This window comes from Pristis pectinata, chromosome 19, assembly GCF_009764475.1.
Source record: "Pristis pectinata isolate sPriPec2 chromosome 19, sPriPec2.1.pri, whole genome shotgun sequence".
NCBI classification, from domain to species: domain Eukaryota; kingdom Metazoa; phylum Chordata; class Chondrichthyes; order Rhinopristiformes; family Pristidae; genus Pristis; species Pristis pectinata.
In genome coordinates, this window is record NC_067423.1 from 30,435,874 (window position 1) to 30,580,052 (window position 144,179).

Here is a 144,179-nt window from a genome sequence, read left to right on the forward strand (position 1 = left end):
TTTTGTATCTTCTGCCCGATGGCAGAGGGGAAAAGAAAGAATGTATGGGGTCTTTGATTATGCTGTCTGCTGCACTAAGGGGAGACGTGTAGAATCTATGGAGGGGAGGCTGGTTTCTTTGATATGCTGTGTCCACAACTCTCTGCAGTTTTTTGCAGTCATGGGCAGAGCAGTTGCCTTAGCAAGCTGTGATGCATCTAGATAGGATGCTTTCTATGATGCATCAATAAAGATTGGTGAGGGTCGATAGGGATGTGCCAAATTTCTTCAGCCTTCTGAGGCAGTAGAGACACTAGTAAGTTCTCTTGGCCTTGTCATCTATGTTTTTGGACCAAGACAGGCTATTGGTGACGTTCGCTCCTTGGAACTTGAAGCTCTCAACCCTCTCAACTTCAGCACCATTGCTGTAGACAGGGAGCATGTGCACTACCCCCCCATTCATTGCCCATTTTCTGAAATTTCACAGTAGAAGCTTTGGAGAATTGAACATCTCTAGCACAAGTAATTGTTCAAGCATATCTTTTACTAATTTAGATAAAAACACAGTAAAATCTGTGGTTCCTTTAATTTATTTGGTTTCTTGGCACTTGTGTAATTTCTTATGTTTTTATAAATGCATTTTGAAATTTTGTGGGAGCCTTCCTAAATGAAACTCTGGTTTTACTGCATTACATTTTTAATAAAATAACAGACAGTACAAAAAGATTGATCGGTGTTGTAACCGGTAATGATTTACTAGGAAGAAAATCTAATGACATTCCACTTGTTGAGCCACAATTTCATTAAGTATGCACGTGGATCTCCCTTTGAAAGGTTTCCACTACCCACTGCTGACCAGAATTAAGATGAGCTTAAATATGAATGGAGATCTCTACTCCCATTGAAATGTTTTTGAGAAAGACCATATGTACTCTAAACAGTAGGCTATAAATAGTGTTCATGCTATTATTGATGAATAATACCTTTTGTGTCTTCCTGCTCTGTTAAATAATAGTTTAGATGCTATAATAATTAAACAGTTAATATAAATAAGCCAGATTTTACTTAGTTGGTGTATGTCCATTGTCCCATCATAAGAGGAGATAAATTGCAAATAGATTTGTGTAAGTACTGTTGGTTACATGGCCATCATATGTACTCTAAACAATCTTTGCCACCAAATAAAAGTAGCAAAGATTAACTCTATGAATTAGGTACAATGTAGAAAATACAAAATCCCCTCATCTAACTATATTTTAAAAATCGGCAAGAAAGCTGTTTTCAAGATGCTGAAATCTTTGAAAGAAAGACAAGGACTTAATTCAGGTTTTTATTGTACAAAACTTGAAACTTAGACTTTCTTTTAAAATACAGATCCAGAATGAGAGTTGAAATATGGCAATTAAGATGACAGTAGCAACAAAACTTTCCTCCCTTGCATTCACACAGAGGTTTGGAATTAGTTGTATTTTTATTCTCAATTTGGCCAAGGTTCAACAGTAACTTTCCTCCCCACAATCAATCACATGGTATCCTTTAGATTGAACATGTCTTACATTACTAATACAAATATAACCATCACTCAGAATATCCCCAGCTTCAAATGAGCAACAATGGATAAATCTACAGGAGCACTGAACTATAAAAGTGGAGGAAGTCTGGAACATGACAAACAAAGCACATCATTGGCTTTTTCCCCCCCACTATTTTACACATTAGTAGATTACTAAGGGCTGGTTTCAAGCCTTCAGAACATATATTGCTCTTTTGGGTTATTTGTTGGATAAAGGATAGAGCATAAAAACTGGGCAGGTATCTCTGAATGCTGACAATGCTCAACAAAATTAAAAGTTGTTCGAATACAAACATTCAATCATGCAGCCCAATTTTAATCTCTACATTCCAGAAAGCTGATGCTTAACTTCCAAGCAGTAAAGCTGCAAATCTGTCCCATACAAAATGAAATAACGATCTAAATTGATTTTTAACCTGTGTAGCACAAGAATCTCTACCCACTCATGAAGTTCAATGAATAGAATAGTATGTATGGGGATAGAAACACACACATTGTGCATTACCTTGGAAAAAGATACCTAAGAAAAGCCACAGATGAATAGCAGAAAGTATTCCTCAAATTTCCTATCAATTAGGTACTTCAATAGCTAAAACTGAAAAAACATTATTGGTTGTAAGCCTGCCACTGTAAAATTACTTATTAATGCTTTTGATTTAAGAACTACTACTCATGTCAGTTAACACTAAACATAGTACCAGTGCAAGTCAAAAGCCTGCAACGCAAATAACAAGATATACATGTGCAAAATACTGTTCCAACATGCTTGGGTCTCATGTTTAACAAATTCAAGGAACCATGCACCAATCTGCTGAAAAGAAAATGCATTTACAGCAAGGGTATGGCACTAGATACTAAGTCATCAATTGGATTACATGTCCTGTTCCATGCAAAGTAAACTAGACACCATATATCCAGAATAAAAGATTACACAACAAACCCAAAACAAATACAACTAACAATTAGCACCACTTTTATATGTTGAAACTAATTTCAAGTTTCTAATGATAGTAAAATGCTTGCAAAAATCCAGATACATGGGCTGCTGATGACATAACACTACACCCCAGATACAAAAAAAAGAAAATGTTAAATTGAAGGTCAATGAATAAACGCAACTTGCACAGTGAGGTTTTGCTGGAGATACTTTAAGCAACCTTCCCACAGCAAAGTTATATTACAAATGTAATTTAGTAAAATGTCCTAAGCTGACTAATAGAAGCATTATCAAAACAAAATTTGACACTGAGCCATACATAGATATTAGGGCCAGTGATCAAAAGCTTGTGGGAAGAGCTTATGGAATGTTATAAAAGGAGAAAAACACATAAGCAGAGAGGTCTGGTGAGAGAATGTCAGAGCTTAGACCTTAATAGAATAAGAGTGCCGATATCTCAAAAGTATTGCAAAGCTGGGGATGTTAACCCTCACTTACACGACCTTTGTGCTTGACCTGCTGATTATGCAATGCTTTCATTTTTAAAATTCTCATTTTCAAATCCTTCCAGGATTTCTGCTTCACCCATTTCAAATCTCTTTTTAAATACCTTTGACAAAGCTTTGTCGTCTATCCCAATTTCTTCCATATGGCTCAATGTCAATTTTTTAGATAATTTTCCTGATAAGTGTCTTGGGGTATTTTATTGCATTAACGATGCTCTGTAAATTCATGCTTTCTTGTCATCACATAACTTTGATAAGAGCCATTTCAACACTAATGAAAGAGTAACCTGACTGAAGGAATTTAAATAAGACAATGGAGACTTAAATTCTGTTGTTATTGTGCAAATATAATTTAAAAGCTCTTTAATAATTTCTCAACCCTTTAATTCCATAGCTGCCTGACATGCAATCAGCAATTCACCAAAGATCACTCAAAATATGTTAAAGATTTTTGGAGGGGGGCCTGGGTGAGTGTGAATGTATGAAAAGCAGTTTTCAGAATGGTCTTAGACTCCAAAGGACATCTTATTGTTGGATTTTTCTCAAGAGCAAGACAATTAAAGTTTAATTTTTTTTTGTTCTTGTGTACAACTAAGGTTGCAACCAATCCGATACAGCTTCAGAAAATTAAAACTGATTCCATTGGCTTTTTCCTTTGTGTCACTGGACCAAAGTGATGCTTATTTTTGGCTTTTATGAACACTGTTTTATGATTGGCATAACATAACAGGGCATTAACATACTTACCAAAAAAAGTGTTTTGATTCTTAATAGAAAAATACTAAACAATTTTATAATCACGTATGAGTTAATAGTGATGGCCAATTTAAAAATACTGAACAAGGCCAGATTTACTTAGTACAAATACAAATGTATAAATTTAGGCTCAAATGATTTTATTAAATAAATTTCTATAATTTGGTGGCTTTGCTGAAGAATAGTAAATGTTATATATTTGCAATTAGCCAAATATATTTAAGTAATATGCAGATAACACCATTCAATACAGTCAATGTACGAAGATGCACTATAAAACACTACAAACCAAAACAGGCGTGCTCCCTTTTATTAACCGTCTCCTTTCAAGGAGAATACGATGCTGTTGTGCCTGCTGATGCAAGATTACTGAATAGCAATTTTCGCAGAATGCCAGAGTAAAATGGCCCATACACCTGCCTGTTGTATTTAATAATACAGACATACTGGGATCCAATCTCTTCCAGTTCAGCCTGAATGGGTTCCAGACCTCCCAAAACAACAGATACAGTCTTCTGCTGATTCTCTACATTGAGCAAATTTCTCATGTATAGTTCAATCCGATTATCTGAAAATTAAAATATTCACATTAAAAGGCTAAAAAGTCCTGATGGGTCACAATTTCACCTCACTTTTACAAGTAAGCATACAAGCAGAAACTCTCAAAACTGTGGAACTAAATTTTGCACATCTCCCCTCTCACAATCCATCTCTTTCTTCTCATCACCCAATCCATCAGATGTCTTTAAAATATTGTACTATATACAAAACAAAAAAATCTACATACAAAGTCAGAAAAACTTGTAGGATCAAAATTTTCAGTTTCCATCCTATCTGCATTTGAACACACAGTTGCTTGCTGTCCTAACTAATGCACCCAAAACAGTTACTTTGACTGTCCCTAATGGTACCCACATTTGGGCATTTGTTCCTCATATTCTAGCATAGATATTTCCCTCTCCAACACCTACAACTCCTGGGTGTCAAAGAATGAATCACTTGGATTTTTTTTTTAAAGAAATTAATTATATGCTGTACTTTGTGCAGTTGCTGTCACTAATATCCACAATAACCTTGGAAAGCCATAAACAAGTGAGGAAAATGGTTCTAATGTTTATCAGACAGTTAGTACGGTGCAAGTAATTGCTTTGATTTAATTAAAGTTCATCAAATTCTTTCAGGTAAGTGAGAAGGTTAAGGTGCCATTTAAAGAATGGTGTTTAAAATCATTAAGGAGGTTGATAAATCAGAAATCACTGGTTTCTTTACCTTCTGCTGTTGAAACCAGACGACAGAGATTTACAGTAATTGGTGCAAGAACCCAAGGGAAGATAAGGAAATTTCATTGTTTAAATTGGAACCATTTTATTTGGACCACTGTGCCTTATTATGGTGGAAGTGAATTCCAAAACAAATATTAAGAGAACTGGATAAACTGATTATAAAAAGGGAAAATGTGCATGATTCTGGGACTGAAGACTGAGACTGCTCAGATAACTTTTCAAGCTGGCACCACCATGAATCAATTTGTTGTCTTCAATTTTAATGGAGTGTTTCCTGATTGCTACTGTGAAGAGTTGCCTTTTGAGAACAGGGTATAGATCTGAACTCAAAGACCAGAGATGACATTACCTAAATGTAATCTATGAGTCAAGCCAGAAGTCTTACTGAAATTGACAAACGTTGCACAAACCTGTTTTATTTTTCATATCTGTTACCTTATATACTTCCATTAACACTGGAACATAATCAACTTAGGCTGGGTGGGAGGGAAAAGTCATTCTTAAAATTTCATATAAAAAATCTTCAATTATTTCATATACTGTAAATAGGAAGCAGCAATTTTATGCGTGGAGAATCCAAATATTCCACTTACTGATTAAGGTGCGGACAGGATTTCCTTCTTGCTTAATGTTGCAGATTTGTCCTGTGAGGTTTGCTTTACTTTCATTGTTAAGCACAGGGTAACCACGTTCAAGTAAGGCTTGGTTTATTTCAGAACAAACCTTTACACTTATGGTTTTAAGTGTTTCTTCAAGGTTGAAATTTCTTCACAGTATTACCAATAAAGAAAAACAGTCAAATTAGTATCAAAATGGGTATCAAAATGAATAAATTATTTTCAAATGGTGTAGTGAACAGAAAGTCAGGCTAAAATTAGTGAAGGTGAGTTATAAAGACCAGAGAATTATCGAAAGAAGGCAAGCAAATATAATTTAGCCAAATAATTGAGCGTTCAGGCCCAGTTTGCTTACTCTTCCTCATAGAACATACACTCAATTGCTAGGCTGTTGTGCATCACAGTTATACCCTTCTTTAGGTAGGGAGGTGAGACCACACCATTCCAGATGCTGTCTCACTAGCACCGTATTTGGTCCTTATTTTTATCCAATGCTTTTAGACTTTCATTGTTTAAATGGTATAATCTACAACAATTTAGATCACAAGCATTGAAGTATGGAAGCTTGTCTGCAAAACTGGCTGAGCAGCAGGATTACAAAATAGCTGTGGTGCTGTTGGGGAGTTGTTTAGGAATATGACAATTTGCATGGCTACATGCTGACATAACTGGAGAATTTAGACAAAGGAAGAAGACAACATCAGAATTGTGATAAAAAGAAATCTTATGAACAGAAAAATGTAGAAGCGAGAATTTAAATAGGTTGTAAATTGCTTATTATACTGAAGCAATAGATGTTGGTATGGTTCTAATCAGACAGAACCTTATTTAAACTACCATTGGCCAAAAGCAAGCTGTGCATACAAATTCACATGCAGAATTAGAGCACCTCTCACCATGTGAAATTTAATCTTAAAGAAATATACACAAAAAAAAGTGTTCATTGGAAACCCAAGGGATTCCTTTTTAAACAACATACAGAACATGTCATACCCAAAGGTCCTCTTCTTATGTAACCTAGGCTTGCATTAGGCCTCAGTCTACGACAGTCATTTAAATGCATCCTCAGTTTCAAAATTTGGGGCCTCTTTTGCAAGCCTTTTGTGGAGCAGCAATCAAAGTACATGCTCAATATAATATTAGGAACACCATATTGCGAAATGTCTTCATTTTAATGAATAATTTTTTCTCAAATCTGCTTCATACTTTTCAAATTTATTTTGTTTGATTACATTAAGCAGCTGGATACAAGGATATTACCCCACCCCCAACCCAATCATTCAGACACCAATTAAAATCAAACTGGTTAGTTCACAAGGGAGCATGAAAATGCAGCTTTTGGGAACACAACTCCAATACCAAACTATTGATTGCATGCATTTAGCTGCAAAAGAGCATGAAGATGATAAATAATGGAGACAAAGTCATTCCCTAGCTGGTGCTGTGCACCTCCCAATTCTCTCAGCTGTTTTGTTTTAACACGATGAAGCATTTTAAAATGCTATTGCCCGAAAGGATGGTAGAAGTAGATTTAATAGCAACTTTCAAAAGAGGATCAGATGGATATTTGAAAGGAAAAGAAAAAAATCACATTTCTTTTTAGTTTATTTGTTCATTAGAAATAGATATCAATGGCAAGACTGGCATTTATTGCTCATCCCCAAACACTATTGAACAGTTCAGAGTCCAAGATTAGAGTCCACTAAGGAGTCACTTATTGGCCAGATGGCAATAATAAAAGCAAATTTCATTCTCGCGAGGTTAGAAGTGATCCAAATCTTTCTCTTTATGAAATTTTGTGATAACGCACTACACTGCCTCATCTCAGCCTAGATTTCCTGCATTTATGATTAAAAATTCAAGGAAATGCAAATCTGAAAATGGCTGATAGCCATCTCAGAATTTCATCTCAATAGTATGCAAGCATCCCCAACTTTAACCTGATAAATTAGTACTACTTGCTGATGGTGGCAACTTTAGTACCTCAAATTCCAAAAACAATTACAACTTTAGGAAAAGGAAAGGAAATCAAACTTACTTGTCATTCATGCCTTCAAGTAAGACAATTATAACTCGCTTTACTTTGTCACAAAAGTCTGGTAGGCTTGAGAGAGTTGCCCCCCCAATGTTGCAGATGATCAGCATCAGATAGGCTACAAGTCTTTGCTGGTTAAGTCTTTGCTGTAGTTTTTGGAGACGTGATTGATCGGTCAAAAGAGTCTGAAAAAGAAATATAATTTCAATAGTACAAGCCTAAACATTTTGATGCAATTAGGTTCCATGACTAGGTGATTCTACAAAAGATGTTCTCCCACTACATTAGTTCTTCCTATTTATCTAGGGGCTGCATTTTGCCACAATGGCAAATAATTTGAAGTGTGTATACACTTTTACATTAACTGTGTCCTTTACCAAGGATGCCCAAGGCCTTCTTCCACTGTAAACTGACAGTAACAAAACATTTGCTATGAAAGGCAAGTCCACAGTATCACACACCATGCCATTAATTGTTAGGATATGGGTCAAAGTCCATGATTCCCATAAAGACAACATTCAGAGTTCACCAAGGGCAGAGTGGTCCACAAAGGTTTACAAACCTTTCACATCGAAAAGCAGAAAATGCTGGAAATACTAAGCAAGTTAGACATCATGTTTCTTTGTATACAACTTTTGGATACTCCATACGGCTGCAGAGTGCTGGAAGCAGTTCACTTGATCCTCTTAAACAATGACAAGTGATTTTATAATGTTAGAGAAACAAAAGAGTGAAAAGTCAACAATGACTCATTCCTTTATTACAGAAAAAAATGTAAAAAATGTTTTTGAATACCATGTTTTGTGCACAGAGGCACAAAGCATAATTCAAGAAAATTGATAATGACTGATTTTGAAAATATCAATTTGGGAAATTAAGCAATATTTAAATATAAATCATTACATCTTTCAAAGCCTTATTACATTATAATTCTTATGAATCCATTACACAAACATCAAACTCATTATTCCATTATCTAGGTTTCATCCCCGAGGGAACCACAGTAGCAGGTCTGCTTCAGAGCCAGATTTCTGGTTCTTCTGCAGCTCCCTTCCCATTGGGTTGCTGCCTAGTACAGCTTTCTACTCTGCTGCTTCATTATCCTGATCTTCTCTACTCATCTTTAATTTCTATCCAACTGCTACTTTTTCAGATGTTAGTCTTACACTCAGAAGACAAAATGTGATTACGTGCAGTTCACTTCCCGGAGACCTGCCACAAAATCTGACAGGCTTACTCTATGTTTGGGCTTTAGAATTCCAAATACCAAGGATAATAAAAAAAATTTTGGATGGAGGGACAGCAAAGGAATTGTCAATAACTATGTCCCAGAAAATTGTAGCAAATAGGTCAGGAAGCTCTTTCATTATATCTGACACATTCAGATTGAATGATACTGTGGTAAGCATAATGTTATCACAAATTTAAAGAGACAAAATGGATCACAAAGATTAAAAAAGTATTGAGGAGCAAGAATTATTGCTCCCCTATGAACTAACTAGAGGCCAGATCTTTGGTGTTGTTAGTTAATGCTTTGCTATTCCATACATAAAAAGGCAAACCATCTTCAATTATACATTTTTTTAAAAAGTCATGTGTCAAAAAAATAAGTTTCCTGCAGTTCAAGTATCCATCTTTCTTAAGTGCAGTCACCATTATTACAAGTAGAAAAATGTAATGAAAAGCTTTGTATTACAACAGGCATAGATAGAACAGCTAAATAGCTGTTCCTTTCTTTAAGAAAGCAGATTTACAAAGTTGCTTCCAGTGGAAAGGAAACAGATTTCCTTCAAATTGCCCGTTTTAGTTTACATTGTACAAATAAGCTGAGGGTATAAAATGTCCAGATTGGAGTAGCTTCAGTTGTAATATTCCTCCTTTCAATTGTTTTTTTATTACAAATCATACTGGGCGAACAAAAGAAATACTTGGTACATTTCCGTCAAGACTCTTCAAATTCATCCCATATCCTAATGAACAGAAGAGGACACAGAAGCTGTGCTATGAGATCAAAGAAAATTTCAAAACTGGGAACCTCAGTGAAGAAAGTCTTATTCCTGTGGTACCAAAAGGTTGAAAATATATTCTGTAATGCCAGCTGATTCTGTGTAGTTATTCTTGGGCTGAGGAAATTAAAATCCTTTAATGATGATCGATTCTCAGATTCTTTCCCTTTGAAAAATTAAAACAAAATCATGTGTACGTCTTGTAATTTCTGCAACCAGTAGTGGTAATAGATACATTCAAAGGGAAACCCCATTTTCCTTCCCAATACAACCTTTGGGCATACAATTAAATTAAAATCCTCCATTAACTCTTATCCACGCCTAAATCAATAGACCCTAAAGGGTCTTAGTTGGAACAAGTCAGAGATCCCCATTTCTCCAAATTCTTGCTTGATACAACTTGGAAAAAAGATCTCCTTTATATACAAATTTACCTCAGGTACTGGCTTATTGTCATAATTCCACTGCAATAATTTCAAATAACCATTGTTTAGCACAGAAGATGGGCTTAGAGAAAGACTGGAACTCCCATTGGTGGCAGAGGATGATGAGTCTGAGGAGAGCCCCAAGGCTGAAACTTCAGCAATAGACTCCTTTAGCCACTGAGTCGTGTGATCAAGGGCATCTACAAACAGAAACATTCATGTTTATCCAAGAGTTATATGCAATCCTCCAGTAAGGCTCATTACAAATATGTTAATTTGCTACAAAGATAGACATCTTCTGACATAGAGATTACTCCAAATTCACAGACAGAACAGCCATTTTCATTAAAATGGGATAAGGATGGAACCATCTTTACTGGGCTACTGCAATGCATGAGCAAAAAGCACAAACTAAAGAAATAACCATTCAAGAAAATTCACTTACATTACACATTATTAGAACTAACCCCATTATTGGCCGTTGTTGATTAAAAGTTTCAGAATAATGATTGCTTAGTCCCTAAACAAAATTTCCTCAATTTCCTTGTATCCCATGCCTTCATTATTCAAACCTGGTACTGGCATCCCTGCCTCCTTGTGGCACGGAAACTATTTCATAGCATTTCAGAGGATTATCAACTGATAAGCCCCGAGATGTTTCTAATATCGTTCTACATTCCTCAAGATTAACATAAAAACTGAGTTGCATTCCACCGGAGAGCAACATCAAATGTCTTGCTACCAAAATGAATTCAGCTGCATCAGAATTCCATTCATATAAATTTCTGCTCAACCTCCCAGACAATGGAATATTAATTCTACAATGACTGTGCAATGGCCATTGAGAAAAGAATAAACAGTGAACCTTCCGACCTACAGATTTGAAAATAAAAGTGATTATGCACTTAATCATCACAAATCTATCAAACTTACTGGGCTGTTTGTTGAGAAAATCTTGAAATTTGCTTCGTTCATAATCTACAGAACATTGTTGAATGTGTGGCCGAATATATTGAATGGTGAAGTTGACCATATCCATAGTCATCAAATCAAGGACACGAAATATCTCTCTAATGAAGAAATAAAAACCTCATTAAAAGTTTCACTGGTGAAATGTAAGAATAAACAATGTTATGTTGACAAATGCATAAAGGATTTGTCCTCATTTTAAAACCAACTAATTATAAAGAGAAATATTTCAGTGTCTAAATTAAACTCAAAAAACCTTAGGTAGCAGTTTGTAACTTTCACTCCTCTCTATGAAGAAAACTTATTTACCTGAACAGTGGCACTATTTCCGTAACCGATTTTAATTTTTTTACTTCATCATCCCGAACTGGGGCACAAAACTTGCCCATTAATGTGATTATATAGTCAGCCAGTTTATGAATGTCAATAGCATTGTGTTCAGCCTGTTGTTGAATTAGATCCAAATCAAGGACCTCAGAGATCTGGTTTCGAAGTCTATTTTGGCCAGGTATCAAAAATGAGAGCAGTATCTAATAAGAAGAAAAATAGTTACGTAAATTAATGAGCCTGTGTTTAGTGTCTGAACATCGTATTCACTGGTGTTACATTTTTAAGATAATTTTGTAATGGCATTTTCAACATTTATCCCCCTCACTTGAACTGAGTGTAGTTGTTTGTAATCCTAAAACTAAATTGTACAGGATGAAAAATTTCTAAAAATGTTAGGAAGAAACAAAATGAAAGCATGCCAACTACATGTCAAATGGGTGATGATGGCATTAAATGGCTAAGGATTAATGTTAATGTCATGGAATTGTAATAAGGAGTAGGAGGTCAAAAAGAAAGACTTGAAAAAAACAGAAGGGGTTTCTGAAAAACAGGGGCAACACGTCAAACTGCTTCATCACATTGGATAGCAAAGGATCAAGTTACCATCCATATCTTATTCTCAATGCCTTATCACTTGGTATAACTAGTTATACTTTATCTTTTAAACTACTAGCAAATTATTTTTCTTGTTGAACTGAACAAGAAAATTAGATCAGGGAAATAGCTATCAGAAGTAATGCCAGAACCACTTATGTTTGAAACTTAAAAAACTAACTATTCCAAAGTGAATACCTCAATTAGATACAAGGAAATGTTAAGTAACAAACATATTGCAGATAATACTCTTCAATGCAGCAGTCATTTTCCTATCAAAACTATCCACAGAAAAACACTTATTTAAAATCACTTTTCTTTGAAACTGGACAACTCCCCTGACCAATTATAGCCAGAAGGCATACCCTATATGATGATCTGAAGGAAATGAAAGAGACAGTGTTTTACCTCTTTAATTTCTCCCAAAAGCAAGAGGGCATGATCATATTCAGGTGGCTTCTTGTTCAGCTGAGCCTCCAAGCAGTCCCAGAATGCTCTGTGAACTATTTCTTTAACTCTCCTCTGTAAACTGTACACAGAATATAGTCCTGGGTAAATTAGTTAACATTTAATTATTCAATTCTAAAATTCAAATATTTTGGGGGCTGTAGTAAAGGTACACAAGGCTGTAATAGTCACAATAGAAGCTACACAAAACAAAAATAGAGACTGGCCGAGAAATTGGATTAGACCAATACAGAATACCATCTAGCGCCAATCCACACTGCCTATAGTGTGTATCATGTGTGCAGTGTGGGTGGTGTGCACAACATGAGGTGTGTGCACATGCATACTTTCTCACTTCCCACTTTCAGCTGCATTAAGTAATAATGAAGAGTAAACAGATGCTAGTCAAAAGCAGAAATGGAAACTGATTTCAGAAAGTAAACAAAAATACCTTAAAATAGCAGAAAATTGCAGCCCAGCAAGAGAAGATAATTAGAGAATTTTTAAAAGAAAATTTTCAGTAGTGCATATCTTTTCTCTGCAATAGTCAGGCACACAGTATTACATTTTCAAGTATCATGGGGCACAATGTGCCTGTAATCATGTGAAATAACACCCTATGGTAAGAAATTATTACCCACTAATCAATTTAGCAAGATCCTGTTCCATATACAGTGCCATGCAAAAGTTTGGGCATGCCTGGCCAAAATGTCTGCTACTGTGAATAGCTAAGCAAGTAAAAGATGACCTGATTTCCAAAAGGCATAAAGTTAAAGATGACACATCTCTTTAATACTTTAAGCAAGATTACTTTCTTACTTCCATCTTTTACAGTTTCAAAATAACAAAAAAGGAAATAGTTCAAAATAACAAAAAAAGGGCCTGAAGCAAAAGTTTGGGCACCCTGCATGGTCAGTACTTAGTAACACCCCCCTTTGGCAAGTAGCACAGCTTGTAAATGCTTTCTGTAGCCAGCTAAGAGTCTTTCAATTCTTGTTTGGTGGATTTTTGCCCATTCTTCCTTGCAAAAGGCTTCTAGTTCTGAGAGATTCTTGGGCCGTCTTGCATGCACTGCTCTTTTGAGGTCTATCCACAGATTTACGATGATATTTAGGTCCAGGGACTGTGAAGGCCACGGCAAAACCTTCAGCTTGTGCCTTTTGAGGTAGTCCACTGTGGATTTTGAGGTGTGTTTAGGATCATTATCCTGTTGTAGAAACCATCCTCTTTTCATCTTCAGCTTTTTTTTTTAAAACAGACGGTGTGATGTTTGCTTCCAGAATTTGCTGGTATTTAATTGAATTCATTCTTCCCTCTACCAGTGAAATGTTCCCCGTGCCACTGGCTGCAACACAAGCCCAAAGCATGATCGATCCCCTGTGCTTAACAGTTGGAGAGGTGTTCTTTTCATGAAATTCTGCACCATTTTTTCTCCAAACATACCTTTGCTCATTGCCGCCAAAAAGTTCTATTTTAACTTCATCAGTCCACAGGACTTGTTTCCAAAATGCATCAGGCTTGTTTAGATGTTCCTTTGCAAACTTCTGACACTGAATTTTGTGGTGAGGATGCAGGAAAGTTTGGGCTGTGGGCCCTAACAACATTCCAGCAATAGTACTGAAGACTTGTGCTCCAGAACTTGCTGTGGCCTTGACCAAGTTGTTCCGTTACAGCTACAATTTGCAAAATTGCCCAAATAAGTCTTGTCCATAAGCAGGACAAATCCAATCATGGACAAAAGAGCTGAACTTCAGAGGTGAAGTGACAGTAACTGTCCTTGACATCAAGGCAGCATTTGATTGAATATGGCAACAAGAAGCCCAGGCCAAACTGGAGTCAATGGGAATCGGGGAGAAAACCTTCCACTGGTTGGAATTATACCCAACACAAAGGAAAAAGGTTCTGGTGGTTGGAGGTCAATCACATCAGTCATAGGAAATCTCTGCAAGAGTTCCTCAGGGTATCGTCTGAGGCCCAACCATATTCAGCTGCTTCATCAATGACCTTCTTTCAATAAGGTAAGTAGGGATGTTCGCGGATGATTGCACAATGTTCAGCACCATTCACAACTCCTCAGATAATGAAGTAGTCTGTATCCAAATGCAGCAAAACCTGGACAATATCCAGGCCTGGGCTGATAGGTGCCAAGTAGCATTTGCCACATACAAGTGCTAGGCAATGGTGATATCTAACAAGAGAAAATCCAGCTATCACTCCCTGAAATTCAATAGCATTACCATCACTGAATCCCCCACTATCAATATCCTGGGGGTTACTATTGACCAGAAACTGAACAGGGAGTAGCCATATACACAATGTGGCTTCAAGAGCAGGTCAGAGGCTAGGAATTCTCCCAAAGCCAGTACACCATCTACAAGGCTCAAGTCAGGAGTGTGATGGAATACTCTCCACTTGCCTGGATGAGTGCAGCTTCAGCAACACTCAAGAATACAGGTTATAGCAGCCCACTTGATAGGCACCCCATCCATAACCATTCACTCACTCCACCACCAGCGCACAGTAGCAGAAGTTTGTATCATCTACAGGATGCACTATAGCAACTCACCAAGACTCCTTCCAAACCCACAACCTCTATCACCTAGAAGGACAGCAAAAGCACGAGAATACCAGCACCAGGTTAAGGGTGGGCAATTAAATGATGCCTCAGCCTGTGAAGCCCACAACCACTGAATCAAAAAAGAAATCCATATTAAAGACATTGATGGAAAGACAGGAGCATAGCAATTCTAGATTTGTTGATGAATTAAAGCTAAGTGGCAAAGGAAGTTCCAAGGAAGACACAGAGTCTGCAAAAAGAGATGCCAGGTTAAGTAAGTGACAAGAAGGTGGTTTATGGATTATAAATGTGTAAAAATGTCAAACTATTCACTGAAAAGAAGACAGAAACACAGATTTTACTAAATGGCAAGTAACTGGAAAATGTTGTTATAAAGCAAATTCTCGGTATGTAAACAACTAATTTGCAATTTGATTTGTACTGTGTCCTTTATTGTAACAAGTTTGTTTAAAAAAGTTTCAATTTTACAATACAAGACTTGATCTGACTTATAGACTATTAAAATGCCATAGAAGAAAGGAACTGGATCTGTCTTACAAAGAGGAGATGTAAGCATATTAAAAACTTGAAATAAATGAAACAAATCCAATGATCATTATTAAAATCAGAAGATACTTGAAATGTTAAGCAGGCTTGGCATTACCTATGGAGAGTGAAAGGTTCAACATTTCACATCAATTAAATTCCATTAGATTCCAAGGCAATTGATTGATTTCACCAGCAGTTTCAGATCGCCTATATCAGCACAGTACATTTTATTTTCTTATTCTAGATTTATGAAAAGCTGGTCAGGCCTAAAAAGAATAATTGATAGTACTAAAAATAGTAACCAGCCTGTCTCCAGTGATATTGTGCTCATTAGGTGAAAACAAAGTGAAGTTTAATGAAATTAAGAAGTTTGTTAGTGTTATAATCTTGGGATATGCCCCAAAGAGTGAAAGTGCACTGATGCAAGGAGAAGCTGCAACAGGAGCTGGGGAATGGCATATAGTTAAAAGGATACACAAATCGAAGTATGATTCAGACCCAACATTGTAATTAATTCAATATCCTCTTGGTAATTAGGACCAATTATCTCAACAGCATTCGCACAATTTTATCAATGGTATTCAAACCAAAAGAAACAAAAACGCCACTGGTCATAATCCCACAACAGAGGGAAGTGTTCTCTTGTTATTCATTTAATTCTAATGATTGTAGCCTTATGGATACCCAGCTGCATGTCAGAAGAATGTTGCAGGGAATGTATCATGTTTATCTACCAACTGAGCCCAAAATGGTCATCAGAAAGAAGAGACATTTAATCCTTAGTGTCTGCTGGCTTTATACCAAGCAATAATTGTTTGAGTAAGCTTCTATAAGAAGGAATGACAGTAGAAACATTGGCCTTCAACATACTGCAAATACAGTCAACTATCCTCCTGATAATAGTCTTAATCAATCCCTACAGGAACAAACAGTGGCTACGTAGTGGCTCAGATAGTAGATTAACAAACAGGAGGTCATAACACGTAGCAAATGCAATAAGACTGCCAATAAATCTCGGAACAGTATAAAATGACAATGAAAGCAACGAGATCAATGGCAAAATGTTTACACCGATCTGTAGCAATTGTCAGCATAAACTCTGGATCCCAGAAAGTCCAAAGCAGCCTCTCACTAATTTGTGTCCATAACTTTTATTCCAATTTGATTCCTCATGCTCAACCTATACTTCACCTTTTGCATCTCTTGGAAGAAGTATTGAAGGAATCAAGGGATCTCGCAGATGTTGTTCTGCTGATGATTTTACAAGGTGATGTTGTCCTTGCTGGTTGAAGCTATGTGATAGGGAGGTATTTTCAATGTAAGCCTATTGATTTAGTGCATTACATTTTGTGTAATTACATTGTGTCCTACTGATGGGAGGTGGATGTTAGTTATTGTACACCAATCAAGCAAACTGTTTTCTTCCGAATTGTATGAGGATATGAGTTATTTACTGGTCTTACACATGTACATGAGAGGGGTGCATTCAATTATGCTGCTGACTTGCAGATGAAGAGGTCTTGGCGACTCAGACAATGACACATACATCCTCCACCTAACTCTTGTGATCTTTGTTTTGATGTTGGGAGATTCATTTCTCACTGCCCAAATTCAGGAGATAAAAGAGCCCAAGGCTGGTAACATGCATCTGGATTTTAAGCACCATTATGTCAAATCTTGATTTGGCCATTATTTTTTGGTTTTCAAAGAGATAGAAAAATACAAGTGTACCTTTTCATTTAATTTTTAACCTGCTGAACTGCATCATTGGAAAATCTAAACAAAAAACCAAACTGGTTTCTAGTGCAAGTTGTTAGATTTAGGTTTATACTTGACACGCTTTAAAAAAAATTAAATCAAATGAAACAGGCTTTATTCAAATTTAAGTATTACCAGCAAAGTTTACCCTTCAAAAGGTCATTACTTTCTAAAACAAAAACTAGGATTTTTTTTTCATAAAAATTATTCTTTATCGTTTTTTGCTGTACAAAATGACATAAGGTGTCATTTCTGCAAGCTGTGATCTTATGTAGTCAATCGCTGAATGATATGACATCCCAAACTCAGATGTCAAGTGACCAGAGTACGTTGTATCATTTTAGAATATGCCTGCCAGTGACTCTCACTTGTGGCAATAGGCTTCAGACTGTTCCCAAATTATCTTATCATTTGAGAAACAATCCTCACTGCCAACTCATTTTGGTCTAGAAATATTATTTCATAACTCTTAAGCTTTGAGACTATTATATATTATTGAAAGGATAAATGTACTTAAAGAAACATTAACCTTCAAAGCCAAAATGAGAATCTAGCCTTTCTGACAGGGAATACAATGCACTTAAATGATCTATCAATAATACAGTGATCTCGGTATGAAGCAAATACAGCACAACAAATATCATTCTAAGAAATAAAAACATCTGCCTTGGTATAACTGAAAAGTTCACTATTCTGTTTTTTTTTCTCCCCCACAACTGTTAATTACATAGCAACTTTTCTGAGATCAACATTTTTAACATTGCAGACTGAACTTTGATGACGTATTCTTACCAGAATTTATCGAAGCATGACATTCTAAAACTGTACATATGATTTTTGTTAGAACTGAATTGAGAAAAAGGGGGCACAGTGACTAAGAAATCAATGAGCTGTGCTGACTCTCAAAAATTCATCTGCATCTAAAGAGCTGTGGCACTCAAGTCAATGTTGATGGATGTTTTATTAAATCAGTTTGAAGAAAGACAATGTCCATCCTATTCCTCAAGTACAACATGTTGGTCATATATGTTTATACATCAAACATCCTAAGTTAGAAACTCTTCTTACCTTTGTGGAGGAAGATCGACTGATTTCATTTGGAAATTGCTATTCATAACTATTTCATGAGCCAGAGTCAACTTTGACAACCCATTTGCAGTTTCTATGAGATCATCAAAAGAAACCATTTTGGGAGGGCTTGCTGTTGTAATAAAAATAAAAATAACCTTAACATAATATACAGGCAATTTTTCAGCACAAGTATACAACTTCATGATTATAATCTGTGTAGGAATAGATTTCTTACTCCATCTGCTCAATATAAACAACTTTACATCTATCATTAAAGACTGAAAAGAACATGAGAAATTACAAACCATGCATGTATCCAAAATACAAATGTGGATTTTTCTGAACTTGCTCACATAAATAAGTAACATTTTACTGGCATATGACAACATAAAAGATTACATTCATAAATGCACAGATCTGTATTCTTTTCATGTTCACCAGTTGCTCAAAACTGGACCACTACTCAGGAAAACAGTAAATACCATCATAGAACATATCTAAATGTTCGCCTTCCTGCAAAATGGAGTAATCAAGGGAATGAGAGAGCAAAGTTTAAGTCACTTCAAACTTATACTGGCAAGATCAATGGTTTTTCACTGATTACAAGAGACCCAGGACAAATGAAGTAGAGAAATTCAACCCAGCTTCGAATTACCAATCATTAATGCCAGAAAAATGCTCTTACATTTCATAAAATGAATAATTCCATTCAGTGAGACAACAAGGCCGCACACCAACATGAAAAACCAAATGTCATATCAAGATTGTATAAGATGCCCTTCTGATGCAGAGGTTAAAGCTGAAATAAAGAGGAACTTCATTTAAGCAATTCGCTTACTCTTAAAAAAGTAGACATTTGTCCACTCTCTGGTACACATTGCCTTCAAGTTAAGCAGGAGGAAAATGAATAAACTAATTAGCGATTTGACTCATTTATTCAGGTTTCAAACTTGGACTCAAATCTAAAGATTTGATGCAAACAAACTTGCAGAATGAAGTGATAGTATTTCAAGCTTGAGAATAATGGGCAACAGAAAATAGTGCTAATTATTAATTCTCTTTCCTCCATCTATACTTTTTCTGTATCTGGACTCCTTAGTTCTCAGTTACTTTCAACCTTGCACTTTAATGACTCAGGACCATATTTTCCTGACAAAACTGAAGTTCAAAGAAACAATATTGACTGAAAGCTTATCTATAACTATTGATAATATTAAATTTCAATTCTATTGAATAATAAGTCTGCTCATTGATAACATTTTCAAATTCACAGTGCAGAAGCACAGCAATTCTTTCCATACACAACTGGAAATTATGGTAGTAGCTCTAGTCCTCTGGAACCTCTAGTAAAGCGCAGCACACTTGGCAACTTATTAGAAGGAAAGACTTTCTTACTTAAGGTCAGTATGCTGTACTTTATATAAACATATTGGGTCACATTACAAAAATCTTACAACACCTACAGTAAATATTCATAACAACTTTGTAGTAGATGACATTAACCAAGTGTACAGGCCTTTAATAAGGACTATTGACCTTGCAATTTAAGAAGGGAGAATCAAATCACTTTAGGCAAGTTTAAAAGGAATGATAGATTATCTTTAGTGCCAATGATAACATTCTTTCAATAATGCTGAGTATCCTGCATCCAGACAACATTGAACACTGTTCAGTTATAAATAAACAGCTTCTTGGTTTAGTGGCCTATACTCAGATAAAGGAATGGTGAAAATAGCAGAGGAATACATATCCTCAAAACAATCCAGCATCCCTTCACTATTCCTTTAACCCATCCTTGAATATTTTAATATGAAAGAACTCAGAGCTCCTGCTCTTGTATGTATTTTCATCCAAACCCTCTAGTCCAATTGTGTTGATCCAAATGCATTGCAGAGCCCTGTCAAACTGTGGGGATGCAAGAACATGCAAATGGATCTGTTAAGTAACTTATGCAGACACTATACTATTCTCTTATATTTGACAAGACCCTTCAGTTATGAACATAACTAAAACTTCATGTATAGCAAATCTACTTTAAACCCATGTATTATGAAGAACGTTGACCAGAAATGTTACTATTCATCACAGATTACAACTGATAACTTTTTTTCACAAAGACTTACAGGCTGGTGAGCTCGGTTTACTGGAAGAATCACTACTGAAGCTTTGTCGAGCATATTCATAGTCACTGGAAGAATTGACACTATCTGACCGCTCACAAGATTCAGCATCACTGTTCAATGATTCATCATTCAAGGAATGTTTCTCATTACTGAAAGGCATCTTCTCTCTGTAAAAAGAAAATGTGCTAACATGAAAGTCCATTTTCTCCGAGCAGCTTCCTGGAATCATCTTCAACACATTTAATTGGGATTTTGTAAAAAATAGTTCTATTATTCAAACAGGCATTTGAAATAACATATAAACAAAGTGTGGAAGAGACAAATGCCAGGAGGTAATTGTACACTGCTCAGCCAGAAATAAGCAATTATAAATCCAAACACATTAAAATCGGAACTGGGTAAACAGAGCTAGAACACAAGACAGGAATTGTGTGGTGTACCAGAAAACTATTGCATGCCAAGTCAAAGAAGAGTAAGAATGCAAAACAAAAAACTTCTTTTTTTGACAATCTAATTGATTTCCCAAAATGCTGCTCATATGGAAAAGTAGAGGGGAAAGTATCCAGAATCTCTCACTGTAGCGTGTTCACTGCCCACAGGGTCACAGAATGAACTGTTAATTGGTGAAATGAACTCAAATCTGAATTTGCTAATTACAGATTATTACATATGAAGCCAATTTGAAGCTGCCTCAAAATATCAGGTTTTTGTGTAATATTAACTGCTCACTTGCTTGCTGTTGGATAGGATTCTGATAAAGAAATAAAAAGCTTTATTGTCGACTGCAGTCTGTTGTTACTTTTATTTATCTTTCTACTCACATTATCAATTTGCAATGCTCTGTAAAACTAAAAGGAAAAGCTTTCATATTAAAATACTTTCATGGTCCATCTGATCAAACAATATGGTATACAACCATTACCTCAATTACTTACCTTATCTTAGTAAATCAAAAGTTGTAGTTTGGAAACAGAAGAAACTGAAATGACTGGGGGGATGTTAAACATACTACATTTACTTACAACCTAATGTATGACTGGATGTACCAGTTGGACTATGAAAACTCAAAAACTACAGATGCTGGAAATCTGAAATAAAAAAAATGTTCAAAGCATTCAGCAAGTCAGACAGCACCTTTGAAAGAGAAAAGGAGTTAATGTTTCAGGCCAATGACCCTTTTTCTCCCCTCTTTCCTGGGTCTGACAATGATATTGGCTCAGTTTTTCATCTTTCCATCAGCTTGACATGTTGGCTATGTCCTGCAGCATTGTACAACTCCATGTTCCTTTCTTTGCATTTTCAAATCTCTCTCTCTATTAACCCTCTACAACATAGTGACATGACTAAAGAGGAAGTACTGGTGGTATTGAAGTGCATAAAGGTGGCTGAATCCCTGGGGACCTGATCAGGTGCATCTTAGGATATTGTGGAAAGCAAGGGAAGAAATTGCTGGGACCCTGGCAGAGGATTTTTGTATCTTCATTGGCCATGGGTGAGGTCCTGGAAGATTGGAGGACGGCTAATGTCTTACCATCCTTAAAAGCTTTGGAGAATCGAATTCTTGTTCATGGGGAGTACATTTCCTGTATTCTAACTACAATAATAATTATTCCAGAAATTTCCTCTACCATGATACATTCACCAAGCATCAGTCATACATGAAGATTAACCCTGAATGTTGATCCTAGAAATAAAAACAGATTAGATGGTATTCTCAATTAAACAATGAAGCCATTGTAGCTGTTGGCCATTGTGTGTTTAGCTGATATCTGCATATGCAAATAGGGTCACTGAAAGATAACCAGTAATGGACCTTGCCAATTTCTCTCTACCAAACAGATGGGTATTGAGACCAACTGTACAAACTGAACTTGATGAGACAAAAAAAATAAGGAGATATCAGGAACCAGACAGTGAATGTTATGGCTTCATAGGACAGCTGCTGACTATCTACCTATATTTTAAAAGATGATTTCATACCTCAAACAGCCATATTGGTTTAGGCAATAGGCTTCAAATGCAGATCATGATGAAAATTTAAACCCATTTAAAAGATCAACAGTTTACAATACTAACTGTATAAGTATCAGACTAGTGGTGTGGCGATTTTCAGTATGACAAATTAGACTTTACTATTAATATACCAAACAGTTACTCAGAGTCTTTCTAGAAAGAAATCATTTCATATCTCATCTTTATTCATTTAAATTGCACAACTCTTTGTTGACAGTTGATGGAACAGCAAAGATTCCATGGAGCAACAAGTGAATTAGTCCAGGCAAATTAAACATTTGCATGTTCTTCTTTTCATCAATACAGGAATTAGAAATGAATTATGAATTGTGTGCTATGTTTTACTGCTTATAACAATTCATTATGACCTCACACACTTCCTTGTGAAAGTACTGCTGTACCAGCACTGGTAGGAAAGTGTAAATGCAAGTTTACAGAAAAAATGTGGTAATTGGAGTTTATAATATAAAAATATAAATATGAGTTTAACATGGGGACAAATAGATTTAAGCACCCTGATCCGATTATCCCTCCCCGGAAACCATGACCGTAACCTTAAGGTTATTCTATCCTACCTGTCATTAAAATCGGAAATAATAACCCTGATGAGCACTTCCCGGTTTTAATTCTAATCAAAACAATTGTATAGTTTTGATAAAGCAAATGCACTTCGCACTAAATTGCATATTCTCTCTTTCAGGCAATAGGATTGTTTTCACTCGATCAAGCAAGACCTTTATGACTAATGCTTAAAATATAAGTTCAGACAAACTGACACAAGGGGTGTTCCAAATCGGGACTGTGGCGACAATTCCTAGGCCGGAGGTGTAAATAGCATCAGAATATTCAGTATAGAAGTTAGTGAACACCCTGTAAACCAGTACTTAGAAGGCTATTCTGGCACTCAGTGCACGACCGCCATAGATGGGTCGCTCAGGAGAGTTGATGATCAGTTTTAAGCCTCCTCTTACGTCACGCAGGCAACCATGTGATCAGAGCGATCACAACACGACCTCCCAGCCCGTGAACAAAAAACTCCACAACTATGCAAGTAGCCCAGGAAGGGCAAATCAACCACTGAACTTTTGAGTCTACCCACTGTAAGCAAGGGTAGACGAGGCATTTGAACAACTCCTTCCTTCCAAACAAATGCAGCTCAGAAGCCCGAATGGCTCTTTTTATTTAACGAGCAACCCAAAAAAATGCCCTTTTTATGCAAAAACAATACGCTTCAAGAATACGGAGTCTGGGCGGAGCAAATGAATAATGTTTTTGTTGGACTTCAGCAGCAACGGGACGATACTGGACTGGATGCATCGGGTTTGTTTACGATCCCGGGCACAGGTTCGCTGAGCTCCAGCTGTCACTCACAGTTAAAGGGCTCCAGCAGCGGATTGTACACGGTTCCGAACACGGCCTCACTGAGCTCCAGCCGTCACTCACAGTTAAAGGGCTCCAGCAGCGGGCTGGTCCACGGTCCCGAACACGGGCTCGCTGAGCTCCAGCTGTCACTCACAGTTAAAGGGCTCCGCCAGCAGCTGGAGGGGTAGCAGCCGCGCTGCTACTTATGAATCACCCGGGAGTCGGCGTGTCCACCACACCAGCAGGGATGATGCAGTCACCGAGTTGTCTGTCTCGACATGTTCAATATCACCAGATGGCTAGAAACCTCGTCGATCACTTGCATTTGTTTTTCATTGTGTGCTGCCTCGTAAACCGATGCATCGACCTCATGAACTCTGTCTTCAATTCGGATGGAACAGTTGTTTTCCCTGAGTTCCCCCTCTCTCGGGGTATAAGGACTTATGAACTCTGCCTGTTTGTTTACGGATATGACGTGTTATTAAAACGTTACATTGTTACTAATATGAGGGGTGTCACATGATGAAAGCGGCCAATGATGATTCCATAGTAACCAGCAAACTGTGCACAGCTGTTGCACTACTTTTGAGCAGAGAATAGCTGAGCAACCAACAACGCCGGTAGCGTCTCTTGCCTTAAGCGTTTATGGTGCCTTGTAATTCTCCTCTCCGCCCACCGACGCTTCCAAACAGCCGAGTCTCTGTTTCCTGCTATAACAAGCTTTTGTCATCTTCATGTTTCACTATTATTGCCCACTTGTCGTCGCTGATCGATTGAATGCTACATCGTGTACGTCCCTCCAGAATCATCCGTTAAAATGTCACAATTGCACTTGTCCGGAAATGTATAATGAATATGCAAACATGCATGCTCATCGGAGGAACAGCATTGTACTCCTTCGGTAAGGAAGTACCCTGGCTGTTATCGCTGTTTCGTGAACAATGCCATTCGTTCAATTCTAGCATATGCATTTTTAATTATTCAAATGCTTATTCAGGCGAGTCTTGCTCGCGTTCCACATTTGATGGCACGAAAGAATACAAAAGTCAGACAATACATCCACTGTATTACTACAAATAGAAGCTGACACACTCTTCCCTCTGAAGAGGTTTTGTTTTATTAATTTTGCGACTTCGGCAGCTGATCACACGTCATTATCCTTGAGATGGCACTCAGCCTACAGCAGAATGGAAGATTCTTCGAAAAACACTGGTTTCGGGGCACTGTAAACAATACTTCCAGCTGCCATTCGTGAGAATCTTGGTCATGTGGATGTTTCGTGCAAGGCCCTTGCTTTTGTAATGGCACAATTATGACTTGTTACACTTCAGAGGTTATTTAACAGCCAACAACATTTGCGTTGTTCTGGAGTAGGCGGGATGAACTAAGCAGAGATCTCACCCCATTAAGGCCATGAGTGACCCTGATGAGTTTTTTACAACATGGAACAGTACAGCACACTACAGGCCCTTCGGCCCACAATATTGTGCCGACCTTTAAACCTCACCTAAGACTATCTAACCCCTTTCTCCCACATAAACCCTCTATTTTAAATTCCTCCATATGCTTATCCAGTAATCTCTTGAATTTGACCAATGTACCTGCCTCCACCACTGCCCCAGGCAGCGCATTCCATGCCCCAACCACTCTCTGGGTAAAAAACCTCCCTCTGATATCTTCCTTGAACTTCCCACCCATTACTTTAAAGCCATGCCGTCTTGTATTGAGCATTGGTGCCCTGGGAAAGAGGCGCTGGCTGTCCACTCTATCTATTCCTCTTAATATTTTACACACCTCTTTCATGTCTCCTCTCATCCTCCTTCTCTCCAAAGAGTAAAGCCCTAGCTCCCTTAGTCTCTCCTCATAATGCATACACTCTAAACCAGGCAGCATCCTGGTAAATCTCCTCTGCACCCTTTCCAACGCTTCCACATCCTTCCTATAAAGAGGCAACCAGAACTGGACACAGTTGTGGTCCAACCAGAGTTTTATAGAGCTGCATCATTACCTCGCGGCTCTTAAACTCGATCCCTCGACTTATGAAAGCTAACACCCCATAAGCTTTCTTAACTACCCTATCCACCTGTGAGGCAACTTTCAGGGATCTGTGGATATGGACCCCCAGATCTCTCTGCTCCTCCACACTACCCAGAATCCTGCCATTAACTTTATACTCTGCCTTGGAGTTTGTCTTTCCAAAGTGTACCACCTCACACTTCTCCGGATTGAACTCCATCTGCCACTTCTCAGCCCAGCTCTGCATCCCATCAATGTCCCTCTGCAATCTTCGACAATCCTCTACACTATCCACAACACCACCGACCTTTGTGTTGTCTGCAAACTTGCCAACCCACCCTTCTACCCCCTCATCCAAGTCATTAATAAAAGTCCCAGAACCGATCCTTGTGGGACACCACTAGTCACAGCCCTCCAATCCGAATGCACTCCCTCCACTACAACCCTCTGCTTTCTACAGGCAAGCCAATTCTGAATCCACACGGCCAAGCCTCCCTGGATCCCATGCCCTCTGACCTTCTGAAGAAGCCTACCATGGGGAACCTTGTCAAATGCCTTACTAAAATCCATGTAGACCACATCTACTGCACTACCCTCATCAATCTGTCTGGTCACCTCCTCAAAGAACACTATCAGGCTTGTGAGACATGATCTGCCCTTCACAAAGCCATGCTGGCTGTCCCTGATCAGACCATGATTCTCTAAATGCTCATAGAGCCTATCTCTAAGAATCCTTTCCAACAGCTTGCCCACCACAGATGTAAGGCTCACTGGTCTATAATTCCCTGGACTATCCCTACTACCTTTTTTGAATAAGGGGACAACATTTGCCACCCTCCAATCCTTTGGTACCATTCCCGTGGACAACGAGGACTCAAAGATCCCAGCCAAAGGCTCAGCAATCTCCTCCCTCGCCTCGCGGAGCAGCCTGGGGAATATTCCGTCAGGCCCCGGGGACTTATCTGTCCGAATATTTTCTAACAGCTCCAACACATCCTCTCTCTTGATATCTACATGCTCTAGAACATTATCCTTACCAACACTGTCCTCAGCGTCATCAAGTCCCCTCTCCTTGGTGAATATTGAAGAGAAGTATTCATTGAGAACCTCACCCACTTCCACAGCTTCCAGGCACATCTTCCCACCTTTGTCTCTAATCGGTCCTACCTTTACTCCCGTCATCCTTCTGCTCTTCACATAAGTGAAAAAGGCCTTGGGATTTTCCTTAACCCTACTCGCCAAGGCCTTTTCATGTCCCCTTCTTGCTCTCCTCATCCCCTTAAGTTCCTTCCTTGCTACCCTATATTCCTCAAGAGACCTATCTGATCCTTGCTGCCTATACCTTATGTATGCTGCCTTCTTCCTCCTAACTAGATGTTCCACCTCTCTTGTCAACCATGGTTCCCTCACCTGCCATTCGTTCTCTGCCTCACCGGGAAAAATTTATCCCTAACATCCTGCAAGAGATCCCTGAACAATGACCACATCTCCATAGTACATTTCCCTTCAAAAATGTCATCCTAATTCACACTCACAAGTTCTAGCCTTTTTGCCTCATAATTTGCCTTTCCCCAATTAAATATTTTCCTGTCCTCTTTGCTCCTATCCTTGTCCTTGACAATGCTAAATGGAGCGGTGGTCACTGTCCCCCAAATGTTCACCCACTGAGAGATCTGTCACCTGGCCCGGTTCAATACCTGATACTAGATCTAATATGGCATTCCCTCTAGTCGGTCTGTCAACATACTGTGACAGGAATCCATCCTGGACACACTTTACGAAGTCTAAGTAACTGCGCCTTTCTTGTTCTTAACTTCCACCCATACTGACTCTAGAGGGGATCCTGCTGCATTATCCACTCTTCCTGCAGCTGTAATAGTATCCCTGACCAGTAATGCCACCCCTCCTTCTCTTCTCCCCCCCTCCCTATCCCTTTTAAAACACTGAAATCCGGGAATATTCAGTATCCATTCCTGCCCTACTGACAGCCAAGTCTCTGCAAGAGCCACAATATCATAGTTCCATGTATTTATCCAAGCTCTCAATTCATTACCCTTATTCCTGATGCTTCTTGCATTTAAGTAAATGCACTTTAGCCCATCCACCTTACTACTTTTATACACTATACTCTGCTTCTCCTTCCTCAAAGCCTCTCTATATGTTAGATCTGACTTTACTCCATGAACTTCTTCCACTGACCTATCCCTCCAGTTCCCATCCCCCTTGCAAACTAGTTTAAACCCTCCCGAACCACACTAGCAAACCTGTCTGCAAGGATATTGGTCCCCCTCAAGTTCAGGTGTAACCCATCCAATCTGTACAGGTCCCACCTTCCCCAGAAGAGATCCCAATGATCCAAAAATCTAAAACCTTGCCCCTTGCACCAACTCCTCAGCCACACATTTCTCTGCCATCTCCTCCTATTCTTACCTTCACTATCACGTGGCACTGGCAGCAATCCTGAGATTGCTATCCTTGAGGTCCTGTTCTTCAGCCTTCTGCCTAGCTCCCTAAACTCACTTTTCAGGACCTCATCCCTCTTTCTACCTATGCCGTTGGTACCAACATGTACCACGACTTCTGGCTGCTTTCCCTCCCGCACAAGAATGCTGTGGACCTGATCAGAGACATCCCAGACCCTGACACCTGGGAGGCAACATACCATCTGGGATTCTCACTCACGTCCACAGAACCTCTTGTCTGTTCTCCTGACTATCGAGTCCCCTATCACTATTGCCCTCCTCTTCTCCTCCCTTCCCTTCTGAGCAGCAGGACCAGTGCTAGTGCCAGAGACCTGGCTACTGCTGCTTGATCCCTGTAGGTCATCCCCTCAACAGCATCTAAAGCGGAATACCTGCTTTTGAGGGGAACAGCTTCTGGGGTCCTCTGCTTTGTCTGCCTGTTCCCTTTCTCTTTCTTTCCCCTGACAGTCACCCATCTATCTGCCTCCTGGACCCTAGAAGTACCTGCTCTAAGGGGGGGGGGGGGGGGGGGGGGGGGTGACTGCCTCCCAATGCACAGCATCTACATAACTCTCTCTCTCCCTGATGCTTTGCAGTGTTTGAAGCTGCGAGTCCAGCTCATCAATTCTGAGCCGGAGTTCCTCCAGCATCAAGCACTTACTGCAGATGTGGTCACCGTGCACCACAACAGGGTCCAATAGCTCCCACATCGCCTTGCCCTCCATCTGAACTATTTTTTTCTTACCTAGCTGTAGTCTACTTAAAAGTTATAACAATAACAGTAAACATTACCTTAACTTACCAGCTACTCACCAGTGTTGTTGCAGATGGCCTCTGCCTCTTGATGCCAAAGCCTGTTGTGCCAAAGCCACTCACTCTGACTCTGTCCACTCCGACAATGGCCGCTCCAAAAATGTAATTTTTGTGATAACATTATAAAGGCTTGTTGGTGTATTTTTCTCCGAATTCCAAAGTAACAATTTGTCTGCAGCCAACAACAGCAGCATGTACATACCTTCTTTACAAAGTAAACTATCATAAGATACCTCAAAGCACAACCAAACCAAATTTGACAATAAGGAAATATGGCGATTTACCACACATTTACATATAGAAGCATCCTGAACAAGGAAGTGGAGGTGCAGACTGCTGGGGTGTGCGTTCCTAGAGCTCAGGACCTTAGCAATTGAAAACATATAAGAAGATTAGAAATGGGAAGAGAAATCATGACTTCAATAAGGTCATGGGAGATCCAATCTTGGCCTCAACACCACCTTGACCCCTTTAGTTAATTTACGTGAATCATAGAGTCATAGAGCAGGGAAACAGACCCTCGGGCTCAACTCATCCATGCCAACCAAGATGCCCATAGAAGATCGTCCCATTTGCCAGTGTTTGGCCCAAATCCCTCTAAACCTTTCCTATCCATAAACCTGTCCAAAGGTCTTTTAAATGTTGTTATTGTAACTGCCTCAACCACTTCATCTGGCAGCTCATTTTATATATGTACCACCTGTGTGTGAAAAAGTTGCCCCTCAGGTCCCGACTGAATCTTTCCCCTCTCACCTTAAAGCTAAGCCCTATGCCCTCTAGGAAAAAGACTGTGTGCATTCATCCTATCTATGTCCCTCATGATTTTATACAGCTCTATAATATCACCCCTCAGTCTCCTATGTTCCAAGGAATAAAGTCCTAGCCTGCCCAACCTCTCCCTAGAACCCAGTCTCTTGAGACCTGGCAACATCATTGTAAATCTTCAAGTACAATACTCCAAGTGTGGCCTCACCAATTTCTTGTAGAACTATAAGATAACATCCCAACTTCTGTACTCAAAGCCCTGGCTGATGGCCAGAGTGCCAAAAGCCTTTTTCACCACCCTGTCTACCTGTGATGCCATTTTTAGGGAACTATATGTGTACTCCTAGGTCCCTCTGTTCTACAACACTCCCCAGGGCCCTACCATTCACTGTGAAAATCCCGCCCAGGTTTGACTTCCCAAATTGCAATATCTCACACTTATTGAAATTGAATTCCATTTGACAATCCTTGTCCCACTTACCCAGCTAATCAAGATCCCACCGTATCTCCTAATAACCTTCTTCACTATCTGCGATACCACTTATTTTAGTTTCATCTGCAAACTTACTAACCATGCCTTGTACATTCTTATCCAAATCGTTGATATAGATGACAAACAACAATGGGCCCAGCACCAACCCCTGAGGAACACCACTAGTCAGGGGCCTCCAGTCCAAAGAACAACCTTCCACCATCATCCTTTGTTTCTTAGCATCAAGCACAGAGTCTTTTTATAGCATCACTATCTGTTTTCATATTATATGCCAATTTACTCTTATAGTCTATCTTCTCCTACTTTATATTTCATTTGGTCACAACCTCTAATGGGCTTTTATGGGAGGGTTGGAGAGGAGGAGGAGATCACAAAGTTAGGGAGGGGCGGGGGGAGTAAAACGGTGAGAATTTTCAATTTGCAGAGTTGCTTAACTGCAAAGAGAATGGGAAAATGTGATAGTGGCAGGGAAGCTGTGAGGGAGGGAGGAGAGAGGAGATCAGAGAGGGACTTGGTGCAAATTAAGACACTTGCCAGCAGATTTTTGGTTGACCTCAGATTTAGATAAGGTAATCTGAGGAAGACTGGTCAGTATTCAAAGTGAGCCTGGTCGAGAGTTAACAAAGGCATGGATGAGGATTTCAGTAGCAAATGAGATAGAGTTAGGTGATGCAATAGGAGTAAAAATAAGTTTACCTAGTGACTGTGTGACTATATTATCCGAAGGTCACCTCATAATCACTTATGACAAATTTGTGAACAGACTGGTACAGCCTTAGGCAGTTACCTTGCTGAAGGCTGGAAATATGCAGTCAGGGAACAAGCTTGTGGTAAATACCATTGCCAATGACTTTAGTATTCCCACTTCAAATTGCACTCCAGACTCAAGCATAAAATCTGGGCTGACACCACAATGCAGAACTGATAGAATATTGTATTGTAGGAGGTGCTATTTTTCAGAAGAGACCTTAAACTGAGGTTCCATCTGTTCTCTCAGGTTGATGCTGAAGGTTCCATGGCACCCTTTCAAAGAAGAGAAAGGGAATTATCTCCAGTGCTTTGACCAATATTAATACCTTAACCAGCATCATTAAAGCAAAATATTTGGTCATTATCGAATTGCAGTGGGAACTTGCTGCCACTGTGCTTTTGTGTTGTTGAAGGGCTGCATATCAATAAAAAGTAGAAAACCCAAGGATAGATCCTTGAGGTGTCAGAAGTGATGGTAAGGGATTAGAATGAGATGACATTGGGCAGCACAATGGTGCAAACAGCTTCAACGACAAGGGTTTGATCCTGACCTCTGGTTTATCTTTATTAAGTTTGGATGTTCTCCCTGTGACATGTGGGTTTCCCTGGGTGCTTTATTCTCCTTCCACATCCCAAAGACGTGTGGGTTGGTAGGTTAATTAACTCTTGTAAATTATCCCGCATGTAGGAGGGTGTGATTTCAAATAATGAAGCACTGGAAGAGGATGGTGCAGCTGACTGTGGCAGGCAGGTTGAGAAAGGTTGAGAAAGACAAGGAAGGATCGTCTATCTTTGTGTCAGACGCTTGGGATCTTGTTAGTGATTTGGATAAAAGGCATTTTGCTATCGTGTCAGAGGGAATTCAGTTTCGAGAAATACAAACAAAGAGGCCCAGAAATTCTTTTGTTTCCATATAAGAGTGTTAAGAACATACTGTGCTTTACCCTAGCACTGTTTTTAAAAATTGCCAAAGATACAAATGCTTCCTTATTGGGAATGTGACACACCTTATCAAAACCCTCCAATGGGTATGTGCACGTCTGCTGGTACTTAGCTACAACAGCAACAACACAGAAACATGGAAAACTAAGAGCAGGAGTAGGCAGTTTGGCCCTTTCAGCCTGCTCTGCCATTAAATATAACCATGGCTGATCACCTTAATACCATATTGCCACTGTTTGACCCACTGAGTTCCTCCAGCAGTTGCTTTTTTGCTCCAGATTCTAGCATCTGCAGTCTCTTGTATGGGTTCCACTGGGTGCTTTAGTTTCCTCCCACATTCCAAAGATCAATGGGTTGGTAGGTTACCTAGTCGACCTAATCTCTCCCCAAATGGCAGACCTGCTATTCCAGAAATCAGTCTGACCATTCTTCACTGTGCTCTTTCTATAGTACACATTTGTATAGCCTTTCTTAGATAATGAGACCAAAACTTCTCACAATACTCCAAGTCTGGTCTTACCAAGGCCCTGTGTAATTGTAGTAAGATATCCTTGCTCCAGTACTCAAATCCTCTTGCAATGAATGGCAACATCCCAACTGTATTCTTAACTATTTGCCTTACCTCCAGGTTTGCTTTCAATGGTATACAAGAACACCCATGTCTTTTCGCACGTCAATACTTCACATTTAAATAGTACGCCCCCTTTCTGTTTTTCTTACCAAAGTGGATAACTTCATTTATTCATATTATACTGCACCTGCCAAGTTTTTGCTCATGCTGATTCTTTCAAAGTCACCTTGAAACCTCTTTGCGTCTTCCCCACAATTCACAATCCCATCCAGTTAAGTATAATCAGCAAATTTTAAAATATTTTGTTCCCTCAACCAAATCACTGACATGTATTAAGGCCCAAGTATACTTGCGGTACCACAAGTCCAGGTGTTCAAATACTAGTCCAGTAATTTAGTAGTCACACTATGACATGGATGTGGACATCAACTGGATCGATTATATAAGAATGATGTTGATATGTTCATCCACAATAACTCATGATTGTCAAGAAGTTTGTTCACAAGTGAACAGATGTTCTGAAGGGGGATGCACACACTGATCCACTGGCAGAGTCCAGTGTCAGCACTTTTCAGAGAGAGTTGAATGGAATGCAAATTGGAAAGATTAGCTCTCAATGACAGGAAGGTCAATGAGAGAAAAATGGAAAACGTAATAATAATCAAGAGGACAGAATGAAATCAAACTGAGTAACTTGCACAATGAAACTAAATCAAAACTGCTGAAGGAAAAAAAAATAGAGCATTGTGAGGCTATGAAATTTATAATTGGAGATCACGTCTGAAGTTGAGATTCTGTCTGCTTTTAAGAATATTACTCCTTGAAAGGGGTTTTGTGACTGAGACGGGTAGGATCCCTGGCCAGAGAGCCTTAAGCTTGCTTTGTGGAGTGAACAGGAGCAGTCCTGCTCCCCTCACGCCACAAAGAAAAAGATTAAATTCCTAACAACCACCTGTTTGGAGCTTTTCTAGCTTTTGCTCCTCCTTACTCCTGGAAAGCAAGAACAAATTACCCTCCCAGGCTCTGGCTAAGATAACAATTAGAAAGATGATGGATATGGAGCCCCACCTTTACGCTTAAAGAAGGATTTCAAGAAACAAGATATTTTTCCTCAACCCTTCATGTTCTTTCCAAAGCCATTCTGGTTTTATATAAGTGATGGATACTTTACACCCTTCTGAACGTATTCTGATATCAATCATTCTGCTCAGCATTAAATCACCACCTGATAAAATGAATACAATTATCAATTCCGGGCTCAGATATTAAAACACCTTCCCAATGCCACAAATTTCTTTACTAATCTATACATTTGTTAAATCTTACTGTTTATTAATAATACATTTTAAAAATTGAAAAATTCAGATCATTTTAAATATATACAGTTAAGTAGAAGTCAATTAGATACGTCAACCTACATAAAACTTTTGTACAAGATAGAGCTGTCATTTGATTGCTGCTATTTCTATTCTACAGAAAGTCAATGAATTTTAATAATTTACTTACTTATATTTTAAGTAGCTCACACACAAGTGCCTTTTAGTTAATAATCCACAAGGACATCATGGATGGTGATACAAGCATTGAATGTACCCTATCTCCCAGGCTTTTGTTCTACTATTTACAGCCAAATCTGATGCTATTACCATGAACTTGTGAATTAGGAGCAGTAGGCCGCTCCTGTTGCAAGCTAAGGAACTGTGAAAGAAATCAGTCAAAAGGTAATGGTAAGACCATACCAACATATACAGCACAAGGGAAATTCATACAACAAAATTATAGGCGAACTATTTCACTAGCATTACAGATAATGAAGAAATCTGTTTGGAAAACTTATTCTTGCTTTTTTTCTTCTGCTTTCAGAAGAAGAGCCAAAAACATACCAGAGTTCAAAAATGAAATTATAGTTGAGGCATTGTCTGCTCAAATAGAATGAGTGGCTCTTTCTGTGGCACACCAACACATTGTAATTGTGGATTCATCTTTGCTGCTTCAGAACAAAATTCTTCATGCAATTGACGCAAATGATTGCAGTGTGTTGCCCAATGTAAGTGCTTCAATGCATTACTCATACTTACACCTGACCGGCATTGCAACAAACCACCAAATATTGCACTCCTCCTTATCATATACACTGGTGGTGGGTCAGTATCTATGTTACCAGATGAGTAATACAGGCCTGGCCTAACAAGTCCAGAGAATGAGTTCATTGCAACTATGGAACTTAAATTCAGTTAATAATCTGGAATTTAAAAAAAAGTCATAGTAAGATGAGCATGAAACCAAAAAAAAAGCACATACAAACTGAGAAGAAATCTGTCATCTTTGGGGCATCATTGTGCCATCATAGTGGCATCCTCCATTGTGTTGTGTGGCACCACAGTTACATTAAATGGGACAGATAATCGATCTGACAGCTTAAAATTAGGCATCCATGAGTTACCATGGAATATCATCATCAGCAGAAACGTACATCACCACAATCTATAACCTCATGCTCCAGTATATCCCTCACTCTACCATTACAATCAAGCCTGAGGTTCAACACTGGTCCAATGAGGAGTGCAAAAGGGCAAGCAGGGAATATGGGGCATCAATAGGCATTCCCACAAATGAGCTGCCAACGTGGTGAAAGGTGCCATACAGTAAAAATGTAATACAAAGAACTAAGGAGTCCTACAACCAATGGATCAGATCAGGACTTTGAAGTCGTATCTAGTTGTGAATGGTAGTGGATTTTTAAACATCTAACTTGAGGGGAAAGCTCCAAGAATGCCCCCATCCTCAACAACAGCAGAGACCAGCCTGTGTAGCCAGAAGTGCCAAGTGGATGATCCATCTCAGTTTCCTCCTGAGATCTTCATTATATCAGAAGGATCTTCAGCCAATTCAATTCAATCCACATGATATCAAAAAACGGGTGAGAGCACTGAATACAGTTTTGGCTTTACTGGTGTTCCAGACCTAGCTGAGCCTCTAGTGAGGCTGTTCCAATAAAATTACAACACTAGCATCTACCTAACAATGAAGAAGATTGTCCAATATGTCCAGTTTACAAAAAGCAGAACAAATCCAAACCGGCTAATTATCGCTTACTCTATACTTCAATCTCCAAATCATTCTGCTCTTAATCATAAGGAATGTGATGTTGACAGTGTTATCAAGTCGAACTGACTCTCTAATAACCTGCTCATTGATGCCCAGTTTGGGTTTTGCCAGGACCACTCACTTGGCTGTAGACTTCAACACAATCTAAATCAAAAAGCTGAATTCTAAAGATGAGGTGAAAGTGATTACCCTTGATGTTAAGGTAGCATTTGGCTGAGTGTGACATCAATAAGTCCAGAGGAAATGGAAATCATTGGACATCAGGGGTGGGGGTGGGAGAGGGTGTTGAACTACAATGGTTTCACAGAAGGGTGATTTTTGGAGGCCAATTAACCCATTTCTAGGACATCACTGCAGAAGTTTCAGCTGCTTCATCAATGACCTTTGTTCAATTATAAGGTCAGAAGAGGGGATGTTTGCTAATGATTACACAATGTTCAATTGCTTTGGCAACTCCTCAGCCACTGAAGCAGTCCATCCAGCAAGAACTGGACAACATTCAGGGATGGCCTATGAAGTGACAAGTAACATACAAACCACAAAAGTGCCAGGCAATATTATTCATCTTCAACAAGAGAGTTTAATCACCTACTCTTGACATTTAATGGCAGGGACCTCCTCCACTGACATCCTGGGGTCACCAGTGACTGGAAACTCAACCAGCCACATAATAAATGTGGCTACAACAGCATGTCAGAGGCTGGCGATCCTATTGCAAGCAATACCTAGTGACAACTCAACAACTTTCCACAATTGATAAGGCACAAGTCAGGTGTGTTCGTGGAATTCCCTTCATATGCTAAGATGAGAGCAGCTCCAATAAAATTCAAGAAGCTTGACACAATCCAGGACAAAGCAGCCAGCTTGATTGGTATCTTATCCACCATATGAAATATTCATTCCCTACCATCGCTGGTGCACTATGGTTGCAGTGTGCACCACCTACAAAGTGTGCTGCAATTACTCACCTTGGCTAATCTGAGAGCATCTCTCAAACCTGTGATCTCTACCACAAAACAAAAACAAAGGCAGCAGGTGCATGGAAACACTATCCCCTCCAAGTCATCCACCATCCTGACTTGAAAATATTGCTGCTGGGTCTAAATCCTGAACGTCCCTACCCAATAGCATTGTGTGAATACCAAAACCAGAAGGACTGCAATAGCTCAAGAAGGTGACTCACCACTACCACCTTCTCCTGGGTATTAGGGATGGATGATAAATGCTGGCTTTGCCAACAGTGCTCACATCCTAAAGAAAATGAATAACTATAAATAATTCAAATGGACCTTCATTGGAAAAAAGGCAGTGCTTCATGTGAACATCTGTAACACATAGTCACCAGATCATTTAAGCAAGAAAAGAAGCTATCTGGTAATTTGGGCCCGTGCTGATTCTTTCCTCAGTGCTCTGCAATATTTTTCTCCCTCAAATACTTTTCCGATTCCCCTTTGAATCTGCCTCCACCATCCTATATGGCAGTGAATTCCATATTGTTACTACTTGCAGCATAATAAGATGTTTTTACATTTTACTCCTCTTAACAATTGCCTTAGGTCTCAGTTCTCAAGCCTCCTATCAATGGAAATATTAGTAAATTGATGACGATTCCTCAATTTTGGCTTGGTATTCTGTATTCAATAGTCATGGAGGATAGCATTGTAACTCACTCTGAATGTACACTCCTGGTTCTGTCCTGTTATCGCATCTGTCTTGAATTCTTGCTCTGTTAATATATATTTCAATCTAAGATTGGATCCCAAAGCTCCTGCTTGGTAATGTTTCCGATTCAGATCCCCTCACTTCCAGCTTGGTATCCTGTGTTCTGTGATGGCAGTAAATCCGCTGAATCTTCATCTGGGATTCCTTGGTTGATTGCTTCTTGATTTGCACTTTACTGCTTATGTCATGGAATTACTAGCTTCCATTTTTGCATCACCAATTACACAATAATGGTAGCATTAGAATAGCAACTGCTACACCAGTGATCGGCAAGGGGATTAGCAAAATAGAGAAGTTGGTTGTGTTTTAGGCAGGCAAACCCAGTGCAAATCAGCCTAGAGAGGGCAACCTGTTAGAATTGTTTAAAAGTAGCTATCTAGTTTGCCTACCCTCCAACCTTGCCGAATAAGACTCCAGGACACTCGCAAGCAACTAATGAGAAAAGTCACGAGGGCTTCAAAATTTATGTAATTATAATTTTCTTTAAACATTCTTGTTTATTAATTGTAAAAGATTGAAAGTCATAGATTCAAGGAGTTGTATAGCACAGAAATGAGCCTTTCAGCTCACTACATCCATGCTGATCTTTTAGCCTGCAATATATCTGCATCTTTCTATACCTTGCCCATTCAAGTGACTGTCTGAATATCATCTTAACCATAGTAATTGTATCTAATTCTACTACCACCTCTGCAGCAAATTCCAGATATCAACCACTCTCTGCATGAAAAGCTTTCCCCTCAGGTCCCCTTTAAAACTCCTTCCTCTCACCTTAAACCTATGCCCTTTTGTTTTTTTGATACCCCTATGATGGGAAAGAAGATTCTGAATATCTACCCTATGTCTCTTATAATTTCATATACCTCTATTGTGAATATCATGAGTAGGATTACTGTGGATGGGTGTTTGGTGGTTGACCAAAAGGTCTGTTTGCTTGCTGTTTCAATCTATGAATTCTATCAATACAAGAAAAACTTCCCAATAAGAACACTTTGCCAATGAAAATGATGTCATCTATACATCAAATAAAATTTTAACAATTTTAAATCATTGGTGGGTTTAAGTACCATCATGAAGTCTTTGCACAACTCCACCACTCCTTTTATCTGAGGGTAAAAGATTTGTTGTTTACAGTGTTGAACAGTAAACCTAGTTCATTGGTTTAAAGTATGTGTGCTTGTGACACTTAATTTTTTTATTAATAAAGCTCATGGATATCCAGCCTTGTGCTTCCAGATGTGTTCTGAGTCTATTCCATTTAGCACAATTGTTGTTCCACACATTATGGAGGATGTCCTCTGTGTGATCACAAGGACTATACAGTGATCATTTCTATCTCAGATAGATGCATCTGCCCCAATAAGATGGATGGTAGTTTAACTAGTCACTATAAATTGTCCCTAGTGTAGGTGCAAGAGAATTGAGGGCAAAGGAAATGAAAAATGGGATTAGTCTTGGTCTGGTGTAAATGGCTACTTGATCTTCACCATGGACACAGTGGACCAAAGTTCCTGTTTCTGCATACAGTTCTAAGACTCATGAGGATGAGGTCAGGACAAGGTCATCCCTTGCAACAAACCTAATGTGATAACCCCGTCCTTCAGTGGTAGTGCTACCAAGCGATTTCTGGTGATGGATATTGAATGTAGTCTGGGTGGGGAATTTTAGTGTCTTTGCTACTTTTTATAATTCTTCAATGTTGTTCAACATGGAGATGCACCCATTCGTCAGCTGAGGAAGGATGGTAGTTGTAATCAGAAGATTTCCTTGCACAGGTTTGACCCGATGCCATGATTCTTCATGGGTTTTAGAGGCAATGTTGTGGACCCAATGTTCTGCCCCACCTGTATAGAACTGTGGTGCCACCTCTAGTGTATCTGCTGTGCTGGTGAGGCAGGACAAACAACAGGATTGTGATGGAGGAGACTGTCATGTGGTCCATAAGGTCTGATACTTAAATATGTTGGGCTGTTGCTTGGCTGGTCTACGGGGCAGTTCTCCCATTTTGACACCAATTCCCAAATATTTGTGAGGAGGACATTACAAGGAGAGCTGGGCTGGAAGTAATGTTATTGTGTATAAATTCAGTACCTTGGACCATCTGGTTTTATTATTTCTCTGAACATTTGTATTTGAGATTACAGAAGATCCCAGATCTCAGTTAAAATAAAAATGCAATTTGAGTGTGGGCTAACTAAACAGCATAGATTCATGGTAAACTGTTGTAAATCCTGGCTGTCTGTGTGCATACAAGAACCACATTTTTTTGAGACCAGTGAGGCTGAAATATCACTATAGACAAATTTTGAATATTGTACTCCTTTTGATGTCATTTCAGCAAATGTTGTGCAAGAGAGAACATAAATTATGGTACGGATTGAGGTAGTGAAATTCCCATTGGGCCCTAAGATGACCAAAAACATTCACTAAATTTCTTTATTCTGGGTTAAGCCTATTTTCAACAGCAGAACACCAATTTTTTGAAGTTGTTTGAACAAATTTTTTCTCAAGCATCATACTCACATTTGTGAGAACCAAAGAATCACAGAGAGTGTGACATTTAAAAATAATTAAGACTAGTAAAGAGGAAGTAAGAAATTAAGTGGAATCAGCACCAACAAATTCACTGGACCAAATAGCTTGCATTCTAGAGTAAATAGAAATAGGTAGCTAAAGAGATAGTAAATGCATTGTAGTAAATGCATTGATAGTAAAGGTCTTGCAAACTTTGATTGATTCTGGAATGATGTCACAGGATTGTAAAGTAGCAAATAGTAAAGCACTTTTCAAAACAAAAGGAACTCAGAAGATTGGGAACTGTGTATCACCTACCTGATTCCAGTTATTTGGTATGTTAGGGCATCATACTAGAACATCTAGAAAATCATAATATGATAATGTTCCATGAAAATGAATTTATGTTTGATGAATCTAGTATTTTCAGGATGTAACTAGCAGGGTTGATAAGGGGGAAATCAGTGGAAACAATATACCTGTATCTTCAAAATACATTTGATAAGGTGCCATGTAAAGGTTCATGGTGTTTGGGATTATATATATCAGTACAAATAGAGGACTAATTGAAAGGCAGAAAATAGATAGTAGGGCTAAGCAAGTTAATTTCAGAATGGCAGACTAATAGAGGTGGGATACCATATGGACCAATGCTGGGCCTTTAATTATTTACAAGTGAAATTAATCACTTATTTGAAAGGACAGAGAGTAATGTACCAAGGTTCTTGTTGATATAAAGCTGGGTCAGAAGATGAAATAAGGGAAGGATGCTAAGGGTCTGTGCAGGGATATAAAATCTGGACTTGAGGACTAGAAGCTAATGTGGGAAAGTGTGAGGCCATGCATTATGGTAAGAGGAATCAAAAATCAGATTATTATCTAAATGGAAAGAGAGTGCAAATGAGTGAAGTACAAAGGGATCGAGGCATTCTGTTGCATGAATCACAAAAAGTTAGCAGGCATGTGCAGCAAGCAGTAAAGAAGGCAAATTGCATGCTGGTCGATATTACAAATGTTTTGGAGTTTAGAAATAAGGAAGTGTTGTCACAATTGTGCATGGTATTGGTGAGGACACAGCTGGAGTACTGCACATAGTTTTGGTCCCCTTACCTAAGAAAGTATCACAGCATTGGAGGCAATCCAAAGGAAATTAACCAGGCTAATTCCTGGGATGAGAGGATTATCCAATGAAGAGAGGCTAAACAGGTTGGGTCAGTACACCTGGAATTTAGAAGATCTTATTGAAACCTACAGATGCTAAGGGGGCATGTCAGGGTGGATGTTGAGAGATTTCACTTGTGGGAGAGTCTCGAACACTGGGATTGAGTTTCAAGAAAAGGGGCCGGTCATTTGAAAATAAGATATGTAGAAATTTCTTCTTGCAGAGGTCAGCGAATTTCTGCAATTCCCTGTCTTCGAGAGTTATGGAGGCTAGATCATTAAAAATATTTAAAGTAGAGATAGATAAATTTTTGAAGGATTAGAAAATTAAGGACTATGGGGATCTAGCACAGAGGAAGAATTGAGGTCTGGGATAGAGTAGCCATGATCACACTGAATGACAGGACAGGCTTGAGGGGCTAAGTGGCCTACTCCTGTTCCTATTTCCATTTGTTCTTATGTACAAGAGTAGGAAATCTTGCTGCAGCTGTGCAGGATTTACATAAAACCACACTGGGCCTATGGTGGGCAGTTTTGATCTCTTTAGTCGAGGAGGAATATGGTGAAGATGGTGTAACATAGATGTCCTCGATGAGGGGGTGGATCTAAGGGTAGAAATTAAGTAGGCTAATGTAATGAAGTTTAGAATTTGAATTGTCCTCTTTTATTCACTTTTATTTGGTAGAAATATTAAAGATAAGTTTATTAAATATTTAAAATTCTGAGATATCATAAAGGGACGAGTGCAGACAGACTGTTAACTTGGGGCACGCTGTCATTTAGGAATTAGATGAGGAAATTTTTCTTTGCTCAGAGATTAGGAATCATTGAATTCATTACCTCAACAAGCTGTGACATTTGGCTCTTGTGGTCTTTAAGGCAACGATTGGTAAATTTTTTTGACCGTAAGGGTTTAAATAAGAATGTGGTGAAAAGCATCAGTGATGATCTTATCTGAATGGTGGATTGGGCTCAAACATTGCATGCCCTAGAGCTGTTTTTATTTCTTGTGTTCTCATCATCAACTTAATCCAATTCAGCTTCCAATTTCATTTCATTCAGCAGCGTTAGTAAATGTTGTTGTCCTCATATTTACTTTTATTTGTTTGTTAAATTCTTTGATTTATTTCTCTCAAAAGCACCTGGTTGACACTGGAAGGGCCATAAGCTATAAGACTAAGGAGCAAAAGCTAGAAAATTAGACCAACCTAAATTGTTATCTTGAATAAGATGGGCCAAACAACTTCCTTTTGTGCTAAGTTTCTATGATTGTTTAGGGTAGGGTTGCCAACAGTGGCTGGAGTTATTTCTAGACATTTTATTTTCCCTCCAAATGTTCTGTGGTACTACTGAACTCCACCTAGGTCCATCCTCACCAAATACCGCCTTCCCAAAGCTATCTGACTGGAAAACTCTCCATTGCTCGAGTAGATAATTCCTTTCTGACAAACAGGATCTATTCTCCTCACCAATGCTTTTATATAATTAATAGGCGGTTGCTTAAAGAACATGAAAACACTTTTTAAAAAAGCCTCTCCTGTGATTTTCCTCCAACGTAGTTCGTTGCAAAACGTCCTTGAGATTCATCTTCAGTTGCCGAATCCTCCCAAGTTAATTCTCCAAGGTTGACGTTCCTACTCCGCATTCACAGATTATACCAACTAATTAAACTTTAAAGATGCTTCGTTTTCTACAGTTGTGACCTACCTTTTGTTTTTTTTTAAAAAAAAGGTCGTTCAACCAGCTTCGTCACCTTTCTTACTCACTGTTTCTTTAAATGACTTAAATCAAGTCCAGCCCGCGACGTTTCTAAACAGCGGAACCTTCCAGGAGGGATTCTGACTGTCGGGGGGACGAGAGTTTGGACGGACAGGAGGGCGCTTGCTGATTGGTCGCTTGGCGACGGCGGTGTGTTCGACATGGCGACCCTGGTCCTGGACAACGGCGCGAGTACGGCGAAGATCGGCTTCAGCGACGAGGGAGTGAGGTGGGTCCTGGGGGTGAGGCGGGTCCCCGGGGGGCGGGTCCCTGGGGGGCGGGTCGCGGGTCCCGGGAGTGGGTGGTGAGTCCCAGAGGGAGGTGAGTCCCAGGGGAGGGGGCCCCTAGAATGAGATGGGTCTTGGGGGAGGCGGCCCCAGCGGTCACCCTCCTCCTGCTCTCGAGCGACGTCTAATTCAATTCTTTTCTCTTGCAGCATTTTGCCAAATTGCCAGTTTCGCTCGAGGACAGCTCGCCTCAAAACCTTCACCTCCAACCAGATCGATGAGATCAAGGATCCCTCAGGCCTGTATTACATCCTCCCCTTTCAGAAGGTGGGTGCTTGGGTTTTACTGGACGCGGTTTTATAGTGAGCTTCAAAGTGAGGATGCTTGCAGCTCCTTCAAAGAAAGCTGACCACAAAGATCTAGCACTTTGAGGCATGGACCTCCTTTTGCCAATAACAGAAACAGGTTTATTATCACTGACATATGTCAATATGTCATGAAATTTGTTGTCTTGTGGCAGCAGTACAGTACAAGATATAAAAATTACTACAAGTTACAAAGAAAATAAATAGTGCAAAAGAGAAATAATGAGGTAGTGTTCATGGACCATTCAGAAATCTGATGGCAGAGGGGAAGAAGCTGTTCCTAAAATGTTGAGTGTGGATCATCAGGCTCCTGTACCTCCTCCCTGATGGTAGTAACACAAAGATGGCATGTCCTGGATAGTGAGGGTCCTTAATGATGGATGCTGCCTTCCTGAGGCAGCGCATCTTGAAGATGTCCTTGATGGTGGGGAGGGTTATATCATTTATCATCAATATCATTTGCTGGCAGGCATCACTTCACAGATCCCTGATGTCCAATTGCTCTGATCTCATTACGGCTCCAGGGATTCCTTCGGGTATCATTTGGGTTTCTGATCAAGCCCAGGCATTAGTTTTGGGCTCAAGGTATCGTGGCCAGAATAACTTTGTCTGGATGTTGAAACTATAGCAATGCAACATCAGAATTGAGATATATTAATGCCATCTTAATCATTAAGTATTGCTTTCAATAGGTCTTTATCATTTGTAAATGTATGTAGCATCCACAACAGAAACAGTTATGTGGTCCAACTACTCTGTTGGACCTTCTATCATTTTAAAGTAGGATTTTAGGTCACTCTCACTTTTCTCCACAAAAGGTATACACAATGTGTTTATGCTTTCCAAATGGGTGTAATCCTTTATAATTCCAAGTATCCCTGTGAATTTTTTGCGCTCTCCAATTTTATATATCTGGCGAGTAGGATTAAACAGAATCCCATGGCATTCTATACATGCATCAAGTGCTAGAGGATAACTAGCGAGAGGGTAGGACCACTCAAGGATAATGAGGTGGAGGATGTGGGTGGGATCCTAAATGTAGTTTGCATCAGTATTCACCAAGGAGAAGGACATGGAGAATAGTGAGATCGGTGTGGGGCATGCAAATATAATAGGGCATTTTGAGATAAAGAAAGAGGTGGTGTTGGGTCACTTGAAGAACATTAAAGTGGATAAGACCCCAGGGCCCGATGGTACATAGACAAAGTAATTGAGAGAAGCAAGAGATGAGATTACTGGGGCCTTGACCAAGATCTTTGTGTCCTCTCTAGCCACAGTCAATGTTCTGGAGGACTGGCATGTAGCTCGTGTTCTTCCATTGTTCAAGATGGGAAATAGGGGTAATCCTGGAAATTATAGACCAGTGAGTCTCATGTCAGTGGTAGGGAAGCTATTGGATAGGATTCCTGGGGATGGGATTTATGAGCATTTGGAAAAGCATGGATGAATTGGGGACAGTCAGCATGGCCTTGTGCAGGGCACATCATGTCTTGCTAACCTGAGTTTTTTGAGGAGGTGATCGATGAAGGTAGAACAATGAATGTTGTCTACATAGATTTTAGTAAGGCATTTGACAAGGTCCCTCACGTAGCCTCATCCAGAAGATTAAGGTGCATGGGATCCACACTGACTTGGCCATTTGGATTCAGAATTGGCTTGCCCATAGGAGACAGAGGGTAGTGATCAATGGGTCTTATTCTAGCTGGAGGTCTGTGACTAGTGGTGTTCTGCAGGGACCCGTGTTTGTGATATATATGTGTGACTTGGATGAAAACGTGAATTGGTTAGTAAGTTTGCAAATGACAGGAAGATTGATGGCATTGTGGATATTGTAGATTGCCAAAGGATACAGTGGGATATATATCAATTGCAGATATGAGTAGAGAAATGGCAGATGGATTTTAATATGGCCAAGTGTGAGGTTTTGCACTTTGAGAGATTAAATGGAAAGTACACAATTGCAGGACCCTCAACGGCATTGATGTACAGAGGGATCTTGGGGGCCAAGTCAATAGCTCCCTGAAAGTGGCTGCACAGGTTGATAGGGTGGTAAAGAAGGCATATGGCATGCCTGCCTTGATTAGTTGGGTGGCATCTGGAGTATTGCGTTCAATGTTGGCTGCCCCACTATAGGAAGAATGTGGAGGCTTTGGAGAGAGTGCAGAAGTGGTTTACCAGGATGCTGCCTAGATTAGTGGTCATGTGCTATAAGGAGTTGTTGGAAAAACTGGGGTTGTTTTCTCTGGAATGGCGGAGGCTGAGGGGAGACCTGATAAAAGGTTGTAAAATTATGAGAAGCATAGATAGAGTACACAGCCAATATCTTTTTCCTAGGGTCGAAATGTCTAGTACTAGAGGGCAGCATTAAAGGTGGGAGGTGAAAGGTGCCAGCTATGCAATCTGCTACTTCTCTATGACTTTGCAAGTTCTGATCTGGTCCATTAAATCTGTCCTGTGGCATATTGTTGAAAATGTCCTGCATTACCTTTGTCTACTCAGCCACTTCTTTCAATACTTGAATTTGAGCATTAGTAATTGCACAGAAAGCAAAGAGTGTGAATAAATGGATTCTTCTTGGGTCAGCAGGTGTGGTTAATAGGATATCTGAGGGATCAGTTCATGAGTCTGGGTGATTTGCAATCTATTTCAACAATTTGGCTGAGAAGACCAAACATCATCTTTCCATGTCTGCTGGTGATACTACACTAGTAGAATTGTGAGCCGGGATGAGTGAGTGAGCAGACAAGAACGTGGCAGATTGAATGGAATGTGGAAAAATGTTTACAAAACAGAAAAACGGAGTATTTTTAAAGGTGACTGAATGAATGTTACCATTACCTAAAGGGACCTAGGTGTGCTTCTGCACAAGGTGCAAAATGTCAATGTGCAAGTGCAGCAAGTGATTAGGAGGGAAAATGCAACATTAGCCTTTCATTGTTGGAGCTTATGAATAAGGGAGTCTAACTTGAACTGGATAGGGTGTTTTTGAAACCACACCTTGAGTGTTATGTGTAGGTTAGGTTTCCTTATTCAGGAAAGATGTACTTCCAGAAGGACTGCAGTATTTTTCCCTAAAATCTATTCTCACCTCTTCGAAGGTCTGCCTTGCTACATCTGTTACTCTTGATTTGTCCTCCTCAGTTTTTGTACCAGAACAAGATGAGAATATAAGCAGGCGAAGTCCATCTAGTCCTTTGAGCCTTCTCTGCCATTCAAGATGGTGGCTGATCTTCTACTTAAGTGCCATTTACTTAATTCAAAAATCTGTTGATCTCTGTTTTGAATGAACTCAATAACAGAGCTTCCTCGACCCTTCAGGATAGCAAATTCCAAAGATTGACCATTTTCTGGGTTAACAGAAAATTCTTCATGTTTCAATCTAACATGGCGTACTCCTTTGGCAGGAGGAAAGTTGACTGTCAACCTTATTGACCCCTCAGCCAGGGGAAACATGGTCCTTAAGCATCTACCCTGACAAGCCCTTTGAGAATTTTGTAAGTTTCAGTGAGATCACTTAGGACTCTTCTAAACACTGAAGAAAACAAACCTAGCATACAAACTCTCCTCCGACAACAAACGTTCTTCCCCCCAACCACACCCCCCCCCCCCCCCCAATTTCCAGGAACCAGTTGAGTGAACTTTTATGCACACCCTCCATGAGTATTGCAGCATGGTCATCATTATCCAGAGGTTCACTGCACATTTCCTGGTTTGTTCCTGATTACTAGATTCAGTCGGGTATCCTCCCTTGTTGGGCTCCTCCTATACTGTTCAGAAAGGAGACCATTCTGTCTCTTGCTTCTGGGGAATTAATTTTGTGATTTATTCAATTCTTTTTTTCTCCTGTTCCTTATTTATTTCCATATGTCTTCCTGCAGTTAGGTGGTCTGTAAACTATCCCTCAGTAATATAAGGCATTGGTGAGACCAATATTAATACCCTTTTTTGAGAAGGACATTAATAATTGAAAACTGTTGAGAGAAGACTTGTGAGACTAATATATATGAAAATAAAAATCCGATGATTCATTATCTACCTCACAAAGGCCCCTGTCCCCGTGCCCTCTTTCACACACTGCAGCCCCAATTCCTGTGCTCTCTTGTAGCTCCCTAGGTTCTGTTTCCCATCATCCCATAAAACTCATCTGGTTACTCAGATAGTAACACAGCAATTTACTATTTTTCTCCTAATCTCAGAAAGCAATTTTGAGTTACACATCATGATAATCTAGTGTGAGTGCATGTTTTTCATTAGTGGGACAATATGACTTATTCCACAAGGAATGTTGCACAATGTTAGGCCTCTATGTATTTTCTTAAATTCCTAATAAGACAGAATTACAAAATTCACTTAATGTTGTGTTATAGTTTTAAGATGAAGGATGGGACATTGTGATGGTTCACCAAAAGGAATGGCAGAATATCGACAAAAGTGCATGTTTTATATGGGCACGTTGCTGTCTCGCTGTATTTCTACAGCTGTTAATTCTGATCCATTGTTTGCCCTGGTTATGAAATGGTGATAACCTCATTAGAATTATTGTGGGGTAAACACAGGTGGAGATGAGGCAGTAGGTTTTACAGATTGTTAATTCACTTCATTTTCATTTTCACCTTTACATCCTTATTTTGGGTAAATTTATAATTTCACACTTTTGACTTGTATTCAATTGTGTTAAACTTGCAGTATGGAAGTTTCTTTGGAAGTGTCTGAGAATTTTTTGTTTCTCTGAATGTATTTACATTATGTTAAATAACATTTCTCACTTTAGGGATATTTGGTTAACTGGGATGTTCAGAGGCAAGTGTGGGATCACCTGTTTGGGAAAGAAATGTACAAGGTAAGCTGCATTTATTTGCGTGTAATGGTTCTTTTTAAATTTGTGAACATAACCATATCTTTGTGATCCACCATTCCACAAGTAACACATCAAATCTAAACTATGAAAATTTTGGATCATTTGTAAAGCTTCTGCAATGGATATTTCTAAATTGAAACATTTTTTTAGTTTGGCAGTAAATAGCAGTTAGGAATACAAAGTAATATTAAACCAAAAAAATCAGGAAAAACATGTAAGTAACTGAAACAACTTTAAGAAGCTATGTTTCTAAAGGAGCCCCTCCATGAAGAGATATTTAGTAGTTAGTTAGTTACTGCACTGGTGAAAATATTAGGAACTGCAGTAATCCATCAGGATTGTCATGAGAAGATATTAACTACATAATATAATTTTGAGATATTTATGGGAGGCATGGTGAAGCAATATAAATATTTTGTTTTCTTTACATTGAGTAACATTCAGTCTAAGTGCTCACTGAATTGAGTTCAGTATAATTTTCATATGGCATCTTTCGGTTAAAAGAATTGAATGGGAAAAAAACTAGAAAACTAGAAGCTCAAATGGGAAGCCCAATGGCCCTCTGCATCATTGCATTGTTCATAAATAACTATTTCTGCACATACTTTCTGTGGGGGGAAAAAAGAGAATTTACTTTTGAATGCGGTTAACTAAAATTTTCATAGTGTTTACGGGGACATTTCAACAGTTGTTGCATGACCTGCCTGCAATCATTTTTAATATGGGCCTGCTACTTGGAAATTCAGTAGTGCCCAAGGTATTGGACGATTGAAGTGGCCTTGTGCAAGGGAATGCATTTTCTTTTCTTGCTGTATGAATGCAGAGCATATAAAGGAACTTGGGCAAGGCCAGTTTCAACACCAGGTCTGGATTACTCATAGGAGAGGGAGTCACGATTTTTACCTGCCACCGATCAGTGATGGGTAGGTTGGGTTGAGTGAAGATTGTGAGCTTGGAGATGTGTGGGGTTTAGTACTGAGGGGGGGGAGAAGGTTTGTTAATTGACCTTCAACATAAATGAAGGTCCTATGTTAATTATGTAACAATTAATTAACATAAAGAGGGCCTTCTTGAGTTTGTTTCCCAGCAGCACTTTTGGACCCTCTCATGAGAAAGGGTTGCACAGAAATAGGCCTCGCAAGCACCTTGAATACCTGTTACTATGGCACATCTCCAATACAAGTGAAGATCATTGGATATTGTTCAATGCCAATCTCTCCTGAGTCCTTAAAGTGTTATAGGGTACACACATGCAGGAACCAGGAATGAAGATCATAGGCTTCCCAAATTACAGTAAGATTTTACACTTGTGATATTTTTAAAAGAAATTGCATTGTATGACACACAAAAAATTGTGTCTTGTGATCTAATTTCAAGGCAAGTACATTTTTTACATTCAGTTTCAAGACAAAGCAGCTTTGAAGGTGGGCATTTGCTACTAATTGTGCATCAGGCAATAAATGAGGATTGATTTGCTTTGAAACAAAAGTTTATTGATTGGCAGTAACATGCTACAACTACTATTAGCATTTTGAGCACAGAAACACACCATTTGATTCAAGAAGTGCTTGTTTCAACTGAGCCTCCTCTCGCCTTCTGCATCTTGTGCATCAACATGTCCTGATACCTTTTTTTTGGCTGTCTGGCTTCTTATTGAATGCAACTGTGCCCCTTTGTGAGTTATGTCTTCAACCAAGGTCTGGATAAAGGTGCTTTTCTGATATTGTCCTGGGATGGAACTGTTTTCTCTACATCATTCCTATAAAACCATTTCATAATCCTAAAGACCTCAAACAGTTACCCTATATTGTTCAAGATCTGCATACCATTCCATTGGAGTGGAAAACAGCAGAAGTAACTCCTTCATTCAAAAAGGAGATGAGGAGCTGGAAACTACAAACCAGTTAGCTCAACATCTGTCATGGGGAAATGTTAGAAGCTATTATCGAATTTATGATAGCGGGGCACTTGAAAAAAGGGGAACAACATAGTCAGCGTGACTTTGTGACAAGGAAACCAATTTATTAGATTTCTTTTGAAGAAACAATGTAATGTGGAGAGAGAACTGGTGGATGTACTGAGAGTTCCAGAAGGCATTGATATGGTGGCAAATCAAAGGTGGTTTCAGAAAGTAAAAGCTCACGGTGTGGGAAGTTGCATGTTGGCGTGAATATAAATCAGGAAACTGAGAGTAGGCATCAATGGGTCTTCTAATTTGACAAGATTTAAAGAGTGGAGTGCCTCAGGGATTGGTGCTGGGACCTCAACTTTTTTTTTATAACTTATATAAATTGTATGAAGGGATCAAAGATGTGGTTGCTAAATGCGCTAATGACAGAAAGGTAGGTGGGAAAGTAAGTTGTGAAGAGGATGGTCATGTAGGGATATAGGTAGGTCAAGTAAATGGGCAAGGATCTGGTAAATGGAGTATAATGTAGGAAACGTGAAATTGTCCATTTTGTTAGGAAAAATAAAAAAGCATATTACCTAAGTAATGAGAGATTGCAGATCCCTCAAATGCAGAGGGATCCGAGTGTCTCAGTGCATGATTCGCAAAAGGCTAGTATGCAGGTATAGTAAGTAAATAGGAAACCTAATAATCCTATTGTTTATTGCTAGGAGGAATTGAATACAAAAATAGGTTTCAGTTATAGGGTATTGATGATACCTCATTCGGTTGCTGCGTCCAGTATTTAAGGAAGGATGTTAATGCACTGGAGTTTAGACAAGTAAAAAGGGACATGATGCAGATATAAGATCCTGAAGATCTTGAGAGGGTGAATGTAGAGAGGATGTTTTTCTTCTTGTGGGAGAATGTATTGGTTTATTATTGTCACTTGTACCGAGATACAATGGAAAAAGTTGTCTTGCATACCGTTCATACAGATCAATTCATTACATAGTGCATTGAGGTAGTACAGAGTAAAAACAATGACACAATACAGAGTAAAGTGTCACAGCTATAGGGAAGTGCATTGCAGGTAGACAATAAGGTGCAAGGTCCAGTAAAGTAGATTGTGAGGTCACGAGTCTATCTCATCATATTAGGGAGCCATTCAATCGTCTTATCACCATGGGATAGAAGCTGTTCTTGAACCTGGTGGTATGTGCCCTCAGGTTCCTGTATCTTCTGCCTGATGGGAGAGGAGAGAAGAGAGAGTGACCCAGGTGGGTGGGGTCTTTGATTATGCTGGCTGCTTCACCAAGGCAGTGAGAGGTATAGATGGAGTCCCTGGAGGGGAGGCTGGTTTCCGTGATGCGCTGGGCTGTGTCCACAACTCTCTGTGGTTTCTTGTGGTCCAGGGCAGAGCAGTTGCCATACCAAGCCATGATGCCTCTAGATAGGATGCTTTCTATGGTGCATCGATAAAAGTTGGTAAGTGTCAAAGGGGACATGCCAAATTTCTTTAGCCTCCTGAGGAAGCAAGAGGCGCTGGTGAGCTTTCTTGGCCATGGCGTCTACATGGTTGGACCAGGACAGGCTATTGGTGATGTTCACTCCTTGGAACTTGAAGTTCTCAACCTTCTCAAAACTCAGCACCATTGATGTAGACAGGGTACACTGCCCCTTTTCCTGAAGTCATTGATCAGCTCTTTTGTTTTGCCGATGTTGAGGGAAAGGTTGTTGTCATGACACCATGTCACTAAGCTCTCTATCTCCTTCCTGTACTCCAACTCATCGCTGTTTGAGATATGGCCAACTATGGTGGTATTGTCTACAAATTTGGAGATGGAGTTACAGCAGAATCTGGCCATGCAGTCATGAAGGTATAGGGAGTAGAGTAGAGTAGAGGACTGAGGACACAGGCCTGTGAGGGACCAGTGTTGAGAATAATCGTACTGGAGGTGTTGCTGCCCATCTAGAGCTAGATGTCCTTTCAAAAAAAAAAATGAGTTGCTCAGTTAAGATAGAGATGAGGTGATTTTTTTTTTCTTCTCTTTCTCCTAGGTGGTCATGAACCTTTAGGAAGCTCTTCCTCAAAGGGCAGTGAAAATTACATGTTTGAATATTTTTAAGGTGGAGGTAGATGGAAACTTGACAAGTAAAGCAGTGAAAGGTTACTGCAGGTGGAAGGGAGTGCAGAGTTGAGGGGCCAAATTCCTACACCTGTTGCTAAGTTTATACAAGTACATTATGCTGAGTAATTTTTGCTTGACCACACTGTTACCCTTTCCTTCATTTTCATAATTAAGAGTGGATGGATAGGGCAATAATTGACCCATTTGGATTTGTTCTTTTTATGAGTGGGACATAAGCCCTCCACTCTACCCCCTATATATTCATAACTATGTGGCCAGATTCTGCTCGAGGAGTTGGAGCAGAATCTGGCCATGCAGTCATGAGTATATAGGGTATCATCAACAAGTTTGCAGATGATACCACTGTAGTTGGCCATATCTCAAATAACGATGAGTCGGAGTACGGGAAGGAGATAGAGAGCTTAGTGACATGGTGTTATGACAACAACCTTTCCCTCAATGTCAGCAAAACAAAAGAGCAGGTCATTGACTTCAGGAAAGGGGACAGTATACATGCACCTGTCTACATCAATGGTGCTGAGGTCGAGAGGGTTGACAGTTTCAAGTTCCCTGGTGTTGTTTCTGGCACGTGGTTTGCCTGATGTTGTTTCTGGCATCCTCTTCAATGAGGGATCAAAATCACTCATTGAATTAGATTTGGCTCTCTGTATTGATGGTAAAATGAGTGAAGGATTAATACAAACCATGAGGTTGCATATTCTGCTTCTGCTGCTAGTTGATACTTTGTCATCAGTGTTCAGTTTTGCATTGCAAGATCCCATTGTATTTAGTATGATCTTAATTTTTTTTGTTCTCTTGCCACCTATAGATTTGCTAAAATGACCATTAATAGTTGTACCACCCTAAGTGCACCAGCAACCACCTTCTCCTTCCACAATTGTTATACTCTCAAACTATCTGAATTATAGCCAAGTACTATCTTGACAATACAGGACAAATCATAGAATTTTATCAAATTGTATCTTAATTGTTTCAAAATTTGCATTTAGGTGGATTTTCCTGAAACCACTATAATCATCACTGAACCATATTTCAACTTTAATTCCATCCAAGAATCAATGAATGAAATCTTATTTGAAGAATATCAATTTCAAGCTGTCTACAGGACAAATGGTGACTGAACATACTTAACTTTTTTTTTACTAATGAGGTCTCCAATGATAGACTTTCAAAAGTAGGAATGTGATTTTGACATTTTAAATGTATTTTTCAGCTGGGACGTTGAGTGCTTCCAAGTATTTTCAAGAAAATGATTCTGAACTCTGTTGTCTTGTGGTGGACAGTGGCTACTCTTTTACACACATTGTTCCTTACTGTAAAGGGAAAAAGATGAATGAAGGTATTTGCAGGTAAATTAGATTATGTTTACATGTTCTTCTATTTTGCCAGATATTACCTCATCAAAGTTTTAAAATTGTTTGTTTAATCAAAGCCAAAACTTTGATTGCAGTCAACTATTAAAGCTTTGATTGTAAAACATTCTTGCTGTTACTTAACTACTTTCTTGAGTGTTAAGAGATTCTATAATGCCACTGTAAATCAAATGTTAACTATATTGTCCTAGTAGAGAAAAGTTGGGTGGATTATTCAGAATTATTATGATATCAATGTGACATCTATCCTGATGAGAGATTGAATTTGGAATGTACTGTGACCGACACTGAAGTGAGGAGGTACAGAGTAACATTAGTAATAGTCCAGCCATTGATGGAAGTTGGGAGGCAGAGAAAGAAGAGAAGTGCAAATTTTAACTTACACACAGAAATTCTTCTTGTATTTGCTATTTCTAGTGAAAGTATAAATGCAAACTAAGGATTTACAATGTGGAAGAAATCTTGTTGAATTTATGACTTGGCTGAATTGTGTCTGTTGTCTGCCTAGTAATAGAGGCATAGAGAGGTCCGGCACAGAAACAGGCCCTTCAGCCCACTAAATCTGCACCAACCATCAAGCACCCATTTTTACACCAATCTTACCCTAACCTGTTATATTCTAGCCACATTCCCTTCAACTCTTCCCAAAGATTCTACCACTCATCTCCACACTGGTGGCAATTTATAGTGCCCAAATAATCTACCAACCCACACATTTTGGATGCGTGAGGAAACCAGAGCATCTGGAGGAATCCCACATGGTCACAGGGAGAATGTGCAAACTTCACACAAACAACACTGGAGTTTGGGATTGAATCCGGGTTATTGGAACTGAGGCAGCACCTTTACTTGCTCCACCACCCTAGATAAATATTCTGCTCTAGGATTGTTTTGCAATCATGTGAGAACGACCTATCGGGTAGGATTTTCCTTCTTGGATAATGACTGGAAACTTGAGAATCTTTCTGTTAATGAGATGTATATTTTTGGTCTATTGAATTCCATCATTGTCCCTTTGTACATGAAAGGTTCTTAAGATATGGCTAATGTTGGACTGTTCATCATTGTTACCTCACTTAAGTAAATTATCCAAATATCTGCTAGGGTAGATTGCATGGTTCTAGCAAGTTGAACTTCTGTTCATTTGAAATTCACGTTACTTTGGTTCTGGCAAGTATTTGGCAGGTGGCTCTTCAAGAGAAGAACAAAATAATTGTTTTTTTTCTTTGCAGGATTAATGTTGGAGGGAAACTGCTCACAAACCATCTCAAGGAAATAATATCCTACAGGTAAAGCTTCTAGAGATTTAGTAGATCAGGAAGGGGTTATGACTGATGATGTGTTGTGGGGGGGTTGTCTGATTTAGCAAGGGATTTGAATCAATAGTTGTCACAAAGTTCTGATTATTATAAATCATGTTTGCTAAGGATTGGATTCTTTGAAAGAATCCGGTATTAGACTTGTTTTATAAATAATTAACTAAGTGATTATTTTCCTTATCCACAGCATATTAAACCTATAATTCATCAAACCAATGTTAAATTTTAGGTCATTTAGAAATACCAATAATTTGGTTACCAAATTTAGGCAACCTGCTATAGATTCTGGAACATAGAACATTACAGCACAGTACAGGCCCTTCGGCCCACGATGTTGTGCCAACCTTTTAACCTACTCTAAGATCAATCTAACCATTCCCTCCCCCATGCCTCTCCATTTTTCTGTCATCCTTGTGCCTATCTAAGAGTCTCTTAAATGTCCTTAATGTATCTGCCTCTACCTGCACCCCTGGCAGTGCATTCCACACATCTACCATTCTCTGTGTATAAAAAAAACACTTATCTCTGTTATCCCCTCTGTACTTTCCTCCAATTTAAAGAATATAGTGGTTTTGAAGGGAACAAATGAGTTGATCAAATTACGGGCAAAATTATTTTAGAGTATTCATAAGATAATCTGAATTGTGACTTGTTTGTTGGAGTTAACTGAGTAAAAGATGAATAGATTTTTGTTTCGAAGGATTTACAGATTTAAATGGATAATGTGGTACAGTTCAATCAAAATCAAATGTTCTGATATTCAACAAGTAACTTGATTTTTAAAACTAGATATCTTTCTTTTGTATAAAGAATAACACAAAGCTTCAACTATGATTGCTCTCAGTTTACAAACAGTCTCACGCATAATGATAATGGAATCTGATGCATTAATGTTGCTTTTTTAAAACTAAGTAACTGTACTATAAATCCTCTGCAAGCCACTTTTTTTTTGTTTGGTAAGGAACTGTATAATATAAAGTTACAGTACAGAACAGGTCCTTCGGTCTATGCCAGTGTTAATACTTCTTGTCCTTCTTAATCTCACTTTGTCAGCATGTCCTTCAATGCCTTTTTCTTCATGTCCTTATCTAGCTTCTCCTTAAGTCATACTCTCAGAGCATCCTAGGTGTTTTCTCCAATGATTTTGCAACTCAGGAAAAAAAAACTGCAGATGTTAGAAATCTGAAATTTAAAAAAATGGAAAATGTTGGAAACTTTTTTTATTTTGTATATTCTGGCCTGCTGGACATGTCCCACAGCGAACTATTACCAACACGTTATTACAGATGAAGCTTAATCTGATGTTAACTGCCTCTTAACTGCCACATTAGGTCGTATGTTCTCGCTCTTCCAGAGATATTCCCTTTGTTCTATCCATGCCCTTCCTGCCCTTTTCTGCCACCTAAACTAACTTATTTCTCTTTCTAAGTTCTGACCTGAAACATTACCTGTTTCTCTTTCCACAGGTGTTGCAAGACCTGCTGAGGGTTTCCAGTATTTTCTGATTTTAAAGTTAATTTTTCAAATTTTTTTTTCTTAATAACTGGAATTTCCAGTTTGTCCTTTGTTCTTTCCCACACACCAGTGAATTCTGGACAGAATTAACTGAAATAGCGCAGAAGGTCTTGGAATTTTAAAAAGAAATTTTAAGTGAGTTGTGTCCAAACCATATAGACTTGTACTTATAGTTATTCACTAATGATTTGCAAGTACAGTGACAACAGCATTGTTGGTAAAAGAGTTACTTTGTTATTTTAAACTAGGTTTAAATGATTTTGAATTCAGTCAGTTGGTTTGCCGTGCTCCATAATGCCAGTCATTAGCAGTCAATTGAGACCATCCCTTGATCTATTTCATTAACAGCAGCAACAGAACCAATTTTCATTTTTAGTTGGTTTAATTCAGTCAGTAAGGCCCCACGGACAACATTTTTGTGATAATAAGTTGTTTATATTTTAATTATTCACTTCATGGGTGTTATTATTCCTGTTAGGGCAAGCATTTATTGCCAGTCCTTGCAGGTACTGGTGAACCATCTTCTTGAATCACTACAGTCATGTGTTGAAGGTTCCATCTGTTGTGTAGGGAATTTATTGACGTTTTTGCATAAAGGCCTCTGTCCCTCCCAAAGCCTAATTTTGCATGTGTTCATTGTCCACAGGCCAGTGATTCTGTAGATAGCTCACTCATTTTGTAACTAATATCATAGCCTACATCAGTGCTCTTCATTCACCTGTATTGATGGTATATTTTGTATTTTTCTTTAGTTCCTAGTGTCTGCCTGAAAGATTCTCTTCAAACACAATTGTTATACAACAGGGCAAATATTGAAAGCCTTGGCAGTAAAAGGTCTTTATTTTACACTTTAAACTAAAAGTGCGTATGTGAAAAATTGTGGAGTTTAGTTACAGGTTTGTTTTTGTGCCCACTGCATTTTTTAGGAAGTGCATTAGGCAGAGAGAAGAACAAGAACGGAGTGTTTTCTGTTTAATAATACAATTTTCAGAAAAGTTGAGCAATGAAACCAGCTAATTATCTTCAGCCAGGATCTGATTGCCAGAAGGTTAATGCTTATGTTGTGTATAAAAGGGAAAACTTGTAGCTTTGAGGCAGGCTTCTAATTTTTAATAATTATGTGTACAAAAGGGACAAGAAATTTCTTTGCTCATTCTGATTAAATTTCTTTATTTCAAAATTTAATTGTCTAAAATAACAAAAAGAAAGAAATGCAGAATGTGGAAGGGAAGAAGAAACAGGTTGTGGGAACCACATGGGTCAGGAGTACCATTTGGACAACCTATTTGTGTCTGCACCATAAGTGTTGCCTGCAGCTTTCCTGAAAGGCTGGCATGGATTCCGAACAATTTTGAGGTGTTTTTTTTTAAGTCATTGTAAATAGTGTTGCTCATGATTTTTCCGTATCATGGAGAATGCTGCATCGTTGTGAATGGCAGTTGGGGTCTGCACTTGTAGCTACTTAATTGGAATTGACTTAAGGATCTTCAAAATCATCACTGTTAGTGGTTAGCAGTGGAAGGGCAATGGTTAGCTGTGTGAAGTTTGTAAATGTTCACAATGGTTATATTTCCCACTCTGACTGTGAACTGAATCTTCATCTACTATTTGGTTACATTTGGATTATGAGTCTCTCGAAGAACAAGAATGTCAATCTTCTGTGCTCACACTTTGATGTGGACAACATTGTTGATGGATGTGAAATGGTGGACTTACTGTCTTAATTGGTTGGTCTCAAAGGGGACCTTTGGTTGATGTTTACTGCTGTACACTTCAGATCAGGAGGTCACTTGTAGGCATTTGATTCTCAGTGAACCAGCACACACAGTGAAATCACTTGTCATCAATGCCCCTACAAAAAAAGTAATTTATTTCTATTAGATTTCAGGGTATATGTAGCCACCAGTTGAAAACAAGAATTTGAACCAAAAGATCATCCTGTACCGTTGTATTGAAATGATGTATTGTATGGTACATGCTGTAACATTTCCCTTATAGAGAAATTAGAGGATCAAATAAATGTTTCTTGAGTACATTCCTTCAATGTTTTCCTGTCATGATTTATTTTGTCACTGCATCAAGAAAGGCCACACACACACACACACACACACACACACACACACACACACACACACACACACACACACACACACACACACACACACACACACACACACACACACACACACACACTTGTTTGCCATAGACCTGGAGCTACTTGGTTGCATCCCATGTTAGATTGACTAGTGCAAGTAGATGCTGTTCAGTTCCTCTATTTTTTTAAGATCATTCAGTCTATGAAGCAAAACTTGATGAAATGCATTATAATTTGGGAAGCAGTTAACTGCAGCATATAAATTTTGACTCTACAGACTGAAAAGCAGCAGGTGACCAAACAGAGGTCCTTTAGCACTACCACTGGCAAGAAGGTGCAATTGCAGAAAAATGTATGTTCCAGTTATAACAACAGAAATTTCTAATGGATAAACAGGAAGTATGAAGAGATGTGAAGTTTTTAAGGTTTAGAAATTTTAGTCAAGGATGGATGAAAAAATTAAGGATTTTGAGTGATTTCGTAGGAATTGCCAGATTTGTACTTCTTGATCAATGTTCCAGGCTTCTGGATACTTGTCCAGTAACTTAACAACTAAGTTAAGTACCTAAACAGCATGCCAAGTGGTTGTGAGGATTGTTAAACATTCATTATTAAAGCTCAGCAGTATAACTAATATCTTCATAATCATATAGAAATAGAATTCCAATCAGCAAGTGTAAGCCCATCTGACGGTGAATTAGTATATTGCTTCACTCATTTTGTCAGCACACTTTATGAATAGGTAGGATTATAATTCAATTTCAAAGTGGTTAATTTTTAAATTTCTGTTGATTTACATTTGTATTTGATTCAAACTAGATTTGCAATCAGTAAGTAATAAAACTGCTTGCACATCTCCATCCCTTTCAGACAGTTGCATGTCATGGATGAGACTCATGTCATTAATCAAGTGAAAGAAGATGTATGTTATGTCTCACAAGACTTCTACAAAGACATGCAAACAGCCCAGTAAGTAAATGCATGTTTGTAATTTTCAGTTGACTTCATTTTAGCCTTCATAATTGAGGATGCTAATGTTGTAATTTTCGCTATATGGGAGATGGAGAGAAAAATCTAGTGAAAGACTAGCTTCATGTTCATGATGCATGTTTCCTGAAGCAACAATTTAATATGTCTGCATTGATATTAACTCTGTATCTTTGCTGGATCACTTATTCTTCTAACTGAGAAAGGATATGGGGGGATGTCAGAAAAATAGATCTGATGAGAGGAGTGTTTATATGGAAGGAGTTATTTCATCAGTAATATGACCCTTTTCCTTGTGAACCTGAGTGAAGCTTTGTTTACTTGTGTAAGTTCTCTGGGGGAACCCAAGCTGCTTTCTATTGTAGCTTTACTGGTAGTGTTCTCGTTGCCAGTGCTGAATGCACTAGCTCAGAACACTTGACTGACATGTTAAAATTGAATGAAGATCCTCATCAGTAGAATTTCTTATCCTTAGATTATTCAAATTTGAATTGGATTCATTGTTTATATACTTAGATCAATTTAAGATTCTTGGAGGGAGAAAGAATGGAGTCCACCTGAGAATGTCTAAGAGCAGTAAACTTCACAGACTGCACAGGGATGCTACAAAAGGCTTGCTATCGGGGGGACAATTTTTATCATCAGTAAGGTACCACTATTGGCAATTATGGTCACCATGTCTAAGTTTCCACATTCAGGCTTATTGCAACGTACTGTAGGATAGTGAAGATCAGTAGAAGGCTGGAGCATCAAATAGATCATAGATGCACTGTTCACGAACACATGCACTTCCTCAATTGTTCTGTACAGAATCAGCAGAAGAATGAAAAATTGGTAAAATTTTCTAGGATAGCTGAATCCGTGGTTTTCCTTTCTACCTTGTATAATTTCTTGGGTGACATTGAATTCTTCTTCACTTTTTATATAGGCTGAAAGGAGAAGGAAACACTGTAATGAGAGATTATGTGCTTCCAGACTTCAGCACCATTAAGAAGGGTTTTTGTAAGGTAAATCATTTGGAAATTTACTTTGTTACTTTTATATAAGCATTCCATCTGAAATCTTATTTTTATTGCATTACTCATGGAATTGTATTCTAACAATACTGTTGGTCGTAATGTATTACTGCAATGCTATAAAGTATTGTATAACTTCATTGAGGGTTATTATGTAAAGCACTGGGTGCTTTTAATATTTAGATTGGGGTTCTTGGACAGCAATGTTCAAACATGAAAAGTGCAGCATCCTTGTAGGAAGACAAAAGAGATGGCAGATGTTGGAATCTGGAACAAAAAACAATGCTGGAAGAACTTGGGGAGACCCAACATCTCCACCTGAAATGTTGACATACCTTTTGCCTCCAAAGAATTCTGTTTTTTGTAGCATCCTTGTATTCTTCTCACTGTGTATCATATTCCTGAACCAGTTCGAATTGAGGTTTATTCTTTAACCCTGGTTTTGCAACTTGAAACCCCAGTTTTTTTTGTATATCCTTGATTTTTAGCACTTCTGCCTTTTATAGTTGATGTTGCAGCAGCCAGTTCTGCCTCAGGAGATTTCTTCTGATAACTTCACTTGATTGGAAAGTCGAGTTTGTAACCTATAAGTTCCAAGACATAAGTATTGACACAAAATAGCATGAGCAAAGAGACGAGCAAAAGCAGCTCTGTGAGAACGTAGAACATAGAAAAGTACAGCACGGGGACAGGCCCTTTGGCCCACCATGTTTGCGGCAACCTGATGCCAAACTAATTCCATCTGTCTGCATGTGATCTGTATCCTTTTATTTCCTGCCTGATTGTGAGCCTGTGTCCTCATCAGTGTCTGCACTGCTGTTGGGACCTTTTCCTTGTCTGAGTGGTACATGTTTGCTATGGGTGCCATTTTGTGGTAAAGGTACTGCCTTGTATTATAAAGTTGTATGCTATTCTGATATAGAAGGAATAGATTGCAAGGCGTTGTTGAACGAAATCAGAAATCATTCTCGAAATGAATGCCATACTATGTTTAAAGTAGTTTTCTGAATATATTGTCTTTACCCAAGTAATCTGGAATCTAATCTCTTTGGGGATCTAGGAACTATTGGTTTATTTTAATTTTTGTGCTTGTGCTGAGCAAAATTAGGGGTGATAAAGTTAACACGGAACACAGTGAAAAGTCTCAGCAGGTGGTTATGGAAGGAGAAACTAGAATTACTATGTTAATTCCATGATCTTTCACCTGAATACTTTCAGTATTTTCTGTTGTTTGAATTCCCTGGTTTTTGCTTTTGTAGCACTGAGGGATAATATTGCTGGGTTGTGAAACTGTTCTCATTTCAGCCACATATCATCAACACCAAACATGCCCCAGTATCGCACAATCAGTTGCAGAGTAAAGATCCCAACAGTTTTTCTCAGACTTGATGACAGAACAGTCCTGCCTCAGCAGCTTTTTCACATCCCATAGCATTTTACCTCTTCTGTCTCTGAGTTAGATTGCTAATTGGGGTTGTTCTGGTTATGCATGTAAGCCACGAAGGCAATTAAAACTGTCCCTAATTAACTATCAATTGGAGAGCTGTAGTGGTATCAGCTCAAACTGATTTTGTACAACATCCTTCAAGAGCTAGAGAAAATTTCCAGTTCTTAATTTGAACCTTTTGCCAAGATGACAAGTGACACCCATTCTAAATTTTATTTCTGCACCAGTCTACACAACTTTTAAACTGCACTACAGTATACAGAGGTGCTGGCTGAAAGCCTCTGATGTAAAATTGGGATACAAGGACCCACAGATACATGTCTGACTGGATAGGTTTCCAAATTTGATTGTAATGTCTTTCTGTTTAACACCATTTTTCATTATGGGATCTCCTGATGTAAGCATTATAACTTCATGTTCTTGTAAATGCATACTGTTTCTCTGAATTCCAAAAAGAAGCCTACAAAAGAATATAAGAACTAGGAGCAGGAATAGGTGCCATTTGGCCTTTCCATCCTACTCCGCCATTCAACAAGATCACGGCTGATGTTCCACTTCAGCATCTTTTCCCAGCCCAAATCTCTGATTTGAATGAACACGGCAACTGAGCTTCCACAGTCATCTAGATGAGCGAGTTTCAATGTGAAGAATGTTCTCATCTCAGTCCTAAATGGCCTGCTGCATATTCTCCAACTATGCCACTGAAATATAGTTTGAGAATGGGTAACGAAGAGGCAGTTTGTTTCTTTGATGGAAAGAATTAGATGGATTATACTCTGGCGAACAAGTTCAGGATGCACTGCAGACTAGTAATCAAAAGCAAAGCCACTATAAAATTTGCCCAACATCAATCAGGATATCATTATGTTAAATACTGGCTCTCCTTCAACCTATTCTCCTGTAGTTTTGATGTCCTAATTTTGGGTTGATTTGAGGGATTGACCATTGACTCTGATTAACATTACTGATATCTTTAACTGGATACTTCTGCTTTCTGGAGCTGAGAGAGAGATTTTTTTGATGTATTTTGAAATTCTAGACAAGAATTTAGCTAACCCTTAATCAGGTCAAAATCTCCTCTGTTCTTCCTCTTTTCTGTTTTTCCTGTAACACATACCGGTATGCTCCATTACATATGCTACCTGCTGGTTATTGTGCATGTGTAGTTTGGGGAATGAGATTAATTTTATTATTTTTCCCTCTCCTGTTGATAACCATCAGTGTTAATGTATCCAATGATGTAGCTGGATCAGGACCAATGGTGTGGGGGAATTGATGATTTTGTACTTTTTTTCTTAATACTCCTTTAGAATATGCATTAATTTGGAAACCTGAATTAGTTCTCTTGGCCAATGGTTCCCAATCCTTTTTGAATGAAAGTCTTTCTTGTTCATAGCAACCAGAATATCCCTTCCTCACTTCCCCTCCTCCAGCTCCTCTGCCTCCCCCTGGATAGCTGATGATGAAATGAGCCATCCATAACAAGAAGTGGGCTGTTCTAGGACTGCTGGCAGCCCTGCCACAGGGGTAGCTAACATTCTGAGTATATTCTGATCCTTTTTTAATTTTTGAAAACTTCCTGACTAAATTCAATTCTTAAGGCCCTATGAACCCCTGGTAAAGTTTGGAACCCGATGCCCCAGGTTTCTTCGCTCTTCCACTCATTTTTTTCCACTCCAGGTCTTAATGTAATCACTAATTTTAAATGAAGTCATCTTTTGATTGTTCAAGAGTATTGTGTGCTGGTGTAATTGAAAATGTCTTGACTTAAATGTGGAATGTAGCTTAATTCACATGCACATAATCTAATAATTCATCTTTTTTAGTTCTATGTGATATGTAGAAGCATAGAAATTTACAGCGTAACAAGGTCAGTTGGTGCTTTGTGCCTGCATGACAGTATGGATGGTATCAACAGTACATACCTGTATGACACTACCGTTATGCATGGTCCTACTGCTTCTTTTTTTTTGTTGATAACCCTACAAATTCTTCATCCTTGAGTAACCACCCAACTCTTTGTTAAAATTAGTTATGGAATTGGCTCCTGCTATCTTTTCAGATGGAGCATTCCATATCCTGCATCTCTCCCTTAGATATTGAACCAATAATTTTAAATCTGTGGCCTTGGATATTGCCCAATCTGCTAGAGAAAACACTTTTGTTCCCCTCATTTTTAGGCAATCCCTCAATCATGAGTGAGTTGTTTCCATTTTGACCACGTCAGAATCCACAAATCAGTATGGAACTGCAGACTCTTCCAAAAATGGCGTAGGAGGCACCAGACAGGGCAGGCAGATGTGTAGCTGGTGAGGTGCTGCACTCCTTGCATTGCTTATGCAGGGCTTCTGTGTGTTCCTGATGCATGGATTTGAGGTGCTCTGTGCCATCCCAAATGTTACTTCATTACTTTGGGCAGGGTTTTCCAATCATCATCGGGGATCTTGCATTTTATCAAGAAGGCTTTGAGCACATCCTTGAATTTTTTCTTCTGTTCACCTGGTTTTCTCTCTCCATGACAGAGCTCAGAATAGTGTATCTGTTTCAGGAGTCTGTGTTGGGCATGGAACAATGTGGCCTGCTCAAAGAAGCTGACTGAGTGCAACTAAGGTGTCAATGTTGGCCTGGGAAAAGATGCTAACGTTGCTTGGCTTATCCTTCCAGTGAATTTGGAGGATTTTGCAGAGACAGCTGGTATCTCTCCAGTGCCTCCTGTAGGTAGTCTAGATCTCAAACATTTGTATGGCAGGGTTGACAGCTGGTTGGTAGACCATCAGTTTTGTGTCTAGTCTGAGGTCTGTTCTTCAAACACCCTTTCCTCAGTGACCAAAGGTGGAGCTGGCACATTGAAGGGATTGATGAATTTCATCATAGTCTACCTTTTTACCATTTGGTCTTTCAAAATCTCTCGTCATTTTGAAAAGCTTCACTGGGTCACCTCTTAATTTTTTCTGACCCACGGAGACCAGTCGTAACAAAGTTAATGGCAGAATTCTGGGTAGTGTGGAGGAGCAGAGGGATCTGGATGTCCATATCCACAGATCCCTGAAAGTTGCCTCACAGGTGGATAGGGTAGTTAAGAAAGCTTATGGGATGTTAGCTTTCATAAGTCGAGGGATTGAGTTCAAAAGCCGTGAGGTAATGATGCTGCTCTATAAAACTCTGGTTAGACCACACTTGGAGTACTGTGTCCAGTTCTGGTCGCCTCATTATAGGAAGGATGTGGAAGCGTTGGAAAGGGTGCAGAGGAGATTTATCAGGATGTTGCCTGGTTTAGAGAGTATGCATTATGAGGAGAGACTAAGGGAGCTAGGGCTTTACTCTTTGGAGAGAAGGAGGATGAGAGGAGATGTGATAGAGGTGTGTAAAATATTAAGAGGAATAGATAGAGTGGACAGCCAGTGCCTCTTTCCCAGGGCACCAATGCTCAATACAAGAGGGCATGGCTCTAAAGTAATGGGTGGGAAGTTCAAGGGAGATATCAGAGGAAGGTTTTTTACCCAGAGAGTGGTTGGGCATGGAATGCGCTGCCTGGGTTGGTGGTGGAGTCAGGTACATTGGTCAAATTCAAGAGATTACTAGATAAGCATATGGAGGAACTTAAAATGGAGGGATATGTGGGAGGAAGGGGTTAGATAGTCTTAGGTGAGGTGTAAAAGGTTGGCACAACATTGTGGGCGAAGGGCCTGTATTGTGCTGTACTGTTCTATGTAACTTTGCCAGCCTTTCATCATCCTTGAAGTTCTTTGTCCCTTGTAACATGGTAACCTCAGTATCCTTTTTTTTTATCACATTTACGTTTTCCCTCATATTTGACTATTGCCCAAGAATCTTTCACTCCATTTATATGGCAATGCCATCATTTTTGAGCTTCTTCCCTCTCTTTTGCCTTCAGTGCATACTCTGAAAGGCTTCATGTATTATTTCCCCTCTGATTTGTACTCGTTGCTGTTACGGATTAAGTTACTATTGGTGAATGTCTCTTTAAGACATAGCACAGTAGTGTGTGTGGCATGATTACGACAATAGGAGATAAGGACATGATGACGTTTTTGGAGTAGTCAGTCGGAGAGGGAGAGAGACACCTGCCTGCTGGTCTCGGTATGAATGGATGAGAAACAATAACTGTGTCTGTCACCACAATCCATGTATGGATTTTTGGAATAATCCAGTGGAGTCCACTTTGTCGTTAACCTGTAGAAGGAAACAGGTATTTGTGTGGACGGCCACGTCTCGAGTGCCCTGCGGGATGGCAGATACTTCAGAACAAAGCAGTGGGGTAGTCACTGCTGATTAGACACTGAGGTGTTGTATGAGTTCCATCGTGGAACATTTGGATTTCGTAATTACTCTCTATTTTCTCTCTACATTTCCTCTTCAGTCAACGGTGGTTTTGCAGAAGCCTTTGCTCACATTTCACCTTGTGGCTTGCTGAACTGAACTTTGAGAACTAATCCTGGACTTGGAGTTTGGGAATTTGCCACACACACACTTCGAGTTTAGTTTTTGGGGTTAATGTTTAAGATCTAACATTTTTACTTCTAACATTCTAACTTTTTACTTTTATTTTTCTTATTATCATAAGTAGTTATTAATAAAATAGTTTTAAGAGTTATACATGACTTGGTGTGTTTCTTTTGTTGCTGATTCGTAACACTGCTTTTGTTAACTCCACTCCCAGACCTCCTGCATCATTCTCTTGACTTGTTGCATTGCTTCCCCACAGGCCCCTTTCTACTCTCTTATTTTCATCACATAATTCAAATTCTTGTGATAACTGGACAGAAGAGATTGTGTACATAATATCCAAGTTCATTTAATTGTTGACAAACTGCTATTGATCTTTGGGGCTTCTTTGGGAAAGGAGACTCTGTTTACATCTGTTTTGTTGTGCTTGTCTTTAAAAATCTCTTAATTGTGTTTGTGGTGACTTTCTGTAATTTAGCCTCTGGAGGAAATGGTTTTCAGTGGAAAATACAAGACAAGTGAGCAGATTCTTCGTCTGACTAATGAGAGATTTGCTGTTCCTGAAATCCTCTTTCATCCTTCTGACATTGGCATTCAGGAAATGGGGATACCAGAAGCAATTGTTCATTCTGTGCAAAGCTTACCTGAAGGTGAGGAGCTGCAGAGTGGAACCCAGATTTCAAATAGTTCTTTATGAATATACATTATATTTGACCTGCATTCAGTAAACAGCTATTGCTTGCATTTATATAGTGGCTTTAATCTACCTCACTATGGCATTATTGCACTTTATCTGTCGACCGGCACTGTACTCTGTAACTGTAACACTATATTCTGCATTCTGTTATTATTTTCCTTTTGTACTACCTCAGTGTACTTGTGCATGGAATGATCTGTCTGGATGGCGTGCAAACCAAGGTTTTCACTGTATCTTGGTACATATGACAAGAATAATAGTTACCAGTTTAATGTAGGAAAATGTTCCATGCACGGCACAGAATTATTATCAGTAGAAAATTGACACTGAGCCATCGAAAGATGTACTTAGACAGGTGTCAAAAAAGTCAGAGGCGGCTTTTAAGGAGCATCTTAAAGGAGAGCAGAAATATGGCATGAGGCTTTGGGGAGGGACTTAGAACATAGAAAAACTACAGCAAATTCAGGTCCTTTGGCCCACAAAGCTGTGCCGAACATGTCCCTACCCTAGAAATTACTAGGCTTACCCATAGCCCTCTATTTTACTCAGCTCCATGTACCTATCTAACAGTCTCTCGAAAGACACTACCGTATCTGCCTGCACCACCATTTCCGGCAACCCATTCCACACACTCACCACTCTCTGAGTAAAAAAAAAACTTACCCCTGACATCTCCTCTATATCTACTCCCCAGCACCTTAAGCCTATGTCCTCTTGTGGCCACCAATTCAGCCCTGGGGAAAAGCCTCTGACTATCTACCCTATCAATACCTCTCATCATCTTATACACCTCTATCAGGTCCCCCTTCATCCTCCGTCTCTCCAAGGAGAAAAGGCCGAGTTCCCTCGACCTGCTTTCATAAGGCATGCTCTGCATTCCAGGCGGCATCCTTGTAAATCTCCTCTGCACCCTCTCTATGGCTTCCACATCTTCCCTGCAGTGAGGCGACCAGAACTGAGCACAATACTCCAAGTGGGGTCTGACCAGGGACCTATATAGCTGCAACAATACCTCTTGGCTCCTAAATTCAATTCCCCGATTGAAGGACAATACACCATATGCCTTCTTAACCACAGAGTCAACCTGCGCAGCCGCTTTGAGCGTCCTATGGACTCGGACCCCAAGATCCCTCTGATCCTCCACACTGCCAAGAGTCCTACCATTAATATTATATTCTGCCAACATATTTGACCTACCAAAATGAACCACTTCACACTTATCTGGGTTGAATGGCATCTGCCACTTCTCAGCCCAACTCTGCATCCTATCTATGTCACTCTGTAACCTCTGACAGCCCTCCAAACTAATCACAACACCCCCAACCTATCCACAACACCCCCAACCTTCGTGTCATCCACAAACTTACTAACCCAACCCTCCACTTCCTCATCCAGGTCGTTTGTAAAAATCACAAAGAGTAAGGGTCCCAGTACAGATCCCTGAGGTACACCACTGGTCACCGACCTCCACTCAGAATATGACCCTTCAACAACCACTCTTTGCCTTCTGTGGGCCAGCCAGTTCTGGATCCACACTGCAATGTCCCCTTGGATCCCATGTCTCCTCACCTTCTCCATAAGCCTCACATGGGGTACCTTATCAAACACCTTGCTGACCGACTGACCCATGTTCAACTACTGTTCACGTGGAACCCTCCTCCACTTCGGCCTTCAGAGTTCTCGTCTGAATATTTGCTACTACCACCAAGATCGACTTGTACCATTTAGCCACAGGCAGATGATTGCTCTGCTGCCAGACATGGAGTGATGATAGTAGAGGCTGTGCAAGAGGCTTGAGCTTGAAGAACAGACATCTAGTGATGGCTGCAGGGCTGGAAGCGAGACAAGGGGTCAGTAAAGGCATGGAGGATTTTGAAAATAAGGACAACAATTTTAAAATCAAGACAGTCTTACAATGTTCATTCCTTGAATTTGTTTAAACCCAACATTTTTCTGTTTTTTTAAACTAGAGATGCACCCACATTTCTATAAGAACATTGTCCTGACTGGCGGTAATTCACTCTTGCCAGGGTTCAGAGATCGTGTTTATGCTGAAGTGCGATCTCTTACACCGTGTGATTATGATGTGTCTGTTTTGCTGCCTGAAAAGTAAGTAATTTCACACTTAAGGTAACCATAGATAAAAATGTGTTTTATAAACCTTGCCGAACTTTATCTTGGAATATGTTATTTCCTTTTTTTTTGCTGTCTCAAAATATGCATTCTGCATTGCAGTCGGAGGATGAACCTAGGACTTCCCATAGCATCTGCCAGCAGCTACTCGAAGTGCTGAACTATATCCCCAGCACAAACTCTTGTTTGCCTTTTAATTTTCATTTCCATCTTAACAGTATGACAGAACAATATAGCAGATGCCATTCAAAAGCTGGCCGTTGCAAAGGGTAGTCCAGTCAGTTCCACTCCCCTCCTACTTTCTCCTTTTCCCTGAAACTTTTTCACCTTTTCATATTTTTATCTAAGTGCCATTTGATAGTTGCTAATGAGACTACATCCACATCCCAAATTACTGTAAAATACTTTTCCCTTCTGTTGCCTGTGGGTTTTACTGCAAGTCCCTTTAAATCTGTTCCCTTTTGCCTTAGACCCTTCATCAAGTGGAAACAGGTTCATTCTTTATTTACTCTTGAAACTTAAGGATTTTAAACATTTTTTTTTAAGTTTCCTTAAACCTTTTTGTTTATCAAGCACTGCCAGTTCTCCAGTCCATTAACATAGAAACCATCAGGGATTATAGCTAAAAGTGTGCTCTGTGCACTCTGCAAAGCTTTCTCGTTCTTCCTATACTGTGGTTCTCAGAATTAGATGCAATATTCCATTTGGTCCAGGTTAGTGTTTTATGTAAGTTTGGTAGAACTTGAGTTCTGTATTCTCAAGTACTGTATTGGGGTATTAGTACTGAGATGACTAAAGTTCTTTCTAAGAATTAGCCTACAATTTAACATTTTTAGAATTAACGTGCGTGTACACGTGATTGCGTGCAAACTTTGTACCCAAGTGTGCACCCAGTCCTTCTGCAGTTTAATCCTGTTGTTATTTGTTTACCCCTGCTGAGACCTCCTTGGCCTTGTGCTTGTAGCATGAGTGCCTGGTAGAAGAACAACATGTATCTTCCTTGAAGTGGGCACTGGAGTAGCTCACCCCTGTTGCTGTGAGCGAGTGCAAAGAAAGATAGGAAACTAGTAGCTTGGGGATCTGGAAAAGAGGTGGGAAATACATACGTGGAAGCAGATACAATACAGATGTGCTTTTTTCCAGCAGAACATTTGATGCCTCTGTGGTAAAGAGACAAATGCTCCTCCAGCACTGAAATGAGTTAATTTAGTTTTTGGCAAGTGGGGATCCTCCCTTTCATGAATGGCTTTGTGTGTTGTGCCAGTCTATGTGAAAATGTGGACATCTTTTACAGAATTCCCTTGACCTTTCCCATGTAATTCAAATCTTTAATGAAGCAGTAACATTGGATTTCTTTTTTTGCCTTTCAGCCCTATTACATATTCCTGGGAAGGCGGAAAGCTGCTTTCTGACAATGACGATTTCATGGACATGGTCGTTACCAGAGATGATTATGAAGAAAATGGGCATTGCATTTGTGAAGAGAAATTTGACATCTAATGCCAAAAGCTTATTGAGAGACTTTATTACTTTAAAGAAAACAATGAAGATCCTGCAGAACTGGTACTGACACTTTTTGAATGGAGGAAAGCAGTTTTTATTGGTCCAGTTTTGAACTGTTTTATAACGAATCTAATAACTGTCTTAGTGGTGGAGAGAAGCCCTGCGTCATTGATGTAGCAGCCTATTCCCCATGGTTTGGTCAAAGGCAGTTCTACATTTGTTAGCAAAAAGCAAAAAAACTACAGGTGCTGGAAATCTGAAATACAAATTGAGAATGTTGGAAACACTCAGCAGGTGAGGCAGCATTTGTGGAGAAGCAAATGGAGTTGATGCTTCAGATTGAACATTTGATCAGAACTAGGAAAAGTTAGTAGTCTAAAATATTTCCAACCTACTGGAGGCTGCTCCTTCACTTTTCCTCTGGTATTTGGTGACTGCATTGGTGCTGCTGCCTGCTCACATTAATTTTGCTGCCAAATTCCACCCTGCCTTCACCAACCAGTCCCATCTCCAGCTCTTTCTTTCCCCTTCTCATTTCAATTTCTATCTCAGTGGATATTTCAACCAGTATCCATTACAAAGCCCACAGACTCCTCGTGTCCTGATTTTGCCAGTTAAGAAAGGGATTAAATTAAGGGGGGAAAAAAGGAGGGATTAGATTAGTTCCTAATCTGATCCCTCCTGCCAGCAGCAGGTCCGCAGCCCTGCTATTCACAGCTCTTCAAATACACGTCCAATAAATGTGCTAAGGGTTTCTGCCTCATGTTTCAGGCAGTGAGCTCTGACTTTGTGACCGAGCATGCACCCGATGGTTCTAGAGTTTAATCCTATTTATAGCTTTTATTTTAATCACTGTTGAAGCTTTTTGTATCTTTGTGTTACTTGCAGGAGTGCCTGTCAGAGGAACAATGTTTTTTTGTAAGTGGTCAGTGAGTAGCCCACTGCTGCTGCTCTGAGTGAGTGCAGATGAGGATAATGGCTGCTTGGATATCTGGAACAGAGATAGGAAATGCACTTTGAAGCAGTGAGGAGGACACAGTGGTTCCAAGCAGACCCCAAGCTCCTCTGCGTGAAGAAAAATATTTTCCTCACTTCTCCTCCTAATCCTACTGTTTACTTTAAATCCATGGCTTCTGGTTTTTAACCCCTCTGCTGAAGGGAAATAGGTCCTTCCTATTTATCTAAGCCCCTCAATTAAATTTCCCCTCGGCCTCCTTTGTTCCAAAGAAAACAACCCTGTCTTATTCAATCTTTCCTCAGAATTAGGATTTTCCAGGACTGGCAATATTCTTGTGAATGTACTCTGCACCCTCTTCTGTAATGTGGTAACCAGAATTCTATGCAGGTTTCAACTTTGGTTTAACCAGTATTGTATATAATTCTAGCATGCATTATTTCCTATGCCTTATGTTCTATATCTTGGCTAATAATAGAACATTAGGCATAGGAAATAATGCATGCTAGATCTATTTGCCCAAGGATTTGTGAACCACACCCCAATGTCTATGTTCTTTTAGATCACTCGGTATACTCCCACTTACTGCTTATTCATGTGCCTTGTTGCACCTCCTCAAGTACTTGGATTAAATTCCATTTTCCATTTTCCTGCCCAGCTACCCAGTCCATCTATTTCTTCTTGCAGTCTGAAGCTTTCCTCTTCAATAACAATGATATGGCCAATTTTGGTATCATCTGCAATCTTTATTGTCTCCCTTAGATTTGTGGCTACATCATTAAAATGTATCAAGAGCAAGGGACATGAGTACCAAGTCCCCTGGAAGCCCACTACTTGTCACAAAAACATCTGTCAGCTGCTAACCTTTGTTTCTTGTTGCTGAGCCAACTTTGGATCCAATTTGCCACTTTCCCCTGGACTCCATGGGATTTTACTGTTTTTGACCATCCCAATATATGGCACCTTGTCAAAAGGGTTAATAAGATCAATGTGTGTATGTCAGACTGATTGACGCTCCTTGTTAGCATCTCAGAAAATTCAACAATGGATGAGTTAGGCTGAAATGCCTGTTTATGCTGTTCATTCACTATAGTTAACAGGTTTGTGCTATTTCATTTTTTCAAACTTCAATGCACAGCAGATAATGCTTTTCTTAAAATAGTATAAAATTTGTTCCGATGTATGGAGCTGTTGTGCACACTTGTGAAGCATGTGTTACATGTTTTCTTCCATCACATGTTGAAGGGGCATGTTTTCTGACAATTTTACATTAAACAGTCTTCCATGACATCTCTAAACCAGCAAATTGGAACAGATGCACAATTTGGAAATTGGGAGTAGATCTAGTGTAGAAAGGAGATAAAAGTCTAACATTATTTTGTAGATCTTTGTATTTAAATATGTACACTTATTTAAAAAAAAATGAATTAAAACCTGATGGAGTTGGAGTCTTTTCTTTAAAAACACTTCAACTAGTGTAGGTTTTCCCATTTGTTCGTGACCCGAAAAGGCAAATGTGAAAGAAATTAGTTAACTTTTCTTTTAAGTACATTTTAAAAAGAGTTGATATTTTACTTTGAAGATTTGAAAATCTGAGCTAATATTGTTGGAATTGCTCTCTTTCAGCTGAGATGTCTGCTCTCTCAGGTAGGACTTAAAGATTTTAAAGGGACTATGCAGAAAAAGAACAGGAGATTGTAGAAAATTGTTATTAATTTGACTGTTGTATTTCTTATGACTGAAAATATTTCATTGATGCAATTTACTTCAAAGGTTATGAAAGGCACCTATAAATTTCAGTTTTTTGGTTGGTGGGTGGGGGGGGTGGGGGAAGAAAAAAAAAGTTGTGCAACTGACCAGCAGATGGCACTCTTTTGTAGGTTGATAGCAATAGATTCACAAGTCTGAGTGGTTTGGGAAAGCTGATGAAGCCAGCAGGCTATCACAGATCAACATTCAGCATGAAGACGTCTTTAATAATAGAAAGTAAAAATCAATTTTACTTTGAACCTCAATCAGCATGAGACTAGTAAATCAGTTAAGCAAAGTTCATCTTTCAAGTCGTCACAAAACACTGGAAAATAAAGCATTTATTTATGCAGACTTGAGAGGATTTCACAAAGTTAATGTTCAAACTCCAATCCTGCAAATACCTGAGGTTCCTTTTTAATTCTGTACAACAGTCCTGTTAACTTAAAATTATCCCGTATAAACATGAATTATTCACTTGGTCAATTCCTTTCTACTTTTATGTCTCTGGTAATTTTTTTGGGTTGCTTGGGAATTAAGATGATCAGTGCTTCAGTTGTTCTTTCCAGACCACCGTTGATAATATTGCTTCTCAGGTGTTTCCCATTCAGGATCTGGCATGTGTAGGTAAATGTCAATGGTGTGGTTTACTCAGCCTGGGACCCACTGAGAGTATGAAAATAGTTCTTGGGATATTAAACAGGCATGACTGAAAGTTCTGACGTCTTAACCAATGGAAATGTTCAAACTATTATAGAGCCTTTTTATGCAACTGATAACTTTTTGAATTCTGAAGCAAGTGTATATTAATTTCAAAACTTAAATCATTTTGTTGTATGTAATAATCCAAACCACATTCATGTGTAAAAGTAGCAAAGAAACAGTTGCGGTACAGATTTGTTGTCCCTTTTGATCGTCTGTATGTGATGAAGCAAGAAGTGAGCTCAATCATGGTACAGCCTTTAATGTACATTAAGGTATAAGTGGAATCTTGGTGGTAACAGCTTCTAACAACTAATTGTACCACCATCTCTACACCAGTGGATGTTTATGTAATCCAATTAAACCCACACTTTTTGGGGAATGATCGAGGAGTCAGATGATGACATTTGAGCAACCCAAAGTGGAACCAACATAGTCCAATTGTGGGCTCACTGTACCATCACTCAAAATACTGATGTGTTTAGCAAAAGAGGGGCCAGTTTTTACTTAATTGCTTAGTTAATTTGTAGTGGGGAAACAAAAATCAAGCAGTAGACCAAGTTTTTGAGCATCTTGTTTGACACTGATTACTTATCACTGTTTTATTCTTCCAAATGTCTGTGGAAATCCCAAGGTTTAAGTTTAAAACTAAACACTATTATTAAGAGCAGTTCTTTGAAATTCCTGTTGCTTTGCTTTGTCCTTTGGGTTATTTTTCCCAAATTGGCTTTCATTGAACTTTAGGATAATTCATCTGAAAACATAAGTGAAATTATACACTTGATTTGTTTCTGCAATGGTCAGAACTCACCATTTTTGTTTTTAAAAAGCAATTGGTATTTTTCAGGAATGTGATCCAATATTTGTAATTGTGCTTGAATGAGAAGCTTGAACTTTTTGCCATCTGAGGCCAACCATGATAGAGTAGTTGTTTGGTTTATTCCGCAGCATAAGTTTTTCAGAACAGCATCTTTGGTGTAATTAGATCTCCGTTTGATAGGAAACGAACATGAAGTTCAATCACCCAAGTTACCTCCCTTAAAGCACCAACTTAGACAACTCAGCCAAACCCAGTCAGAACTTTCTTGCAAAAGTTAGGCACAACTTGTATGTGATTGATGTTTTTTTTTCCTCATGAGGTCTCGAAGGACAGACCTGAAAAACCACATCCTGGAGCATTCCTTTGAAATATTGGGAAAGTTATACTAAGTGTAGCAGATGTGCATGGAAAGTATTTTTTCAGTGTATCCTCAATCAGATCCATTGTCAGAATGAATGTACAAAAAAGTTAATTATACAAACAGTACATTCCTTAGAAGTCATTGAAATCTTCAGCCTGGATGTGTATATGCAGACCCTGGAAGTAATCACTTTTGTAAAAAAAAACAGATTTAGAATGTAGGGAAGAAGGAGCTCAATAGAGGCATTTGAGTGCCAGAGGGCAATTAGAGTCAAGGCTGTGACTAGAAAAATTTTAAAAATAAGTCGATGTCTTTAACATCAAAATCCAATCCTCAGTATTTATTTAGTTCCAATGCCTTTAGTCCTTCCAGCAGATAGTGTAAGAGTTGCAAAGAATGGGCCTGGTGATTTAAAAGGAGCAGAGTAAACAGCTGCCCTAAACTTAAGTGTGTTGTTTCTGCTGGAGGAAAAAGTAGGAAATAGAGGCAGAAGAGCAGAGGAAAAGTGCACAAGATAATGTGGCTGTGTTCAGGGTGAGCAGGTCATCAGTTGTTCTACTTCCCTTTTTAAAAATGTTAATCAACTGTACATTTTTGGTCTTCTCATTCCATATTCTGTAAATCCTATGATAGTTCTTCCACCCCCAATTCTTCTTCTGAGACTGCAACTCCAAATTAAGCAGAGATGGCACTGTACACTCCAGAGCCCCTGAATCAGCATGAAAGAAATTTTCAAATACATGCTCATAACTGTTTCTCTCTGCACAGCTGCTGCCTGACATGCTAAACTATTCATAGCATGTCTTTTCCTTTTTAAAAATTGGCAAAATAGTTAAGGACTTTGTTTAAGTCTGTTCTTGGGCTTGGTGTTGCCACCCATACATAGCATTACTTCCAGATTAGTTGTAATGTTTTCAAACAATAGCCTCAGGGTTTGCTCAGGTTTATGACTGCAATGGTAGTTAGTAAATGGCAGTTTCAGTGTAGAAGTAGAATATAGCCCTTGTCCTCCCTCTATTAAAAGGTGCAGTGTCTTTTCCACTGAAATGCTTCCAGAAGACTGATTTCTCTTGTGACAATGACTTTTTTGCTCATGTAAATAAATTGTCAGTAGTGTGTAATTCCTACACAAACTACTTTAAAAGAAAAGCATTTATTATTCAAATGGTTACTAAATCCATGTCACATCTAGTGTGATGGCAATAAATGGGTTAAACATTGGCTACAAAAAAGTTGGCTACACTTCAATTTTTTTACTTCATTGAATTTAGTTTCTAAAAATGAATACTACAAAAATACTGAGTTTAGATTGCATTTTATATTTTAAACATTAACTTCTACTGAACATAAAGTGCTTGGAGTAAAAGATGCACTTTTTAATACATTATTTTTAAAAAATTAGGCTGGGAATCGATTGTTCTTCAGCATTAGTAGAGTACTGACAGGCAACTTTAAATTTGTAGTTGTCAGTGAAATGATCCTCATTATAAACAAGTACTATAGATAGCAACTTTCTGACTGATTGTCTGTAGCAATGTGCGTACATCATCTTCCAGTTTTACCAACTGTTGTGCTTTTTCCTCCAAGGCTTTTTGGTTTTCTTCGTAGCTTTTTTCCAGTTCTGTTGAAGACAAAATATTTGAAAATTGATTTTGAGATTTTGGTCTGGCTGCACATTTGCTATTCAGTTGGATTTTGTACCACAGTTTTCAGTATCTAATACAATAGTTATAAATTGACTGATAAGAAAATCAATTTTAAAAGTTGCCATTATAACCACAACCAAATAATTTACCACCAATAGTATCCAGGTGAAAAAGCAATAAAGGCTTCAGGTTAGACTGAGACACTTAAATTTGTTTGGAATAGAAGGTTGGTGCTCAAACAACGTTCCCCAGCCGCCTTCAAACTAGGGTTATGGATGTGAAACACACGAATGTGTTAATCACCCCTGATAAACTATGCCAGCCAATTGGAAGCTGTAACAATTATTACCCCTCAGTCCTCAACTCACCCACCCTAACTGGTGGGATGAGGGGGCTAGATAAAGATCAAGTGTACAATAGAGAGAGCAGTTTGGGAGGGGTTGACAAGGACATCTGGTCTGTAGGTTTGGTGCAAATGCCTCTTCTAGCCACATATCAGCACCAATGCAGGGTGAATGGTGAAGTCCTGCACAGCACAGAAGTCAAAGACAAACCCATAAAAATACTTCAACAGACAGTTTAAGCCATTGCCCCACCAACTAAACCATCAAAACTTCGACATTGTAAAATATTTAAAAACTAAAAATTTTTTAGTGAAATAACTTGAATTTTAAAAATGTTAATCTTTCTCCCTCATAACTTTGATGAAGTAAATGGAGTGGCTATGACAATTCCAGCTTTGGAATGTGGTCAAAATGACAACTACAGGGACCTCTCAGGAAGGTTGGAATTCTGCATGCATGCAAGTGACCCTCCAAAGTGATGTGAATTGTTAATAAGGCCCTCTCTGCTGAAAGATTGTACGCTACTAGCATACATGGACTCTTCTGATTTCTGAAAGAAGGTTCACATGTGCTTTTCAAAATGGTCAAAGAAATGCTGTGTATTGTTCAGCTACAGTAAATCAAAGATTTGATCGCTCAGGTTAATTGTTACCATGTGCCAAGATCTGGATAGCCTGCAGCAGAAGTCAAATATGAAGGCTAATAAATTCCAGCCATGATTAATCTGCAGAAAAAGAACTTGGTTTAGATATTACTTACCCAATAACTTTTAACAGGATTGAAGAGACTGAAATTCAGTCTTGCCTGGCTGTGTTCAATAATCAGAATCAGGTTTATTATCACTCTTATATTACATGAAATGTATTGTTTTGTGGCAGCAGTACAGTGCAGTCAATTATTATAAATTACAAAATAAATATAAAAGATAAAAAGGAATAATGAGGCAGTGTTCACGGACTGTTCAGAAATCTGATGACGGGAAGAAGCTGTTCCTGAATCATTGAGTGTAGGCGTTCCTGTACCACCTCCCTAATGGTAGTAATGAGAAGAGGGCATGTCCTGGCTGGTGAGGGTCCTTAATGATGGATGCTGCCTTCTTGAGGCACTGCCTCTTGAAGATGTCCTCGATGGCAGGGAGGGTTGTGCCCGTGACGGAGCTGGCTGATTCTACAAGCTTCTGCAGCCTCGAGATCCTGTGCACTGGAGCCTCCATACCAGGTTGTGATGCAACCGTCAGAATGCTCTCCATCGTACATCTATAGAAATTTGCAAGAGCCTTTGGTGACATTCCAAATCTCCTCAAACTTTTAAAGGAGTCATTGATGTACCTTCTTCATGATTGCATTAATGTGTTGGTCTCAGGAACTTGAAGGTGCTCACACTTTCCACCACTTACCCCTCAATGAAGGCTAGTGTGTTTCTCCTGAGTTCCCCTCCCTGAAGTCCACAATCAATTCCTTGGTCATGCTGACGTTGAGTGCAAGGTTATTGTGACACTACTCAACCAGCCAGTCTATCTCACTCCTGTAGTACGCCTCCTCGTTGCCATCTGAGATTTTACCAACAACAGTCGTGTCATCTGTGAATTTATTAATGGCATTTGAGCTGTGCTCAGCCACACAGTCATGAGTGTAGCGAAAGTAGAGCAGTGGGCTAAGCACACATCCTTCAGATGTATCTGTGTTGATTGTCAATGAGGAGATGTCATCACAGATCTGTACTGACTGTGGTCTCCCAGTGAGGAAGTAGAGAATCCAATTGCAGAGGGTGGTACAGAGTCACAGGTTTAGGAGCTTGGTAATTAATACTGAGAGGGTGATGGTATTGAACACAGCTATAATCGATAAACAGCAATATTTCTAAAACATGATGTTACCAAGGAGAGAATTGAAAGATCTGGGATAGTCAAGTGACCTTCAATGGCTGGCAGACATCAAGACTCCAGCAGAAAGCAATGCAGAAAGGATCTTGTGCAAAATGCTAAAGTTACTGATTTTCAGCACCACTAACTGATAATCTTTTGCCAGTATACTAACAGTTCAATTTACGAATTACATTAACACCATAGTAAAATCTGAAAATATGGCACACTCGTACCTTTGATGGTGCCAGACCAGCAGATTTTCTGGATTGTTGGACGTTAATCAACCTTAATATACTAACATATTTTAGTTTTTCCAGATGTTATACTGTATTTTAAGAAACTTCACAGTGAACCCCAGTAAGGTTAAAAAAAAGTATGGGAACCAAGGCCCTGACGCAACAGGAGGGCCCAGGTGCCGAACCATCAGGATTTCTGAATGGTCAGATCGCTGCTTATCAGTTTTTCTGCAGTTGGTGGAGATCAAAATTATTCTGTTCAAGTCAGAACAATGTTTAAATTGCAAATTTTATCCAAACATAACAAAAAGCCTTTACTGATGTGTTAAGTCTAATGAACTGTCACTTCAAATTTGAACGGCAGTACAGTAAACTTCCAATAATCCATTATCCAAGTATTCGGGGTTGCTGATGGCTCAGTATCTGGTTCACCAGGGCCCTGGTTCCCATCTGCTCTTTTAAATCTTCCCATGAACCAAGCAAGTTTGTTATTTTACTGTAACATTTCAAAAATGTCAATTTAAGTGTGTTGGAGTATTAATAGAAATAATAACCAATAGTCCCGATAATCTATTCAAACGGCACCGTCCCGAGGGTACCAGATTAATGGAGTTTTAATTGAGTGCTCTGCCATAAACAAGGAATTTGTGTATGAGCCAACATCCCCGACACAGCTTTCCCCTGCTTCTCTGGGTACTCAGCACTGACTGAAAAATTCAATCTGGACAAGTTTCTATCCTTTTGAAGAGCAACTACGAGAATATTTGAGTATTTCGTTGAGATTTTGGCTGGGTAGCTTCTGTTATTTCTGCCAGAAACAAGCAGAGTATTAGTCATATTGAACAGCTGGGCCAAACTCCATTCTACTCATTACAATAGTTTACGATATCAAGTATAATTCCAAATTAAATTTAATTTCTGCGAGAAGCTTTTTGGTTTACATTTGTGTTACTCTACCACACACGTCACATTCAGTCCAGTACTTACTTTTCAATAACTCCAGCTTCCGGCTTGCATCTGCTAACAACGATTCAGCCTCGCTTTGCAACATCTTTGCTTTCTTTTGAGCATCAGAAGCCGCATCTGATTTTTTTTCAATGGTGTCTTCTACAATACCGTACTTTTCTTTAAGGACAGTGTCAAGAACCTAGGTTTAAAAACAGCCTTGTTAGGTACAGTAAACCACTCACAATGGATAGGCAACTGGTTTTGGGGGACAACTCGTTTGGGAAGCTATATTAAATGCCAGCCATTTCCTGTCGAGTGTCATACCCTTTGAGGAAATAATACATGATTTACAACAAATATAATAAGGCACAAAAATGCAACTGGAACAATGGATGAACCATAGATTGCAAGAGAAATTAAAGGATGGTATTAAAGAAAAAGGCTTATAAAGTTGTCAGAAAAGCAGTAAGCCTGAGGATTAGGAGTATTATAGAATTCAGAAAGAAACTGATAAAAGGAAGGGAAATAGAATGAACGTAAACTAGTAATAAACTTTAAAACTGACCACAGGATCTTCTCCAGGAATGTAAAAAAACTCATTGGCAAGAGCACATGAAGCAGCAACTGGCACAAAGTGAGTGGGGTCTGCAGTGACACTGACTCACAGAGAGCCTACCTGTGAGCTCATCACCATATGGAGACCACTTGCAGAATTGGGGGTGATATGGGATGACATGGTGTTTCAGAAGTGAGGCTGTCGATTGGGACATTGGGGCAGGTAAGCATTTCCACTACTATTAAGTTTTAAACAGTTTAAGATAATGACAAGGTGATCAGTAACATCTTTAATTAAGAGGGCAACTAACCTAATGAGATTTTCTATTTGGATTACATTTTATGTTAAAAGGCTTTTTTTTAAAAAAAGTAATTACAAGAACGGCAGAGGAGCCAGGTCCCAAGTGTTGAATGGCCTGCAGCACGTGAAAATTACTCGATGCTCCTTCAGTGTTAATGACCCATCTGCAGGAAATGCCCACACTCAGCTTGACCAGCTTTCAAAGCTTTCTGTATGCACACTAGACTGAGCTCTGTGACTAGCACATTTTCAGAGGTGGTCATCCTACAAGCTTGAAGAAATACAGTCAGAGGTATTTGGTGCCCACTATGTGATGGAAGGGAGACAGGCATGAAGGGCAGGGAAGCCCTGGAGTGCATCTCACTCCAGAATCAGCTTTCCATGTTGAGAAACACTTCCTCTGGGAATGTTCCTTTGGTTTTTGCAGTCAGAGTCTAGGACAATAACAGTAGGAGACTTGATCGGAGGGGTGGGGGTGGGGCGGGGTGGGAGAGGAGAAGTAGACAGGCACTCCTGCAGCCAAAGACACTAATCCAGAATATGTGTTGCCTCCTTGATGCCAGGCTCAAAGGTGTCACAGAATAGTTGCAGGGCATTCCCAGTGCTGGGAGTTGGGGGGTGGGGAGGAGGAAAACAAATGACTGTCAGAGTTTACAGTTCACATTGTACTAATGATATTCTGGAGTTGTCAAAAAGATTGAGATGGCTGTTCTCCAGAGTTTAGAAGAATGAGTACATCCAATTGAAACAAATAATTCTTAGATGACGTGGTAGGGTGGGTGCAGGAAGTTGGCCAAGGAATCTTGAACTGAAGGTCACTGTCTCAAAATAAGGGACAGGCCACTTAAAACAAAAGATGAGGAGTAATTCCTTCCTGAAGATGTTGTATCTTTGTAATTCATTACCCCAAAGGACTATGGTGCCTTGATCATTGCTTGCATTTTTCATAGATATCTGGATATTTAAAAGAAATCAAGTGACATGAAGATAGTACAGGAAAAATGTTCAAGCTCGAAGTTCAGCCATACTCCTATTTTAATGGTAGAGCAGCCTCAAGGGTCTCAATGGACAACTGCTTCTCTTATTTCATGTTCTTTATCATAAGATGGCATTGGTCTTGTATAACTACTTTCCAACCAATCTTTAAAAAGGAGCACTGGGCAGCCCCAGAAAAAGGAAAATTGTAAATGCTCAGCAATTTTGTTAACTATCAGGTTTCTTGAAAAGGAGAAAATAGAAAGTAAAGGACTTCCATTTTTTCAGCAGCTTGCATATTTTCTGGACATCCAAAGCACTTGAGGAGGATACCTCAGTATCTGCTAAGTATAGTTACTGTTATAGCAACAGAAAAGCAAGTATCATTGTTTGTAGATCCATATGATTAGATAAATTGTTTGATGCCAGATGAAGAACAAATATAGGCCACAAAACCACAAACACTGCTGCTCCACTTTAAATTGAACTGTTGGATCAATCATATTCATTTTCAGGCAGACACAAACTCAGCTTAGCACCCAATTGGAAAGGTAATATAGTCAACAATGCAATATTCTCATCAATTAAGACGAAAACTTCTGTATTATGCTGAGATCTGAGAGTTTGGACTTGAATGTAATATTTGTCTGAGGCAAAAGTGCTCCCATTCAGGTAACGATATCCAGGCACCAGAACAGACACCAAAAAGATCAACCAAACTGATAACTAGTATAAAGCATCTAAGATGAGAAAAAACAGGTGTTTAGATAAAACTCAGCAGGAAGAAAATAAGGGAACCAATAGATACAGCATGCAAATACTTATTCTGAAATACCAACTACCCCTCTAAAATGAGGAAAACATGATAGAGTCAGTAATAGTGATTTCTATAGTAGGCCATAATTAGCAAATAATTAATGCAATACCATTTTTAAAACTCAACAGGCCAGTAAAATATTTTCCAGTTTAAATGTTAATTCTAGTTGAATGAAAGCAGCAGTGTTAATTGTAGTAATTCATACAAGATTCAAGACCAGATCCATCAAGACTGGATCCTATCAGGTAAACCTGAAGAACTCAGAGATACCATTGGATTAAAGAAGGTAGTTAAATTTCCTGGCTAACATTCCTCTCAATTAATGAATACTCACAACAAAAATTGGTTCCAAATTTCGCTTAAAGCATTTTGGGAAATTCTAGAGTTCCATACAAATATTTATATGCAAATTAATGCCTACCTGTTTGGCCTCAGTTGCAGCCTGCTTTACTCTCTCTGCTGTTTCTCCTATGTTTTCTGCAGCATTTGTATTGTCAGCAGTCTTTTGCTTTAGTTCATTAATATCTTTTTCAATCCGTGCTAAGCGTACAGTAGCATTGTTGAGACTTTGTTCTGATGCAACAGTCTCAGATTCAATCTAAAATGTATTCAAAGAGACAAAAATTTACAGGATAGTACAAACATATAATGCAAGCACAATTCATTTCCTGCCATTGTAACTTAGAAGCAACAGTTCAACACTATATCAATCAACACATTTTCAGTCAGATAATACTTCTGGTGTGTAAAGATCTGGTCTCGTTTTTGACAAGTTTTTCCAACAGACAGTAACAGGAACCTTCACAAACCCATTATCCAGGCGGAAGGAACTGTGGGACAGGGAAGAAACACCTTGTCACTGAACTAAGGAAGACTCCTGGTTTTGTCTTCTTCCAAAGACAATATACTGCCTTCCACAAAGCTATGGACGTTGTGGCCAGCTGCTCCAACAAATGACAGTTTGCATGTAACAACACATGTAACAGTGGCCTTAAGTCCCAAACCAAGCATTTCAACCAGCCTATCAAGGTGTAGATGGTGGCACCTCATTTCTCAGGTCACTGTGGTTTCACAGGCTGGACATACGAGTGGGAGGCTTATCGTGTCATACGAAAGAAGAATGAAAGGAACTGAGAATGTAATGATCTGGAAAATTTAGTAGCTTCAGATAAATACAAATTCTGGGCAAATCAGAGATTGAATACAAGGTTAGTCTGCATCCACTATTAGCATTATGTAGTTAAATCAATCTTCCTTAATATAGCTAACCCAAGTGCAACAAATTCTATTAACCCTGTAACATTGATTTGTTATGTATGCAAACTTGCAGGACATTTTGTTGCAATACCCATGGACTTTTCAATTCTTTGCTACTTTCTTTGCCATTAGTTAGATTTGTTTTACATTTCATTTAGATAAGTTTAAACAAACAGTTGTCTGTCTGCAAGCATGAATGGATTATTGAAGCAGACAAAGCCACATGCTAAAACTGAAGATGAGACAGAGATAAAAGACAGTTTTAATTGGAATAGATTACACTGTGCATTTGCTGTCAAACAAATATGCACTTAGGAGTCTGTAATAGTTAACTTTGCTCTTGTTCTTTGATCTAATCACAGAAGTCACAGTGCCTTGGAGTGAGCTTGGACTATTTTGTTGATACAAATGGCAATGCAGCTGCAGGCAATGAATGAAATACCGGCATTTTATCAGGAAACATGAACCTACAAAAGACAGTTCAAAGACTCTTCAGACTACAACATCAGCACCCAGCTTAGTGCTCTGGGGTTAGCTTTAAATTCACAAGTATCAGACGACAGAATCATGGCGATTTAACACATTTAATTGAATCTGACAGGGATTAAATACAATTCTAGAACAAAATCCTAACGAGAAAACTAAATTTCTAATTTGTAGCCACTTTTGAAGAATGGTTATTTAACAAATATTTCAGCCAGCTCAAAAGGTAAATTCCTAAATCCTTTCCATGGCTTGGTGGGTGGATTCCACACCTCATATGAGCTGTCCAGACCATGAAACTCTCAGATTCCTGGTATGTGTGGATTGTCAATTCAGCTGGGGGCACTGCAAATACCCTCAGTATGTCTGGACTGTGGATGACCACAGTAATCCACTCAGGATTCCCAATCGTGATCATTATTTTGTAATGTTCTATCTAAGTTTACAGAGCCATATTAGTCCAACTCAGCTACAACATCCAAACAACTCACTGACAACATTAACTTTGTATCTACAGCAAGTATGATGTTGTCAAGATTTATTCAAAAGGAAACAGTACATTTGTAAGAATCCAATTTTTGGGGCTGTGAAGTGAGGGAAAATTGAATTACAATAAATTATTCATTTCTCACAGATTAGCACCAATGTCCACAAAAGAGAAAAGAAAGATCAACAATTTTTGCTGACAAAAAAAACAAACAATACATCATTGCTGTGAAAGAATGTCAAATGACTGATAAAGATTGTTTAAAAAAGGTTTATCTTATTTCCATGCAAAGCGAGATGGAGGAAACATTAATAAACTGACATGAACAGATGATTGTGGTCACTTCGGACCAATGAATATTAAGACTACAGTAAAACTGAGATCTGATTTAATGTTTCAAGGATATCTGAAGCTGTACTATAGTGATCACAACTTAAGTATCGGCATATTGCATAAATAGTCACATACTGAAGTCAGAAGATCTTGTGTTCCCTCAATGTCTTCATTAGCCTGTTTGATGGCCTTTGTTGCTGAATTTTGTGCCCTTTCAGCTTCATGCAAGGCCTCCTTTACACGATCAGCTGAGACTTTAAGATCTGTTGCACGAATTCTGTAAAGGCATAGAGGGCAAGGGAGACATTCCATTTAAAAAGAAATAATCACTTCCATTGTAGGGTTTTTAATCTAATTGGATTAGTTCCTGGAGGTTTGAGCAGTCCAAAATACATTAAAATGAAGAACTTCAAACAACATGCCAGGAAACCAGTAATTTGTAAGGTGGGTTTTCATGTGAATACCGATAGCCACTGGGTTTTAGGTGACAGATGGTAGCAACTGAAAAAAATTAAAGATTACATTAACATATTGAATTTAGGAAATCAGTTACTGACTTTGAAAGACAAGAGGTTTTGCAGATGCTGGAATCTGGAGCAACAGACACAAAACGTTGGAGGAACTCGGAAAGTCAGGCAGCATCTACGGAGGGAAATAAACAGTTGACATTTCGGGTTGAGACCCTTTATCCAGTCCTGATGAAGGGTCTCGACTTGAAACGTTGACTGTTTATTTCGCTCCGTAGATGCTGCCTGACCTGCTGAGTTCCTCCAGCATTTTGTGCATGTTGCACTGGCTTTGAAGGAGTATGCTTAATATACTGTTAAGATGAGAGGACCAGTAGAAAATATTAATTTTAAATGAAGGACGTAGCTAGTAGGTAAAGCAATTTTGACTTACCTGGATCTCCTGGCCTCATCTAGTAGTGTTTCTGCTCTTTCAATGTCTGCTGCACTCTGGTTTAGGATCACCTCTACATCTGACAGACTCTCTACCCGGACACGAATGTCATTGGTCAGGTCCTGAAGCTGCTGTGGAGTAGTTGGCATTTCTAATTTCAATACTTCATTGGCAACAGCTTCAATGCTCTCTAAATCAGCACCATCCTCTGCAGGGGAAGTAAATAAACCTGTTGAAATACTTCTGGATTAAATAATTAATGTTTTAAAGGAAAATGGTGTGCAATATGTCGCTGCAAAAAAAGATAACCCAAAATATGATTCATCAGTCTGGAATTATCTTTCAGGACGTCACTGAGGAAAGACCAAAATGCTGTCTTTTGCGGCTGGATCTTGATTCATCTACACTTGATCTTTAATGTGAAAAATAAATCTAGTTGTTTCAACTGCAACAAAATTCTACACTAAAGAGAAGTTTCACTGAAATTGCTGCACTTAAAGGAGAAGGTTGCAATAAAACAAATGAAAAAATTTTATAATTTAATTGTTTATGAATGCACCCTCTTAGGTTTATCATCTTCTCAAGGACGTCATGATCAATTGTCTAAATATGTAAAGGCGTTAATAACAAATCTTGCAAACTCAAAATTCCAAAATGTCGACTATTTCTGCCTAATGGATATAGACACTGAAATATTGTGTGAATATGCCACGTAGATTTTAACTACTTGCAATCCGTTTCCAAGATGCTGTACTCGTATGATAAAAGAGCAGCATCACCACCGTTAGTTCCTCCACTACAGATGGAAGAGAATGGCAACTTTTAGAAGTTCCCAATGAAAGCCTCTCTTGGAAATGGCCTCAATTAACAATAACACAGGTATTCTAACTAGTGACTGGAACATGTTCAAAAGTGTTATTCAGTTTGAGACATCTACAATCTTGCAAGAGAAGCCCTTCAATTCAAGAATCTTCATTGCAGGTTAATGGAAATATTTGTATGGATATGACTTAAAGGTCATTTTATGGGTTGGTATTTTGAGGGCTTTGAATACATTATCATGGTACATCACATCATGTCCTTTGCTTTTTAAATAGGAGGCAACACAAACCATATTCAAATGATGGACTGCAGTTAATATTGTCTGGCTTTGGGTATCTGGGGAAAATAATTACTATAAAACATGTATAACAAATGTGTTAAGATGATACCTAGGATAAGCAGCTTTAATTAGGATTAAAATGTCTTTGTTTTAGTGAAAAGAAATCTGAAAAAAAAGGACTTCTAAATTGTTATTTTGATCAGGTAAAGGAGAAATAATTTCTTTAGGTTGTTGAGGCAATACACAAACAATAAATTTAAGAACATCAGAAGAATGAAAAGGAAGTATTGTAATTGTGCAAAGGATTGTAAAGACTTAATGTCTTATCGAGAAAAATTGTGTTAAAATACAAGGGGCTTGAGGTCAGGGTACAGGAATGGTACAAAGTAGCTAGCTCCAAGAGATATGGCACAGTTATAGGAAATCCCCAATCAGTAAATTGCTGAGTAAACTTGGCAATATGCAATCCTGCTTTTGGGGCTATGTATTTTTCATTCCAGGATCCCAACAACTGATAACATTCATGGATCGAGGAACTAAGTACAACAATAATTTACTTTCTACTTATCAGAAGTACTGCATCCAATGAAGTAGCAAACAAACCAGTTAACCCCCATATATTAAGAAATAACAGTTTGGCACTGTTATCCATTTCGCTTTGCACCTTCAAGTTAATGAAGGATAACAGTGAGTGGCACAACTGGCAGGAGGTGCTGCCTCACAGCTCCTCAGTCTTGATCTCCAGTGTTGTGTGGAGATTGCATATTCTCCCCGTGGCCATGTGGGTTTCCTCAAGACATGCATGTTGCTAGGTTAACTAATCACTGTGAATTGACTCTAGTATGTAAAATCTAGGAATCTGATGTTGGGGTTGGGGGAAGAGGCACAATAATAGTAAGAGTTGCAGAAATGGGAGGTGAGGTTCCAGAGAAAATTAGTGGGGAAATGGGACTGCTTTGTGAACTGACATAGGCTCAATAGGCAGAAATGGCCTCCCACGTCACAAGTATGAACAAACGCAATCCATTCATTTAAAAAACATGATAAAGAAACATTGTCACAAGGCCAGAGATGGAATGAGTCTTACTGAAATTAATAAAAGACATTTCAAGGTTGCAATATGTGGAATATATCAGGAATATTGTGCAAATAATCATGAATAAACATCTTTAAAATCGACTGCTTTAGTTTTCTGGACAGCAACAGCAAATTTAACTTTTTTAATATCACTAAACTCAATGATCATTTGGTTATTCCTTATACAGTTATGACAGTGATTTTAAATAATCATGTAGAGATAAATGTAGTACAACATTAGAAGTTGTTTCAATTCTTACGTGTAAGAAATTCTCTGATTTGCTTGATTAAATTTCTCAAATCTTCGTTGCTCTTATCCACTTTTTCCTTTGTTGCATTTGTTTTTTGCAGGACTTTTTGTGCATTTAATTTAGCCTCATCTGCTTTAACCTTTGCATCAGTGACCTGCAGGAATACATAATTACTAGCCATCAGTGCCCCTTGTATAACGAGTGAACACCTAGAGAAACCTGTTAAAATTGCAGCTGCACAGGAATTGTAATGGATATGGAACACAACAAAACAAAACTTTGGCAGGTTAATCAGTATCTAAATTTTGTATGATTTTATAACCACAACAGGTACTATGGCAGGGGAAGGTTTATCCCCAGCAAAGAACACAATTACAATCTGCATCATCTCTTAGTCATAGTGAAGATCATCTGCATCTTAATCAGCAAGTCCTGTTATTGCCAAGTGCTTCAGCCAACTGTTTGCCTGCTGTGTTCCCTATAATTTTCAATGCAGTTTAAGAAAATGACTTGCAATTATGTCCACCATCATATCTGACAGCCATTTGCAGCTAAAATACTTTTGAAACAGTTATGACTGCACTGTAGGAAATGCAGCACCAAACTTTCCACACAGCAAGCTCCCGCCAACAACAATGGTGAGATAATGTTTTCACACTCGATTAGGGGATTAACATTTGCCCAAATGTCAGGAGTAACTCGTGTTCTTCAAGATAGTATTGTGGGATCTCTTACATCCAGGTGTGAGTACAGACAGGGTCTCTGAATAATGGCTCTTCCAAAAGATTGTCCCTCTGACTGTGCTGCACTCACTCCAAACAGAACTGGAATATCAGCTGAGATTCTACTGCTCAAATCTTGGGTGGGTCTAATACCTGACATTCTTTGACTTAAATGCAAGAACGCTACAAACTAAGTCACAACTGATACTGAACTGGCAGATTTTTGTTAATCACAGATACCAACTGATGTGGGACAAAAGCAGTTACAGCCACACTGTCTCACCAATGGATGCCCAAGCTCAAAGCACTAATAGGTCTTTGCTCTGCTTCCTATGCTGACCACCTGACGAGCTTTATCCTTCTTCGTCCTTTGCTCAATAACATGCTGATTTCTGGTTAAGTAATGTTTGAAATTTAATATTCATATTTTTTGCTTTCAATCTCAAATTTCACATCATACAAGTCAGTGATAATAAACCTGATTCTGATTTCTCCATCTTCAGCTTAAAACACCCAAGTCTCTAAGCTCCTCCAATTCTGGTCTCTTATGCTTATGTTTTTTTGGTCATACCGAGAGCTCTCTGGTCTCAAGTTCTGAAATTACTTCTCAAAAGCCTGCCTTGACCCACTTAAAGCTGGAAATTCCTTAACACCCACCACTGAACAAGATTTAGTTTTCTGTCCAAATATCTTTGCATCTCAGTATCAAATTTTGTTTGCTAATACTCTTGAAATACTTTGGGATATTTTGCTTGCATCATACAGACTGCACAAATATTTTTGTCGTTGCTGAGAAGCCGCGACAATCCCACTGTGATGATATGCAAAAAATTGACCAGCTCAGCCTACCCAAAAGTACTCAAAAGTTGCTTAATGCAATACAAATAGCGCTTCTGTCTTTGCCATCTGTGGGAATTCAAAAGCTTATTGCCTGGTGAAAGCAGCTAGTCACAATCAGCAGGGCTATATCATGCTGGAGAAGAGCAAAATATAAACTTCAGGATATACTTAGCATGTCTGGCAGTATCTGGGGAGGCAGTGAGAGATTTAACTCAGGTCAGTGACCTTATATCAGGTTCTGTTGAAAGTTAATGATATGGGCCAATGACCTGTGTCTCTCCAAAGCTACAGGACCTTTGGAGTATTCCCAACATTTTCATTTTTCTTTCAAATTTCTGGGATCTCAGTGCATTGCTTCTGTACTAAAAATATTACCCAACACAGAGCTGATTTCTGAAATCTGTTCATATATAGAGATTTCCATCATATTAAAATTGAATTACATAATGAGAGCTTTGTACAAACTCTAAATTCAAACAACCCAGCTAATTATACTAAAGGCAGGTTATATATTATTCTTCTTTGCCAAATCCCACAGAAATTTTATATTGTATAGTACAGATAACTAAGCAATTACTATTTGTATGTGATGCACAAACTAAGTGTTTATCTTACTCCAACTTTTCTGTGGAATGTCATTGGTGGTCTTGATTTTGGAATTGGTACAAACTGGTGTTGTATTAGCAACTGGTATCTTACTGACCACTGAAGCAGGGTTTACTGTCAAAAAGGATCAAGTTCTTGGGATAATGATCATGGAAAAACAAAGCTACAAATTACTTCAAAAATTCACATTAATTTTTCCAACTAAATTTCTGAAAAGAAACATACCATTTTAGAGAGCTGATCCACTTCGGCCAAAGCATTTAGGATTTCTGTATCAAAATCCATAGAATTCTGCCATGCATTATGAGCTAAAGTTACAAGTCCATCACAGCCAGGCCCTCCACACTTTCTGGTTTTGTCATCAGCTTGACAGGTTGGACCTCCACACTTTGCTTCGTCACAAGATATTCCTGCAGGGCTCCCACAAATCTGGACAAACACACAAGTTTAGCTCATACAAATTAACCCCTGCAGAGCTCATTTTTATCTAATCAAAAATTATTAAAATTAGAAGCGAGAGAGCAAGTAGATCAATGTCGCATTCACCATGCTGAAAGGTTAAATCATCTAGTTTAGATGGAGTACATCCATTCTGCACTCAATTACTAGGAACTAGCATTGTCTGACAAATGTACCTTGCTATCACTGCAGATATGTTCACACAATCTTATTCCACTGCATCACTAGAAGTGGTTGGTTAGAACAGATTAGAATTCCCATCATGTTTTATAATATTAAAAGTCACCCTGAAGGTGTAGAAACAAATACTGTACCTTTTCACTTAATGGTGAAAGATCTAGATTCTGCAATTTCTCGGCCAATTCTTCCAGACTTTGTGAATGTTCCTTTTGCTGTTCCTCAAAGTGCTCCTCACTCTGTGAAATCATTTCATCCACCTTATGTCGAATGGTGGAAGATTCCAGTAATATATTGTCAGGATCAGTGGTAGAAGCATTAACTTGTATTTCAGCCTCTACAGATTGTTTACTGTATTTCTGGACACTGTCCAGGGCTCCTAAAATTGTAAAGATTAGAAAACATCAAATCATACTTTAGTAATGCAGAAGTGAATTCTGCAGAGCAACAGAAAACTTGGTGTACTGTCTGTAAGCGATACATCTAATCTCAACTAATCAGAACTGTGGCAAATAATTTTTTTTTTACGCAGCTAAAGTGAACAACAGTAGTGTAGCCTAATATAGAAATTAATGGTGTGATATATTAAACTCAATACTTTGAAAAAATTATGACATTTTACACCAAAAGACATACTGGAGAACTGTTTAGAAAAGCAGATACATTCGGAAATATCTAAACATTCGCTGGGGTTTTGCTAGGTGATTTGCATTTCTAAAGACACTGCACACCATTCGAAATTCAGTGCAAACCAACCACACGTGTGCAGGGCAGGTTATTTTTCCATTTGAGGGTAACATTACAATTCCATAAAATGTAATTAATTACTTGCCATGGATATCGGAGTTCTTAATGTATTCCAACCGCTCTGATAGTTCACTCACAATGGCTTTTAAGCCCTCAGTCTCACTCTGAAGGCCATTTAGTTCTGTGGCAGTCACATTATTTCGGTCTTCTGTTGCTGCAAGATCCAATTCAATTCCATTCACTTTTTTTGCAAGATCAGCCACTTTTTTCCTAAAATCAAGAGTTTTAAAGCTTAATACCATTATTTCATTTAGGAGTAGCATTTGATAAAAGTTCTTGACTCAAAACTTTTAGCCAGTGTTCAGAGGGATTTTGATATTCTTGTACATAACTCAAAACTGAGAGAGAGGAAGGGATGTGGTGGACTGAAGGGGTCTCTGCTGTATGACTATGACTACGGTTTCGTGTAACTGACTTGGATGGGAAAAGACATTCAAAGAGTTCAGACTTTGAAAGTAAGAGAGACTTTTTACTCCACTCAAATTCAACATCATCAAGAATAAAGTAGCCTGCATGTCCGGTACTTTATCTACCAACCAAAAAAATCTCTCCCTCACCACCAGTGCACATTGGATGGGATGTGTCCCTGCTCCAAAATTCACTGCAGCTTTCAATCTTGGCTCCTCTGACAGCATTACCCAAACTTCCGACCACTACCACTGAGGACACTACTAACTACAGGTTCTCATTCAATCCACACACTATCCCAACTTCTTAATATACAACTATTAATTCATTCTCAATGAATCCAATTCCCAGAGACAGCAACTCTAGTCCAAAGGACTAACCATTTTTGAATATATTCAAGCATATTCAAGATGGAGCTGTAGATTTTGGACTCTGGATTTGTAATAACCTCAATATACCAAACTGCACATTCAGATAATTAAGCCTTAAGAATAAATAAAGCCACTTTACCTTAAGTGCATGGTATTTCAAATTTCACAGTAACAAAAATGATAGCACAGAACAAACTGACGCAGTGGACCAAACCAACAAGTACCTGTATGGACTCGAGGCACGGACAGGAATGAAAGGTTCAGCGAGTGGTCTGTGTGGCTGGAGGGTACATTTAAAAAAAAAAGGGGGAAGGTCATGTGCTGCAGAATACCTAATATTCTTCCTTCAACCTTTTCTTTTTTTTTGAATCTAGGCAGAAATAACCCGAGGAACTTGAGATATTCTGCTCCAGGATTTCCTTTAAATCGCAACACACCAAACATGAGCCTCAATTGTCAAATCAAGCCAAAAAATGTTTGTAAAAAGCATGAAACTTTACTTCACAGCTGTGTTGCAGATGGTTTCTCTCAATAACATTTCCAGATTGAATCAACATGCTGCCAGACCACAAGTAGAATAAACTAAAGACTAACATAATGAAATGAAATTTTGTGTACAGATGGCTGTACATCAACCAAGATTTCCAAATTTAAAATGTCAGCTGGCTCAGATTTTGTTTTATTCAAGCAATTCCCAAAACAGCCCTTTAATCTTCTGCTTTTAGAAGCTTGCAGTAAAGGAACAGTATAACTCTTAGAAAAAGAATCTCCATTACAACTTTTGATGTACAACATGATGATTTTACAATAGGGAATAAGGGTATTTGGATACTTCAGTTAATCATGCATTTTAATTTCTCATCAATGGATTCCAATGGTGCCAGACATTACCTTTCCTACTGCAAAGCAAATGTACTGATGTTGGACCAACACATATGAGGACATTCAATCTTGTACAACTCTCTGACAGATAAACCTGAGTATCAAGGAAGATTTGTACAAGCCAACAATACCCCACCTGCACCTGTCGAAGATAGTGAGTTCAGGGAAATGTAATTGACAGGCTGGAACATGTAGTGGTGGTGTTAGAGGTCTTGGAATGCACAAGGGTGGATAAATCCCCAGGGCTGGATGAAATCTATCCCAACATGCCATGGGAAGCAAGAAAGGAGGTAGACAAACACAGGAGGTGAGCTAATGTTGTTCCTTGAAGGAGGGCAGCAGGGACAAGTCAGTTAACTACAGGTCAGTGAGCCCTGCATCATTGGTTGGGAAACTATTGGAGAAAATTCTAATGGATAGGATTTATACACATTTGGAATAGCAGGGACTGATTTAGGAATAGCATGGGAAATCCTGTCTCACTAATTTGATGGACTTTTTTTTGAGGAGGTAATGAAGATTGATGCAGGCAGGGCAGTATATGTTGTCTACATGGATTTTAGTAAGGCACGTAACAAGGTCCTGCATGGTAGGCTGGTCCAGAACGTTAAGGCACATGGGATCCAAGGTGACTGAAGGAAGAGGGTAATGGTGGAGGGATGCTTTTCTGATTGGAAGTCTGTAACCAGAGGTGTACCACAGGGATCAATGCTGGGACCAGTGTTGTTTGTGATATACATTAACAACCTGGATGTGAATGCATAACATATGATTAGCAAGTTTACGGATGACACAAAAAATTGGTGATGTAGATAGTGAGGCAGGTTGCCTCTGGTTACAATAGGATACAGATCAGTTTGAAAGTTGGGCAGAGCATTGGCAGATGGTATTTAATCCCAACGAGTGTGAAGTGATGTATTTTGAGAAGTCAAATAGAAATGGTCGGCACCAAGGAATACTGATAAACAGAGGGGCTTTGGGGTTCAAGTCCAAATCCATGGTTCCTTGAAAGTGGCAGAGGTACAGAGTGAAGGCAGAGTACATACGGCATGTTCCTTCACTGGTTAGGGCACAGAATGCCAAAGTTGGGTCATCATGTTGCAAATTTACAAAACACTAGTTAGGCAGTGCTTGGGGTATTGTGCAGTTCTGGTTGCCACACTGTAGGAAGGATGTGATTGCACTGGAAAGAGTGCAGAGGAGATTCATTACGATGATGCCTGGATTGGAGGACTTTGCTTTGGGGAAAATGAGCCCAGCCTATTCGATCTCTCCCCATAACTAAAGAGGCTGACAGGTGACCCAATACAGAATAATAATATTATAAGGGACATTGATAGGGCAGATAGTCAATATTTTCTCCACAGTGGTAGGGGTATCAAGAAAAGTGATAAGGAGTTATAAAGGGGATTTGAGGGGAATTTTTTAAAAAATTCTGGAATGCACTGCCAAAGGTTGTGGAATTAGATGCAATCATTATGTTTGAGAGGCATTTGAAAAGGCAAGACTGACTTGGGGGTGGGGGGGGGGGGGAGAGGGGGGAAAAAATGGGCCAAAGAGCCCATTTCTGTGCTATACAACTCTGACCCTAATATAGAGACTACACTTCATTGAATAGGACACTGAGATATTTTAAGAATACAAAAGTCAACATTCATGTAATTCTTGCTTTCTCTCTCTTTCCAGGTCTCCAACCAATTTCTCAATAACAAACTTGACATTGTAACGTGCAGGACTCTGCTCCTGTATGTAGAAGGGAGAGAACATTAATGTAAACTGAGCCTACTTACCTGGCTTCTTCCAAAAGATCCTCAATATTGTCAAGTGGTTCAGTTGCAGGATTTGCAGCAAGCAGAGATTGTATTTCATTAATCTTTTCCTGCACAGCATTAACTGTTTCTTGATAAGGGCCAATAACTCCATTGGCTTTGATTGTATCAGCCTGTTCTACAAGTCGTTTGCTTTGAGTGGTCAGCTCTTCAATTTTTTTATCCCAGAGACTGAAGCACGCATGGCACTGTTCACAGTGAGGGAATGTACCGAAGTACCCTCGGGCACATCTATCACAGCGTTCACCAGCAATCCCTTTTCGACAGATGCAGCGTCCATCTGTCTGGTTACACTGCTGTGTCTCGATGCCAAGATCGTTACAATCACATTCTTTAAGATAAAAGTAAAAAAACAAAATGAACAATCAAATTAACTTCATGAAAAATCCTCAAATTTTGAGAGCACTTTCCATATGGTAAAGTTGAAAGGACTGGCCCAGACATTTGATGTACTCAAACAAAAGCTTTTTGTCTACACTGTCTCCTTCTTGCTCAAACTGCTTTTACAGATTAGCACCTACATTGGGACAACAGATCCCAAACCTTATGTTGCAAGTAGTGCAGAGATCTCTTCATAGCTGTTCACTGTGTGACTGGGAATCACATTTATTGGTTTCTAGACAACAGAATTTGTTTAAAATTGGTGGAAAGATCTATAGAAGAGCCAGGACTCAGCACTTTCTTGTGAAAGGCCAACATCCTGTACTCTACCACTGAAAGTAACACAAGAACCACACAGTTTAACCAAAGAGGAAGCCCAGTTTTCACGGCAGGTGCATCAAAATAATCGCGACATTGGAGTGCACTGGGATGCAAGTAGCGCCAGGGAACAAAGTCAAATAGCAAAGTAGAATTAAATAAAATCACACGTAACACTACTTCCCTTTTTCTTAAAATATTAATTTCATTTACACATTTAATTTATTCACAAGCTTTCCCGTTAATGAAATTCAATCCACTTCATGAAGGTGTCACTGCAAAAATCTTGCAACTTTTCTTCCAGTGCCATTGTACCATTGGTAGTCTTTATTTGGACATTTGTCTGATTCAATCCATCCTTCTTAAATATTTTTGGATACTAATTTTAAGAGCAATATCTTTATCCATCATGACCAACTCTATTGCAGCAATCACTACTGTTTTCAAGTGCAAAGAACATGCTTTCACCCCCGACATCCAAATTCTCATATGCTAACTTTAACAATGCATCTGAAATTGAATATTATATCAAACTTCAAAATTCGATTATGCAATCACATTTGAGGTAAATGACTGGGGACATCAATGCACTTTCTGCACAACTATTGTCAGTGTTCCAGCCCTAGAATCAAAAATTGCTCAAAAAATTTGTGACCTTTGACCAAAGGTTTATGTAATAGAAATTGAGGAAACCAGTTTTCTCCAACTATGCTTCTTTCACAATTTAAGATTGCTATTACCATGGCAAAGTTCTACTTTACAATAACTTGCCCATCGTAGCTAGAAAGATCTTCAGTGCCAATTTTGCATCACAAAAAGGTGGTTTAATGTTGGAGTAAACCCCATCCCCCCCCCCCCCCCCCAGTATTAATTTTCAAATACTTTAAGTACTCTTTATTCAGGATGGACAGGAGCACAGATTTCCCAGGGATAACCAACAAAAATGTGAATACCACTAATGCATGCAAAAAGGTCAACCCCTCCATGGATGTAACAACTTCTATGCAAGTTTCAGTTTCAGTATGCATGAGCCTGACCACAATCCTAATCACCAATGTTCTGAGTCCTGACCCCTCTCTAGCTGCCCACCTGGCTCACACTCTCAAGCCTAACCCTGCCCCAGGCTCAAAACACATCCAGCGTTTGCAGCTCGAATAAGTGGATCCATAGATGGCAAGTCAGCAGATAAATGAGGACTTGATGTATTGCTGAGACTCCTTATCCACATTTAACTTTGCATACACACAACAGGTCTAGTCTGGGTCCTTGCATTTTTGTCTGCTTCAAAGGATCTACAATTCCTCAGTTGTCTGTTCATGGTCATCTTGTAATCAGGCTACTCCAAGAGTTTTGTTCACTTTAGATAGTACTATACAAGTGGTGCCCAATCACTATGGCTCATCTTCACTAGAACTCAATTTCATTTCAATTTATCCAACTCTCCCTTGACTCCATTCTTGATCCATATGGAACAGGTCAAGGCTTGCAGTTGATTTATTTTGCATCTGCTTTGATATGGGGATGGGAACTGAGAGCTTTAATACCCATTTCAGCACCACGGAATACTTCTGCATACTTCCTCATTAGTATGTCGAAGTGCAAGTTTGAAGCATCTACGCTATACACCAACTTTCACTACAGCTTCAATTTCTGTTGTGATTCCATACCAACTTTTATTCGTTCAGTATAACCAATCACAAAGACTGGTAGCTCTTTTTGCCCATTGTGACTCATTAGACAATTCATCTGGTCTGAAGTCTTCAATACTTCACTCACATAACTTTTCAAATTCATTGCATTCTTTGTCTATGGAACTTGGCCAAACCTTCTCAGTCATGTACCCTGGCTAATAATTGCCTGCCATATAAATGCCCATGCTCTAACCAAACCAAATTTTACAGATTTCCTGTCTTCTTGCTGTAAAAGCTTTCCCTCTGCAGGGGGTGGGGGGGGGGGGGGTAAAAATTCTTTAAGTACACTAGCTTTAGACTTGCATGCTCAGGATATATGCGCGTTTCCTGAAAGCAAGAACATTTTGATGATTTCAACATGATGGATGGTTTCCATCACGTCTTAACAGCAATGTGTGCCATTCCCACCCCTTTGCTTCACACTGCTCTCAAACACATTTGTGTACTGCTCCATGAATGTAAACTTTTGTAGTGGATGAAGTTCTTTGGCACCATTTCCTGCCATCTCCAAGTTGTGAGTTTTCAAACATAGATCAAAAGAGCAATCTTGCATACTTAACAACTTCTATTGAATTCATTCATTGATTATAGCATAAACTGGTCATAACAGTGTTGTGACATGACCTTCAACTGAATAATATAGGCGATCTCACCTAATCTTCCCACTAGGTCTCCACAATTTGGATTTTAGACTACTACAATCTTTGCACTACACCATTAAACAATTTTTGCATCCTGTGACAGTAAATTTGTTAACATAACACAGTTCAGAACCCATTCAGTTGGAGCAGCTTTGTCGTACTCCCATATAGCATCATTCTGTGCAGGCACTCTCAACGTTATCAATTTCCACTGTTATTTCTTCCAAAAACACTTCCATGCCTTGAGTATGATGCAAAATCTCATGTACCTGATTGTTTACACCAATGTAGAGTGGTTGTAATACAGCATACATCAGTTTGAATTTAAGCAGCAATTATGTCCTGTTCTGAAGCAGTTCCCACCAAAACTGATGATGTCACAACAGTATCCATTCTTGTCATCAGTCTAATGTCTGTTCAGATGCACACTTGTGCTAACTGTAGATAGTATTGGTCACCAAGTATAATGAAGATTTGAAGGTGGGATCAACTACATGCATTATGTACCAACAGCAATGTCCCCAAGGTTAATGCCTCCATTTTACAAAGCATCTAGTTATGATCAATTTATTGATTAAAAAGCCTTAAGAAGGGTTCTTCATTTTGAGCTCCACATGATAATCAGGAGGTTAAAAAATCTACCACATAGCTCTTAGCACATTAACAAAATGAGAACTTCCACCTTGTGATTTTGAACCGATTCTAAGAGATCACAACCAGGGTGCCCAGTTTTGCAATTTGTGCTCCTATCATTTGCCCAGAGCAGCAAGAAAAACTCTAGACTCACTAGTTCGGATTGACCTTAATTCACACAATTCCCTCAGCAAACAATTAAATCCTGTGTTTATTCAACAGCTATTTATATCACCAGAACAGCAGTCCACGTCCACTTCACTGTGAGCATTCAGAATATGTCCCTCACTCATTTTAGGTTTCTGCCTAAAGGATACAATAGCATTAACTGATCTATGCACAACTAGCAAAGGAATTACAGAACTGCCAATAAAATGTTTCCCACTTTGCTCATACCAAAAGATAGATAATTACTATGGTTACTTGATTTAGAGCTTGCAGTAATGGGTTTAACCATCAGTAAAGTGTTAACAAAGGGGCAAAAGCTAAAAATAACTACAAGTATGGTTAAACATTATCCTGGTATTCTATTTCCAGGTTTCAAAATCAAAACCAGGAAATGAAATTCTACGACAGTACCAAATCAACAATCCTACCAAAACATCTCCCCTTTCTATCTCCCATGTATAGCACCATGGAGCATAAAATTTATGGCAGTTGTCAGGGAAGGAAGCTCAAAAATAATTATGGAAAATGTAGCATAGTTATCCATTTGAATGCCAAGAGCTGACAGCATTAGGAGCAAGAAGATTCATGCTGCTATGAACCATGATTAACTTCATAATGCAAATCCGAACTTACGAACTACTCTATCTCAAAAGCAAATGGAGGGAAAATTTGGCTGGAGACAAAGCTCTAGTAATCCTGGGAGTGCAAATCCAACAGTATATACCCTGATTTTACCGTACCAGGGTTTAGTTTAAATGTTGAGACTCCATGTATTCTTTCAAACTATACCCTGTATACTCAAGTTTTAATTGCTGGAGCAGAGTTCTGTATGTGTACAACTCTCTTCTTGGCAGCCTGTATAAAATTTGAGTTACACAATGAATCAGTTTTTAACCAGTCCACCCAGAGTCCAGATACTAAAGAGAAACTATTGATCCTAAAATAGAGGCACCTAGTTAAATGCACCTAAAGAGCCTTGGTAACATTTAAAAAGGCATAATCTCATTCCTGCCAACCCAAAGTTAAATATGGATCTCGACTAGTTTCCAGAATGTCATTAAGATGGAAGGCTCCAATACACAAAAAAAACACTTCACTGTGCCTAAAACTAGGTATCAAGTTATAAATTCAGCAATGGAAACCCCAAGTCCACATTATCTGTTTGTTAAACTTCAGCAAGGACTACTACAGTTTACTACTTGAAAAACAGTTAATGTTTAAGGAATCCCCTCAATCAGCTTGCACCAATTTTTAAATATTAACTCTGAATGACGTACTTATCAAAACCAGGAATGGTGATGCCAAACATCAGAATACTTTCAACTTCACTGACAATTCCAAACATGCCAAGGCCAACTATAGCATGCTTAGTTGCACAGTAAAGCTATTTCTACTGTTCCGAAATAGGCTCGTGACACCTTTCCCTTCAGTGCCAATGTGACATTTTTTTTCCAGCACCAGTCTTTTTGTGTATTCTGATTAAGCTATTAGGTACCTTGAACCTGTTGCATCAGTAAATGAAATCTTGCCTAATCTGGAAGCCTAAACACCTTTCCACCATATCCATCTTTGAACAAAAGTGTATTTTGTTTTATGCTACAACCTCATGCTATGAATTTAACCATTTTTCTCCTTCCGTTCCCCATCTCATTTCATAAAAGGCTCTCATTCAGTCAAAATCATTTTCATCAACAGTTCCCTCAGGAAATGTTGGTTAGAAATTAAAACAAATTTATACATTTATCCTCAGAAGGTCAAGGAAATTCAACATGTCCCTGATGATCATCATCAATTTTTACAGATGCACCATAGAAAGCATCCTATCCAGATGCATCACAGATTGGTACGGCAACTGCTCTGCCCAAGACTACAAGAAATTGCAGAGAATTGTAAGCACAGTCCAGTCTATCACGAAAACTAGTCTCTCTTCTCCACTGTTTTAAGACTTGAACGGACCTCTCATACGATAAAGGTGAACTCTCCATTTACCTCGTTATGCCCTGTATCTTATTTGTCTACTTGCACTGTACTTTCTCTGTAACTGCAACACTATATTCTGCATTCTGTTATAGTTTTTCCCTTGTGTACTACTTCGATATACTTGTATGGGATGATCTATGAATGGCATGCAAACAAAAGCTTTTCACTGTACCTCAGTACATGTGAGAATAATAAACCAGTTACCAATTATATTGGCAGAGTTTAACTTGTTGCATTGATCCAATTCGTCTGCTCAGAACAGCAGCAATGCCTCATGGGACTCTGGCCAACATTCTTTCATCAACCAGTTTCAAATTTGAACAGTTATCTTGGTGGTTTAATTTTGAGATTCTTCTCTAAACAGAAAGTGGCTGCATTGATGGACTTAACTCTGTAATTGCTTAATAACTTTGAGTAGTTTTGATACATCTGAGACTCAATGAAACATGATAACAAAATACCACTCTCTTTCATTCTGAATTTCATAAACAATACCTTGAGAATTGAGTGCTTCAACACTTGGGCAATGAGGCTTAATTAACAAACTGGACTTGGTGGCCAACAGCAAAGGAATTATATTTACTGGTAACCTTAAAAATACAAAAACTGGTATCAAAGCAAAATGCTTCAGTCTATTTTTTTCCCTAATCCAAACCAACTGGTGCTAATTATAGGCACTCCCTGGCATCCATTAACAAGGATTACAACAAACAGACTAACTAACCAATAAAACTGAAGAATTTTCAGACAGCAAACAAGAAAGTTAAAAAAGTATGAATTATACTTCACTACTTCATTTTACTGAAATCAGATTGAAAACTTGAAATATAGCTTCTGCCTTAATTATCCATCATGAAATTTCAATTGGATTACACAGAATCTCATATTTCATCCTTTTTAACCATTATGTATGACAACCTTCGCTACATCAGATTGACATTTCCACCAATAATTCTACAATTTGTGAATGAGAATGTTTACTTTCTCCTCCTAGGCAATCCCTCTGGGTCACAGCTAATGTTCCCACTCCCATTATTTTCTTTCTACCCTCCTTCACCTACCCCACCCCCTGCCAAAAATCCTCAGCCAAACTGCAAATGTTTACACCAACACAATTGTTTGCTTGATTTTCCTATAACGGTACTACATTTGAAATAAATACACTATTATTTCCAAAAATTATGAACAAATATTCCACAACTGCATCTGACATGCTTGGAAAAGAATAACATTTTCTGGGGAGCACATGCTGTTTTGCAGGATGAAGAGGTGAAGGAAAAAGCAAAGAGTCAATTTAATGTTTCCCCCAACATGAATTAATGCTGACCAGTTTGATCACATACAAGATGAAAGTAGTAGTTCAACCTGGATTTAAATCAGTCAGTTGATCTAAAAGTGAGCTGCAGAGGATGTTACTAAAACAGGAAATTACTAACCTCAAAAGACAGATGTTTTAACAATGGAAATCAATCCGATAAACAAAGGAATAAATTACAGTCTGGAAGTTCACAGAGTTACGCAAGTTTACACAAATCATTACCATCATGTTGTGGCATTGTGTCTGATGGAACAGACACTCAGAGTGCAACAGATCAAAAGGTAGCTGCAGGATATCACATCTGACTGACAGGCCATCAATTTAACAAACTTTACAAAAGCTTATTCACACTCCAAGCCATTTAAAGTGCCCATGCTATGATACAACATGGAAGTTGAAATTCTGAGATCGCACAGTACATTAATTGCCACATTCAAACATCTACTCACCCCAAGGAGCAAAAAGAGTTGCAATTTGGTGATGCTTTAGTAAAACTGTGACTGGTGCTCCAGAGTAGGCAACACATCTTCACAAAATGATACGGAAAATTAATAAAAGCAATACATGTAGTTGAAATTTAAAATATTAAAGAAATATTTTCAATATATAGTTGAGATTCATTATAAATTGAATGTTATTTTTGCTCATTAAACATCAACTGACAGAAGTTAAACAAAGTTGTTTATTAACTTCTACCAGAAGCACTGAGGATTGCTTAGTTTCAATATTGTGACATGTTTGAGTGCAAACTTCAAGGCAGTCTGAAAGCCAGATGTTCAATGTTTGACCACAAAATAATCTACCATCTGTAATGGCATTCAGGGACATTACAATGTGGATGGTTTGGGAGGGTATTAAGTTTCTCAAAGTAATTACATCTAGTTTAAAAACACTTTTCCATTGAATCAGCTCACTTTCACGTAATCAAATTTTACATGAACATGAAAATGTGCAAATTATTTATCTTTGACCTCAACTGCATGAGTGAAGCCCAGGAAAATTTTACTAGGTAAGTCCAATTTTCTAAAAATAAATCCAAATTTCTCATTCCTATTCTAATTACATTGGGAACAGCTCAAACATTATTCTAAGAACACATTTCAAAAGGTATCAAATTATTCTTTGTGTGATGTTTTAATACTAAATCCACACGTGACAGTCAAACTGATCTCTGAAATGATCTGCAAGCTTTACATTTTAAAATCATTACAGAATTAATTTTAAAAAGGTTCTTTGTTCATTCACAAATTAATCCCTTCATTTAAATGAAAAAGCAGCTGGGTTTTCAAAGATTGTTTTAAGAATGTTCCTAATTTACATGGTTTAGCTCAAGCAGCAATGCAAAAAATCCATTAATTAAACACTATGCTGAATACTTTAATTAATAACTTTGGATACCTTTAGATAATTTTGGATGGTTTTATTTGTTTAAAAACCTCTCCTTAAAAACAATGAAAAGAGAAATATGATGAGCCTTTACATTAAAGCAGAAGTAACAGTACAGGAAGCCATTGAGCCCCATCATATCTACACCCACCAAGAACAGCCCATCACTTCTCAACTCTTGTTCTGTAGTCCTTCAAGCTGTCAGTTTTTTTAAAAAAAACAAACAACACAGATTATTCTGTGGTCAATTACTTTTGATAAATGTGGTGAGATTTTCTACTTCCCCCATCCTTTCAAGTAGTGTGTTCCAGATCTTCATTGCTGCTGTTTGATTTTCTTTCAACTTTCCTTTCATCCTTCAACCTTTCTCTCTCTCTAGTAAAGGAAATAATTCCTTTTTGTTTACCCTCTCTGGGACTCTCATTTTTAGATCTGTGTTCCAAAAAAAGCCCAGTCAAGACAAATTGCTCATAACTAATTCTTCAGCAACATCCTCATAAATCTCCTCTCTAGTGTCTTCATATCCTTCCAGTGGCGTGGTGACCAGAACCATGCCCTCAGCACTAAAACTGTGGTCTGAAGTGTTTTATAAAAATATATACACACAGTTTTAACATTATAGGCAGCATCTCATCTGCCAAAAAACACTGGTCTCACTATCCTCAGGAATCTATGAACACACGTTTTAAGACTTCTGTTCCTCTACATTTTTAGCACTCTCATTTTATTCTGCATTTGTTTGTCCTTCCCCAGATGCATTTACTCACTTCTCCAAACTGAATTTCATTTACCACTTTCATGCCCACCTAACCAGCCCCTTGAAATTTAAAGTACACAAATATTTCTTGCTGCTGAAATTATAAATTCTCAACTAGTACTGTTATAAACCAGAAAAATGTTAGGAAAGATCATGCCCCGAGTCTGTATAAATAATACCTCCTACTAATTTTCAATGGCTTTCCCAAACTGTATCATGTTTAAACTTAAAAAAAAATTAGGAGTGGCACTGTTGATTCTTCGCTTAAATTTGAGGAAGTTTGGAGTCCATTTATTCAATATTTTCATATGATATAGATCCCTTTTCAATAACCTTTGAATTTAGAGGAGCGGAGTTGACAACATAATAATGCTCTTTTTTCATCAAGAAATATCAGTCCAGTTTTTTTTCTTTTGAAATTTTTTTTTAGTTTGTTTCGATTTATTATTTATAATTTTTTGATTTGGTTTTTTTATTATACAATAAATCTTTTTCTTTTCCTTTTGTTTTTTTTGTATTATATTCGCTTACTAAGAGACCGTGGGGTCTAGAATATATATTTTTTATTCTTTATGATTATATATGTCATGATTGTCCTCCCGATCTCTGTGTATCACATGTATAATCATTGATGTTACATATATTAATCTGTATTAATTTGAAAATTAATAAAAAGATTGAAAAAGAAGAATCTGTATAGATTGGTAGCAGAATCGATCTTATTTCTCACTCAAATGCTTCACTATTCCAATGAGAGTGATGCATCAGGCTGTCCATAAGTCCCTTTTTTGGAGCAGTTCATTTTCCTGCTCAAAAGTCACAAGATTTAATAAGTTTAAGACCAAATACTGTTGTCAGTTGCACGTGATCACCACACAATACAGTCCACCCATGTTTCTGTTATAGGATGAAAGATATCTCCACATTAATAGCAGAGTTTGCCCATTAATCCACTGTACATTTATTGTAATTGGGAGCAGTTTTCATTTTTGTTCACAAGTATGTGTGAATTCTGTCTTCATTAGTATGAAGGCACGCAAAAGACCTTTCTTCCCCAACCCCCACAATCGATAGTCAGTTCACATTCACCTTCACTTGGTGCCAAGTATAAACAACCTCTAAACCATCACTAAGAACTGCAGAAACTTCCACAGATGAAGTAGGTGAGTGGGTAGATTGTGACTTGTTGTGCTTCTGGCACCACTTACATGGGGCTTCTGAGGCATGGACTTAAGATTCTCGCCACTACCCCAAATGCTCCTCCTCTACTTTGAGTGGGCATTTCCAGGGATCACTGAGGACAATGCATTCTTCAAGGAGGCTACAAGTACATCCTGTGTCTGCTTGGTAATCTCTTCCCAGAATGGAGCTTGATATCAGTTTTTGAACTCTCATGTTGTGCATGTGAATGACAGAGCTGCCCAACACAGGCACTGAGTGTAATCAGAGCTTCAGTGCTGGGAAATAGTCAGCAGGTCAGAACTCGAGGACTTCTGACCCAAAACCTTGACTCTGTTTTCCTTCTGACAGATGTGGCCTGAACTGCTGAGTTTTTCCTGACATTTTCTGTTTTAGATTTCCAGCATCTGCAATTTTTTTGATTTTCAGTGCTGGGGACGTTGGTTTGCCCATTCTCCGAATTTAGAGACAGCATTGGTAGCATCTTTCTAGTGCCTCAGTGCCTACTGCAGGTAGCCCATCTCTCAAAAAGCATCTAGAGGGCAGGAATCACCACAGCCTGGAAGACTACAAGTTTTGTGCCAGGTCTCTGGTGTTGATTTTCAAATCCACTTTTCCTTAAATCAACCCTAGGCTTTGCTGGCACATTTCATTTCCAACATCTCACTGTGAACCTCTGTTGTTGGTGGGCAGTGTGGTGCAGTGAAGACAGGCTGGTAAAGGGCCTTCGCCTTGTGGATGTCAAGATCCACCCTCTCGTATTTCAGAGAAAACATTAATAATGCCTTGGAGCTTGCCCTGTGATCATGCATTTTTGCAAGTGTCTGAAAACTGCAGTTCAGCCAATGGCTCTGGACTGCAGTGGCCATAGCTGGGACAATTTCCCATTAGTTCTTAAGATTAGGTGCACTTCTGTAGAAAAGTTCAGAATCAGATTTATGATCACTGACATATGTCCTGAAATTTGTTGTTTTGTGGCAGTGGTATTGTGCAAGACAAAAGACAAAAACTACAATAAGTTACAAAAATAAATAAATAGTGCAAAAGAGGAATAATGAGGTAGTGCTCGTGGGTTCATGGAACGTTCAGAAATCTGATGGCAGAGGGGAAGAAGCTGTTCCTGAAATGCTAAGTGTGGGTCTTCAGGCTCCTATACCTCCTCCCCGTTGGTAGTAACATGAAGAGGGCATGTCCCAGGTGGTGAGGGTCCTTAATGACGGATACTGCCTTCTTGAGACACCACCTCTTGAAGATGTCCTCAATGGCGAGGGTTGTGCCTGTGATGGAGCTGGCTGAGTCTACATTTGAGCTCCTCGATACACCTTCCGCTTCAGATGTGGAAAATGAGATTGTAGTTTTGTGTCCGAAGTTCTTCACTACTGCCTCAGTGTAGTAACCAATGTCACAAACCAGCAACAAAAGAAACACACTGAGCATGATTCAGTGTTAAAAACTATTTTATTAATCACTACTTATGATAATACGTAAAATAAAAGTAAAAATGTTAGTATGTTAGAATTCAAAAATGTTAAACCTCGAACGTTAACCCCAAAACTAAACTCTTCGTGTGTGTGTGTGACAAAGTCCAAAACTTTCAGTTCCGGAATGGTTCTTAAAGTTCAGTTCCGCAAGCCATAAGGTGAAACATGAGCAAGGGCTTCTTCAACAACCACCGTTGTCTGAAGATAAGATGTAGATGTAGAAAAACATAGAGAGAGTACATACGAAATCCAAATGTTCCACGATGGAACCCAAACGACACTTCAGTGTTTACTCGGTAGTGACTTCCTCACCCCGAAAAGCATCCGAACCGTGGTCGTCCACATACAAATACCTGTTTCCTTCTACAGGTCAGCAACAAAGTGAACTCCACCGGATTACTTCCAACTTCCATACATGGATTTCAGTGGCAAACACAGTTATTGTTTCTCATCCATCGATAGAGAAAACAAGCAGGCTGGTGTCTCTCTCCCTTCTCTCTCTCTCTTTCTTCTTCTTCTTCTGACTTCTTCAACAACGTCATTACGTCCTTTATCTTCTATTGACGTAAGCACGCCCCACACACACACTCTCTATCTTAAGGGGACTTTCACTGAGTCCGTAACACCAATGAATTAATGGGAATTGCCATCTGGTATATTTGCTTATATCCATCATATGGCTCGTTCACCAAGAGTTATTATATTTAAAGAAAATGTTAATTACTTTGCTTCAAATTCATTTCCTCTATCACAAAATTTCATTCCATGTCAAACAAGGTTGCTTCATTGCCCCAATACATTCCACAAACTTTCAAGTTTGCATCATGGTTAAGTTCTACAATGTCTACATTATATATGGACTTAATACTACTTATGTCTTGAGACAGAATCTCATTTTACAAATTTAAACAGGAAATCCCCCCAGAACTCTGGTCCAATTAGTGGGCTGAAAAAATAGTTAATTTTAAAGCTGTATTAAAAAGTCTAAACTTCAGCATTGAGTTCTATAACTAACTTTCTTCAATCCAAATTAGCAATTTATGCTATTTTAAAAATGAACAATGAATGTTTAGTGTACCAACCCAAGTTCAATTATCAAAATATGAATGGATTTTGATTACACTTGCTAAAATAATGCATGATTCACAAAGACACTGATGGTTAGTTATTGATGGTATTAAAAAGGAGTTACAAAATTTTGCAATGCAACGCAGAATGCAAAGTTATTTACTGGCAGCAAAGGGAAAAAATACTGCGATAATATAGGACTGAAATTCATGCACATGGAAAAAGGAATATGAATTATAAACAAGTATACATGCGGTAGTCAATTCATAATCTGGATCTTAATGTCTCCCTTCCCTTCCCAAAAGGTACCTCTACTGCAGTACAAGCTCATTGTGTGCAGTTAGCGTTCCAGCCACTGCACTCTTCTGGGGATCACCACAAAACCCAATGCTCTCAATGTATATTTTCCAGCAGGAAATTGCAGAATAGTGATTAGCAAAAGGAATGCAAGCAGATGTTTTTCAAGCTTAAACATTTCAAATTAAACTATGCATCCCACTCAGTGGATTTCAAGTTTGGCAACAGCACAATATTTAGTGTAATTTGTTCCATGTTTAAGACCCTAATGAACCTTTGCAGATGGGATGCAGTTATCAGTTTCCTTCTACTTATTTTAACCATTTGTGACCAAATAATCTCCTTTTACTGTCCCACAAGATGAAGGAAAGCTCATTTCCACACTGGTTCTATGGGCTCCCAGGTGACTCACAAGACCAATGTGGGACCATATACTGCCACCAGTGGGGTAGGTGGTGTACAGTGGAGTGGATACTTTAGGTGGTGGTGCACCCCCTCCTTCAACCTTTATGGCATGTGTGCTTCCAATCAATGGACTTCAATGCCATCCCAAACATTCCTCCTCCTTGGGCCAGAGATTCCGACAAGTCTGAGGATATTACACTTTTTCCAAGGCTTTAAGAATATCCTTGAATATTTTCCTCCATCTACCTGGCAATCTCTTACCTTGACAGAGCTTGGAAAAAACGATATGTTGTTCGAGTCTGGCATGGAAATGACATGGCCTTCTCAGCAGAGCCATCCGAGTGTAACACTCATTCGCTTATCCTTCCAGTGCACATAAACAGCATTGGAGGTATCACTCCTGTTTAGAGGTACACTTGCTGTAGATTGTCCATGATTCAGAAGTGTTCAGGAGGATAGAGGATTAGTGCTGTCCACTAGAGAGCAAGATTTGTGCTGAAGCCTTGAGTGTAATTAAGTAAAGTCAGAGTGATAGAGTACAGAAACAGGTCCTTTGGCCCATCAAGCCCACATTGACCATTAACCACCCATTTTACACTAATCCCATTTTTTATTCTGCCTTCATTCTCTTCAAATCCTTCCAGATTCTACCACTCACCTACACACTAGGGTAATTTATTGGTCCATTGACCAACTTCAAATTACGATACAAGAGGAAACTGGAGCACCGTGAAGAAACCCACAGAGTCACAGGGAGAACTGAAACTCCACTGACAGCACCCAAGGTCTGAATTCTGCAACATCTCAGTTCTGGTGCACAAACAGAGTTTTTAGCTAATATACTGGCTACAGAACATTTGCCAAAGTTTTCACACCAAACACAAACAGCAAATTTAGAATGAAAAGTGCTCATTAGCTACACCTTAAGTTCGATAACCAACAAGAGTAGCACATAGTTAATGACTCCAGCAAATTACCACCTCACTACTTCCATGTTTAGAATTAGACCAGACCAAGCATGGAAGCCATTCCATCCATCTTCATAATGTAAAGGACAGCAGTGAACCAGATGGGTTCTTCTTGCAATCCCATAGTTTTGTGGTCACTAATATTCATTTATTCTAGATTTACTTAATTGAATGGATCCAAAATTTCTCCTCCTGCCACCCTGGGATTCGAACTCTTGCATCCAAAATCAATAATCCAGGATCTGTAGCCCACTTCCATAAACACTACAAGAACAGAGGCCATGAAAAATGGCACTGCTATACATCTTAATGAGATGTGCACAAACAAAACATCGTTGCCAAAATGTGACTTCTGCAAATGGTCATACAACTTCCTTGTGTGGAAATAATTTCACAGCTTGCAAGTGATTAATGTAGGATTCTGTAAGCACAGCCAAAGAGCCAGCCTCCATAACCACCTGTGCCCCATTCACTTCCACAATATGTAATAAGCCTCACGGTTGGACTCATTTGTACCCATTTTTTAAAATTGCATAAATCATACACAAGCCATCTCATGCACATTTTATTGCAAATATTTCCCACTTAAACAACATACATTGCAAAATTGGAACTGACACAATTGATCCCAGCACATCACCATTTGGGAATAGGATGAAATTATCCATGTGCTCATTCCTAGCTTACAAATAATATTGAACTGACTTGCATTTTGTATTTTCAATGAAGGAACAAATGGGCAAAGAGAAATGAATTGAAGGGTCATTGTAGCACTCTGCAACAACGTGCACAAGCTTTATTTTAATATATATTCTGTGTGCACTTCACCCATCATTGCTAGATCTCACTTATTGCAGCTACAAACAGAGATATGCACTGGGAGCTCTGTAATGTGATGAGCCCTTTCCTGAGGATCAAAGATGGCATGGGACTTGATCTGTGCCAATTAACTGCAGGGATGGCACATGGCCACACAAAGAAATGTTCCCCCTTTCCCCAGTTTTACTCACTAATAATAACAGCCCTTTATATACTGCTGATGAAGAGAAAAAGTGTTAATGTTACTGATGTTTATTCCCTTGAAATCATTTTGCACCTGTCACAAATTCTCAATGTACTTACTGGTAATACACAAGACAACATGCATGCACAAGACAATGGGTAGAAAAGAAAGATGTTGGACAAATATGGGCAGAGTATATAGCCAGCCTCAGTAATTCTGTAGTCTTCTCAATAGTCTTCCTGAAACTGATGACTTTTGAGGGACTTTGAATGCGCTCCTCTGAACACTTGCAATAAAAACTCAGTCCCAACTCCCATAACACTGTTCTACTGTGAGTGCCAATGGAGAGAGTTCTTCAAAGCAGAGACCTCATCCCCATAATTCTTAGTGGCAAAGACGTGAGAGTTATATTCTCTTCAGGAAGCTGCTATTAGTAATCATGCACCATATAGCAAAATGCATTCCCAAAATAACAGCAAAGGACTTGGGTGTCTTTCCAGAGGATGGAATTGCAAAGTAAGTCCAGTTACACGGGCACAATCTTGTTAGACAACAAGAATGTTCTGAATAGTTCATCTTAAGAAATAGAGGCGTTAAACAAAGTAAAACAAATAATTACAGAATAATGATAGAACTGAAAGGTTGCACCTGAAAACAATAAAAAGCATGTCAGGCAGCATTCGTGGAGGCAAACAATCAGTTGACATTTTGGGTTGAGACCCTGCATCAGGGCAAAGTAGCATAAAGGATAGTTCTAGAGATATTCCAATAACTCCCACCGCGCCTCCCCCTCCCCCCCCCCCCCCCCCCCCCACCAACCCACCACCAGAATGAGGGAACATAAAATTCAGACAACTACAAATAAGTCAATTAATGGATACAATAGGAATATTCTTTTGGCTTGGAATGATGAGAAAATGGAACTCATGGAACTCACAAGTACAAATTAAGGATTTAGAGGAGGCTACATAATTAAGAACAAGAAAAGGAACAGAAAGATCTGTTGACAGATAGAAAGGGTGCGAGAAGGCTTGTGTGAAGCATGAACAGTGGCATGGAACTACTGGCTTGATTGATCACTTCGTGCTTGAATTACTTTGTAACAAGCTTGCCTTTCTTTAGTCAGCCTACTCAGAAACAACAAAACACATACTGACAAATTCACTCACAGAAATAAATGCGTTAGATCTTGGTTATGAGGAACAGTCAGAAGATAGGAGAAAAGTCCAATGGATCACAAACTTCTAATAAAATTTGTTTTGGTGGAGTTGATATCTAAAATCTGAAAAAGTGCCCATTTACTTCAAATGACTCTCTAAATTCTTTGGTATTTTGAAAAGTACAAGAAGTTCTTTAAGGTCACTGATCACTAATAAAAATTCAGGTGTCCACTATCACAGAAGCCAGTTATATTCACTCTGGTGTCAAGGTTAATACAGCAAGGCTACAGGACAACACCCATAATGGTTCAAAATAAACTGCTGGAACTCAGCAAGTCAAGCAGCATCTGTGGAGGCAAAAGGGATGCGCCATTACTTCAGGTCGAGCCCTGGCATAAAACTGAAGACTCACACTCCAAAATCTTTTCACCCAATAGCCAAGTTGTCCTAACATATTTCACAAATCCATAGGCAGCCACTTAATTGTACTAGGAATTCTACCTACACCATATGCATTGTAATCTACATTGGATAGTAAACATTGTCACTCATACAAATAAGTATCAAAGTTAGATGAAAATACTTCCAGTAATCTCCAAGTAAAGATATTTGGAACATCAAAAGGTAATGTGTACTCAATTTTCTCTTGATCATATATTAGATTTGAAAACTTGAAAAAACAGAACATACTAAATACAGTGCAGCATAGAAAAACTAATTCTGTATTACTTTGAAGGTAGAATTGCAAAAATTAAGCATTTCCAGCAAAAATTGCAGTATTGTTTTTAAATATACACGCACTTCAACTATGTGAAATTCCATTAAAAAAATGAAAACACAAGATCAACAACCATCACAAAACCCATAGGACAACAGATAGTAAAGTTTTCATAGCAATGGACAAGTTACCAATATTTACTGAACCAACGTGTCTGGGAATTTTAGTCAAGAGAAACCACAGATAAACTTTAACATTCCATGCACAACTACTTACTCAAACATTCCACATCAGGATCTCCCCAGAAGAATTCTTGGCAGTCACTGCAAGTTCGTCCTCCAAATCCAGCCATGCATTGACATTGCCCTGTAAACTGGGGGAAAAAGGCACCATATTCTATTGATGGTCATTATTTTTAGATAGATAGATATCTTATTAGTCACATGTACATTAAAACACACAGTGAAATACATCATTTTGTGTGGAGGGTTCTGGGGGCAGCCCACAAGTGTCACCATGCTTCTGGTGCCAACATAGCATGCCCACAACTTCCTAACTTGTAGGTCTTTGGAATGTGGGAGGAAACCGGAGCGCCCGGAGGAAACCCACGCAGACACGGGGACAACGTACAAACTCCTTATAGACAGTGGCCGGATTTGAACCTGGGTCGCTGGCACTGTAAAGCATTACGCTAACCACTACACTACCATGCCTGCTTATACTGTTTACCTATATACAGCAAAGAACAACAAAGTGTAAATGGACCAAACAGTAGCAAACCTCAAACTTTGGCTAATGTTTAAGTTTAGTAAAAAAAAAGTTCTAATAATGTTTGCACTCTTTGGAGTTAATCTTACTGAAAAATACAAGCTTGGACTGTTTTTGCGTTGAGACAGTATGGACTTGATGGCCCAAATGTCATGCTTCTGTGTTACAGCTGTTCCATAACTATCGTAGCAGTGGATTCCCAACAATAAACAAGGAGTTTTATGATTAGTTCTTAAACTTCCCTTCTCCTCACCCTTGCCACCTCCATCATTGCGTAGCACCATAAATGACTGCTTGCTTTAGTTTACATTTTACAACTTTGCACAAGGATCTCACACTGGTTTGAATTCCCTGTGTAAAGGAACACCACTAACCTGCCACATGGATGTTAATAGTTAGGCTCGTGATTGTTCCAAAAATCCTCTCCAAGATAGAGTTAAAAAAATACTTACATATATTTGGGGCCTTCACATCCCTTTCAGGATGCCCCAAAAAGTGCTTTCCAGCCAATGAAGTAAATGTTCAATAAATACACACACCACTATAACTAAAAGATGCTCAAGGCCTAACTTAATATTTACAACTGTTTGAAAGATCCTTGATAAAATTTTCTGAGTCTTTGTCCTGTAATCCTTAAAAATGTAATGAAGTTTTTCAAGACGTCAGTACCTTTAGGTCCAAAAGAGATTTCTTTTTAAAAAAAAACAGAATTATTCTCACCTCATTACAAGATGATGCACGTGAGTGGACTTCATTACAGTTGCACAGTTCACAACCTGTTCCACTTGCTAGCTTCCAGGTATCAGGTGCACAGTGGTCACATGTTAGACCAACCACATTGGGAAGGCAAGGACACTGACCAATGGTTTGATTGCAATGGCATTCATCTGCAGAAGGGCACTGGGCCTGTATTGTACCCAAGTAATTACAGACACACTCTAAAAAATTAAACCAGAAGCATACTTATTATTCAAATCATAAACTATAAATATCAACTATTCTGATGTGCAAATTATTCTGGATAAGTATATTATCTAGCTCAATGAAAACAAAGTACAATTTGCAAATGTTAACATAAATTGACATAAAAGTGTGAGGTGTTGCATTTTGGAAGGACATATCAAGGTAGGACATACACAGTAAATGGTAGGAAACTGAGGGGTGCGGAGGAACAAAGGGATCTGGGAGTTCAGATACAATCCCCTGAAAGTGGCATCGCAGGTAGACAGGGTTGTAAAGAAGGCTTTTGGCATCCTGGCATTCATAAATCAAAGTATTGAGTATAGGAGTTGGGATGTTATGGTGAAGTTGTATAAGACATTGGTGAGGCCAAATTTGGAGTATTGTGTGCAGTTCTGGTCACCTAACTATCGGAAGGATATTTGTAAGATTGAAAGAGTGCAGAGGAGATTTACAAGAATATTGCCAGGTCTTCAGGAGTCGAGTTACAGGGAAAGATTGAACAGGTTAGGACTTTATTCCTTGGAGCGCAGAAGAATGAGGGGAGATTTGATAGAAGTTTACAAAATTATGATGAGTATAGACAGTAAATGCGAGTAGGCTCTTTCCACCTATATTAGGAGAGATATGTACAAGAGGACATGGCTTTAGGGTGAAAGGAGAAAGGATTAGGCAGAACATTAGGGGGAACTTCTTCACTCAGAGTGGTGGGAGTGTGGAACAAGCTGCCATCTGACGTGGTAATTGCGGGCTCACTCTTAAGTTTTAAGAATAAATTGGATAGATACATGGATGGGAGAGGTCTGGAGGGTTATGGACCGGGTGTAGGTCAATGGGACTAGCAGAATAAAGTTTCGGCACAGACTATAAGGGCGGAATGGTCTGTTTTCTGTGCTGTTGTGTTCTAAATTATTATTTTTGAAGTGGCAGCAATCTTGCCTAAGATTGTACAGACTTCTGTACAATGGTTAAGTCTTATTCCAGATTTGAGAAAGTAATACAAATTTATGGTCTGTGCAGTTAAGCGAGGTGCACAATTTCCACAGGATATGAAATGGAGACACTATTCAGGTAGAGTACATATTACAGCAGTCATTTCTCCTTCAGTCATCAACATAAACAAAGTAACATACTATTCAGCTGAGTCCTTTGTGCAAACTGGCTATGTTTAGCTAAAAGTGAGCATACTTCAAAAGTAGTTCACGCAATATGAAATTATCTTCCTTGTAAACTGACATTACTAGGGGAAAAAAGAACAAAGAACCATCATTATGTCAAATCATTAATTCTGGGGGAGGCAGTCATGATTAACATAGGGCCAGAAAGCCCACTGCTACTTTCTTGTAAAAACTGATCTGCTTTAAAATCCACAACAATTTACAAGACAACCAATTTGTTCTTTAGGCTAGTTAAACTGACACATAAAAAACCAAGTCATTTACTTTAGTGACTTCATCTCACTCTAATGTTACAACCTCCCTCAGCTCTGCTCCCAGTTTTTATCCTCAGGGCTTTCGTTGGTGCAGTGTGCATCCTTTGCCCTCGCCCTCCCCCACCCCACCCCCACAACAGTCAGAGCCTCTAGCCTGCTGTGCTGTGAATTAATCAGATTTCAGTTCTGTAAACATCATCCAGATTCTTACTGTGTGACTCAGGTATCAGAAAAGAGGCTAGATAAACAGCTAAAGAGAATGCACACTCAGTTTCTGCTGGAGAACTGTAACCCCAGGTGATCATTTTAATTACTTCATGCCTGAAGCCAACAGATGGCCAGGAATGATTATTTTCCTCATTATGTAATTCCCTCATTTGCCTTTGACAATCAAATGCAGAACCATCATCAGGAGAGCCATTGAAGCAAGTAGCCAAGGAAATTTTCAAATTATCTTATCACTGTGTTCTGAGATTTTAAAATCCAAAAAGGTGTTTATTGCCAAAGTTTATATTTGCCTGGGGGTTGTGAAACCATAGGGAACAAACGTATTGATCTGATGATAAAGTGAAAGAAGGTATGTTTGTAAATCTGACCCAAGGGGTAAAAAGAACATTCTATGCATGTCATCCTCAGTCCCTTGGGAAACTCAGTTGAATTTGTCAAGGATAATTAAAAACACCATTAAAAACAAGGAAAACAATAAAAAGATTAAGATGATAAATCTACAAGAGTTTATAGATATTTGTTTGCAGCATCTTCAATCAACATTTTTAAAATTAAAGGGGATAGTTTAATTCTTTGTCAATTGTGTCATCAGGAACTACTAAATGTTAACAATCAGTAGAGTTGATTCCTCCATGCCATTTACTCTGATGCCTCCTGTGTTGAAGATTATCCTGAGAACAAAGGCCGGGGTATCAAAAACATAGGATTGGGTGTTAGCTTACTTTTCACTCAAAAAGAAAAAAAGACTTGCATTTGAAAAGAATGTCTCTTAATCTTTGGATGCCTTGTATGCATTATGGAAAACAATGTAATAAAGGAAATGCAACAGGCAGATTGTGCACAGCAAGCCCACACAAAGAGTGATGTGATAATAAATAGGTAATCAATTTTTAGTGACGATAGTTGAAAGATGCATGAGGAAGAATTCACCCATTCTTCTTTAAAAGAGAACTTTAGGATCTTTTATGTTAACTCAGAGGTCAAATGAAATCTCTGTTCTTAAATAAAGACAGGATATCTCACAATACTGCACTCTTAGTATGACACTAAATTGTTCTGTTGAAGCCTCAGGACTAGGATGTGAACAACCACCCCTCAGAGGTTGACCAAAGTGAAGCACGACAATTAAAGGATGATCAACATCCAAATATGAGAGTAATTGAAAAGAAATGCTTGACGTGGAGACCATATGTGGTTTCTAGCCATTCACCTGACATCAGTAATAAATAAATTATTGGAAGGTATTCTGAGAGATCTGATAAACAAGTATTTGGACAGCAAAGGCTGATTAAGGATAGTCAGCATGGCTTTGTGCGTGGTAGATCGTGTTTAACAAATCTTGTAGAGTTTTTCGAGGAGGTTACCAAGAAAGTAGATGAAGGAAAGGCTGTGGATGTTGTCTCCATGGACTTTAGTAAGGCCTTTCACAAGGTCCCACATGGGAGGTTTGTTCAGAAGGTTCAGATGCTAGGTATCCATGGAGAGGTTGTAAACCGGATTCAAAATTGGCTGTGTGGGAGAAGAGAGTGGTAGTGGATGATTGTTTCTCAGACTCGAGGCCTGTGACTAGTGGTGTGCCTTAGGAATCTGTGCTGGGGCCATTGTTGTTTGCTGTCTATATCAATGATCTAGAAGGTAATGTGGTAAATTGGATCAGAAAGTTTGCTGATGACACTAAGATTGGAGGCGTTGTGGACAGCGAGGAAGGCTTTCAAAGCTTGTAGAGGGATCTAGACAAACTGGAAAACTGGGCCAGAAAATGGCAGATGGAATTTAATGTAGACAAGTGTGAGGTGTTGCATTTTGGAAGGACAAATCAAGGTAGGACATACACAGTAAATGATAGGGCACTGAGGAGTGCGGAGGAACAAAGGGATCTGGGAGTTCAGATACATAATCCCCTGAAAGTGGCATCATAGGTAGGCAGGGTTCTAAAGGCGGCTTTTGGCATCCTGGCATTCATAAATCAAAGTATTGAGTATAGGAGTTGGGATGTTATGGTGAGGTTGTATAAGACATTGGTGAGGCCAAATTGGGAGTAGTGTGTGCAGTTCTGGTCACCTAACTATAGGAAGGATATTTGTAAGGTTGAAAGAGTGCAGAGAAGATTTACTAGAATATTGCCAGGTCTTCAGCAGTTGAGTTACAGGGAAAAATTGAACAGGTTAGGACTTTATTCCTTGGAGCATAGAAGAATGAGGGGAGATTTGATAGAAGTTTACAAAATTATGATGGGTATAGACAGAGTAAATGCGAGTAGGCTCTTTCCACCTAGATTAGGAGAGATATGTACAAGAGGACATGGCTTTAGGGTGAAAGGGGAAAGGTTTAGGGGGAACATCTTCACTCAGAGAGTGGTGGGAGTGTGGAACGAGCTGCCATCTGACGTGGTAAATGCGAGCTCACTCTTAAGTTTTAAGAATAAATTGGATAGATACATGGTTGGGAGAGGTCTGGAGGGTTATGGACTGGGTGCAGGTCAATGGGACTAGTGAAATAAAGTTTCGGCACAGACTAGAAGGATCGAATGGCCCGTTTTCTGTGCTGTAGTGTTCTATTCACAACATGAACTCAGGTGATGAAATAACCAGTTATTTTCAGTCTGCTGTTCCTTTAATATTCAGATTACCTATGACTATTGCTTTTTTACCAAAGGAACAAGCTTCTGATCTTGTCGAAAATTAAGCATGTAACTTAAAGACAACCGCACCCATGCAAATCTGCCGCACATCTCCAGGTGATGTTAAATCTTCCACAAGCTGTAAACAAAGCAGCAAAATTGGCACAAATGAAGCCATACATTATTGAACAGGTGAGCAAACATAAAAAGCTGCAGAATTCTGGAATGGGTGACAAGGCATATAAAATATCAGAACACACTGGAAAATAGAATACTGCAGATATCACATCCAAAATAAAACAAAGAATATTGAAAATACTGATGAAATTCAATTAACTTGAGCCTGTTTCTTTCCCAGAGACGCTGCCTGACCCTTACAGCACCTAAGATAATGAAGCCTTTAAAAAAGGTGTAATTCATACAAGAGAATAAAAGCAAACTATGTATTCTGCAATTCTTAATTCTGTGTAGTTTAAAAATGTTTTGCACATCTTACTTATGCAGTTCTGTTGCACAGCATTCCCATAATAGCCAGGCTTGCAGAGGTTACAGCTTTCACCCTCTGTATGATACAGACATTTAAGACACTCTCCAGTTCGCTTGTCACAGGACTCTGGGTCAGTCACATCGATATTTTTGCTGCACTGGCACTCCTGACAAAATCCTCTGGTCTCATTTGGGTTACCGTAAAACCCAGATGCACATTCATCACATCTAGCACCTGTCAGGTAAAAGCATTAAATTGTTTTAAACAAAAATACGAGAAGTCATAGCCAATATGACTTGCATGCTGTGTTAAAGTTACATGGAAACAGATGGTTAATGTCAATCCTCAACAATACAAATTGAAATTTTGCATTCTCTGTTGCCATCTCTTGCTACCAGTTCATAAATTTTTGATATGATTCTTGCCACAATTGTTAACTCTAGTTCTGCATTTCATCACCTCTCAAATCCTTGTGAGATGATAAAATACTCCTCCCTAACCCTTACATTAACCAACATCCCAAGTTCACCAGCAGCATAATCCACACTGCTGGCATATCCTACCAAAAAATGGAAGCTGAAATAAGTATTAAAACTAACTTTTGTTACATGCAGTCAGGGAAAAAGACAGTTTAGTCACAATGGCCAAATGGCCTTATGTACAGGGCTTCCTTCGATTCTATGATAAAGGACAGCTCTAGAAACAATGATGCATGTTTATGCACACTTTAGGGCAATTCATTTACTTCAACATTCCACCTCAGTCAAAAATATCATTGTCAATGGTTTCAAACACTTGGTTTTAAAATGTTCATGTCCAATGATTTAGATTTTTATGTAACATTAATATTAGACTGGATGTCCGAAGTAACAACCACCTTTATTTTATCACATACCTGTGTATCCAGGTTGACAGAGGCAAACAATATTGCGAGAATAAGGATCCAGATAACAGCCAGTGGCAAACTGCCGTTCACTATCTGGCCCATCTGGGCAAGGGCATGGGCGACAGTGGTCACCTGACCCAAGTACAGGGTCCCCGTAATAACCTGACAGACAGCTGCAAGAGAAAGAAGAATGTTTCACTGAAAGCTGTTCAGTTACACGAGCTGCAGATATTTCACCCAGGATAACAAACACCAGTTAAAAGTAAAAGATACCATCAATACCTCTCACAATTCTGTCCACTCGTATGATCTCTGCAGTTCAAACATTCGCCAGTTTCCAAGTCACAATGATCTGCATGCCCATTACACTGGCATGGGCGGCAACTAGGAAATCCCCAAAATCCAGGCTGACACTGGTCACATCGTCGGCCGTAGACTCCTTCCTTACACGGACAATGGCCAGTCGCATGATGGCAAAATTCATAAACAGAACCTTCTAAATGACAGTCACAAGCTAAAAATTGAAATAGATATATAAAATTGTTGCTTTGATCTGAACAGCAAATGCATTTTTACAAATAATTTAAATTCACGATTAAATGCTCCTTTAGAAAAGTGCAATAATAGAAATCTCTGGGTCATCTACTTGGAAGGGCTGTTGCAGTCCAAATTTCCCCAGTGTTTCGTGAATCCAGATCTCCACTGATGACATTATCCCAAGTGGGCCAGGTTAAATCCTGGGAATGTTTGAGCTGACTGAAGTCAAAATTGTGCTACAACAACAGATGAAGGAAATCAAACATTTGGGCTTAAACAGAATCTTTAAATTTGCTTCAAAGTGTAAAACAATTGATGCTATGCCAGTTTAGAAAATTGCTGCTGTAACCAAAAACATGGTCAAAGGAGCAAGTTTCAAGTACCTTGACAAAAAGGGGAGTGGGAGTTGGAGAAGTACACATCAAAGGTGGCTGAGAGAACATCTGTCAATAAAGATGAGCAGGAGGGATGACAGAGCCTGGTGTTCGAACAACGAAAACTTCTTGAGGAAATTAATAGCTCGAAGGGAAGGTGAGAATTGTGCACAAGGATTGGAGGTGTTATAAAACAGAGTAAATTAGGCAGGATACCAGTAACAGGTGAATGAAACCCAACTTGTGAATTGTGTGTGTCATGAATGGAGAATGGGAAAATTAAAGAGGCTTTTCATTTAATAAATTGTTCATTCATGGCATGTGTCCCATCACCAGCATGACAAGATATAATGCTCATCACTAATTTCCCTTGAAATTCCCCTTGAATTAAATAGCTTGCCAGCACACTTCAAAAAAAAAGTTGAAAACTGATCAGTAGCTGGAATGAAAAATGCAGTTGCTGGAAATCCAAAACAGAAATAGAATGCTGGAAGTGCTCAGTAGTTCAGGCAGTATCAGTGGTGAGAGAAGTCTTGAAACATCAACTCCATTTCTCTCCCTACTGATGCTGCTTGACCTGCTGAGCACTTCCAGTATTTTGTTTGTGTTAAGAATTGACAGTGGTGAGAGCCTAGAGTCACACATTAGGCTCAAAGACATTTTCTTCCCCAAAAAGGCAGTAGTATACCATAAGTGTTTCCCTGGAAGTTTTATTGCTCTCATTATTGGAGTTGTTTTCCCCAAAATGCATTCCATCAATTACCAATTCAGCAGCTGCAAATTTGAACATGGCTCCAGTCCAGGCTTCTGGACTACTTGTTCAGTTGCTCAACCACTATCCTCTCATCCACTGTGCTTCTGATATTGCTGAAAAGGTGATCATGGATTAGACTTGGCCAACACTTTCTTCAACCCAACTCATTGAATTAATCCTCCATATAAACTAGGATCAAATACAATGGTTGTCTTATTACACACAAAGAAAAAAACAATAGATTTTTATCCAACTTTAATCCAGGCTGGATTTTCAAAGTTCTGAAAATTCTACAAATCAAAAGCTGGCAACCAGCAGGAACAATTTTTTAAGACTGTAAAGGTGCCTTTAATTACAAAACCACTTGAGAAAAGAGTCAGAAGAGAAATAGCTTAACTTCGAGCAAAGTCAACAGAAAACAAAAAGAAAAATAATGGACTCTCACAAGCACAAGAATTAAGAGTAGGCCATCTTGCCCTTTGAGCTTCCCCTGCCACTTATCAAGATCATGGCCGATTTCCTACCTCAGCACCATAATGAAATATCCTGAAATCTATCAACCTGTTTTGAATGAACTTACTGACCGAGTCTCCACAGCACTGAAGAAGTTCCTTCTCATCTCTAATTGGTCTATACCATATTTGGGACTATGACCCCTCAGCCTCAAGAAATATCCTCACCGTATCCAGTCTGTTGAGCTCTAAGGATTTTTGTAAATTTCAATGAAAGTTCCTCTGCTTATTCTAAACTCTTGAGAATAGAGATCTAGCTAGTCAATTCATCATTAAACTCATCAACCCTGGAACCTGTCTTATGAATCTTCACTGTACTACATTAGTACATTTCTAATATTTTGCTTTAAAATGCTTTTTAATATTTGCTGTATTTCAATCATAGGTTTTGCTTGTAGTCATTAAGTGTCATTTCAAAGAGTTTCTTTGTTTTAAGTTAAACTTTCGTTAGAAGACCTCCTGCAAGCCCTACCCTGTCTCCAACTCATGGACCGAAAGCAAGATAGTATGAACTCAACTGAAATCAACATCTCATGCAAGAATGATCTGTAAAGCTCCTCACAGACATCTTGGAAAGTAACTTTTTTATTCCCTTCTCCCCCTCCCCCAAAGGAAGAACACATGACAAAGGTGAAAAAAAAAAGCACTGAACAATATTTCTCTAAACGTCCAAGAAAACATTAAAATGGAGAAGGACTAAATACTACTTGCACGATTTTGCTAACTTCTACTTACGTCTGCAGCCACTAGGGCCAAAACCATAAGTGGCAGGAGCACATCTGTCACAGTTTCTGCCAACTACGTTGGAGCGACACTGACACTGTCCACCATTTGGATTACAAACAGAACTGAGAGAGCCTTGAGGGTCACAATTGCATGCTGGGGAGAAAACAAGCACATCAGGATATCTGATACCACAAGGAAACTATCACTTCAAATCAGAATTCTCTTTGAAATGGAGCAGCTCCAATCTACTCTAGCGTGTACTGGTCCCAAATTAATAACCCCTTAAGAGATTCGAAGAAACAAAAGATTCCCTTGAATCTTGCTCATGCCAGTTTTACAATAATACGAACAGTGGGGACTATTATGGGCTTCTGAGTCAGTGTATCACTCTTCTCTTCCGCTTTGATTATTTCAATCAAATTTTACTTTGCCTTAAGCACGGAATTTGAAATGCTACTTGAAAACCTAAGTACACATTATTTAAACAAAAGCCCTCACACACCAAATTCACATACCTCCTCAAAGCATTCCTCTAGAGTCATGACCCATAACTTTTAAACTATGCTCTTTCTATGAATACTGATAGCATCCCATTAAAATGTTTAAATATTTCTTCACGATGATGTCAGGCTAACTGGCTGTGTCCTCATTCTGCTTTACTTCTTGCTAAGTACATAAATCATTGACAACTTTCATTTTATGAAGTGAAACAAAACTACCATGGCCAAACTAAAAAAAATCTCAACTCAGCATGGCTCCTAACAACATTCACTTTAAAAAAAAACCCAAACACAACCAAAAACATTTGTTTACATTTTATATTAATACAGAATAAAATTCTGCTACAAAAAATCTTTGATATCCCTTAAACACAATGAGGAGGATTTACTAAATGCTTTTACAGAATCATGGAATTTTCAGCAAGGGGGGCCTTTCTGCCCACCTTCAACTTCCTGCTTCAAACACTAATCCAATTTCCTTCTTTGTATGAGGAAAGACTAGCAATCTGCAATGATGCATTTCATTGTTTAGTCACCCTTTGAAAAGAAAATTCCTCGACAACTCCCTTTTCAGCTTCAGTACCTGTACCACAACTTCAACCTCCACAGTTGCTGATTCAGTGACCAACTGAAACACATCTTTCACTACTTGTTCTTGAACAACTTGGCAACCTTAATGGCATCATCCTCTATCACCCTTGGATCTTTGTACAAACTAATTTTACACTATTAACACAATTTATAATGTTATATTTGGCACTAGAGATTATCTTTTCCATGTCTAAACATTCTTTCTGTAATGGAATTGCCCAAACCTAATCCAGTGCTCAAGCTGCAATTTAACCATCAGGCTAACTGTAAGGCTGTTCAAGACTTCACCACTAACCCCCATCCCCACAACCCCAAATGCAAGCAACATTCCAAGTCTGTTTAGGTGATCTTCCGTTTATACCAGTAGCCCACCAGTTCTCTCACGAAAACGGTTTAAGATAGGCTTACGCAGAGCTCCTTCATGGATTATCGAAGAAATACTGGACAAAATGCCTCTGCAGACATCAGTCATTGGAGTCTTGGCAACACTCTGACTGTTCTCCAAGCAGCGGTAGCGCTGGAAGGTATCCCACATGCTGTTTGTGACAATCTCGCCCGATTCTCCTGAAGAAAATATATCCAATGACCTGCAGTAGGGCATGAGTACAAGCTGGAAGAATATTTGAGAGTTGGTGAGAAAACATGAAATCATTCACCTTTGCAGGAAGCATTTGGAAAAATTAGCATATTGTCTAAATGAGGGAGAGGGAGAGGGAGAGGGAGAGGGAGAGGGAGAGGGAGAGGGAGAGGGAGAGGGAGAGGGAGAGGGAGAGGGAGAGGGAGAGGGAGAGGGAGAGGGAGAGGGAGAGGGAGAGGGAGAGGGAGAGGGAGAGGGAGCATAGCTGAGAAACAAATTTGTGGGTACATGATTAGTAAGAAACTAGTGTACAGCTACATCAAGTAATTAGGAAAACTAACAGAATTCTGTAATTTATTGTGAAGAGAACCAAATACAAAAACGAGGAGGTTATCCTTCAATTATATAGGGCAACAGTGAGGCCTCATTTGGAGTATTGTTTATGGTATTGGTATCCTTTGCAAGTTCAGAGGAAGCTTACTAGACTGATACTTGGACTGAGCAGCTTGTCTCATGACAGAAGGTTGGATAGAATAGTCTTCCATCAGCTGGAGTACAGAAGAATGATAGGGTAATTGACAAAACTCCTTGGGGTTTTGACTGGGAAGAAAGTGAAAAGGACACTTCTTCCTCTAAAATAATCTAGAACTATGGATTACTGGTTAAGAGTAAGGGGTCACTCATTTAAAATAGCCGAGGCAAAATCTTCTGATGCTCATGAGAATTTGGAACCCCCTTCCTCAAAAACAAAAAAGTGGAAACAGAGTCTTTGAATATTTTTTTTAAAAGGCAGGAGTAGATAGATTCTAGATTTTCAATGAGCTAAGGGGCGAAAGGTCAGGGTGAAGGCAGAAATGTGCAATTGAGGTTAATATGAGTCATTATCTTACTAATGGCACTAATGGGGCTGAATGACTTGCACCTAAATTCATATCTCCATACTATAATGTCAAAATGAAGAAGTGTGACAGAAGCATGTAAATTATAAAATTATTTTAGTAACATCCTAAATCAGTTAAAGCTCTATCATTAACTGTATGAAGCTGTGTTTGTGATTCATGGCACACTTGCCGCACGAGACAAAGACAATCATTTCAGCATATGGAGTTATTTACGAGACTTGCACCCCATTGAATTTTAGATATTTGTTTCCAATAATCATTTTTAGTTAGTTATACCTACCGAATCTATGAAGGTATAAGGATTCTCCATTTCATCATCCGAGGAGTATTTTGTTAATTCTAACCGGATGGTGTAGTTTAATCCTTTTTCAAAGCATACAGGTCGAGGCAGAACCACATACCTAGAAGAACATTATTACCAATACACACAGTTAGCCCAGCCCCTGTGGATTACAAGTCTCTCCTTATAAATCAGTTTAGCCACTTCCAAATCTATTATTCTTTTCCCCCTCAACGTAAGAATATATCAAATCCAAAACAATGAAGCAGCAAAAATATTTTATTTGTTCCAACCTGGATCCTGATGGGAGAGAGAACACTTGGTTGTCATCATCAGGAGTAGTATTCACACATCGACTGCCAGTATGAATTTCACCAGGTCTTAACACAATTATTTTTGCCTCTTCCCAGTTCTTTGGCAGCTGAACAAAAAGAATCACATCACATTCATGGACAATATTTTTACTTACAAAGCTATTCAGATAAGTATCTTGATAACTGTAGATTATTAACCTGCGGCTCATAGCGAATTAACACGTCATATTCCATCGAATATGGAATGTCATTTATGTGGAATTCTAGATAGGCTCCCTCAGGAACACGTCCAAATCCAATTCCTGTCCAGGTTGGAGAACGATCTTGTGGGTATTGTCGCTGTATTATGGTAACGCCCTGCAAAGAATAAATGCCATGGCATTAGTCTAAAGTAATGAACATCATAAAAGAACATCTTGCCTCAGTCCACAAATCTAACTTACTGGACCCAGGTGAGCTTCCTCAGCCTCGTGTGTGTAATGGTCCAGTGCAATAAAGTAAAACCCAGATTCAACCTCATTGCAGCGACGCCCAACCATATGCTCCTTACATGGACACTGGCCAGTCTCTGCTGAACAGCTACAGACAGGGGAGAAAAAAAAATAATTTTGCTTTTCACAACTTGTAACCAAATCTTTATGCAAGAGATCAAGTACTCCAGTTGGCATGCTTCAGCATCAAATGTCTACATGGACACCTCATTTAAACTAATGATTAATTTGCAAATAAAATTTTGTTACAACTGGCAAAAACATACACAAAAAGATTGTTCCTGAACAGTGTCAAATGGAAACTCAAGTCTGTTTTTGGCCCAGGCTGAAGTTACTCAAATCAGAGATTTCTCTAGCAGCATCATTACCACACAGACATGTTTTGTCAAATCTTAAATATTCACAATTTGTCACTAAGCAATTTTAATGCACATAGTAACACAAATTAGCAAATGCAATTCACTGTTCAGGATTAACTACAAAATGTTCATTTGAATACTCTGAGGACTGCTGATAGTTGAACAAATTTCATTAGGAGCGTCACTTCCAGAAAAAAAAGGATAAGTTAGGAGTAATACAGTTTATTTCCTTAAATGGTATGTGAAAATAAATTAAGCTTCAACTTGTCTGGCATTTATCACAATTATTGGAGTTAGCAAAACATTGGAATTATTCAGCAGGACCTGATGGCTGCTTCTTGTTCAAACTTCTGTAGTGATTATTAATTAGCTGTAAACTCAAACTTAGCATTGTAAATTATTAAGAAGCTCATCTTACTCATTACTGTAGGAGCCCCCTAGGTCACAGTCACAAGGGCGACACCCATCTAGATCATTGCTTAGTCCCCAATGCTGAGGCTGTAAAACAATAAACCATTTTAGTTTCAAGTTCATGACCACATTCAAGATGCGACAAAAATAATGCATGTTCTATCATGTGGTAGAACTCAAATCAATTCACTTGAGACAGTACATGAAAAGAATGTTTTTTTTAAAAAAAAATCACATGGCTGTTAAATACAAAAATGTCTATTTTGAACTCAATACAAGATCAGGAAAACAAGACAAGTAACTTTTCAGTAATTCAATCACTACAGTCTTTTGGCTAGTTCTCAAATATTGGAGTGTCTCATTATTTTTCACTAAAAAATGAGAGAATGTTTGAGTCAGCAATAAAAGCCTTCATAGTTTTGACAATGCAATTCAAACTTTGAATTTTGGGGTGGGGAGGAAAAATTCTGAGGTACTGTTCTATTCCAGGTTCTGGATTACATGTTAACCAGACCCTGCCGACTACTTCCCAACAGACAGTCAATAGCATTCCACATAGTGGAGTCTGAAAACCTACGGGTATGTTCCCCACTGCACTGTTAAATCAAAAAAAAAATCCATCAAATTGCACACTGCTCTCTGCACAACCCCTCTCCAACTCCCAGAAGCAACCCACTTTTCAACCTGCAGCGGTTGTCTAGTGAGTAGCATGGCCACTCCGCACGGAGACATAGGGCCCACAACTGTATCCCAGACAGCATGGCGAGTGTGAGCCTTTGCTGGGGAGTGGCAGCATCTACCTTGTGTTGACGGAGTATGTGGACACTCTTGTCTCCCTCTCAGCACCTCATGTTGAGGTGATAGATTAGTTTTGAACAATATTTTACAATTTGTTAAACTAAAATGGAAACACTCGAGTCCATCTTTCAAATCTTGTTCAGCAACTCTGAAGTTATTCCAAATTGAAAATATTTTTCTGGATTGTCATCCATCTGGTTTCCCATGTAATTGAGCAATGTTATAAAAGGCAAGAATCCTGTAATTTTTTTGTGCAAAGGATTTCCACTTTTGCTTTAATATTTCACTTACCAAACACTGATCACAGTTCCTGCCCATCACCAGACGTTTACAGAAGCAACTTCCTATTACATCATTACATGGAGATCCTCCAGGATGAGTTCCCAAATGGTTACAAGCACACGCTAAATGACCAAACAAAGCAATAGTCTCATTTTGCAAACAATCATCAGCAATCCAGACAAGGTTCAAAATAACTACTGTGGCAAGGGTAAGAATTTTAACTCTCAGCTGGCTGCATCTCACCAGAATATTACAAAATGAATATCCATCACTTTCTTTTTTCAACTTCTGGGCAGCTTTTATTTACATTCAAACCAAGATGAGGCACAATTAAGCATGCCAATTACTACTCTATACTAACTGTAGGCCCCAGATTGTGATTTTATGTGTATACCAAAACCACACTAGTTGTGGCACAGTCTAATACTAAAGTGACAGTCAGAGGCCTTTCCAGAAATAAACTCACATTTTAAGATTTTTCTTCACATGGGCAAGGGAATTACAAAGATTCTTTTCTCCCACAGTATTTCTGCCCACCTGCTCTCAACTCCACGCCCCCACCCACCCTCAACTCGGACCACCCACTTTGCTACCTCAAAGGCAACACCTGCCAGTTGGATTGACACAGAAGCCATAAACAGGTGAGCAATTGTCTGATGCTTGAGCTCACCAGTAACACCCAAATCAAGCTCCAGCAGTTCCATTCTTTCCAAATGATAGGCTTGGGCAGTAACTTCAGGCACAACACCAAGTTTTAATCCTCTGCAGAAACTTTATTTCACTGGCACTTGCTCCTCTCTAATTTTTTTTCTACTTTACCCATTCTTACTGCATTTGTGATTCTACATTTTACTAACCAACTTTCACAAGAAACAAGAGGAGCAATATACCAACAAAAGGAAAAATGTCAAGGAAGTTTATAATAAATGGATCTGGAAATTATTAACAAAACACGTGAAAAATGCTTGTTTAATTCATGTAATCACAAATGGTTTAATTTGCAGTTCTTCTCAAATCAGGGAAATGTATACATTTGACATGAGTTTGGGCATTTCCTCTTTCCTCCTCTTCCAAAGAAATATAGTATTTTTTGACAAATTGTTTGCTTCTCGAAGCCAAGCTATTAAGTGTAACAAATATTTTCTCCCTCAAGATAGCCAGCAACTGTACATTTTATGGTTCTTAAAAATCTTTTTGTGGCAGTTTACAATAAAACTCTTGCATTAAGGGGTTGTTTAATTACATCTGCACAAGGGAAATTCCTTTAAAGCAATCCAGTGTCTGCTGAGAAGACAAACTGTATTTGAAATCTGCCAGTAAAAGTTTGATTAAAACTGTTGCTATTCCAATTATGTCAATTTTTGATAAATTGCAGAAGTATGCAGATTTTCAAACAAGGACAATCCTGCACTGAAACAAAACTGTTTAACTGTGGCTTTCTTAAGCACATTTCTGCAATCTTGGAATCAAGCAATAGAGGCAGGATACAAAATTAAAATATGGAAAATGAACTATGCAAGTTAATTTTCAAAAACAGGTAACTACTTACGTTGACATCCCAGTGGTTCATCTGCACTTAGTCCGAAGAAACCCTCTTTGCACAGATCACAACGCTCACCCTCAACATATAGCTTACAGCGACACTGTCCTGCTATGAGATTAGCTGTCAAATCAGTGTAACTATCACAAATTCCACCATTCAATGATCCAGCAGGGTCACAGTTGCAAGCTGCATTAAAAAGATTAAAGCAATTTATATCTACGATATAACAAACTGCATTCAATTTATTCATTTACAAAGTTGAAGTTCACTTATTTAGTTGCTAGAACTTTTTTTAAAATCCATGTTCACAAGAATGGCAGCAATTTAATAACTTAATTATGCTCAACTCAGTTTTGCAATTAAAATATGAAATGACAAACTTTAAGGAAAATGACAATATGAATTTCTGACATATTAAAACCTCATCTTTGTATACTGAATATTTAATTTAAAATTTCTGATAGACTTTCAAAACACGGGGTAATCACTGTGCAAAAAACACAATTTAATCAGATTTATTGTGGAAAATACCTAAAAGCAAACATTCCATTTAAAACTTGAAGCATTCCACCATCAAGCGGATCAGTGTCATTTACTTCTTGCACAGGTCATGGTGTATCAAATAGCAGTACTTACGCTCACAGATGTCACTGGCACGAATACTTCGTTCTGGATGCTGGTAATAAAAAGGTTTGCATTGTTCACAGTGCTGCCCCATTGTATTATTCTGACAGCCATCACAAACACCACCACTGACATTACCAGAGGCTAAATACACAGCCATGTCAAAGTGACATTTATCAGCATGTCCATTGCAGTTACACCCTGAAATTTATAATACAGAAAAAACAATTTAATACATTAGATGACGTTCAAAATACGAATTAAGATCACAACATTAAAAATTCAACAGAGGATAAACTGTCCCGACTACCCAAGTGTTGGTTTTTGGCTACTAATCTGGAGGAGGGTGTTACATTCCAGTTATGCATAGCTTACCAGCATTGATAGGTTTAGGAGAACTTACTTTTGTCTGAATGAGGGTTCTTTAAAGTCCCTTGGATAGTTACTGAAACTCTCTAAATGTAGTAACAACCAAGATTTTAGGTTGTTGCAGATATTACATGATTGTAATAAAATCTGCTCTGGCTAAACAAAAAAAGTCAGATAAACAGTGTAATGGGAAGACTAGGGATGGAATCAAAAAGGATTGAATGAACCTTCATTCATTTTATTTGTAAACTTTACCAATGTAAAAATAAAGAAACATTCTAGAAACCCCATAAAATGTTACCCACAGTGCCTTTTTATTAGCATTCTCATTTTCTAAACAAGGTAGTAGCCCAGGAGGCACTACTTTACTCCAGCACACCATCCAACAACTTATGACTTTGTCACAACAACAAATGCTAACAAGAAACACGACAGCAAGGAAGCCAAGGAACTAGGGTTCTTATAAACCTACTTCCACCAATGGTTACTCAATTCTGAAAGACAGCAGGAACTATAGACAACAATATAGTGCTTCCTTTTGCTACAACTACAAATCACCTCTCATTTGAAAGAAAACCATCACATAACAAAAACTGATCTGCTGGATTCTGAAGCGAATTATTAATTCCTTATTATTACTAATATTGCTTTGTTTGGGGTTAAAGCCTACTAAGGATGCTACTATGGTTTCACTATTTTGCAGTATACTAGCTTATGCAAAAGTATTATTCACTGAAGTATCAGTTAAAACATCACAAAAGGTTGTGAGTTTGAACATTTCACAAAGTTCAAGTAGTGCTTAATTTAAGCATTATTTATTAATTTGCTTTTGTTTTTTTTAAGAAAACTGTGACAAAAATGTGATTGTTGGATTATTAGGAAAATGATCAAGTTATCCAGTGGTGCAATTACTTCTGTTAAATTGCCACTGAAGGATGGGTAGCTGTACATTGTGTGGAAAAGAAATCCAAATCATGTGGCATACTTTTCTCATTCATGGCATTGATGTGGTTTGGATCACCAGGAGTTGTGGCTGTCTATGGAACCTACAATTTTCTGTGAATATTTAGACTCAAAGAAACCCTGAACCACAACAGGAAACATGTTTGCTTTTTCCCTCCATATGGGTGTGGCAATTCACAATCATCCTTACTATTAGCTCAGCTCAGAACAATAAATTGAGTACAGATTGAACGCAAGGCTGTTTGTGTCTGTGCTCCAAGGATAAACTTGCCAGCTATTGGGAATCCTGATTATTTTGTTTTAAAGATATTGTATTTGCATTCCAGCGATATCAATGATGAAGATATTCATTATCAAGAGTGAGAATTTGATCTGAAACTCACTTTGGCAAGCATTGCTGTTGCGTCCTTCTGCGGGTTTCCAAGGTACGTCCTGGTGGAAATCTTGACACAGCTCACAGTTTAAACCTTTAGTGCTGTGCCGGCACACACATCGACCATGTACCTGGAAAACAAATGCTTCAAAAATCATTTCCTTGCTTGAAGAACTGTTTCAGTGATGTTTCTGCACCACAGGAAACAGGTCTGTTTACTATTGGCTTTGACTTCAACAGGTTCATTTGTGATCATTTAGTATTATTAGATTCAAAGAAATATGTATTTGAAATAGGCACACAATAACTTGAATGATGAAAGAATTTCTAGTAGCTCTCAAAATGTAGAATTGTAAATCGTAAACTAATTGCTTCATTTACCTTAAAATTAAAATCTACTAATCCCTGCTCACACATATACCATTAGACTCAATTCTCCCTGGTACAAAGTTATTTTCTCAAATAACTCAAAGGCAAGTGGGAAAATATATTAGGACATATGTATAGTTAATCAGCTACAGAAATTTTACAAGTGAGGTTGTAATTTCAACATTTTTCTCCCTGAGCCAATTTCTAGAGTGTATAATATTAGTTCTGACAAAGGGTCTCCAACCTGCAACCTTAATTCTGTTTCTCTTTCCACATATGCTCCTGACATTGAAGAATTTTTTGTTTAATTTGAATAAAGCTTATTTTCTACTTCTAACAAAAATGCACCTATTGAACAAAAATTGGGAGGGTAGGCAGGGAGGGAGAATTCAATTTCTTAAATTGATGGTTCAATATCAAGTTTTGATAAGCATTTCTCCAATTCCATCAAGAGTTTGCTCTTAAAACTGAAGCATTACATGTTATGGAATCTTGGTATTATCAAACAAGAAGTTGTACTGATCAGATACAACTCCATCTTCAACAGATTTTCAAATAATTTAATGAGAGTCACAAGTATGAAAGCATGACATCAGAACACCGAGTATAAGAATCCCACTTTCAGTCAAACAAGTGAATTATTGACCTCAGAGGCACAAAACAGCTGGGAAACTGGAATCAGAGGCACCAAGAGGGAAACAAGGAGTTCTTTCCTCAGCCATTCTTGGTTACATCTTATCAGTTGGTTCAGAATATTAACAAAGGGCCTGAAGCAACTCAATCGGCATTCTTATCTTGCAACTGGGGTGTAACTCAGGAAAAGAGAAAAAGTAGAATTAAAAATGGCATTAAGAAAATAACTGCTTGAGAATCAAATATTTTCAGTCTGCAATCTGACCCCTACAGCAGGAAACTGAAAATCTACTACAGTTGCTGAGAATTAGTGAACTCAAACTCGAAGTTTTGTCTCAAGACCTAAAACAGGAAATGGCAGAGCCAGGTCAGCGAAGTTTTGTCTGGGTTCAATTAAGCTCCAAAGCAAACTCCATTGAGGGAGTTTATGACCAGAGAGAAAAAAGTTTCTGACCACACATTTTGTAACCAGATTAAGTCTAGTACTGTAGAGGATTTTTTTGCTGTAATGTTTAACAGGGAACAATGACAATGAAAAATATTGAACATTAGTTCAAGACAAAAGTTGAAAATAAATGTTTAAAAGCACTTTTGCACTTGCCTTCCCTTCCACATCCTGATCATCAGAATCGTGAACAGGAGCACATTCGCTGGCATGTCCGTAACAGAAACAGTTGCCTCGAACCACCATGTCATAGATAGCATAGTAATATTTTTCTTTGATTTCCACTCGCGAGTCTAGTAAATTATCACCCAGGGTATGGAGCTTAGTAAACCTTATCCTCAAGTTTGTGATCTTCAGCATGTCTTTGAAACAAAATATGCAATTAAATCAGAATGTGTTACAGTATCTCCAAACAATTGCATGATTTTCTTCAAATGCAAACTTCCCATTAATATTAATTGTTGATTCCACTGGACTAAGAACAAGCAAAAACACTTAGCTTCAATTTTTTCAGCTACAACATTCCAAGATGTTGAAATGTTAATAAAAATAGCTGCCTAACCAATTAAACAACTGCATTAGAAAATTAATTGCAAAAGATACTCCTATTAAAGCTGCAAAATCTCACTAATAGCATTGAGTTAAAATCACATGATACTTTTTACAGTACATCAAGAATGCCAAATTGACAAAAATCAGATTGATGCACCTATTTAAACAAATAATGAAAACTTCCATATCTACTTTGTGTGTACAAGTTTGTACACCCAAAAAGAGGAACAATGACACAAGCCAAAAAATAAATTGAAGAGGTTTAGCATGCAGATAGAGGGAAACTGGTGCACAAAATAAAATTGCAACTTCTCCAAGGCAGGTGTGGACTCAGAGGTCGGTGACAGTGGTGTTCTGCAGGGATCTGTTCTGGGACCCCTGCTCTTTGTGATTTTTATAAATGACTTGGATGAGGATGTGGAATGGTGGGTTAGTAAGTTTGCTGATGAGTCAAAGGTTGATGGTGTTGTGGATAGTGTAGAAGGTTGCTGTTGATTACAACAGGATATTGATAGAATGTAGACCTGGGCTGAGAAGTGGCAGATGCAGGTCAACCCAGATAAGTGTGAAGTGATACACTTTGGGAGATTGAATTCAAAGGCAGAATACAAGGTTAATGGCAGGACTCTCAGCAGTGTGGAGGAACAGAGGGATCTTGGGGTCCACGTCTATAGATCCCTCAAGGTTGTCACGCAGGTTGATAGGGCTGTTAAGAAGGCATATGGAGTGTTGGCCTTCATTATTCGGGGTATTGAGTTCAAGAGCCACGAGGTGATGTTGCAGCTCTACAGAACTCTGGTCAGACCACACTTGGTGTGTTGTGTTCAGTTCTGGTTACCTCATTACAGAAAGGATGTGGAAGCTTTAGAGGGTGCAAAGGAGATTTACCAGGATGTTGCCTGGATTGGAAAGCATGTCTTATGAGGATAGGTTGAGCAAGCTAGGGCTTTTCTCTTTGGAGAGGAGGATGAGAGGTGACTTGATAGAGGTGTACAAGACGATAAGAGGCATAGATCGAGTGGACAGTCAGAGACTTTTTCCCAGGATGACAATGGCTAACACGAGGGGACATAATTTTAAGGTGATTGGAGGAAGGTATAAGGGAGATGTCAGGGCTAAGTTTTTTCCCCCCCACAGAGTGGGTGCATGGAACGCAATGCCGGCAGAGGTTGTGGGGGCAAATACATTAGGGACACTTAAGAGACTTAGATAGACACATGAATGATCGAAAAATAGGGGGCTATGTGGGAGGGAAGGGTTAGATAGATCTTAGAGCAGGATAAAATGTCAGCACAACATTGTGGGCTGAAGGGCCTGTACTGTGTTCTATGTTCTATGTACTTGCCAGTCTCTGAATGACCCTCAGTTCTCTATCAACTGGGAACTTTCCAGAGTAAATTTAAATGCAAATCCAGATGGAGTTGTTGCCTATTTTTAAAGTGCAACATTGATATTTCAAATCTTGTGAGAACAAATTAAGAGAAAGATGGTTTGTTGGCAAAATAAAATTCTTTTTTTACCCCTTCGGCCAAAAAGAATATGGCTGATATTTCATCAGGAACCTAATAGTAACAGACAACATCGAACAAAGGCTGGAAGTTAAGATGTTTTAAAAATGACTATATTTTCCAATCCTCTGCCAAAAAATACATCCTGAAAAAGGAACATTCTACACTTATTAACAGCAAACAGGTTTCAGTAAACAGGAAGCATGCAAGACACAAGGGAAAGCAGATCCAATAAAAATCCATCTGAGCAGTTGCTAGTGTCAATGCAGAAAGTATCAGAAGAAACAATGACAGAAAATATTTAGTGGTCCACACTAGTTGTGGTAATAGAAGGAAATCATAAGCCCAGATATAACAATTACTTTGTATTCTTCGGCTATAAGGATCTTCGATTTTAAAGGCTGGGTCCAACACACGATAGATAACCTGAAGGCAAATAAATTTTTTTGTTTTTATTAAACACAATAATATAAATGACAGTATATGCACATCACACAGTTCAATTCATAAGTCACATCCATGAAAAGCGTCTTGGATTTAAATATTTTGAGTGCAATATAATATGTCAGATTTGCACTAAGTTTTTAAAGCCAAACTGAAATAACTATGCATTTGTGACAAACCTCTCCTTCTGTGGAAGGTTCAATATCAGAGTACCGAGAATCGCAGATAATGTCATCCACTTTCTTCAATGATCCTGCTGAAATGCCTGGAAAGGATGTCTCACAGTCATAAGCGTAGTACCTATACACCTGCCAGGTCTTTCCAAAATCTGAAGATCGCTCAATCATCATAGCAGCTGGACGAAATGTCTGAGCACAAAACAAAGTCTTTGACTTAGTAGTGAACAAGTCTTCATCACATTCTGTTAGTCTCATGCATAAAGCCAGAGTCCACTCAAGTAAAAGGCCAAAAAAAAGTAACCATTTTGCTAGCATGCATTTTATTTTCAAGAATACAGCTTCTTCAGACAGGCCTGATTGGCTGACTACTGCCAGCTGTTCAAAACGCTATGCAAGCCAATCACAAAGCTTGGTTTCTTCAGAAGGTATAGTAGAGCCAGTTTGCAATGCTACTGCACTCACGCAGAGTTCAAGCTCCTACAAGGTAGCCTGAGAATGGGAATTTTAACATGAAAAAATCTGGAAAAAAGTTGATACCAGTAAAGGTGGCCATGAAGCTGCAGGTTTGTCTAAAACCACAACCAATGTCCTTTAAAGGTCTTTATCTAATTTGGCATTGTGTGTCTGGCTCCCACATCAATGTACTTGGCACCTGTCCTCAGAAATAGCTTAGCAAATCACCCAATTGTGCAAGATTAATGAAGGATGCGTAATAAATGGTGACCTTGCTATTGCTGGCCACATCCCAAGATTTATTTCAATAAGATTCAAGATCTTTATTAGTCACATGTACATCAAAACACACAGTGAAGTGCATCTTTTGCATAGTGTTCTGGGGGCAGCCCGCAAGTGTCGCCATGCTTCCGGCGCCAACATAGCATGCCCACAACTTCCTAACCTGTATGTCTTTGGAATGTGGGAGGAAACCGGAGTACCCGGAGGAAACCTATGCAGACACGGGGAGAACATACAAACGCCTTACAGATAGTGGCCAGAATTGAACCCAGGTCGCTGGCACTGTAAAACGTTACACTAACCGCTACACTACTGTGCCTAACAGAAGCAGAAGCAGACCCAAGCCCTAATCAAGGTGTCCATACTATGGTGTCACAGTATTACACTCATGCCATAATTATCACACAAACAACATCCAAACTGCTAAAACCAATCCCAATTCTTTACATGACTGTTTATAAAGCAGACTTCATTGGGAGAGCCCCTTCCAGATGGTTAGGATACAAGCCATTGGTTGCAAACGTATTCCTAAACGTACTTGTTTTATTAAGATTTTAAAAAATCTTTGTCACATTACCTTGAATGGCAACTGAAGTGCCTTCAGAGAACATGACAGAACGCAGGTTCTCTGGTCAGAAAAACTCAAAACAATTTACAAGCTCTTTATAGGCACTTAAGCAGTTTCACAAACCCAAAAAACGGGACAATAGTTTGCACATGAAAAATTCACATGAGCACAGGTTCAGAAGATCACATTATTTTTAAAAAAGGTCATTTACAAAGCAAGCCAAACTCATTCTAATAAAAATTTTGCTCATGAGAAGTCACTTCAAGTATTGCTTCACTTGCGTAAGTATAGAGATTTTCAGAATATTCAGCACTAGCATAGAACTCTTTACCTTGAAAGTCATGATGAGGTGGGTAAAATGGAATTCAGCCTCCAGATCCAATTGAAGAGAAACATTTTCAATGCCTACAGAAAAATTATTTTTTTTCATTGAGTAAAAGGATTTAAAAAAAAACTTACCATACTAGTAAATTCCAATGAATGAAACTTAAGACACAAAACTGAAAACAAATTACATGGGCATAACATGAAAATATATCACAAATAGACCACGCAACCCAACTGGCATCTGCACTTCAAACAAATAACCTCACACCACAGACAAGGATAGAGAAAATAAAACTTGAATGGTCACGTTATAGAAGTGCCATCATGGACAGCTTGTAGCACAAGATGGAAAGCAGAGCAATGAAACCAAGGGAAGAATCTAGAAGGAATGCCATTTGTGGACATGTGGTTTAATTCTTTTTTTCACAGGTACCCAATCTTAAGGATTTACGTCAACAGAAATTCTTGCAATGTGCCTAATGTGTGGAACTCATTATTTTGTACCGAGCAGACAAATGCATCAGACTTTAGTTAGTGCGCATTTGAAGTAACAATGCAACTACAAAGAAAATATGTGGCATTTCATAATAATGCTCTGGAATATCAAAACATTGTTCCATGTAACCTGCAGAAGCAGAACCTTGGACAGCTGGACAAAAAGTAGTGGAGAACTTTTGAAAGTAATGGAGACTATTGAACAGTTCCCTTATACAATGAGATGGACTATGACCTCACGATCTACCTTGTTGTGACCTTGCACCTTATTGTGCTGTACTTTCTCTGTAGCTGTGACACTTTACTCTGTACTATTATTCTTACCTGTACTACATCAATTCACTCTGTACTAACTCAATGTAACTGCACTGTGTATTGAATTGACCTTTACGATCGGTTTGTAAGACAAGCTTTTCACTGTACCTCGGTACAAGTGACAATAATAAACCAATACCAATCTCGCTTCAAAATGAAAAGACTCAAATGTATATCCCAGAATACTATTAGAAATCAAGGCATCCAAGATATTTCTAGAAGAAAGAAGCTGAATGGCTTTCCTCATCCATGATAACTTTCAAATTTTGTTGAGATTGCTGCGTATTTTCCCCTCAAGTTATCTAACATATGGAACTCAGCAACATTTGATGTAATGATGCAACAGAGAATACAAGTGCAGGTCACAACATTGCACCATGATGTTAACAGCAGAAGATGCTTCCTCTACTTACAACCAACTGTTAGTCATGTGCAAATACTGCAGGGCCCAATATAACAGTTAATCAAGAGAGTCCCCTGGGCCAAAGAATTATTTCAAATGAATTTCAGAGGAAATCTAGTTAGTTACATGTCAGACCTACATTTCCAAATAAAAGACTATCTAAACCATTTTTAAACACTTAAGTCAAACTAATGTTCAGGGTTATTCAATAAATTTTCACAAAATCAGTCACATTTTTACAGATGAAGATCATATGCACTTAAGCTATAAGTTTCACTTGAGAAAATATTGGTATCAACATTTGCCTGATTTTAGTGTAATATTTAAGTTCCCTTTACTCCAAGAGATCACTGCACAATGCGATTACAACATGCTCTATCAACTTTGAGCTCTCTAATAAAGAATGTTTCTCACATTTTTTTCCTTTTACACTTTTTAAATTGCAAGCTCAATTGAGATATTGTTCCGCTGCAAAACAATCCCTCAGCACTTCAAGCAAGTGATGTTTTACCATTTGAGCATAGTCTGTGACTGTTGGCTTAAGGAGGGACCTCATAGCAAAGTAGATGTTCTCACTCATTCACAATTCACAGCACGGGGTGACTGAGCAGAAATGAGCACTGGAAACCTTAGCTGATTTTGTATACTCCCTCCCTTGCACCATTGTGTCCCTGCCTTTTTCAAAGTTCAGAAGCACCAAAACCAATTATACTAACCAGCTGCGAACGAATTGAGCAAAGGATTATAAATAAAGAGTAATCTGGTCATCATGTCTCAGTAGAAACATGAAGTATCACTTAAATCAACAAATCATTACATTGAAAGCTTTAAGTTAATGCTACTACATTAAATTTTCACTAACAGCTGAAAGTTCTAACTACATAAACAATCAGTTCCTACTTAACAACGAATACATTCAATTCACACAGGAACTAACACATACCATTCTCAGACTGCCACCAGGTATTCAGTCGGTTGTGAGCAAAAGTCGTGACCACGTTCTCAATTCTGTGGCTGTTTTGATTTTCAGCAAAAGGACTCCGCGAATCACATGAAAAGCATTTCTTTTCTTCCTGAAAAATCCAATTCAAAATGTACGTTTTCTATTTTCCCAATTCTTAATGCAATCTTGATGTGATGAGGTCAGAGATTTGCCAAGATTTGTCAAAGTTACAACAAAAGACCAGCATCCCTATTGATGGTTTGGGAAAAGACGCAATCGAGTTCCTCAATGCTATTAAGCTATCAAGCTATCACTATTGGAAGCTGGAGACACAAGAGACTCTAGATGCCAGAATCTGGAGCAATAAACAATCTGCTGGAGGAACTCAGCGGATCAAGCAGCATCGGTGGGAAGAAAGGAACTGTCAATGTTTCAGGTTGAAACCCTGCATCAGGAGCGATGCAAGGTTTCAACCCAAAATGTCGACAATTCCTTTCCTCCCACAGATAATGCTCAACTGCAGAGTTCTTCCAGCAGATTGACAATTGGAAGGGGCAGCAATATGGCGGGGTTAACAATACATTACAGTAAAACAACATTACAACAACTTCCAGAAATGTGACATTTTTAATACAGTAATATCACAAAGCTTTTCACAAAATATTAATAAAGTGACAATACCATAAAATCTATTGGTACAGACAATCTAATTGACAGAACAAGAGTAGGAAAGTATTGGGAGGATTTGAAAAAAGTTAACATTGTGGCTTACTAGCATAGGTCAGCAAGAACAGGAATGATAGCAAACTGGGTGTGGTAAAGTTGGCAGACCGTTAGCAGTTCTGGATGAACTCAAGCATACAAAAGGTACACATGGGAGGCCAGCTGGGACATCACTGAAATAGCTCAACCTAGAGGAGGGAAGGGTTCAGGAGCAAACGTGGCAGACTAGAACGGGAGGGAATAGATAAAGTTGAGTGGCTCTTAGTCAAATGCAGCTCAGGTAGTAACAGTAAGATGTCCTTTTGCTTATGTCTGTTCTATCCATCTGATGTACATTAATTTGCACTGTTTTTCACCGTTCTTGGGGGAAATAGAACTGGGACAAGTTAGGTCCGCAGCTCAACAACAGATCAAAAGCATCTTGAAGTACAAATAGTTAAAGTGACAGGTACCGCCAAATATAAAGCTTGCGTTTGCAATACTTTATGTCTGGAAACATCTCTCACCATTACAAAAATACAGAACTCTATAGTGGAAACAGATGGCTACATATTAAAACATGCACACCACAAACATAAATTTGATTTAATAAGTTCAGAGTGGAGTTAACAATGCAGCCTCAAATGAATCATGCATTACAATCTAACACCATAAAATATTCAAAAGTAAACTTTGACTCCTAAAGTGATGAATTATTTACGGTAGAAAGAGTCAAGCGCCATTTTTGTACGTCAGATCCCAGTGCCATAATTACATGCTTTGTGACCATTAATCTTGCATCTGACCCATTCCCACAAAAGTTTGCCAACTGCTTTTTCCAACAGCAAAATTAAAGACATTTGGAAATCATAGATTACTGCTTTAGATAACTGGTTCATGCCTTTGATCGTTTTTAACTGCTATACTTTTCAAGCCATCAAGAACAGACTAGCCAATTTAGCTACTAGGAATTTATCACTGGCTTCCCAATAAATCAGGTATCATAAAAACAATTCGAGGGGTAAAATTTAATTTCAACATAGGCGCAGCATCAGCTGCCCATTATACATGCTTCCTTTCCAAGGATTTACTCTTTGAGCAAAATTTCTATCCTTAAAAAGCAATTTAACAGCAGTTGGCCATGGAATTTGATAATTATTGGCATAAAGTCTAAAATACAAAGCAGCTTTTGTACATTAGGGAGCATCATGCTTTTTTAAATGCTTACAAATAACTTTGCTCTTTCCTTAGCAAGTACAATTCATGAAATAATTGTGCCTGTACTTGGAGATGTATATGGTTTTCAAAGAAAATTGTGTAAATTCCAGAATGTTGATCAGTAATCTCCAACTTCATTTGCACTGATGAGCCACTGTGGCCAATGACAAGGTTTTGGCATTTGATTGTCCCCATGAGCAAATCAATTAAGAGGTCACACTGGCCCAATTCCTTCAAGGTATCATTACTTGCACAATTTCTTGAATAAATGGCTAGATAAGCAGTGGCACCACTCAAAATTAACTGTTTGAGACACTGCTTGCAAAATAAAGACAAAACAGGATTGCTGATTGCAGGCAATTATCTCGAAAAGCAGCTGTCAGACTCCAATTGATTAGACCTAATGAAAGACTGGCTTTACTAGGCAACTATGACAAAAGCAGTAACTATTTAAACAACTTGTTTATTCATTTTAAAATATTTATAATACCGCTCTTAGTGTTTACCTTATATTAGAGAACAAAAATAAAATAAAAAAATACTCAAATGGGCAAATTCAGCATTTAGAATGTACAACTGCAGACTGAACAGTAACATTATGCAAAATACTCTAACTAGCACTGATCAAGCAGCAGGTGATCAGGGAAAAAAAATTAACTCTGCAGCTGATGTACACTTGAGCTGAGATTCCCAGATGCAAATGCAATGGGAAAATATTCTAATCTTTTTCACTTTGTCGAACATAAATAAGGCAGAAATGTAAGTAAAAACTGCATAACTCTCAACCAGATGCAGAAAGATGCTGCATTAGATGATTGAGCTTTTGCTGTGTCACTTTTGATCAGTATAGCTACAAGT

General features: G+C 38.7%; 3 protein-coding genes across 5 annotated transcripts in view; 1 reads left to right on the forward strand and 2 right to left on the reverse strand.

The window, feature by feature from the left end:
* Positions 1–1,299: 1,299 nt before the first annotated feature.
* Positions 1,300–43,013, reverse strand: LOC127580358 (T-complex protein 11-like protein 2). Of its 3 annotated transcripts, none has more exons than XM_052033706.1 (10): positions 42,915–43,013; positions 20,516–20,682; positions 18,390–18,522; positions 12,419–12,539; positions 11,396–11,616; positions 11,051–11,187; positions 10,127–10,317; positions 7,690–7,871; positions 5,628–5,800; positions 1,300–4,319 (listed from the first exon to the last, which is right to left on the reverse strand). In XM_052033706.1, the coding sequence occupies exons 2-10, from the start codon at positions 20,673–20,675 to the stop codon at positions 4,078–4,080; spliced, it is 1,560 nt and encodes a 519-aa protein (XP_051889666.1). In that variant the 5' UTR covers positions 20,676–20,682; positions 42,915–43,013; the 3' UTR covers positions 1,300–4,077. The 3 variants fall into 3 exon arrangements, with proteins under 3 accessions (XP_051889666.1, XP_051889664.1, XP_051889665.1); XM_052033704.1 differs by lacking the exon at positions 42,915–43,013 and adding an exon at positions 23,900–24,570; XM_052033705.1 differs by lacking the exon at positions 42,915–43,013 and adding an exon at positions 23,972–24,570 and having other exon boundaries at positions 1,313–4,319.
* A 1-nt stretch (position 43,014) lies between these two features.
* On the forward strand, positions 43,015–73,427 carry actr6 (actin related protein 6). Its single transcript, XM_052033707.1, has 11 exons — positions 43,015–43,194; positions 43,402–43,519; positions 48,329–48,397; positions 53,446–53,569; positions 53,670–53,805; positions 55,062–55,118; positions 59,629–59,727; positions 60,674–60,752; positions 67,154–67,325; positions 69,343–69,481; positions 70,876–73,427. The coding sequence occupies exons 1-11, from the start codon at positions 43,127–43,129 to the stop codon at positions 71,003–71,005; spliced, it is 1,191 nt and encodes a 396-aa protein (XP_051889667.1). The 5' UTR covers positions 43,015–43,126; the 3' UTR covers positions 71,006–73,427.
* Positions 73,428–75,156: 1,729 nt separating this feature from the next.
* lamb1a (laminin, beta 1a) overlaps positions 75,157–144,179 on the reverse strand; it is a 72,926-nt gene continuing 3,903 nt past the window's right edge. Inside the window, exons 3-33 of the mRNA XM_052033675.1 lie at positions 141,402–141,531; positions 139,250–139,323; positions 137,616–137,804; positions 137,355–137,418; positions 135,089–135,294; positions 133,496–133,616; positions 131,793–131,981; positions 131,163–131,342; positions 129,623–129,735; positions 128,541–128,620; positions 127,716–127,851; positions 127,471–127,629; positions 127,252–127,379; positions 126,959–127,079; positions 125,608–125,809; positions 124,118–124,261; positions 121,488–121,719; positions 121,215–121,378; positions 120,329–120,553; positions 115,313–115,530; positions 114,101–114,197; positions 96,234–96,603; positions 92,808–92,992; positions 92,113–92,354; positions 91,565–91,768; positions 89,181–89,325; positions 86,742–86,949; positions 85,977–86,118; positions 83,703–83,879; positions 80,673–80,832; positions 75,157–77,216 (exon numbers count right to left, since the gene is read on the reverse strand). Coding sequence (XP_051889635.1) covers positions 77,080–77,216; positions 80,673–80,832; positions 83,703–83,879; positions 85,977–86,118; positions 86,742–86,949; positions 89,181–89,325; positions 91,565–91,768; positions 92,113–92,354; positions 92,808–92,992; positions 96,234–96,603; positions 114,101–114,197; positions 115,313–115,530; positions 120,329–120,553; positions 121,215–121,378; positions 121,488–121,719; positions 124,118–124,261; positions 125,608–125,809; positions 126,959–127,079; positions 127,252–127,379; positions 127,471–127,629; positions 127,716–127,851; positions 128,541–128,620; positions 129,623–129,735; positions 131,163–131,342; positions 131,793–131,981; positions 133,496–133,616; positions 135,089–135,294; positions 137,355–137,418; positions 137,616–137,804; positions 139,250–139,323; positions 141,402–141,531 — 5,142 coding nt within the window. The 3' untranslated portion in view covers positions 75,157–77,079. The remainder of the gene's footprint in view (positions 77,217–80,672; positions 80,833–83,702; positions 83,880–85,976; positions 86,119–86,741; positions 86,950–89,180; positions 89,326–91,564; positions 91,769–92,112; positions 92,355–92,807; positions 92,993–96,233; positions 96,604–114,100; positions 114,198–115,312; positions 115,531–120,328; positions 120,554–121,214; positions 121,379–121,487; positions 121,720–124,117; positions 124,262–125,607; positions 125,810–126,958; positions 127,080–127,251; positions 127,380–127,470; positions 127,630–127,715; positions 127,852–128,540; positions 128,621–129,622; positions 129,736–131,162; positions 131,343–131,792; positions 131,982–133,495; positions 133,617–135,088; positions 135,295–137,354; positions 137,419–137,615; positions 137,805–139,249; positions 139,324–141,401; positions 141,532–144,179) is intronic.

Bases quoted from the DNA above. Each gene is read 5' to 3' on its own strand.
- LOC127580358 (XM_052033706.1), bottom strand. From the start codon at position 20,675: ATGCCTTTCAGTAATGAGAAACATTCCTTGAATGATGAATCATTGAAC. The intron at 11,188-11,395 runs GTAAATAAGTTT...TTTCTTCATTAG, and splicing joins GAAATAGTGCCACTGTTCAG to AGAGATATTTCGTGTCCTTG. The intron at 4,320-5,627 runs GTAAGTGGAATA...TTTAATTTTCAG, and splicing joins TCCTGTCCGCACCTTAATCA to ATAATCGGATTGAACTATAC.
- actr6 (XM_052033707.1), top strand. From the start codon at position 43,127: ATGGCGACCCTGGTCCTGGACAACGGCGCGAGTACGGCGAAGATCGGC. The intron at 48,398-53,445 runs GTAAGCTGCATT...ATTTGCATTTAG, and splicing joins TTGGGAAAGAAATGTACAAG to GTGGATTTTCCTGAAACCAC. The intron at 69,482-70,875 runs GTAAGTAATTTC...TTTGCCTTTCAG, and splicing joins TCTGTTTTGCTGCCTGAAAA to CCCTATTACATATTCCTGGG.